Source organism: Athene noctua, chromosome 26 (genome assembly GCF_965140245.1).
Source record: "Athene noctua chromosome 26, bAthNoc1.hap1.1, whole genome shotgun sequence".
NCBI lineage: Eukaryota > Metazoa > Chordata > Aves > Strigiformes > Strigidae > Athene > Athene noctua.
Genome location: NC_134062.1, coordinates 105,199 through 238,392, shown reverse-complemented (window position 1 = coordinate 238,392; position 133,194 = coordinate 105,199). Strand labels below are relative to the sequence as shown.

The following is a 133,194-nucleotide window of genomic DNA, read 5'->3' as shown; positions in this document are numbered from 1 at the left end:
ACTTCCTAGAGAAGAACTGGGCAAGAACATCAATGCCGATGAGGCTGCTGCCATGGGAGCAGTCTACCAGGCAGCTGCTCTGAGCAAAGCCTTTAAGGTGAAGCCTTTCATCGTTCGGGACGCTGCTGTGTTTCCTATCCAGGTAACCCTTGGCTTTTCTTCTGATATGCAAGGTGTGGGTAAATGTTGTGGGAGAAATCTTCCAGGTGACCTGTGGATTCATCTCCGTAAGGAAGTTATGGAGATCCTTTGGCCCTGCTGTAGAAGTGCTGTATCCCAGAAGCCAGGCGTATAGAAACATCTGCTGAGAAATACCTGCCTGACCCCCAACTTGTGCACGAGGCAGAGCAGCCAAACGCTGCCGGTGTAAGACGCTATAGAGGAAGTTTGCAGTTGCTGAGTCCTGTTTTCTGTTTGTGCTGCAGGTGGAATTTACCCGTGAAGTTGAGGAGGACGATAAATCCAGGAGTTTAAAGCATAACAAGAGGATTTTGTTCCAGCGCATGGCGCCCTATCCGCAGCGCAAAGTGATCACTTTCAACCGCTACACGGACGACTTTGAGTTCTATGTCAACTATGGAGATCTGTCTTTCCTGAGCCAGGACGACCTGCGGTGAGTTGAGCCCAGCATTTGAGCAGACAGGTGGCAGTGCAGGTCGCCAGGCGGGGAGTCGTGTCGTGTGTCTGGGCACACCGCCTGCCTGCAGACCTGTTCTCCACGCCTGTGCTTTGGCCGGCTCCTTGCTCTGTGCAGTTGTCTGTCGCGGCAGAGGTGACCGTGAGAGGGGGTTAGCTGTTCTGCAGCTTTGTTATCTGAAGTTTTCTCTCTGCTTTTGTCCCTGTGTCATCAGGATTTTTGGTTCTCTCAATCTCACTACTGTGAGGCTGAAGGGGGTCGGGGACAGTTTCAAGAAGCACTCAGATTATGAATCCAAAGGCATCAAAGCTCACTTCAACATGGATGAGAGCGGAGTACTAAGTCTGGACCGGGTAAGCACCATCCTGTTGGGATGTTCGTCAGCAGTTTTCCGCAATTTTCTGCTTCTGTCCCTCTCTTCAGTATTGATTGTCTCTGCTTAAAACTAATTTTGTGCTCCTCTCTCCAAGGTGGAGTCTGTGTTTGAGACCTTGGTGGAAGACAAGCTGGAGGAGGAGTCAACACTGACAAGTAGATACTGAACTTTGATACTTATTCTAACTGTTGTGTTTTGTCTGCAGCAGCTGGAATAACTAAAGCATATCTCTACTTTGAGCAGAGCAAGCACCATTAGCTGTGGCCTCTGATTGTGTATACACCTCCAAAATACATAAAAGCCCTTTGCAAGTGGCTTCTGGCTGCTGCCAGCAGCTCTGAAATGTCACACACTCCCAAGGTGACAATGGCATGCATTGCAACCTGAAAAATAGGAGTCGTTTCCTCATTGTTTGGCCACAGGTTCTCTGCTAATTTCAGGAGGTCTGTCCTGAAGGGAAGTCCCACATCTGCAGCCCCGTGGTGTTCTCCCTTCTTGTTGTCTGTGTTGCGGTGCCCTGACTTGCGCTTTGCCTTGCTCAGGTTTTAGAGCACAGACTTCCCCATAGAGAGGAGTTGGAAATCTGGATGTTCGGAGGTGAAGGGGAGATGCAGGGATGACTAATGCAGCCACAGGTTAAATCTTGAAGGTTTTTAGTCAAAGTTACACATTTCAGGCCCCACTTGTCTGCACATGCAAAAACACGAAGTGAGGTCAGGGAAGGATGAGTTTCTGGAGTGTATGTGGCTAGCCTACGCTGCCAGGGGAGCTCCTTGGGGGGGAGTGATCATTGTGATTGTGAGAGAAAGAACCAAGAGCTGAAGATGAGTTTCTTCTTCTTTTGGATACATAATACTCTGGATTTTTTGTCTCCCATCGACAGAACTTGGAAACACCATCTCCAGCCTGTTTGGGGGTGGTGGCCATACGCCAGAGACTGGGGAGAACCTGACTGACTCGGTTCAGGTGAGCCTCGGGGTGATGGCTAGTGGGAGGGAGCCCCTGGGCTTCGCTGTGGCTGCTGAAGAGGCAGTGATTCACATGAGCAGAATTAAAGATGTCTGGCAGAGTGTCGGGGGTTTGAATACTTTCAGAAAGTGCTATATTCCCCTGGAGTTTCACGTGGTCTGTGTTTAAAGAAATGCATGATCTTTGGCTGTCGAGTCCAGCAGCAGTGGACTCACGTTACAGGGCTTGTTTCTGAGGAAGTCTCTCATTTCTAAATTGTCCTGGTGCTCTGTGGGTTGGCTTCTGCCTGTGTGTTGCCTGTGCAGGTGCCTGGCAGGCTCCTTGCTTTCTCCCAGGCCGTATAGCCGCAGCTGCCATTATGTGGGCAGTAGTGATTGGGTTTCCTTCTAGGGAGACGAAAGCTCCTTGTCACAGTCGTGTCTTGCACTAAAGTGACTCAGTTCATATTGTAGCTAATGGCTGCAGTCTCTGTGAGTGCTGTTTTTCATACATACATTTTTTGCAGAGAATTATCTGTTCTGTGAAACATTTGGAGTTTCTACAGTTAAAATATTGGTTTGGTTTCCCCTTTATTTGCTTGTGATGACCAGGAGGAAGAAGAGAGCCCAGCAGAAATGGGTAAAGAAGAGCAGGTGGAGAAACAGGACCAAAAGGGCAGTGCAGAAGATGCTGGTGAAGAGCAGGGAGAAGAGAAACAGCAGTCGCCAGGTCAGGCAGAAACTCCCCCTCCAAAAACAGAGTCGCAGAAGAAGGAAGAAGGCAAGAAATCAGAGTCTCAGGTGAGCATCAGATCGAAGGAATGTGACTGTGATGGGTATGTTTGAAACTAATAAAATTCCTACAGTGCTCTGTGGAATTCTTTTTCCCTTGTCAATGCCCTGCCTTGGAAAAAAAGTTTGCCAATCTGTTCCCTTGCTTGAAAATGTACTTTATCTGTTACAGGATCCCAAAGAAAATAGAGAAACTGCGAAAGAGGAAGTACAGTCCAAAAGTTCTGATGACAGCACAGTTGGCAAAACAGAGGAAGAAAAGAAGATCAAAGCACCCAAGAAGCAGAAGCTTGTCCATGAGATCATGATGGAAGTGGATATAAATGATGTGCCTGACCTGCTGGAGGATGAACTGAAGAGCTCAGTGAAAAAGTATGTTTGAAACAGCTCTGCTAGGTTAGGGTTCCAGATAAAGGAGGGGAATTGCTTTGGAATGGCGTAGCTCACGTAGCGCTGCTGTGTGTGATGTGATGCTCATCTAAAGGCACTTGGTACCTTTGATTTCTGTTCTCTTCACATGTTAGACTCCAAGACTTGACGGTCAGAGATCTAGAGAAACAGGAAAGAGAAAAATCGGCCAACAGCTTGGAGTCATTCATCTTTGAGACCCAGGTAAGTGGGATATAAAGAAACAAGAATTCCTAGAAAGCAAGTAGGAGTGTCGTACACAGCTTGGCTGATCTGAGCGCAGGGGAGTTGTTTGAGCGGGGGGAAGCTGATTTGAAGAGCCTGGTCTCATCTTTCAGTCACTTTCTCTGTTGCTGTTAGGCCTCCCAAGCCCATGCAGACTGTGGAGCTTTTCTCAACACAGAATGAGTGCTTTCACACATTAAAATTTGGCTTTCCAGTATCCCTTATACCTGTGTGTTTTGTAACAGTCACGCTCAGGCTGGAAAGAAGTTACAGCTTCTCTGAGAACTCTTGTACAGAAGAGGCAATTAACATTAAGTGTGTGTGGAATTGTGGCTGCAGCTTTGCCGTCATGCCAGGTGTACGTGTGTGTCTGTGCACCTGGTGTATTTACCTGCTGGTGCCAGGAGCAGCAGCTCATGTTTGGGGGGTTGAATGACAGTCTCCTGGCCAGCACAGGTAGTCCACAGCCCAGTCCAGTTGCAAGTGGGTGACCTGGTGGTTTTACGCTTCCCCGGTCAGTGGTATTTGACAGGAGTGCTTGCTTTGTTCTCCTCAGGACAAGCTTTACCAAGAGGAGTATCAGTTTGTCTCAACTGAGGAGCAGAGAGAAGAAATTTCCAGGAAGCTCAGCGAGGCTTCCAGCTGGATGGAGGAGGAGGGCTACACAGCTGCCACCAAGGTACTGCTGCCTGTAGTCAGGGTACCAGTCTGCTGTGACTGACACAGACATGGCCACGCAGGCTGATGGGGTGTTGATCCATCTCGATCCTTTATAACCTGGTTTGTGAAAGCTTCTTGCTTTGTCAGTGCGTTATGCACAGAACATAATACAGTTGTTCTTCCAGCTGTGGGTGCATCTTCAACAGCTTCAGCAGTACCCTGTTGAGTCGTATGGCTCTTTTAACTCTATCAAAATAGTGTATTTGATAGAGAAAACAACAAAAAGTGCAGTTTTAACTTCTGAGGCTTTACGAAGTTAGCGAGTGAACTAACTGCCGCCTTTCCCATCTTCCCCATTCACAGGAGCTGAAAGACAGGCTTTCTGAGCTGAAAAAGCTTTGCAGGAACCTCTTCTTCCGCGTTGAGGAAAGGAGAAAGTGGCCAGAACGCCTGGCTGCCCTGGAGAGTCTGCTCAACCACTCAACCATCTTTCTCAAGTAAGAGGAAGCTGTTGGGAAGGAGAGTTCCTGAGCTGGTAACGTACGAGAGGCTGACAGAACTGACCAAATTGCATGTGGTCTGAAAGTCACCAGTGCTTCTTGAGGAAAGACCCCAAAACCCTGCTTCCTAGCACTCAGTTCTGCAGAACACGTCAGCGTTAGATGCAGGCTGTGTTTAAACTGGGCAGAGGGGAAGTGCCCAATGCTTTATGCACTGTTTACAAGCAGATTTTTCCCTCTTGGTCCTGTGGCCTCAGCTCTTTGTATCTTCCTTGCTTGTCTGCTCTCACGATAGCTGCATTTGCTGGCTGTTTTCTGTGCTTAGCATCCAGAGGTTGACTTAGGACTCTGGTTCCTGCAGATGTAGGAGACATGGGTGCAAAATGTACTAACTGGTTGGTATGTGCAGTGACTACTTATTATTGTGATTACTGGGGATGTAAACTCTGAGTTGCCAACATACAGTCTGAAATAAACTTCTTATCTTTAAGGGGAGCCCGAATGATTCCAGAGTCTGACCAGATATTCACAGACGTGGAACTGAGTACTCTGGAAAAAGCTATCAATGAAACAACGGTAATAAAGGACCGAATGATCCCACGGGAGGGTGGGGGTGGCAGCTTGGGTTGTGTTTTCTGTGGTGTACTTTCACTCAAGGTCACAGAACAGAGTGTGCCTGTTTTGTTTCCATGCTACCAGCAAACCTTTTGTGTCTGTCGGTGTTTCTAATGCCCAGCTTGACCCCAGGCTGCTGGGGGATAGTGGCGCTTGTGCTGCATGTGCAGAGTTGTCTCCAGGAGTGGTGGGGTGTAGCCCTGTAATCTGGCTGTGCGCAGCTTGTAAAAGCAGCTGCTGGGTTTTGAGGGATTCGTTTCTTTGTTTTGTTCTATGTATGGATAACTCAGAAGGTGGTGGAAGTGTAGCAAGGAGCAGTGTTACCCTGTGTAAGTTAGGAGGCCCGGGAGCGTTGGCTTGGAGCTGCTGTTGATACAGTGGTTCCTGGAACCCAGAAGCATTCAAAAAACCCCTCTTCCTTCCCATCCCATCCCACAGATCTGGAAAAATGAGACACTGGCTGAACAGAACAAGCTCTCTCCTACTGAAAAACCTCTCCTGCTGTCCAAAGACATAGAGCTGAAGATAGCAGCCCTGGACAGGGAAGTGCAGTATCTTCTGAATAAGGCCAAGTTTGCAAAACCCAAACCCAAAAAGGAGAAGAATGCCACGAAAGCCGATTCAGGAAAGAATGCTACAGCAGCCTCTGAGACTGAGAATACTATCCCTCCCACGGAGGGGAAACAAGAAGGTGAGGAGCGGGCAGGGGCATGTCTATAACTCCTGGTATGTAACTGCCATGTGTAACACACTCGGATTGCTCTGCCTTCAGTGAAAGGGAGGTAAGTCAGTGAAGACAACAGGTAACTGTAGGATTAAATGAGCCTCCTCTTAGTTTTCAAAGACAGCTGGGAAAATCTGGGTATGGCAGTGTCCTTTTCTCCCCACCATTTGTTTGGGTTTTTTTCTGCAAGGAAACAGAAAGTGTTGATAAGCTTCCTAGGATGGTTAGTCAGTAGCTGTCTCTGGCTGCCTGCCTGCTTTCTAAGAAAGATAAGCCACTTGTTTTGTTCTGGCTGTCCAGAGCCAAGTACTCAGAGCTCTGCCCTGCATCAAGGAGTAGAATGAGCTGTTGATGAGAGAAGTTTGTGGCTTAGATGGACCCCAGAAAAAAAAAAATCTCTTGGGACACTTAAGACTTGCACTTCTCTGAACCTGTTAAGATCCTCAGGTTCCGGGTGCCCTGGTCCTTTTAAATGTAGCCTGCTGTTTGTCAGCAGAGTTCCCCTCTGGTTCCTCTGGCTCAAGATCCTGCTCTAAAGGTGACTGGACTGGGCAACAGTGCATCTCCAGGGCTTCCAGGGACATAACGCCTGGCAGACAGAGGCAGTGAGGAGTAAGGAGGAGTTCTGTGGTCTTCTCTGAGTGTTGTAGAGAGATCCACCATGAGACCAAGTGACTAAAATCCTGTTGAGCTCCCACAGCTGGCTTGTAAAGCTCACCACTGGTCACACAGTCTCCTTGCATCTAGTCTCCTGTGTGTTCTCCCTTAACTTTTGTTTCTTTCTGCTTTAAATATAGAGAAACCTGAGGATGTTGGTCCAGCCAAGGAACCTCCTACAGTTGAGAAGGTAGCCATAGACGATGAGCCTGGATCAGACTCTGGTGGGTAAATGTTTGACTAAAGGTCTAGAACTTGATAGCTCCGAGTGCAGGCTGCCTGTGTGCTTCCTTCCATCTCTGCGGCTGTGGGAGGTAGTAAAATGGTGGAACCCCCGACTGTGAATCGGCTGTTAATGCTGGAAAGAGGAAAAGTTTGGGTTCCTCACTGTTCCTACATTTCCATTCTTCAGTGTGAAGTTGTGAGGTGCCACTGCTGCCTGCCTGGGCAGCTGCTTCATGCCTCTCGCTGCAGCTTACGGCCAGTGCCGGGGCTGCCAGTCTGTCTTTGTTAAGGAGCGGGCGTGTTCTGCCCTCCGAGGGTGAGCACAGTGCCGTGGGGCAGGCGCAGGGCACTCAGCCTTCAGCTCTTGGGAGCTGAGTGTCCGTCCCCAAAGCATTCCCCTGACTTCTGTACTGCAGGCTGAGAGTTTGGCGGAGTACTTAATGGGTGTCAGGGACTTCCAGTGCTGCTTTGTGTGCTGCAGAAACTTACAGTCTGTAACTGAGTTTACTTCATTACACAGGGTCCAAAAAAGAGAAGAAGACAGAAGCTGGAGGAGAAAGCAGGAAAAATGATGAGTTATAACACCCCTGAAATCCCACTAGTGTCAACATCTATTTATTTCATGGTTACTTTCTTGTTTTTATAACGGACCTGGTTAGTCATGATGTAAACGGAACGCAACAAACAGTCTGACAACAAAATGGGATAGAGATGTAAATTTTTTTATTTCTTTCTGGGGATGTTGCCGCTACTAACTTAGTGAATTGGTTTTTGTTTTTCTTATGTGTTTAAAGGTGGCAGTGTGCCCACCGAGAGTTGTCTCTGTTTCAGTACGGAAGTCACCCAAGTGACTTTTCTGGAGAGAAAGCAGTAAAGAAACATCTTAAGCTTTAGGAAGTCGCTCAAAACAAATTCTGTGCCCCACCTCCCTTGGCAAAGATCGATGGGATTAATGCAGAAGTGTGTGTAGCTGAGAGGGTGTTGCCTTTGCATGGGAGGCCCTGGCTTAAAGAAATGGGGTGATTTCAGCTGACGGGAGGTGTGTCTGCGTTTGGACTCGGGGGAAGGCCTGACAACGGGGGGCAGAAGCTCCTTTCCTGGGGATACAAACGGGGCTGTTCTCCAGAGACTCTTCGTGTTGAAACTGTCTCTCTCCGTGCGCTGTAGCAGAGGCTGAAATCCGTGAACTGAGACTTGATAAAACGATCCTGTTTATAGTCGACTATAAACTGAGAAGTTCAGAAATTTTGGCTCCGAATGCTGAGGCGACCGCGAGAGGAACTGTTGGCGCATCCCCTCGGGCCCGGGCCGGTAGGGACCGCGGAGGCGGCAGAGGGTGGGGTGGCAACAACCGGCCCCTTGACCCTGACCCCCTTCCTCCGAGTGTACCCGGGTGGGCCGGGCCCGGCCTGCTGCGGCCCCGCCCGCGGGCCCCTGTGAACGCGCGTTTGTCCGGGTTCTCCATTCCGGCCTCGGTAACCGACAATAAAACCGGCGCCGCCGGACGCTGCCTCCGAGCGCGGCCCTTCGCGCCAAGGGGGGCGGCGGGCGCCCAATGGGAGCGGCGGGGCGGGGCGGCGGGCGCCCAATGGGAGCGGCGGGGCGGGGCGGCGGGCGCCCAATGGGAGCGGCGGGGCGGGGCGGCGGGCGCCCAATGGGAGCGGCGGGGCGGGGCCGGGAGCGGTGGGGAGCGGTGGCGGGCGCCGTCCCCCTCCGCCCGCCGGCACCGCGGGGCTCGTCCCGTCCCGTCCCGTCCCGTCCGGTGCCCGGAGGAGCGCGGCGGGATGGCGGCCGGCGGGTACGGGCGCTACCGGGCCGTGATCTTCGCGGCCATGTTCGTGGGTTACACGCTGTACTACTTCAACCGCAAAACCTTCTCGTTCGTCATGCCCGCTGTCATGGCCGAGGTGCCGCTGGGGAAGGACGATCTGGGTGAGTGCCGGGCCCTCCCCGGGCCCCTGCTGCCCGCCTGCCCGCCGCTGGCTGTCGCGGGCGGGCGGGGGCCGCGCCGCCGGGCTGAGGCGCGCCCCGGGCTCTGCCCGCCGCAGGTCTCGTCACCAGCAGCCAGTCCGCGGCCTACGCCATCAGCAAGTTCGTCAGCGGGGTCCTCTCCGACCGGCTCAGCGCCCGCTGGCTCTTCTCCGCCGGCCTCCTGATGGTGGGCCTGGTCAACGTGACCTTCTCCTGGAGCTCCACCGTCGCCGCCTTCGCCGGGCTCTGGTTCCTCAACGGCCTGGCCCAGGGGCTGGGCTGGCCACCCTGCGGGAAGATCCTGCGAAAGGTCAGTGTGTGCGGGGAAAGCGCTTCGGAGCCGTCCCGGCAGCAGCTCGTGCAGACTCCGAATCCAGAGGAACGCGTCTGCTCCTGCTTCCTTCAAGTCAAGGAGGTCGGAGCCACCGGCTCTGCTGTCTTCTGCTGCAGAGCAAGTTCCCTGCGGAAGGTTCCGTTTATTCTAGCAAACATGCCAAAAGTTGGTTCACGTGCTTCTATTTTAGCTCAGGTGGATAGGGAACATCTCCTGGTAGCAAACCTGCTCCACTCTGAGAGGCATAACTTGTCAGAATCCAGTATTTTTAGTGCAAAGGCAGAAGTCTGTTCCTCTCTGCTGCTGCAGCAGTTTGCTGCTGGGCCAGGGGTGATGAGTAGAAGCCCACCTGCACGCCCAGGGAGCTCAGGAATTGCGAATGGCAGACTGTTTGGTTAGAAAACCCGGTAACGTACAGAGGAGAGGGGTGAGCTGAGCCTTTAAGCTGCATGGGTTTGGGTTTTGTGACGGTCTAAGTGGAATAGATTGATTTCTGCCTTAAGACAGAAGGAAAGGAGGTCAGCTGTGTGCTAACCTCTCGTCAAAGATGTAAAATCCAGGAATGCCTGTGCCTGTGGGACGGGGTGGGGGTAAGATGAACAACTGCATTGTTCTTCTGTGAGGCATCTAGCTGGGGAGGAAAGGACTGTCCAGGACCGTTGCATGCACAGAAAGGAAGGGCCCAAATAACAATAGACATCGTGTTTTCTTAAGACATTTCTGAATGTGGCTCTCAGACATTTTCCTGCCAACAAAAGCCACTACTCAGGCACTCTGGGCGATCGTGCCTGACAATGCAACAGCGAGTCCTGAAGTTACCCTGTGACTCTCTGTGCATCCATTCGTGGTCCTGTGCCAGCAGAGCTCTGCAGCAGGATGCTGTTCTGAGCATGTGGGGTCGCCGAACCGTGCACTCTGAAACTTGCCTCTCTCAGCCCGTGTCTCAGTTTCATGGTCTGTAAACGGAAATAACTCCGAGCTGGCGCACGGTGGGAGCACCTGTCAGGCTCCTCTTGTGTAACGCTTGGAGTTCCCTGTGTGACTAAGAGAGCGAGGACTGGCTGCTCCTTTACCTGCTTCTGTAGAGCTGGGTCTGAGTTGCCCCATATCCACAGCACGGGCCTCGATTGAAGATTTTCAGGTGCAGTGTCATGCTCTTTCTTAGACCTCATGCCGTTTTTCTTGTTTTTGCACAGTGGTTTGAGCCCTCCCAGTTTGGGACTTGGTGGGCAATCCTGTCTACCAGCATGAACTTGGCAGGAGGCCTAGGCCCTATTGTCGCTGCTCTCGTGTCTCTGAACTACGACTGGCGCATGACTTTGTCCTTCTCTGGCTTTGTCTGTGTGGTTGTCTCTGTCGCCTGCCTCGTCCTGATTAAGAACGAGCCATCGGATGTTGGGCTACCCAACATCGATCAGGGACCCAAGAAAGGGAAGAAAGGTGAGTGTGAGACGAGCATAAGCAGCAGGGAGTGTTTCCTTAAGCCTGACCTTCCTCTCCTCCTCGCTGGCAGAGGACAGGTGGTTCTCCCCTCACCCTGCTGTGGGTTCTCTTGACCCCTGGCTCTCAGTGGACTCTGCTCAGTGTTTTCTGCCCTCACCTAGGACATCTGGTTAGCAAATGTTTGTTCAGATCACTAAGCGTGGTGCTCCTTTGAAAGCACAATGGGTAGAAGGGAATTGCAACACAGGTTTGCTGTAGGATTTTAAAGGCCAGTGGAAGCTCAGCCTATCTTCCACACTGTCCTGCAGTGTCTCTGCTGCTAGACCTGACCTATTTGTGTAAGAAAACAATGTTGTTTCCTCAGTGTGTTTTCTGGGGATGGTAGGTTTGTAGGCGTTCCTAGAAGACTGATGCTAAAATCAAGGCAGCACCTGAAAGTCAGCAACTTTCTTTGAGTCTGTGTAGTGACTTTCACAGGTACAGCTTCAGAACGTTAGCACGGAGTCTGGAAAAGCAGATCATTTTTCTAACTACCTTTGTGAAGGGTTTATTGGCAACTGAAATACAGAAAATCACTGGAAGTAGTGTTTTGATTGTTCTTTTGGAAGTGGAACAAATTGACAGAAAAGATTCTGAAATTGCAGCAAACCCAGAACAAGGGGGAGGTAAAGCTGTGAATATCTCCCTCCCCGTGCGTGAATCCTGCTTGCAGACCTGCCGGAAGCACAGCCGGGTCCATGTGGTTCAGTCGCTGTGCTCAAGCTGTAGTAACACTCCTCCTGATCTTCCTGACAGGTTCCTCCGGTGACAACAGTACTTTGAGAGAGCTGCTGCTCTCACCGTACCTCTGGGTGCTCTCCACAGGCTACCTGGTCGTTTTTGGAGTGAAAACATGCTGTACCGACTGGGGACAGCTCTTCCTGATCCAGGAGAGGGGACAATCCGTGCTTGTGGGTAAGATGCAAAGCGGCTTTATTAAGTTGTGTGGCTGCAATCTGGCAGGTATTGCCCAGAGCTAGACTGGGTGCAGGAAGAGGACACCTAAGGCACTTGTTTGCCAACCTCCTAAACGTCTGCTTAGATACGTAACAGTATTGAAACAACTCAGTGGTGAAGTTGCCACGTGCACTGAGACCCTCTGTGCCAGGGCCCTCCTGGGACATTCTTGTTCAAGGATGAGCTGGAGGGTCTTGCTCAGAGCTGCTCTGAGCTGGCAGCAGTTGAGCTCGGTCTAAAGCACACAGCAGCCTTGCGGTTGTGACCCAGCCTGATGACCTGTTCTTCCCTCCACCTGTGTTCTAGGTAGCTCCTACATGAGTGCCTTGGAGATCGGGGGTCTGGTGGGAAGCATTGCTGCTGGATACCTTTCTGACAGAGCCGTAGCCAGGGTAAGTAATCCGGACCCTCAGATGTGCTGGGCCGTTAACACAGTGTCCAGCTGAGCTGCTTCAGAATCTGCACAGTTTGTTTTGGCTTCCTGTGTGAGTGCTTAAAGACGATTTCCTCCCCCCACCCCCCCATGCAGAACTCTCACTCCTCTTGTTTATGCTGCTTTGGAGAGTCAGGATAAGCAGAACACAGAGGAAGGGAGCTGCTGCCTCGCGCTAGAAAACAACCCTTCTGTACCGTGCTTCTTTCCTCTGTCTTCCCAAGCTCTTCTTCTGGATGCAATTCTGTGCCTAAACTATCCTGCTTCGAGCGGGACTTTTGAAATCTGGCTGATCTGGATTAGCCCGTCTCTTTAACGCGGAGGTGGGAGAGGTGACCCCCCTCGGTAGCTTGACCGAGCTGCTCGGTCAGGGCGGTGTTTCCACTGCACGGTGCAGCTGAGAGAAATGGGCCTGTACACAGCTCTGCTGCGGCGTGGGAGGCCGCTGAGCACCCTGCGGGGCCTGGGGAAGCGCGCGTGCCGATGTCGGGGCTTACGACGTGCCTGTCAGGTTTAAGGTGTTGGATCTGTTTAATTAGTTGGCTTTACTCTGCTCTCCAGACTTGTGCTAAAAGAGATCTGGTTGTTGACAGTTGTCTTCTGGCTGGAGAAAACCCCCAACTAAAATCCAGTGGTGAGGTCTGAAGCCTAATTCAGGGTGGATATAGGGCACAGCTGGTAGCAAGAAGCGTCATTCATTGACTGAGAGCGGCTTGTTCAGCACAGCGTGACCGTGGGCTGACCTTAAGCCAAGCCAGGAGGTCTTGCTGGCGGGTGTGCTCCTGATGCACCCCCCGTTTGGGCTGCGGGGACGGCCAGTAGCTACTACGAGTGTAACACGGAAGGATCGTCCCGTCTCTGACCCTGGGTCTCCCTTCCCGCATTGCAGGTTGGCCTCTCGAGTTACGGGAACCCTCGGCACGCGCTGCTGCTGTCCATGATGGCTGGGATGTCCGTGTCCATGTTCCTCTTCCGTGTCACAGTCACCAGCGATTCCCCCAAGGTAATCCCTGCGCCGGCAGCTGACCCAAAGCGGGAGGGAGGGCACTTCAGCGCTCAGGCGTTTGGTGACAGAGCCTGCGACTCTTTTCTTTGCCTTTCCCGAGAACTGTGTTTGCAGCACAGAGAGCCAGGCTTAGTCAGGTTTGCACTGGTTCTGCTGCCCAAGCCAGCATGAGCAGCCCACGTTACCGGCGGTAGCACAGGCAGGACTTGCGTCTGCCATCATGATTGCTAAGTAAATGAAACTTCTCTTTTCCTTTTCTTTCTTCTTCAGGAAAATCACTTCTGGACTGTAGCCTTGCAACCTCTAGCTGATCTCACAGGCCTAACAGAACACGAGGTTTCTGCCTTGAATTTTTTCTCCCTCTGCCTGTTTCTGCTTTGGGTGATCTGCCTTTTTCCTATCCAGGGAGGTTGGGTAGCACTACACAGCTTAGAACCAGGGCATTGAGAAGAGGTTACTGCAAGTTTTGTAAAAACAGCCTTTTCTTATAATCATTTGATTATGCTAACTGACTTCAAGAAGTCTGCATCTAAAGCTTTTAAGTTCTTATATAGAAGGTTCTGAGGATGTTTGTTCATCAGGTAAAATGTAGCCAGTTTAAGGGGTCTTGTGAGTGAGGTCAGGAGAAATAATTCTGCTCTTGCTGCCTTCCTGCTTAATTTTTGGCATGTGTTTTCCTAACTCTTTGTTTCTGTTTCCCATCTGGAAAATAAGATGGCATTTGCTTCCTCCTGGGTGTCATGAAATGGTATTTATAGTTCAAGAATCATACTGTAATCTCAAGGTGGTCAGGTTATGTATCCTTTGTAGTCCTTTCCCAAGTGACTGATAAATTCTGGGCCAGGTAGTTTTCTTAGAGTGTATGCTAACACTGAAGTCCAAACTGTTGCATTTTTTCAGGTTTGTTTCTGTGTTTGTTTAGTAACACAGAGGTTATCGGATGGTGGCTTTGTGCAAATAAAGACGCTCTGATCAGTCGCTTGCACCTAAAATGAGAAGAGCTTTTGGCTCTTCTCCTGGTGTCTCCAGGACCATTTTTAAAAGCGACTCAATCCACAGTGCTCTCCTGTGATTTCACAGGCTCGTTGCCCATCTCTCTTCTATGTTGTGGTTCTTCCTTGCGAAATGGTTCATGCAGAACTGTAGGAGAGGAGAGCTGGCACTAGCCAGCGAGACGGCACGGAGGAGGTGCAGCTGGGCTGCACGTACATGGGGTCTGTCAAAGGCCTGAGCTCTGCTGTCTGCAGGCCAGCTGCAGGGAGCCGCTGTCAGCCTGAAAATGTCAAAACCCCCTCGTAGCGTACATAGGATCTGCGATCTGTCAGCAGCTGCTGACTGACGTGGTGAGACGCACAGATCCTGTTTCTGATCTTAACTTGTTTCGACAGCTGTGGATCCTGACTCTGGGAGCCGTCTTTGGGTTCTCCTCGTACGGGCCGATCGCCCTGTTTGGGGTTATAGCCAACGAAAGCGCCCCTGCCAACCTGTGCGGCACCTCCCACGCCATCGTGGCCCTCATGGCCAACAGTGAGTAACACCCGTTTCCCCAAAAAAACAAACAAAACCCGTGTGGTTTTCGGAGAAGCGCAGCCTAGCCCCTGGGCGCTGAGTTCCCGGTCACAGGAGGCCACGCGAGAAGCAGAGATAACAGAGCTGGAAGCCTCAGGGGTGCTTCCTGCTGTACCTGACAGGTTCTTGCCTTGTGCTTTAAGTTCAAACTGGGCCTGAGGAATTTTTATGTGTGCAGCAAACAAGTATTGGCAGATAAAATCGAGATGCTCAAGCCTTGCTAGTTTTTTGCTTGTTTTTCCTTACAGTTGGGGGTTTTCTGGCCGGACTGCCCTTCAGTACCATCGCCAAACACTACAGCTGGGCCACAGCCTTCTGGGTAGCCGAGATCACCTGCACCAGTAGCACGGTAGCTTTCTTCTTCCTGCGGAACATCCGCACCAAGATGGGCCGGGTTCCCAGGAAGGCTGACTGAAGACAAGCTGCTCGGTGAAGAGGACGCTCCCATGCCAACGTGAATGACGCTTGGTTTTCGTTTAACTGGCCTAGGAATGAGGTTTACCTATTGCTGCAACCTAGATAAAAATGTCTCGATTTCTCACCCACTGCCAGGTGCCTGAGGGCACAAGGTTCCTGCTACTGACCCCTTTTTCCCTCAAGATGTGATTAATTCAGCTCGTTTACATTTGCAATGATTTTACTGCACCTCCTTCTCACAGCACTGTTGGTGAAGCAAGCAGGCTTCGCAGCCCGAGCTTCTCCACTAAATGTACTCAGAAATTTCTGGCTTCAGGTGCTGTCACATTTAGTTTTGTCCTTACAGTTCATCTCAGCCGTTACCTGTCAGTCCAGCCTCGTTCAGGGGCACCAGGGCGAGCCCTTGCTGCCTTCCTCCATCCCAGCCAGCAGCTGCAAGTGCAGCTGCCCGGGTTTACTGGGGTGTGAGCCCCCATGCGCACTCGGCCCCAGAACAGCGGCGCAGCGGTGAGTGATGATGATTACGGTTCGGCCTCACGGCTGATTAGCAAGCAGTGTGGCTTTAGTTTAACCTGGGGTTAGCTGTCAGGAGCGAGAGAAGTGCTTTGCTCTGGGCAGGTGGAACGCCGGCGCGGTGCTGGGGCAGGGCTCTCCGCAGCGCTTAGTAATAGGCACGTTTCCAAGAAATTCTTCAGTTTCAGGGGAGAGCGTTCAGAGAGGCTCCTGCTGTTGGAGCGCTGCTGCCTGCTGCTGTCTCTGTGTTTGGCGTTAATGATTTGCAGGGGAGGCAGCGCAGAGCCAGTGCTCTGCAAACCGGCCAGGAAAACCCACCTGGCAGCAGCAGGTATTGCGACAGCACTTGCTGCAGCCCCACGACTTGTTCAGCTGGGTTTCATGAAAACCCACGTTTCTAGCATTGGCTTGTATTTTTTCAGCGTGAGTTGTGTAGTCCAGGATGTTTTCAGCCAAGAGCTGGGTCTCTCATGGCTGTGGGCAGGGGCTTGGGCTACCTTCGAGTCAGCCTGGCAGAGCCACCACCGACAGCCAGCAGCCTAGAGTGGTCAGGCCCAGTGCTCTTCGCAATAAGTAAACTCAGGTTTTTAACGGGGATTTTGTTGAATGTTCCTGTTTTTCCCCAAAAGGATTTACTGCTTTAGGGGTCCGGGAAGCAGCGAGTTCTCAACTCGTGGAGAACCTGCACACAGGTACTTTGCTGAACAGCTCGGTTGCAGGAGTAGGTAGCCAGCCTTAATTAAAACAATAGAAGTGAATTACATTTTGTACTTAATTACGTGATCTTCTCCTGTCTGTGAAATAAAATGGAGCAGTGTTACAAGGGCTCTCGTTGTCTGGTGCAAGCAGAACTGCCCAAACCCGCTTCTCCTCGAGGCGCTGCTGGCGCAGATTGACCCTGCCAGCAGAAAACAAGCAGCCCTTCACCTCTGCCACACACCTTTATTACTTCTACTCATAGACCCTCTGCCAAACCCTAAGTTAGAGATATACAGGAAAAATACATATGTACAATTACGAGACAAAAACCAATCAACCAGGGTAAGACCATGGACCTGCACCTCGTCTGTCTGTCTTCACTCAAGGGCAGCAGAACTGCAACAGCAGAATAAGCCTCTGTGGCCAAATGCAAACAGTAGTAATCAGTCTGTTTAAGGTAAATGTCATAACAAAGGGGATAAAAAGGTGTCTGGGGAGATAATGAAGCATGTTTTGGAGTTACACAGTCTCTACTGCAGAGGAGAGTGCTCCAGGAAAGGCCAGCGGGGAAGAGGGGGGCCCTGCTCTTCAGAGGAAGGAGCCCACGCGCTGGCGAGGCCGCCTCTACGATCCAGGTCCGAAGGGTCCAGCTTTCTCTGCCACCTCCAGAGCAAGTTTCAAGTTCTGATCAAACAACTCACATCTAAACAGTTGGAAAAGCAGAAAGGGATGACTTAACCTATGGAACAGGCTAGTGAAGACAGGATCTCTGCAGCCTCCAAGGAGAGATTCTGGAAGTCACGAGGCAGCAGCCTGGCTGCTGTCAAGCTTTGGCTTGGCTGTAATTAAGGTGAAATCTTCTCATATGGGCTTGAGTGTTATGCTAGGACAGCGGGGATTGTACCAAGAGCACCTCCCACTTCCCCAGCAGAGCAGCGCTGGGAAAAGTACGAGTTGGTGCCCCATCCCTGCAGCAGCGTGCTGCATCTTCCCCCCTCCCTCAGCCTCTGGGTTTGCTTTGCTACTAATGAGCCGTCAGCATTTGTTACTGCACAGGCGGAGCGACGTGTGGTCGCAGTTGATTAAAGGGGCTTTTCCTTACCTGATTGGCATCTCCAGGGAGTAGAAAGGATTCTTCAGAGCAAAGTCCGAGTAAATCTCGTAGATCTTGCGGAGGAGGGAGTCTATCCCTGCCTGCCTCGGGTCAGCCAGAACCACGAATTTGATCCCTGGAGCCGCAACGACAGGGAAGTGAGGGAGGCAGCGGCAGGGTGGGCCCGGGCGCCCGGGGCCGGGCCGTACCTGTCAGGGTCTGGAAGCAGTGCAGCTTGAAGGTGTCGGTCTCCAGCATCTCGATCCCGGAGCTCCCGACCTCGGGGGACAGCTGCGACCCGATGGCAAACAGCCTGCGGAGAGAAGCCCTCAGCGCCCGCCGCCCTCGCCGGGTCCCGTCCCGCCGGGTCCCGTCCCACCCCAACTCACGAGTGGAACATGGAGGCCAGCATCAGCTTCTCGTTGGAGGAGAGGCGGTGGCGGCCGAAGCGGATGGACACCGGGTAGTTGGCGGGGTTGCCCAGGAACTCCAGCACATCCTTCCCGTCTGCCGTGAAGCGCCCGTTGACCTCGGCGCCGTTGATGGCCAGCACGGCGTGACCCACTGCGGGGACAGCGCGGGGTCAGCGCCCGCGGCCCCGCGCCCCCGGCCCGGCCCGGCCCTCCCCGCCCGCCGCCGCCGCACCGCGGATGCCGTCGCGCTGCCCGAAGGCGACGACGACGCGCTCGTCGTGCGGGCGCAGGACGAGGTCGAGCGGGAAGCTGAACGTCTTCTCGGTGTCGGCGCGGGGCGCGTAGTGGTCCAGCTGGTAGATGAGGCCGCCCGCCTTGTTCACCACGTAAACGCTGAAGATCGCCATGGCGCCGCCCGCCGTGACCCGGAAGCGCCGCCCGCCGTGACCCGGAAGCGGCCCGGGGCCACGGGGCTTCCGCACGCCTCGCGGCCGGCGCTTCCTTTCTCGGCCGACATCTTGGGGGAGCAGCAGCTGCCGCCGCACCATGGTGAGCGTGGGGCCGGCGGCGGGGCCGAGGCGCTCACCGGGGGGCGGGGGTGGCCCCGAGCGGCGGGGGGGAGCCCTCCCCGCGTCCCGCCGCTGACCGCCCCGTCCTTCTCCTCCGCAGCCGCCCAAAGACGACAAGAAGAAGAAGGACGCGGGCAAGTCCGCCAAAAAGGACAAAGACCCGGTCAACAAGTCTGGTGGCAAAGCCAAGAAGAAGGTAGGAGTGGCGGAGCCCGCGCCGCGCCTGCTGAGGCGGCCTCGCCGGCGGCGCCGCCCGCCGTGAGAACCCGGGGCGGGGGGAGGCAGCCGGGTCAGGCGGCGGGCAGAGCGAAGGGGCGCAGGAGCGCCGTGGCTCTGAGGAGACCGTGGGGCTCCCCAGGCCTTGCGCGCGTGCGGCGAGACGGGGCCTCAACAGCGGGGGCCCGGGTGCTGCTGCCCTGCGATGGGGCGGGGAGGGGGTGAGCTATCATAGTGCTGAGGAGCTGCTGCTTCATCTGGCAGCAAGTTGCATGTGACGGCGTAAAATCTGGGTAACAAAACGGTTTAGTTCTTTTGTGGAGGTACTGTCGGTATTATGTACAACACGTGCACTTATAGAGATAGTTTTGTACACGTCAGTAGCGCTTTACTCTGGGATGTGATATGGAAACGTTTGATGGTGCGGTTCTTGGGGCATCCTAAAGCTCAGTGTTTTGTTACTGCTTAGAAGATGGCTTAGGGGTTTTCTTTTTTTCACATCGAGTAGAAGTGGTCCAAAGGGAAAGTGAGAGACAAGTTGAACAACCTTGTCCTGTTTGACAAAGCAACTTACGACAAACTGTGCAAGGAAGTGCCCAACTACAAGCTCATCACACCTGCAGTTGTCTCGGAGAGACTGAAGATTCGAGGCTCCCTGGCTAGAGCTGCCCTCCAGGAGCTGCTCAGCAAAGGTAAGCACTCAAAACGGCAGAAAAACAGAAGGGTGCTTGAATTCTATCTTTTCTTCTCCTTGTTCAACTAGAGGATTTCGTGCTGCATCTGAAGTACACAAATTGGTGGGTTTTTTGACAAGCTGCTGCCTTAGGTTGCATTTCAGAAGTGCTCTAAAGTCAGGAGCAGTGGCTCCACTGCAGCCAGGATGGGTTGTGATGTCAGCGCTGCCACACCTGAACCAAAGCCTTGTATAAGGGTGTGTAGTACTGGGGTGCCTGTCACGCAGTGACAGGTCTGCGCTTACGAAGGAAGCACAGCGTGCCTGGCATCCTGCAGTACAGGCCCGCTCAAATAATTTCCTTTTTATAGGTTTGATCAAACTGGTGTCCAAGCACCGAGCACAGGTAATCTACACCAGAAACACAAAAGGCGGAGACGCGCCCGCCGCAGGGGAGGACGCATAGGGAGGTGAGGCGCTGGGCTCCGACGGGGAGTGGGTCTGCGTGCCGCGGGGCAGACTGCTGCCGCGTTGCTGCGGACAGGCTGTTTCTCCAGACATCTGGAGAATGTCGCTTCCCGGTGGCGTTACTGGAAACATCAGTTCTCCAGAATTAAAGAGCAGTTTGCGAATTTGTCCCTGTTGCCCATAGAAAGAGGGAAGCCATGCATGCTCTCCCATCTGTGGGCCAATGTGCTGCCACAGGGTGTGGTGACAGAGGGTTCTTGCTGGAACAGCTTTCAGACTGCTTTGGGCCTGCCTTGACCCAGTCGTCTGATGTGGGACTTCTTGCTTTGCAGGTTCTCCAGGGATGCTCATCAACAATGTGTCATATGTAGATGCACACAATAAAATTACTGAAATAACTTCTCTTGCTTTTTCAAGAATGTGTACGTTTCATTATTGCCAGTGAATTTTGGTACAGGTCACAGCTGTCTTCCTCCACCAGCTGATTTTGCATTTATATGGCATTACCAATGTAGCAGGAACATGCTTTTATATTGTGAAAAGGGAAGGAGCTTTTGCATCACCTACAGCACCGGTGATGTTATACCAGATTCGGTTCTAGTAGGAGGAGGATTGAGGCCCATTTCTTGCATCACAGGTAGGAAAGGTGCCATGGGGTATTTTCATTATTTATTTAAACTGCCTCTACGCAGGTTTCTGCATATAAGGCCACAGCATCTGTCAGGTTGGTGTCTAGTGGGAGGACACAGATAAGCAGCTCTCAATAAGGCTGTAAATATTTTATTGAAGCTGAAAGTAAGAGCTGCCCACAGCAAAGGTCTTTAAGGCCTCCTTTCTTCTACTGACCTTTGGGTGAGGCACAACAGGTGAAAGTAATGTAAATTAGAATGAAAACACAGGGTGCATGGCATCAGTTGCCCCTGGAGCAAAAACTCCATCTGAAAGGAGTTTCCGCTCATCTACTAACAGATAAATGTTTTTTAAAAAAGTGTCTTTAACAGGATATCATGCAACACTGGCAGCATGTGCTATATAAGCTGGGCTCTCTGATTCTGAAGGTATGGTTTGGGCAGGAGACCTTTCCTGCTGGCAGGATCTGCCTTTGTGTAGCTTCAGACTTCAGAAATGGGTGCCAAAATACACACTGCGTGTCCCTGACAAAGCCGCCAAGGAGCTTTCAGAGCTTGCTCACTGCAGTGTTAGGGCACGGTCATGCTGCCTTCCAGGGGCTGAGCACATCCAGGCCTATATAATAAACAAGAGCGCAGAATCTGGCACCAGCTGCAGCAACAAAGCTGTGGCTACCAGTGGTCCGTCTGCCTCTCCTCAACAGCCAGAGCTTGGTTCCTTTGGGGCTCCTCTCCTGATCACCTTTTTTTCTTCTTTTCCCCCGATTCAGTTCTAAACTGATGCCTGAAAGAGAGCATAGAATTCAGAATGCAACAGCCTTTAGAAAGAGGTAACAAATGCTGCCTCATCTAACCAGGAAGACAGCGCTGTGCAGTGGTTTAGATCAGGTATCTTTTCCATTATCTCTGTGAGAGTCTCTCCAGCTAGCTGACACACATTTCTATCACGTGAAAAGGTACCAGCAGGACAGCACACAGCTCTGAAAGGTGAGCCAGGCTTAACCAGGCAGACACCTTGGCGTGTGCAGCCCCTGCAGCTGTGACCGAGCTCGCCCCCGCCAGCCACGTGTGCGCTGCTGCGGAATGAGCGCCGCGCAGCACCACCCTCCTGTGTGGCCGGACACTGCAGGCCCTGCGCTCGGCCTGGGTCCCTGCTGCCTGGAGCTCACCGGGACTGCCACCTCCTGCCGTGATTCCAGACCCGCCCAAAGGAAGGCAGCCAGTTGTCGCCGGTCTGAGAGGTATGGTCAAAGTTGGCACCCACACGCTCTGCTGGGAGCTTCTTCAGCTTCTGCTTCTCCTCTAAAAAAAAAAATACTTTGTTCAGCAGAAGTTTTTCAGTCAAATTGCTTTTGATTCTTTAGTGTGGTAAGGTGAACATAGGCTTAAGTGAAATGTATACAAGGTGCTCACTTTGTTTGAGAAATTCCTCATAGGAAGGTCCAATTTGTGGTTTACTTCCCTCCTCTTCCTCTTCCTCCATTAGCCATGGAGGTTTTGCTCCTAGAAGTCACAGGGTAAATGTATTCAGCCACTGAAGTTACCCTAAACTTGAGATTGAAAAGCACCTCCTCTTCCCCTGCCCCTGCAGCTCACCCTACCAAGTGCGTGGTGAAGGAAAAGTAAACTTTGGGCTTTGTAAGAAAAAGCAGCTGGCTCGCCTCGGTTAAGGCAATGGCAGATCACACCCCAAACCATGCACTCCACACAGCAGCAGCACCAACTGTTCGTAGTAACGGGAGTGTTTTCTCCTCTAGTCAAATACTAGCACAAGAGTGAGCACCTTCTGGTTATGCTGTAACTGCTTCGAATTGCTTCTGGTTATCCCTGTTACATTGCAAGCCAAGAGCTTTCAGTAGGGCAGCAACCAAGAGTCGTGCAGTGGGTGTGATTACCTGTGTGAACATTTCCTTTTCCTTCTGTTTCCTGTGAACATAAGCATAAAACAGTAATGAAGTGATGCTTTTAAGAGCATCTCTGAACAGGCTGGTGGGGTGTGTGTTCCCAACTCCAGTTCTGTTACAAAAAGAGAGAGGGAGGCCCTTCTCGACTCAGGGCATGTTAAAGAACGTTTGCTCAATGCAACTCTTAAGTTAACCCTGGATGCCTGAAACTTGCAGCTGCTTTCTTAATGGAAAAGCCGCCTTTTTCAGCAACAGAGACTGCAGCCCTTGTTTTGCTTTGTAACACGTGCTCTGTGCAACTCGCGGTTAATTTAAGTCACGCTCACAAGCAAGTCGCCCCTACCTGGTGGCCAATGAAGGTCAAAGCCTGGCCTGATTCCATCCAGTTTAAGACAGGCCCTGCCTGCATGCCGCTGGGGCCGGGCTGCTCTGCATCATGAGGGGAGTCCCTGGAAGAGAGAGGCCAAGGGGCAGTCCGAGAGGTGAGCCACAGTCAAAGCTGGGCCGGCGGCACCTGGAGCAGCGGTTGCGTTTGTGTTTGGAGAGCTTTGCAGGATGAGGGACGAGGAGGAGCGTTCTCGGGGCATGGTAACAGGATGCTTGTGTGTTATGGCTGCGCCGGCACCTCGTGGTGGTTCGCGCTCGCCTACCGACATGTGGACAGCACGGCCTTTCCGCGGCTGCGGTGCCCGCTGCAGTCTAGGTCAGCGCTGGCGGAGGATCCGAGTGACTGCGCTCCCACTGAGGACGGCGCCGACTGGCACGGCGCGAGCGAGGCCGGGTTTTGCTCGGGGTCGGGGTTAGCGGCACTAGGAGGAAACGGTTCTCACCTCTGGCGTCCCGCGGGCAGGCTCTGGCCAGACGGTCCTGGGCCCGGCTCTGGCTCTGTTTGAAGCTGGGTGCGATTCAGGAAAAAGGAACGCTGTTTCTGGCGCTGCGCAGAGCCCCCCCCCCCCCCTCCCAGCGGTGGGGCCGGTGGCCCCGTCCCCGGTCCCCGCAGCCAGGGCAGGATACGGCTCACTGACCTGGAGCGCGGCCCGCACCGTCTCCCGCTGCCTGCGCTCAGCTTCGCGGATTCCGGCCGCCATCTGCCGGAGGAAAGGGCGGGTGAGGCGGGCGCGGCGCGGGGCCGGTTCTGGTCGCGGGGCCGGTGTGGCGGTACCTGCCGGATGCGCTCTTCCTCCCGCCGCCGGTGCGCGTCCAGCGCCCGCTCCAGCGCCCGCGCGAAGCGCTCGTACTCCTCGGCCGGCACCAGGAACCGCTCCCGCAGCGCCGCCTCCGCCCGCTGCTCCCGCCAGAACCTCGCCGTCTCCCGCCGGTGCTGCGGCCTGCGGGGATCCGGTCAGCGCCGCCGCCCCGCGCTGCCGCCCCGCCGCGCCGCCGCCCGCCTTACCCGGCCAGGTGCTGCAGGAGCGCGGCCCGCGGCAGCGCCATCCCGCCGCGCCGCCCGTCCCGTCGCACGCCGCGACCGCAGCACAGGCACCAGACGCGCCGGTCGTGCTCCGCCGGGTCGTAGGGCCGCACGGCCGCGCCGCTTCCCCCCTCCTCCTCGGCCGCCGCCGCCGCCGCCCGCGCCGCCGCCACCTCCTCCTGCAGCCGGTCCAGCGCCTCCCGCAGCCGCCGCCGGTGCGCCGCGCTGTACCGGTGCCGGCGGCCCGAGAAGGCGGTGCGGCGGCACAGCCCACAGTACTGCGCCGACATGGCGGCCGCGCAGGCGCGGGAAGCGCGGGCAGGGCCGCCTCGGGACGCCGGGGGGGCGGTGGCGGCCGGGGCCGGGGCGTTCCTCCTGCGGGCAGAGCCGCGCCCTTTCCTCGCAGCGAGCCGCCATTTCACGCCGCGCCCCCGCCGCCTGGTGCAAGACGGGGACGCGCGCCTGGTAAACGCTGTTTCCCCCGGCCTGCCCCAAACTTTTTTTGGTTTCTGCCTTTCATCGTTACAAACAGGCTCGGGAGGCGCGTCGTACATCCCAGAAGCGCTCTGGCCTCCCACCTAACTGCTTTTTGACACAGTCTTGCCTGGCAGCGTTGGTCTGGCGCCCTTGTTGTCCTGCCCAACCGCAGCTCTACCAAAATCTTAAGTGGTTGGGTTTGGTTTTTAACATTTAGTAAGAGCAGAGGGTGCTCATGCTCCAGTCTCGCAGGGCTGGAGGAGGGCATCTGCACTGCAGCGTGAAGGTTACCTCAGTGCTGCCGTCCAGCGCAGCCGGGCCTTCAGAGATCGTTCACCTTAAATCAGCTCTTGCCCAGACAGACAGACCCCCTGTGCTGTCCTGTGCGGGACTGACAGCCGTCCATCTGCCTCCAACCTCTGCAGAGGCTCGGGTGACATTGGCACCCAGCCGAGCAGGCCGGTTCGGGCACTAGGCAGAGGAGCCGTCCCAGCGGGAGCCTTTGGGCTTGACCAAATCCCACTCAACACGTCTGTTCTATGTCCTGGTGAGCGCAGGGGGACAGGAGCCGATCTGGGTGCCCAACCTGGCCTGTGGTGTGGGGTTGGGGGCTGACCCCTGGTTCTCTCCCTGTGGGTCAGGCCTAGGATACAGCCCAGCACTGAGCTCCACCACTCGCATCGTGACTCTGTGCTGCTTGTCCCCCGTCACAGGGCACCCTGGCTCCTGCACATGGGGCTGATCACGGACGCTACTGAACTGATGATGCTTCCGCTCGGGCATCGAAAAACCTACTCTTCTTGAACACCAGACCCCTGCTACCCGCCTGAATTCTGGCCCGGGGACATGATTTTCCTGCCTCTTGCTGCAGAAGCAAGTCAACACACAAGAGTAAGTTGTGATGGGGTTTCTTCTTTTGTCACATCGTTGTGTCTCCGAGATCACTTTCTCCCTCCCCACACTCTGCAGCACTCGCTGATTTCTGCCAAGTGAGCATTGCAGAAATTCCAAGCAGGCTGCCCAGCAGTTATGTGCATCCTTGCCTGCTGGTTTTACATCTTGCCAGGCATGTGCAGCAGCTTGGAATAACATCTGTATGGTTAGGGGCTCCCCTCACTCAGCCAGCTAACGCGTTCTCTGCTGAGCCTCTGACCTGTGGGCCAAGACCCTGTGTTAGGGAACAGATCAACATTCTGCTGCAGCTTAATCCTCTGCACCACAAGAACACTGCAAGACACAATGGCTTGTGTGGAGGACCGTGTTAAAGTTGTAGCAGGTGCCATATGTCAAAATGCCTCTGCAACTTGAGATGTCTGCAGGCGGAGCAAAGACTTGCCATACTGAAGGAAATTAAATTGGTCATCTTTCTCCTTCTCCCCTTCTAAACTTGAGCCCTTATGTCGCGATGCTCGTCATTTCCACATGCAGCTCTTGGGAAGAGACCTATGCAGCACCTGAGGAAACATGCCTGGTTTGAAGACACATGGTACGTGTTTCAGCAGCAGGGAGCCAGAGGGAATCACAGGCCGAACAGAGATCCCATGAGATCGGCAAAAGAGAGAGAAAAGAATCTGCAGTGGTTACTTGGACCATAATGGCTGCTCAGGCACTGGTGCTGCAGCCCTTATCCATATGAAGGCAGTAGGTATCGTATCGCCAAGCAAGGCAGAACTGAGATGAAGAGTGTTTTAACGTGTCCTGGGTGCTGTGTCTCGCCAGGTTAGGTTCATTAAAGAAGGGCTCTTGGCCGGTCTAGGACACAAGCTCTGCTTGCGGGAGTACCTCTGCAGGGATCTCTACATGTCTGGGGTCATCTGTCCCTGGTGTCCTGCAGTGCTGGTGACCGCAGACTGGCCTGCCCTGTGTCCCCCTGCTACAGGAATCCTGTAAAGTCTGGCTTGCTCTGCGTTTTGCAGGGCTCCTGCCCTCTGAAACGTACTTGGTTTGCTCATGCTTTGGCGCACCATGTCAAGAGCCTCTTTCGGCAGGGCCTCTACTTCCTCCTGAAACTTTCTGCGTCCTTCTGGAGTCAGTTCCCACAGGCAAGACTTGTGCTTTCCCTCGCTGCACACCAAGCCAGTGGTTTCCTCAAAGCAGCTGCTGATGCACAGGTTGTGTCGGATCCTGGTTTTCCAGCCCTTTGAGGCCACTTGAAAAAATGGGAAGTGCTGCCTGCAGAGAGAGAAGATTTGTCCTGAGCTGAAGCACTTGGAGGCTGTGGTAGATAACAGAATGCAGCGTATCCAGGTGAGGGAAGGAGGAGAGGGTCCTCCTTGGAGGAGGATGGCCAGCACAGTTGAGTGCTGCATTTTTCTGAGGGGAGTAACACAGAACTAAAACGTCAGCTCTCGAGACTCGGGAGTTTGAGTGTTGACAAGGAGGGGAAGCCATTTTCTCAGCAGTGTATTGAGCCGAAGGCAGAGCTAAGACCTGAATGCAAGTCCTGGCTGCCACATCCCTGCTCCCCAGTGGAAGGTCAGAGACTCCTGTAGCCCCTGTTGTCCCTCTTCCCCATTCTGCACTGGGAGCTGGGAGAAGAGTGGGTACCGTGTGAACTGGTAGATCTGCTGCGTGGTCAGGCTGCCGCTCACGCTGTTGCACAGGGCGAGGGTGATGAGGATACAGTAGTTAAGCGGGGGACGGAGCCAGCCTCCCTTGATTCTGATGCTCATCTGCCTGGGGTGCTTGAGCTTCCCCCTCTGAGGTCCAAGGACTACAGATTTCCAAGGCTTCGGTATCGCCTTGAGTTCATGAGTTTCCAGCATCTCCTGAGGAACTGGGATGTCCACACGTGAAGCATCTTCATTCTTTGTAAGCTGGGGAGAGGAAGGAGAAAAGGAACATGGATGTATTGGCCCTGGCTGGAACAAGGGACAGGGATGAGCTGCGTTGTTTGGGGGAAGGGTGCGTCTGGCACAGTGTGTATAGAAAGATTATGTACTTGGAATTTCAGCCTCCGTGCCCACAGTTTGTACTCTCAGCCTGTTCATCAGACAGGCGCTGTGCACTGACTGACCCCTCCCAACATGGGAGGCAGCTGCTCGCGGAGCTGCTGAGCCAGTTCGTGCGTTCCTGTGGGACAGCTGAGCACATATGATGCCTGGGGCTGCCTGAGCAGTTCCCCTTTTTGGACCTTTCCAGCATTGCTGGAGGGAGACAGCACATCCTCCTTGCAGCAGTGCGGGTCCGGGTAGTCCCAGGACGTGTTCAAGGACGAGGTTTCTGTGGCACCAGCCACCAAGGCCACACGGCTGTTGAATCCGGCCGGGGCTGCGCCAGGGCTCCCGGGGACGGGGCAGGCCAGGCTGGGGTCTACCCACATGCAGACGGGACAGAGCGCCGGGTCCTAGGGAGAAGGAGAAACATCACCCTGCCAGTCCTTCCTGAGGACCGTTCCGAGACCCTGCTGCCCAGAAGCAGCCTGGGGCAACTCTAATGCAATGCAGATCCCACGGCAAAGGTCCCCAGTTCCTTTCTCATCCATCTAAATAGTGTTTTATTTCCTGTTTTGTGTACAGCACGCATGCTGCGGGTTTTTGCACCACTGCAGCCAGCCCGATCAATGGTGCTCAGCTCTGAAAATTTGCTTTCTCTTTCCCCTGTAAAGCCAGAAGAGTGAAAATTACTCCCTTTGGTCTCCTTTCCAAAGTTTATCTACTTAAAAGGCTGCATTTGGAGAGAAGTGTGTCTGCAGGCACAGCCATGTAATTATATCCTTGTCCTTGAGAGACAGGTGTCAGCTTTTCCTAAATAAGCTGAGAAAAATTCCAGTCTGGACCCAGGTGTTCTGGCTCGCGGAAGACAAGCCCCTTCCCCGGGGTGTTCCCTGAAACACCACTCGCCTCTGCAGGTGGTACTGGTCCCAAACTGACCCCTGGCACCTGGCAGCGCCCGTGCGCAGGGGGTCAGCATGCCACTGCCGCGTACAATGGCGCAGGGTCTCGTCAGCGCCTGGCGGACACGCAGGGACAGAGACACCCTGGTCAGCTTACGTCTTTGGGGTTTCCATGGGCTGCGTGCTTACTTGTACGTAATTGCAGACACTTCTAATTTGATCTGATCACTTTTAAACGTAAAAGAAAATGGGCTTTAGGTTAACTTCTAGACTGGAGCTTACTATTTACCAGATTTTACAATTTCCACCTGAGTTTAGGAGTCAGGGATCTTTTTAAGAGGAAGCCAAGTCAGTTAATCCCCCAGAGGCCCTTACCTGGCAGACAGTCTTCAGTAATCAGGGTGAGTTTGAGCTCCTCTGCCATATTCCAATCCTTGAGGCCATTTTTTAAGTGCAGGCTTTCCCAAAATGGCTTGTTTTGAAAGCTCAAGTACATTTTCTTTGTATGGCAGAGTGATGTCCAGGTGCTGACCGCAGTAGTATCTGTGAGGGTGGCACAAAGAATCCCATGAGTTTGAAGTGCTCTGTGCGCTGAGAGACTTGATTTCATATTTTCTTTAAAAAAAATAGCATGGAGGTGGGTGAAAGGCCGGTCTCTGTTTCACACTTCTAAATAACTATTAAAGGCCCTTCCAGTGAGTAAATGGTCCATACTGGTGGAGTAAACCATCTGATTGAGAATAAGAGAGGTGGTGCCACGTAGGCTCCATTTTCTGCCTACTTACTTTGCTAGAGCCTTGAGAAATGAGCCATTACTCTGTTCATTAGGCTAACATTTTTTTTTTTTCTGTTTCTGATAAAATCACAGCGTTACCTACACTCTGCAGTGGGCTTCCCTGGTCCGAGAAGCTGAATGTCTCTGACAGGAGGATGGGTCTATGAGGGGTGTGGAGAGCGCTGGGGATGCATTTGCAGGTACCAGGGTGTTCCCTCACCCTGCCTGCCTGGAAGTAGCGGGTTTTGATGCTGGAAACTGCTCAAGATCAGCCTGGGCAAAACACTGGGGGGGGGCTACAGGGGGGGGGAAGGAGCTAGGAGAAGCAGGTGCCGGGCATGCTTCCACAGCGTGTGTCTCAGAAACTTTTTGTGAAGCTTGAAGACACAATCTAAATTCTGCCCCTTCCTGAACTGGTTTTGTTTCTTCTACCGCATCTTTCGCACATGGCCCCCACCTCGTCTGTCCTGGGGATTACAAAGGAAGCGATGTGGTTTGTGCTGTTAAAGGGTGGATGTGATACACCCTCATCCTGCTCACCCGCTCACCATCGCTCCTCTGCTCAGGGGGGCAGGGGAAGTAGGTGGCACGGGTGCAAACGGAGTAGCTACAAATCAAAATCCAAGCCTTGGCTCAGCACCAGCAGGCAATTACATTCCAGACTCTCTACATATGTTGACCATTTTGTAGGAGGACGTGGGTTATTCTCATCGCGGAGGAGTACGTGAGGGACTGGCTGCCAGTCTGTAGCAGGGAGAGGGACAGAAAGAGGTTGGTTTTGGGAATTGCTGGAAAAGATTGCACCATAACGTTAATGTCATGATGTTGGGAGAGCCTTGGCTTAAAAGTGAATTCCATGACCTGGCAGCAAAGGTTTGGCTTTGAGTTGTTTGGGTTTTTTCTGCATGATGGGAGAAAAGGGTAAGGTGCTTCTCCCCCCTGCAGGCTTGCTCTTGTTAGGTGTCCCACAGATATCAGGCCAGTATGGTTTGCTTTTGCGAGATACAAAAGACTACAGTTGCGTGGCTCTTTCCACCCTCGTGTGGCAAAGCTCGGTCATGAGCGCAGATGACCGACACGCTCCCCGTCAGATTCCTCGGGTGTGAGCAGGGCTGCTCAGCTGGCTGCTTTCCTCAACAAAAGTCTGAGCGTGCCCCAGTCAAAACCCTTTTCCCTTCCTGAAACCAGAGCCTGGTATTTGACTCGGGATGTGTTGCAAAGAATCCAGCTCCTCTCGTTTAATCATTTACCACGTAGCGCTGTCGCTCCACAGCGTCGCTTTCCCCTTTCTCTCTGGAGCGAAGCTCTCCTGCATCGTTGTACGCATCAGCTGAGGCGCAGTAACTCATTAAGCCTGTGATTATCCACGTACACCCTCAGCTGACTCCTCACCTACCCACATAACTTTTAGTACTTCAACAGTAAACTCACACAAGAGTGCTAGAGTGCATGCAGTTATGTTAATAAGCTTAGAAAAATTTGAGTATTTGGGGGGGGTAAACATCCTGCGATAGCTCGACTGTGCCTGTGGATGAAGTGTCTTGCCTGGCTTGCTCTTCTGCCAGGCATGGCTTTTGAAGAGCAAGCGGGGCAGTGTGTGAGGCACCAATGTGACTAAAAGACAGAAGAATACTTGGGGATGGGCTTGTCCACGGGAAGGACACCATTGCTGGTGCTGTTTCCCAGGAGCTGCCCTGGGAAGGGCTGCCGGGCAGAGGATAAGGGGAGTGATGGCTCGGCCTCAGGAGGCCGTAGAAGTGGCGATGGAATTCACCTGTAGCTGGTTCAGAGCCGGTGCCCCCGGCAGCAGGTGGGGGCTGTCCTCCTGTAAAGGAGATGAGAAACAGCTGCAGACCTTCCAGGGCTGCCAGAAGCAGCTGGCTGCAGCTGATTAGAGATTCCTTTTTCCTATCTTCCCCCAGGTTTCTGTGCTCTCAGAGGAGGCTGTACTGGTCTGTGGCACTGGTAAGTAACTCATGGGAAGGGGAGGGGTAGGACAAAGCATAATGCGATACAGCGCTCCACCTAGTGCAGCTCTGAACAGTTGTACTGAGGCCTTCCCCAAACAAAGATGTGAAAAGGGCTTGCGAGTGCTTCCTGCCTCTGCTGCAGGGATTGAAAGCATTCCCCTATGTGCTAATGTTTACTTCTTACTGGTAGAGATTTGAGGTGCTGCTATAACGCAAACAAGTAAAGCAGGGAAATGAGCCCTGGGCTCTGCCTGGTCCATGCAATGAAGCTGGCAAAACTGGAAGCAGAAGTGTTGGTTCCCAGCTTGAAGTCCAAGAGTGTTTTTAATATATACGTTTGCAACTATGGACCTTTCCCTTAAGTCTAGGAAAAGGCAACAAGGCCTTAATCTTGCCTTTGGCCATTCAGCTGCTGAAGCCCAGTCCCATCACTCTGTATATGGAGTATCCTGGGTGGAAGTGTTGTAAGCCCCGGGCTCTCTCTTGCTGCCCCTGCTTCCCTAGGGGAGAGGGGTCCTCACCAGGCTGATAGAGACAATTTGTGGCAAGTCAGATCTAAGACTGCTGATTCCTTATGCCCTACAGTTTAACCAGAAGCTCACGCTGGTATCCTAAAGGCATCTAATTTTTTGGGCTCGCTCTAGCTTTGGCAGGTGAAGCAGAAGTTGGCAGCAGACCTGTGACACGTGCAGAAGGCTGAAGTAGCCAGCATCTCCGCCTCCGTCATGAACAGAGCTGAAGATGTAGGGAGGAGACGAGCTAGAGGTGTCTTGGCTCAGGACATCTGGATCCTTCACAGCCAGCTCCCTTCAGGTGAGTGTTACCTGCATGGAAACCAACCGATGGGGTAATTTTACTGAAAACCAGCCTCGCCTGCTCCTGCACGTCCCGTAACCACAGCAAGGACAGCAAAGCTTCGTCAGGACACATGTTGGGGTCAGGGAGCGAGCACAGTTCTCTTCCCTCGCTGATTCCAATCTCCTGGTATTTTACATGAAGGCTCGTTTGCAAATCCAGAGAAAAGACATTTCAGATCTGAGACGTGACTCGGAAGGTGCTCAGTGTCTCAGAGTGTCTGACCTTTGCACATGCATTTTCTGCATGTGTGTGGTGTGTAGGTAGATGTCTGTGGCCAGGCTTGTGGCTTCATGTGAACGTGCTGTGTGAGGTGTCTCGGCAAGACAGAGGAACTAGATTTGCTCCCATTTCTGAAAGATGGTGGATCCAAGCTCGCTCTCTCCCCCAGAGATAGGAGAACTCTGTAACTTGCTTCTGACTCAGAGTTGTTATTCCAGTCTGGCTCGCATGGTTCTTGTATTCCGCAGCCCCTGAAAGCTTTGAATTTGTGCAGAGTGATGTCTGCTTGTCCGTGGCCATACGAGGGCACCGTCTCTTGTCTCGACTTGGCCCAGCTGATGGTGTTTGTATGGAAGGAAGCTCAGTGCACTTGGTGGGGACTCTGGGCTTGTGGATGCTGGTCATGCCAATCAACTGTGGTTTTTATATGATTTTTTAAAAATTTATTGTTTTTTCCTGTGGTAGAGCATCTTCCCAGTACGGGGTGTACGGCAGGTGCCTGGCCTGTCCTCACACAGTGCTGCGCCCGCCACGCTGGCATTGCTTCATCTCCCCGCGCTGCAGCAAGTGGCTGACGCTGCCACTAGAATATAGAAAGAGCCCCCAGGATTGCGTGGGCTGGGGTTAAAAACAGTCCTTTCTGTTAAAGGGAGGCACCTGGGAAAGTCTGGGTGGGCAGGGGGAGAGGGAACACGAGGCAGAGAGGAGGCTGTGGCTGGTGAGGTGAGCCGCTCTGTTGGCACCGGAGCGGGGGCTGCGTCGGGGCGCCCGGCCCATCCTGCGGGCGCCTGCTGTGACTCTGACTGCATCGTAGGTAGATGCTGCTGCCATCATAACTGGTTGTAGCCTCCCCGGGATGTGACAAAGCAACAGACATACTTGTTGAGCATCCTGGCCTTTTTTATTAGCTGTATTCTGTTCTCTCTGAACAGATACGCAATTTTTCTGGTGGGGGAATGGTGGCTTCTTACCCCCCACGTCCTCAAATTCTGTGAAGTTGCAGTAAAAGCACTGAACTCCGGTCTCTGCCCCTCCTTCCTGATTTTTAAAACCACTTCAAAGGTGAGCTGGCGGACGATTGAAGTGACTGGTTCTGCCAGGCTCGCCGCCGCTCACCTTTCGTGCTGCTCCCCCGCAGAACAAAGCGTGGCGCTTCCCTTTGATTTCCCCCTTTGAAAGCCATAGGGGACAGAGTCTGAAATGCTCCACAACTTTTTTGGTGACTCTGCTCTGGTACCTTCCTGAAACACTGGGTGGATCAGGACAGGGCTTCAGGGAGGAGACCTCGCTCGCAACTGAATCGGCTGTCTGCACAGGCTGGCTGATGGGATGCTTCGTTCCTCCTGGGTGTCGCAGCCGGCATCCCCCGTTTCCGTAGGGAAGGTGAGGTCACACGTGCAACCAGGGGAGGGAGGAGCCCCCAGAGCTGTATCGGTGGTTTTGACCGACATGCCTGGGGGTCTTGGGGCCCAGCCTGGCTGCCCCTTGCCAGCAGCACGTGCCACCTCCCTCCCTCAGGCGGCAGCTGAGTCGGGGTCTGCCCCCTTCCCCTTTGGTGTGCTCTCTGCCAAAGGAGATGGCACACGTCGGAGTGGGGCACGTGCTGCCAGTCTCCTCCCAGGTGGGAAGGGGAAAATCAGCCAGCGCGTGTGCTGCAGCTGGCGCCTGAGGCACAGTCTGCTCGCTGTCTCCGCGAGGGATGCTTCTCCTCGCAAGTGTGGGGCCAGAGGGGGAGAGCGGGGCTTGTCTTTGTGATGAGAGTTTCCAGAGCTCCTCCTGTGCCGTCAGGGCCGGAGGTGTTTGCAGAGCTCTAACACACAGGGTTGTCATCTGCACGCCGGCCACCTCTGCCTAGAGTGAGGGGGGTGAAGACCACCTCGTACCGATTCGACCGCCCCACTTGGTGCCATGCCCCAGAGTTCTGTTATTGCAACACAGACAGAGCTTGTCCCTGCTCAGCTCCACTCCTGAGATGACAAGGTCGTGGCTTGCGGCAGCGCAGCCGCATGGCTGGCGCTCACAGTGTTTAGTGAGAAGCGATGCAGGTCGTGGCTGCAATGCTCAGAAACAGTGGGATGCTGACACGGTGCAGGAGGCAGCAGTAATAAAGCAGTAGGAATTGGTTGTGTTGAAGGAAGCACCAGATGACAGACTTGGGCTAAGGTTAATAAATCTGGTCTCTGTTATTCTGGTGAGACTCTTCATGTTTTATAGCCGGTGTCGCTTTTATATGTGTTGCAGAGATGCAGAATTGAGAGGAAACCTCCTCTTGCTTGCTGGTTCAGGGCCAGGCTGGATGCCTGCACACGGCTTCTTGTGAACAGCGCTGAAAATCTAAATACATTAGTGTGAGTGTGTGTGTTCACCTCTCAGCCCCCGGGTGCGAGAACTGATGCCGGAATGACACTCAGCTGCTTACAGGAGGACACCCCACGTACCAGGGTGTGAGCCTTCACGTAAGACCACTCTGATTCATCCGCGCTCGCCCTGCCAGTGGAGAGTCGCTGCAATCAGGAGGACCACGTCACTGAAAGTTTAGTCTAAAATAACCCCCTTTTCTTTTTACTGCCCCTTGAAACAGGGTCGTTGTATCTTTAAGGCACCCCCTTCTCATTCCCCTGATACCTCAAGGCCTCGGAGTGATTCTGGAGGAGAGGATCAGTGCAGGAGTTTAAGGCATCTTTCCCTGCCCTGCTGCACTGCTCACTTACTGCTGCGAAGGCTGTGCTTTGCCATTTCCATGGAAACCATTAGTTGCTAAGCAACTGGAGCATCATCTGCACTGAGCCCTCGCATCTAATTATCCCATCACAGTGGCTGAGAGGTGCTGGGGGGGGGATTAACTCCTCTACCGTGGCAGATCCATTGACAACACTTTAGTCACATTTAAAGGGACATCGTCTCCCTTCTGCCGCACTTATCGACGCTCTCTCGCTTGGGCAGCTACTTGGTTTTCTTGCATCGTTGGACTATGAGGAGGGGTTTGGGTCTCTGCAAGCAGCAGAGACGCCGTCTGTGCTTGTGGCGTGCTTGCTCCCCATGCACGGAGATGTGCTGCAAGCCCTTTCCCTCCAAGTTACGTGGATGCGCTTTGCTGTGTGCTTGGACCATGCAGTCTTTGCCTTGTGGACCCTGTCTGGGCCATACCTTAGCCCTTCCTATATCTCCTTTGTGTTGCAATCGCCTGGATGCTTCCCTCGTGTTATTGTCTCTGTCCCCAGAGCCTGATGTCACGTCTGCTCTGTGAGGTATTGCTAATTCCTCAGAACGCAGCAGTGGAAGAGGTGGGCAGCTTGCTGCCTGAGGTCTGTCTGCAGAATAGCTCGATGTTCAGCTCGGTATTACCTTACTGTTTGCTGCCAGGAGGGCAGAGATTAAGTCTTCGAGGAGCACTGAAAGCCTGAGGTGTAAAGTAACAACTAAGGAAAATCTCATTTCCCACACCTCTGTGAGTGGACAAAGCCACCAGCTGACTGGTGAATTTGAACATTCAGATAAAATAGTCGGTCTGAGAGCTGATTCGGATTTGGGGTTTGCGAATCCCAGGTTGAGGCTGCGCAGGACTCGGTCTCCCCGCTGTGACAGACCGTGTCTGAGTGACGTTCTTAGAGCTGTGAGGAGGGTGGGAGCGGTTTGAGATACCTTAGGACAAACATCTGGGCTTCCTGAAAACCTGACTGCACCAAAGTTCATGCTTGAGTCAATCATAGCAGCTTCTTGCTTGTTCCCATCTGGCTGGATAGGGAGGAATTTCTCAGTTTTCACCTTCTCCTGGGAAATGGATGCTTTGTGATTTAGGAAGGTGATGGCTTTTCTAGCAGCTGGTTCAGTGGGGATGGGGAGGTTTGTTAGAAAGTTTTCCCATTTTTTTTTACTGCATAGGTCTGTGCTCATAGCTGAGTGTTACTGCAGAGCTTCCTTGCAGTGTTTGCTGTGCTGTCTGTAAAGACAGAGCTTCTTCAGCAGGAGGCTGGCCCATGCTTACCTTTGAAAACAAGAGAATCCCTAATACCTCCCCAAATTGCCTTTGTTTCTGTGTCCACCATGAACCGTAATGTCTTTTGCCGCAGCCAAAGCCTGCAGGCACTGTCCTGGCCTGGCAATATGTTGTGCTAACCTGTTGGCAGTGCTTGCACCGTCGCCATTGGCATGAGACCAGGGCATGGGGCTCACCAAGGAATGAGCGACTGGGGGCTAGGGAAGATGGGGGAAGGTGGAGCAGGTGTCCCCCCTTGCTCTCAGGGTCGACAAATGATCATGATGATTATTAGAGCTCTTGTAATGATCTCAGGGAGGGGCAGGTGGAGGAGAGAGACATATTTTGTCATGAAAACAGGAAATGTATTTAAAGTCCACGTGTTAATTAAGAGCTGGAGAGGAGAAATAGATGGATTTCTGCCGGAAGTCTCGCTGGCATTGGCAGTTGGGCGCTTTGCATAATGCTAACAGACAAGAAAGAAAGGCTTTGCAGAAGAAGCATGGAAGATGGAAGTATTGTGCCGAGGTCCCATGGCTTGGAGCATGTGGTGTAAAGGAAAAGCTTTGTTTTCCCCAGCCAAGGCTGGGAAACCGAAAAGAGGAATTGGAGGAACAGTATCCATGACCTTTTGTGTTTGGTTCTGTGGTGTATGTTGGGTTGAGACTCACGGGGAGACGGTCCAGGCCTGATGAGCCATGTGTGCTTCTCTCTGGTCTGCCTGGGCACCTCCCTGTTCCCTGCTGGGGATTTTCAGTCTCTGGGGTGCCAGACCAGGGCACTTACCCTCTTGAGAGAGCTGGACGTGAGATTGTTCCGTTGGCGATGGGTGTCCCAGCTGAGCACCAGTCTAGTGCGGCTCAGGAGGCAGCGAGTGAGAGTATCTCTTGGCTCCGTGCAGATCAGGGCAGCTGAAACCCGCTCATCTTCCCCTCTGGAAATGCGTGAGATTGCTAATCAGGTGTGGGTCCCTGCTGGTTTCAGATGCTCTAATGAGGAATTTAACACTTGCTTTTTTCTCGTGATCGGGAGCCAACGAGGTTACAGCTCTGCTGCTCTGATGGGCTGGAGAACATCAGGGCAGGTGTAACGGGAGGATCTCCCATGTTTGGTTCTCAGGCTCCTTTGCTGTGCAGGATAGATCTGCGGAAACGTGCTGGGAGACTATATCTGCCATGTTTGTCGTGGGGCATTATTGCATTTAACACGGGGATCCTCCGCTCCCTCAGCTGTGCCTGTACCCTGTTACCGTGGGTCTGGAGAAGGGAAAGGGAGCCCTGGCTTCTACACGTGCCTCATGGGAAGCTGAAGCACCCTGTGAGAACCGGGATGGAAATGCGTGGGGGGGTGGAGTGTAGCGGAGTCTGACGTACCCACTTACAAACGGGTACTGCAAAGTCTGAACATGCCTGTGAGAAAAGAGGGTGGTGGTCTGTGTGCGCGTGGTGCTGTTTGGGGGAGCAGAGGATGACTCTGCTTCTTTGCAAAACTGAGAAGAAGGTTGTCTGCGTGCAGAAATTAAGGGATCTGTTCAAAATGTAGTTTGCCATGTGTTGGGGGCTTGCAAGGATCAGGGGAAGCAAATGTGCAAGCCTCTGACTCACACACGAGGTCCTAGAGTCAGGAAGGAGTAATCTAAAAGCTGCTTGAGTCATGTGCTGAATGTTAATGAGGCAGGCCATGCTCACAAAAACGCTGCAGCCCGGCTCCTGCCACCCAGCTTTGCTACCAGGGTGGCTCCTTCCCTGAAAAGAGCAAAAGGGCTTGTGCTGGCAGAGCATGCCCGAGGAGCTGCGCTTCTGTGGCTCGCGACTCCGTGCGTGAGGCAGCTGGGGAGCATGCCCAGCAGAACCGTTCGCGTGCCCCATCACCCACTCTGCAGGCAAGGTGAGGCGCTCCCTCTGCACCGGCAGCTTGCTTGGAGGAGCAGAACCCCTCTGTTTGAGCCGAGTGTGGCATCAGGCAAAACTAGAGCAAGATTCAAGGAAGAGCATCACAGCTCTTGTCCACGGAGCACGAAGAATTTGGTTTGTAGGATTGTCCCTGTCCGTCCTGGTGGGCAAACCCTGCCGCTGCACAGTGGGTGGGACAAAGAAGGAATTAAAATGAGGGAGGGAATTTAAGAAGACTGAAAGTCACTGCCTAAGTTGAAATTTGGCCAGGATGCTGAATTGAGCAGCCTGACTTCCAGAAAATGTCGAGTGATTTGTAACGGCTTGTTTGAACGATGGTGCTTGAGGTATTGCGGTTCCTCCCGCATGGTTTGGGAGGTTTCCCGGCTACCGGACGCCCAGCAGCATTTGCCGTTTGCTCCCTGACCTGGAAGTGGAAATGGGGAATGTCCACTAGATCATACTGCATCCTTGCTCTTCTGCTTCACTCACTCTTTTGCTTCTCTTTTCATTTCCTTTTGGCATCTCAGAGCTTAAAGCATTTCCAAGAAGAACTGAAGTTAGGAGAGCAGCAGCTGAGGAAGCTTGCCAAATGCTCTACATTGGTTGACAGCTCTTCTCAAAACCAGATGGTTACTAATTAAAGGGAGTCAAGTGAGGAGGCTACATTGGCCTTTCTATTTTCTTTTTTTTTTTTTCTTCCTCTGAAGATAAGATTTCATGACCTCGGAGGAAGATAGTCTTCCTCTCTCTGCAGGGATGTCCGCTTCCAGTGCTTGTAGTCCGTGGTGATCCTCGTGCTATCTGCTGGCCTTTCTGAAGAAGCAGGCTCGCTGTTCGCTCTAAGCCCGAGGTAGCTGCCATGGCAAGTAGGACAGAAATGCAGTTGTAAAAAGAAGCGTGAGAGGGATTTGAGATACTGGGAAGTGCCCTTTTCACAGATCTTCTGCAGGACCTTTCCTTGAAACCTTATATTGTCAGCAGAAAGGAGCCTGATGGTGCCATGCCACCCTTTCACTGCCTCCTGCCATCCTTGGGGAGCTTCTCCTTCTTCCTGGGCCTGCTGCACCCTTCATGCAGAGGAGTACTTGAAACACAGCCGCTCTTGGGCCGTCCGTGAGCATGTGGGCTGCTCCACGTGGCTTTTCTCCGTGGTACTGGGAGTGGATGGCTGGGAGATGAAGGGCAAGCACAGCATGTTTCTCTCTTTATTTTCAAGAACATTTGGTTTCTAGAGCCAATTTTAACAGATGCACTGTCAATGCTTAACGGTTCAACCTCATGTGGAAGAACCGTGTATGAGGGAAATGTATTGGCAGTAACAAACACTTCCCACTCAAATTCATGTCCAAGGAAAGTGTAGCAGCTTTGTCACAATTAACTTCCAGAGCTGTGGTCCTCCACCGGCTCCCCTTGCTGAAATCTTTCCCCTTCCTCCTGTTGGCAACCCTGCTGCATGGCTGGATTTTGGGGGGCTTGAACCGGGAGGGCTGGTCATTCCTTCCACGCAGGATTGTTTCAGTCCTGCACCCCTGATAATTTTGCTGTTCGATCAAGCTTGAGAGTTTCAGAGATTAGCTTATCCCCGCTTTAGGCAGCCCCGCGTGGTGCTGTTCAGTCCATTTTCTTTCTGCCTTCTGGAGACTCAAGTGATCCTTTTGCGCCAGACTTTCAGAGGCTCTTAGATAGGACCCGCTCTACATATTGCAAAGAGTCAAAACAGGGATCTTAAACCTTGCTCTCCTTTGGAATGGAGGAAGCTGTACTGAGTGCCTGGATCAAAGGGCGTCTGTGCGCTTTGTGCCAAATGCGGTCCAGCCCCCATGGAGATGTCTTTTCTGGTTCTGGGTGGATACTGTGCCATTCTGGAAACCTGAGCTCCCGTTCAGAACAGCCACCTGGTTGCACCTTGTATTTTGGGGCAGGTGCAGCGTTCTGACAGGGTGTTTTGGTGCTGGGGATGCCCTGGGGGTGACAGGGCTGTCCCTCTACCCCTCCTCGGGTCAGGTGGGTTTGTGCAGGGGCTGCCGGCACCACCCGCGGCCCCTGACGCTGGGGCCCTGGGGTGCAGAGGTGGGCAGAGGAGGTGCCTCAAGCCTTGGGGTGCTCCTCGGGGGAGCTGGAGAGTGCTGAGTGAGCGGGGGCCTGTCCTTTTGTGTCCCTGACAGCACAGTGCAAACCCGCATCTGCGTGAGGCTGCCAAAGCGTTGTCTCCCTCTTATGAAATATTCATGGTGTCTCCAAAAGGGCTCCAGCAGCACATCTCAGGGTCCCTCCCATGCCCCCCCGCGCACACAGGCAGCCTGCGCTGCTGAGGGCTCTGCTGGGAGGTCAAGCTGGATCCAGGCAGCTGATCTCTGTCTTTGAGGAAATAAAACAGAGCAGAAAAGAAGTAGTAGAACCCCAGGAGGTGCTTTTGAGACTTAACCCCTTCCAGCCTGGGAAGCAGCAGCAGAGAGAGTGTACAGCGAGCAGCCTAAGCCGTGCAGGGGACCTGAGTCTAGAGAGCAGACGAAATGCTCTAGTCCTTTCTCAGGCCAGGAAGGTCGTTCCCAGGCCTGGGGACCCTGCGGGAACCGGCTCTGCTGCTGTTGGATGTGCTGGTTTAAATCCCTCTGATGCAAGCTGCTGTGCTGCTCCTGGCTTTATTGAAAGCTGCCTTGATTTCAGTGTATTTGCTCTGCAAAGTGCAGGTCCTTGCTAGAATGTCACGGAGGAGTACTCTGTTTCCCCTGTGGGTGGAGGAGCATAAATCTTGGGTCTCGTGAGTTACTTCTCTTTGATTTTTTATGTTCAGGGCATTTTTGAGCCTCCTCCTCATTTATGGTTAAGATGTCAGGCGAAGTAGTAATATATGGCATCAATTATAGGGAGATGGCTTGCTCCGCTCAGGGGAAAGTTTCTGGGCTGGGAGTGGTGGGGGTCGTACTCCCTCGAGGGGCCGCATGAGCCCTGTTGTGCGACGGGGTTCTGGCCTCACTGGAGCAGGGCGAGCCTCTGCGCAGGGAGCGCTCTGGGCCGGCGTTAAGGTGAGGAGGGGATTTGGTACTTGGGCACGTGGCGCAGGTGGCTTGAGCGGCCTGGCTGGGCTGGCAGATGCAACTGGTTCATCGGTCCCTCCCTCTTCATCCCTCGATAATCCGATTTACATTCCCTTTTCTTCCTCTGGATCCTGCTGTTACCATGGGAACTCTGATCACAGTTGCATTTCATTGGCTTCTGGAAAAACTCCTTTTTCCCTTTCCCCCTGTCTCTTTCCCCTTTTCCAGCTTGGACATGGAGCTGTGGCTGTCAGAGGATGGGGAAGCTTGCAAGGCTTCTGGTAACAGGGATGAAAGCAGCAGTTAGAGGGAGGAATTGGGGAAATACGGCAAGACCGTTAGGGACTGGATGCAGTAATTCTGCTTATGTGGTCTTTAGCTCAGTCTTTTCTGCATCCCACAGCTCTGAAAGGGAGTCCTGGACACCTGCTGTCCCTGACTCTGCCCGCTCGCCCCGAGGGGCTCCCCTGCTTCGTGTCCGCTGTTCTCTGGGGGCCTGGGCAGCTGCACCAGGGTGTGACGTACTGTGCTCTGCCTTGTAGCTGAGGGGCTTTCCTGCCTGCTCCTGCAAAGGCCGTGCTGGCATTGCGACTGCTCTGTGGTTGGGAGACAGGGAGGAGAGGCTGCTCCAGGCTCCTGCACCTTCTTGTTGCCTTTTGCTTTGTCCAAGACAATTGTGCTTTGGCCTCGTAGATTAAGAGCGTGCACAGAAAGTGACAAAGAATCCTGATACTACATCTTCATGAATTGTCATTTGCTGGCTTCTTTGTTTCTTAAGTAACTGCGCCTTGGTGTTTTCAAGTGCGGCCTGTTTGCTTAGACTGGGAGAGAGGTCACATTTGGGGAGGAAGGCCCAGTGGGAGAGGGGAGAGGTTCTCCAAGCCCCTTCTGAGGAGGGTTCTCCCTCTGTTGTGAAGTCCCACGGGTAGTGGGGGTACAGCTGGGCTGCTTCAGCCTCACCACTCTGGCCTCCGCTCTTCCTCGCCCTGTCTGGCAGCCTCCCCCATCTCTGCCCCCGTTCCTGCCTCTGTTCATGTCCTGGCCAAGCACCTCGTCGTCCGGCAGACCTCGTTACCTGTGGCCAGGCCCACCCTTGGTTTCGGTGTTCTGCCTCTGCCAGCCCCTGCTGCCAGACAAGCCGCTCTGCCGCACCCCTTGCGTTGCTTCCACCTGGCAGAGGATTCCGATGCTCAGTCCCGTGTCCGCGCCACGCACAGGGCAGCTGGAAAGCGTGTTACACGGGTATTCGAGAAGGGCTGTCAGCGCAGAAAGCGTGACTTAACGCTTTGGGGGTGGAGGGGTCGTGCAGCTCGTCATCCCCAGGCAGGGACGAGGATGTGTCCCGTGCCGCGGAAATACATCTTCTCACTCCTGTGCCTGGATGTTTAAGATCCGTTTGGGGTTCTTCGCTGGAGCCACAGTTTCTCCTCTTCCTCTTAATCAAAACACCCCCTCAGCCTCACCTGAGAAGGGGGAATCGGGTCAGCGCAACGAGGCGGCGGTTTCCGAGTGTTTCCCGTGAATCAACACGAGGGGAGCGGACCCCGGGACCCGCGGGGCGCCCGGGGCCGAGCTCCCCCCGCCGCCGCGGCTCTGCCCGCGGCTCCCGGGAGCGATCGGCGGCTGCGGGGCCGCCAGGAGGCGGCGCCGGCCCCGCGCGCTGCCTGCGGGCGCCCCGCCCCGCCCCGCCCCGCCGCGCTCCCCGCGGGCAGCGGGATGGAGCCGGCGGCGCCCCCGGGCCGGCCCCGTGGCGCCGAGCGAGGCAGCGTATCCCGGGCCGCGGGGCGGGGGGGCCCGAGCCCGGCCTGTGCGTGCCGAGCGGCCCCCTGCACCGAGGGGGGACCTTCCTCCTCGCCTCCGCGCGTTCCTCCGTGACCCCCTGCCCGCGGCGGGCGATAGCCGCGATGCTCCGTAATGAAGAGAGCAGGGGGAGGCAGGCAGCCTCCCGCACCGCGCCGGCCACACTGGGGTCTGATGGCGCCTCCCTGTCCGTAGGGGTGGGTGTGGAGGGGACATTGCCGGAGAGCGTTGAAGGGAGGTGGAGAAATCTGGAGCAGGAGAGGAGACCCGACAGAAATGCAAGTGATAAGTAGCTGGGCAGGGGTAGCGTCGCCCTGGCATAGAGACCTTGTCCTTACCCCAGGTTCCGTGGAGTCCTTGTGCTGGTCATCACCTCTGGCAGGAAAGTACCATCACACCTGCGTAAACACACGTTTTGGGAGACACGGTTGAGCAAGGCCTGGGTGAAGAGCGGGGAAACAGAAGTGGGAGCAGAGCCCGTGGCTTTACACGGCTGGTTGCCTTCCACGCAGCACGCAGCACAGGGGAGGGGTCTGACCAGGTAGCTGAGGGCAGCTGCCTCTGCCCTGCCTGCTGGGGTTTGTGCCCTTCACCGCAAAACAGGTCTGCCCCGAGGTGCTGTGAGAGAGACGTTTCCCCCAGCTACGGATTTGTGTGGTTGAGGCCTTGCACACACCAAGATGCACATGACTGTCTCGGGAACGGAGATGGCGTGTGTGGGAACGGGGGTGGCAAGCGCTAGTCCCTAGTCCAGGCTACCAGCAGCACCAGTCCCTGCCGTGCTGGCAGATGGCACGAGGCTGCTGGCAGCAGCTCGCTCACTTTTCATGCAATCACCCTATTTACAGAGTGGTGATTTCGAGTGACCCCAGATACTAATAGAGACATTGAATAAAACTGAATTGGTGTCAGGCTTGTGACCTCCCTGAAAACTCTGCTGATCTCTGCTCTGCCGCTGGCTGACACAGGGCTTGTGTCTTCAGCAACTGAGCTTCCAGGAGTCCTCCGGAGGTTAGGGCACCGAGTCAGTAAATCACAGGGTGGGATTACTCCACTTCTCGTTCTGCCTTACTCTAAGACTGTAGTAGCAGGAAGAGCAAAAGCTGTTCCTGCACCTTCCGTGCCTGTCCCGTTACCTACACGAGGCGCCGGTGCTCTGCCTGCATCGCAGCCCCGGGGCTGGCACCCGTGTGCTTCCGCACGCCCCTGTGTGCCTGTGGAAAGCGCCTCTGCCCGGCAGGGTCGCTGCCGCCCCTCGCCGCGCTGGACCTGCCGAGGCCGCTCGGGCTCCGCTGCGGGCGGCGGGGCGCAGGGCTGAGGGACGCCACCACGGCGGCCAGACCGCGCCGAGCGCTGCCGGCCTGCGTGCGCGGACCCGCAATCCCGCGGGGCCTGCCGCGGGCAGGGCCGCCGCTGCCCGGACCCCCGGCGCCCTCCTGCCTGCGCCCTGCCACGCTCTGCCCGAGCAAGGGCACCGGGCCGGGCCCGCCCGTCCTCCCGGCGAGGGATCTGCGGGCTTTGTGTCGCCGAGGCGCCGCGATTCCAGCGCCAGCCCTGCCTGCTCAGTTTTTCCAAACCCGCACCCGGGAGGAAGGCGCCGTATCAGGATAAGAGTCCCCCCCCCCCGCCCCGTGCCTGCCACCTTCCCGCTGCCCGGCCAGCCCCAGCCGCGGGCGGCGGTGGGAGGTGCCGGTTTATGCCCAGGGCCGCATTTATCACGCTGGTGGCCGCGCTAAACGGTTTAACCCTTGTCGCCCCGCGGGCGGTGCTGGCAGCAGGCTGGGTGGTCTGTCCTGCTGGCAGCTGCCCGTCCCCGCGGGCTGCCTGACGGGCACCAGCTCGCCGGGCTCTACCAGGCGGGGGGCAGGAGCTCCTCTTTGCTCCGGCGCCAGCGCACCTCAGCCTTTTCTGGGTGTGCTGGTCGTCTGGACAGCAGCGATGTACCGAGGCCAGAGACAGCAAAGCAAACGTCTGCGCGGGGACCCGTGCGTGGAGCAGCCCAAGCGCAGCTAGAGCACGGAGCAGAGGCCGCCTGGGGCCAGGCTGCTGTGGTAGGAGTCAAGCTCACTGCCCGCGCCAGCATCCCAGCAGGACTTGGTGCGCGGCACAGTGGACCTGGGATGACTTTCCCTGGGCTGTGGCGAGCGTCTGAGGTGGTGGGAGGACGAGGCTGGTGCTCAGAGCGTGCAGGAGTGGTAAGAAGGGAGGAAGGCTTGAAGGGCTGTGTCATGCCTGCACCCATATAGGCATTAGGAGCGCATCTGACATTGCAGGAATAGCAGAGCATCCCAGATCCCGAGCCTTGGTGTCTCTGTGATCCCGGAACTGTGTCAGGAGTTTGTCTTTGCTAGACGATGGTGTGTCAGCCGTGCTGTGGCTGCAGCAGCGTATTTCCTTTTGGGAAGAGGACGGCTCAGCTTTATTAAATTCTGCTCCACTACCCCGGTGCAGGCTGTGTTTTGCCTTTAGGACTGCAGCACAGGAAAATCCCAGTGTATGGAGAGGGGCCAGGGCCCAGCTCTGATGAGGGGTTGCTGAGCAGGAGGCTCTGGCTGCCTGGCTGCGTCGCTTCGCGCATGGTCTTTGCACTTCCCAGTTTTTTATGGCTGCGGTGGGTATACGGCCTTGGCCTGCTGGAGGTGTGATGGTTAGTAAGTTAGTGCAAAGGAAAGGGGCTGGGATCTCATTTGAAAGGAGCGGAGAAGCCAAGCCTGGCCCTGTCCAGGTCCCTCTGCCTAAGGGCACCGGCTGCCCAGGCAGCCGCAGCAGTGGCAGAGGCAGCATGGGCTCCTTGCCGCGGCCGGCAGCTGCCCTGCTCAGGCTGCAGCGAGCACAAGGTGAGGGAGCCTGTTCCTCCCTGCCTGGCTGGAGGGCTGGGCACAGAGATGGGGCCTCTCCTGGGTTGGCTTTTTTTCCCCTTTCCTGAGTGATGTCTTTGTGGTACTGTCCAAACAGAAGCGGGATTGAGACCTTGTGAGGCAGCCCAAGGGAGATGGAGGCACAGCAGGGACTCGCGAGGCTGCGGGCTGGCATCTGTGCCAGTGTCTGAGGGGAGAAGAGGGTGCTGCGGCCAGCAGTCTGCTGAGGGGTGGGCAGGACCGAGGGTAGCCTGGGGAGAGCCAAAAAGATGATTTTAGGCTGGAGTTGATCTCTGCAGCAGTAATACTGACTCCTCCATCTCTCAGCTGGACCTGTGTCTTCCTGGAGGAACATGGGATGAGTCTGCGTGCCAGGCCTGTGGATTTCAATGCAGGGGCTGCCACCAGCTCCCTGCTCTGTACCCGTGTGGATCCGCACAGCGGAGGGCAGCCCCCGAAACAGGCGTTTTGCAGTCCCGGACTTGTTTCCTTCATCCCAGCTCATCTGTGCTCTTCCACCTCTGGGGCCTCTGCTGGGGGTTGGTCCGGGACTGGAGCAAGCCACCAGGGAAACAGTTTGTAGCGAGACATCTTCAGCTAACTGTGAGTCACATCATTAATTCCAGTATAGTTAATTGGACCTAATTAATCTTATTCATAAGCGTAACGAGGGCCTTGCCCACAGGGGTCTTGTGAAGGTCTGAGCTTGGGGCTGGCGTTCTGGAGGAGTCCCAGCACCTTGGAGGTGGCTCAGGAGCCAGCTGCTGTGTACGGCAGGAGTCCTCGTTGGTAAGGGCAGGATGGGACAAGGCCAATCCTTTGGACCCTGTAGCCCGGCATCCTCCGAATCCCACAGAGGCAGAACGTGTCAGGAGCTTCTGGGTGGTTGCTCTCCGTTCTTCTCGGGGAAGGCTGGAGTCACAGTCACAGGCGGCTCCCTCTTGGTCCTTGGCTAGTTTGGAAGGAGGACTTTTGATTTCCTGGGTGTATGTTTTGAGGCTCAAAAGCAGGAAGGCCTGGTGCAAGGGAGGGGCAGGTAATGGCCAGTCTGGGCATCTCGGCCAGGGGCTCGCTAACGTGCTGAGGTACCAGACGGCACCTGGGAGGAGCTGCTGCTGTGGTGGTGCTGGTGGCGGGGGAGGCTCTGAGGAACTCCAAGGACTCTGCTTTCCCATCTCCTCCCTCCCTGCCTCTCCTGGCGTGGGCGTAATGATAGAGGAGGGAAGGGGAGACTGGGAGTCGCAGTAGAGGGTAGGGAGGGCAGCTAGCCCGGCAGATGTTAATTAAAGACAGAGGCTCAGTGCTGAGCCGGCAGCGGCTGGTCCTCCCGCTGACCTTTCCCGGTCTTGCTCTGCCACTTTCATGGGCTCAGGCTGGGAGAGATGCAAGGGGCTGTGATGTAGAAAGCCCGGGAGGCTGCCAAGAAAGAGCGGGAGGGAGAGGCCTGGAGGACAGGTGGCTTGGCACGTCCCCTCTGCACCAGAGGTGGCCCAAGGGAAGGAGCTGCCCGTCTGCCCCTGGCTCCCAGACAGCCCTGGCTGGGCACTGTCTTTAACCCGCTGCGCCTGCGTGTGCCGTCTGCAGGGACACGAGCCCAGGGTTGCCCCCAGGAAGGATGAAAGTGTGAAAATACATTGCAGCTCGCTGATGAGGCGTTTGGGAGCTCACCAGAGAGGCAGGGAGACGTTTGGCCTCCCCTGCAAAGGGGTCCCCAGTGACCACCCACCCGTGCAGCCTGCAGTCCCTTGAGGGGCAAACCCAGCGCCTCTGCACGCTGCCCCTTCTGTCTGCCCCAGCCTTGCCTGCTTTCCCCAGGCCCTTCTGCGGGTGGGTGAAGCCACCCTTTGCCAGGGGGGCGAAGAGCTGCCTCCAGAGACATACGTCCCGTCCTCTCGCGCGGGGTTTGGGAGCAGCCAGCGCGCTCCCGCCTTCCCTCCGCCCTGTGCTTGTCCAAGTTCTGTGCTGGGGGACAGGGGGCAGCTCGGCTGCCTGCCCTGCCTGCGCTCCTGCCGTGGCATCCCGGGTTTGGGGGGCTCTGGGCTGTCCCTCCATTCCTGCCACCCTCTGCCCCTTATCCAGCCTCTGTTCTCCGGAGGTGGTGGGTTCCTCCCCCAGCGGCGGGAGGGCAGGTGGCCGAGGGTCTGGTTGCGCGCAGGCCCAGCGGGGGGGCAAGGGGTGTCTTCGTTTAGGGTCAGGGCTGGGACGGATCGCTTGTCCCCAGCTGCCCTTCGGCTCTGCCACCCTCGGCGCGGCTGCCGCGCGGTCGGTGCTGCAGCCCACCCTGTGCAGTTAGCGCAGGCAGGAGGCGACACGGGCTGCGTGTCCTGATGTGTGTGCGTGTGCTTGTGCGGGGCAGGGGGCGCGGGCAGGCAGCGAGCCGCGTCCTCCCTCGGCTGTGTCGTAGGCTGGTGCTGGGCAGCGTGGGCGCGGACGGGGGATCGGGGGTGGCCGCTGCTTCCACCGGCGCCCGCTCCCGGCTGTCCCCAGCCCTCCCACCCGGCCCTGGGCCCCCCGCCCCGGGGAAGCCGTCGGCGGAGACGGTTGCTGGGGGGAAGCGGGTGGTTAAAGCATGGGAAGCTTGTTGGCGAAGGCAGGCACGGGGGTCTCTGGAGCCGGGTCAGGCCCACCTGTGGGGGGACGAATCCGGGCCGCGAGCCGCCGCCGTGGGGCGGTGGGGGCTGCCGGGGCCCCCGCGGGCAGCGACAGGGCGTCCCCCGGGGGGGCCCGGCCCGCCGCGGGGCGCCCCCGCCGCGGTGCTGCTGGTCCCCGCCAGGCCGCTGGGCGGCCGCGACCAGGAAGCGGTTAAGGAGCGCGCGGGGCTTTTATTTTGACAGGGCAGCGCCGGGCGCCGCGCTCGGAGGAAAGTGAATGATCCCGTTTCTCCAAATGATTATTCCGGCTCCGGCGGAGGAGGAGGAGGCAGCGCCCGGCCCGCAGCGCCTCGCCCCTCGCCACGGCGCCCCCGCCCGCGCCCGGGCCGCCGCGCCCGCCGGCTCCGCAGCCCGCCGCAGCGCGGGGAAGCCGCCGCCCGCGGCCCGGGGCCCGCCGCGGCCGGACGCCCACCGCCGCCGGCGGGCGCGGGCTGGAGCCGCCGGCGCCGGCGGAAGGAGCGGCGCGGCGGGGCGGGGGGCTCCGCCGGCAGCGCCGCCGCCGCCGCCGGCCCCGCGCTCCGCGGCGGGCGGCCGAGCCATGAGCGCGGCCCCCGCCCCGGTGGCCCCGCCGGCCGGCCCTCAGCAGCCTGCGGAGCCGCGCCGCGCCGCCCCGGCGGGCTCGCCCGGCCTGCCCTGAGCCGCGCCGCCGACGCCGCCGAGGTGAGTGCCCCGCCGCCCCGGCGGCCCCCCCGCCGCGCCCCCCCCCCGGGCAGCGGGCAGCCGCCGCCGCGCCACAGCCCCCGGGCGGCGGCGAGAACTTAGCGGGCGGGGGGACGGCGCTGGCCCCGGCTCGGCCCGCCCGGGCGCCCCGCGGGGCCGGTCGGGGACGCGCCGGCCGGGCTCCCGCTTGCTCCGGGCACCTCTCGGGCGTCGCGCCGGGTCCGCCCGGCCCTGCCCGCTCCACTCCGCTCCTGTCCCGAGGACCGCGCCGCCCGGGCCCCTTCGGCTCCTCGGGCAGCGCCGCCGGGACCGAAGAGCCTCGAGTGGGGGCTCGGCTCCGGGCGCAGGGAACTTAGTGGCCATGTGCCCGGCTCTGCCCGGGCTGCTCGGCGTTGTGTGAGGCGGTACCGGTGCTGTTAAGGGACCGGGACGGGGATTCCTGTATCCGGACTCGCCGCGTTTCACGTGGGGTTTAAATCGGAGCTCCTTCGGAACCCGTCCGGAGCGTAGGGGCAGATCTCTTCCCTCTCCTTGCCGTGCCCTACGCCGGGGGCTGCTCTTCCCTCTGGAGGTAAACCCGGCGTGCGGCCGGGTGGCAGGAAAAACAGGGGAAGCGCTGCACGTACGCGCTTTCCTCGTGCGCGGAGGAACCGATGTAACAAAACCTGCCCTGCGTGGTGCTGGGGACGTGTCTTTAGCAGGTGGTGAACTTGTCCTAGCCCCGCTCTGCTAGCAACCACTTGCTGGAGTGGAAATGTGAGAAGGATGCATATCTGAGCACATAAGTAACGCTACGTGACAGGGCAGGCTGTCGCGGTGCTGTGCGCGGCGGCGGCAGCGCGGTTTGACAGGGTGTCGGGCTGCCGCATCCTGCGGCCGCGTCCCGGCAAAGAGCTACCCACGGCGGGTGCTGGCGGGCGGCCGCGCGCGGGGCTTGGTGGCGCGCGCTTGACCCGCGCAACCCGCGCTGCGAGCGGGGCTGCTGCCCGCGGCCCCCCCCAGCGCGGCTTCGTGCCAGGCACGCAGCACCGACGTGCAGCTCCCTCCGCCCGCCGGTCCCCAGGCCTCCGCGAAGGGATGGATGTGCGCCTTGTTTTGCTACTTTGGTGGCAGGAGGGATGAGGAAAGTGAGTCACGGAGGAAGTGATTTGCCCAAGGTCGCACGGCCGGTCTGTGTCAGTGCTGAAGCAAGACCTCCTTGGACTCCGGTGTCTGCGATAACACCAACTGCCGCCACACGTGGGTATAGAACACCCACCCAAGGCTGGTACTGGTGGAAAAATCACCAGGTCGGCATCACTGCCCGATTGTTCTCCTTGGTAGAAACATGAGCATGCTGGCATGCTGTCTCTACAGCCATTGTCTGTTCTCCTTGGGGACTTTTTCCAGAGCATTCACACTCTAAATGCTCTAGAACTTTTTTGCCTTTTTTGTCAACGTGTGTTTTGGTGTTTTAGCTGTGTAGATGGAGTGGTCAGTGCCTCCCCACCACCCTGGTCTGGGTCTTCATTACCTTGGAAATCCCTTTTGCGATGTTTGGTATTTTCTGCGGTGCAGTGTTGTAGGTGTTGCTATGTCTCCCTGCCCCCAAAAGTCTCTTTCCTCTTTCCAGACCCCCCCAGTGGAAAAAAAACCAAAGGCGGCAGCTAAAGGAAAGCTTACTCAGAAACTTGAAACCGCGGTTGTTCAGTTAAAGAAAGTGAAATAGTTATGGTTTCTACTTTAAAGCCCTCCGCCTTCTGTGTCTGGCCGTGTTGCTGTTGGAAGGTGCCTCTCTGTCCGCTGTGCGATCGAGGGGACAGGCGGCTGCGTGAAGCGGCTTGGCCGTCGCTGGCCTGGAAGTACGGAGCTTGCCGGGCTACACTGCTCCAGGGTGGGCACTGAGGATGCACTGGGGTTGCTGTGGGCCTTGCCCAGGCTCCCTTTGACTTTTCTATCGAGTCATCAACCCAGCTGCACCACGTCTGTTCCAAGGGGAAAAAAACTTTGCTTTTCCTTCTCCACGCTGCTCTTCTCTCCTGCTGAAACGCTGCGAGCGCTCTCCCTCCCAGCATGCTTGCTGTGCAGAGGGGTGCAGAAGGGAGCGGTAGCAAGAGAGGAGGCTCTTGGTTCCCTCTGTGGGGAGCATCTGCCGTGTCCCAGCTGGTGGCTGTTTCTGGCTCTTGCAGAGGCGTTGCTCACCTCGGTCATCTGCTGCCGGTCACAGAGTCCTGAGTAAAAGATGGGTGCTGGGATTGTTTCCCATGCCCGTCTCTTGTTGGTACAGTGTCTGGCTCAGCGTGGCCATCAGGACAGCCTTTGCTTCTTTGTGCTGTCGCAGGTGATTGCATCAGGCTTGGCTGCTGCTACGAGTGAAAGCTCTGAGCCGCTGGAGCACTTGAGGACGTCTCTGTGTCCTCCCGTGATCCAGATGTGCTCTTGCTGGCGCTAGTGGTGTGTTCCAGCTGCTGCGATGGGTTTTAGGCTGCTCGGGTCTAGCTGCTTTCTGGGGATGGCACAGGCTGGCTTCCAGCTCTTAATTCCTTAGGTCTCCATTCAGTTTTAAATACCCTGACCGACGGATCTCCCAAGTAGGCCTCGTCGGGGGAGCAAGTCCCCTGCGGAAATGCATGAGTCTGCCGTTCCTGCCCGGGAATGCATCCAGGTCTGCTGCCCCGGTGACCCCGCTCCTGAGCGGGGGCTGCCGCCTCCCCCAGCAGTGCCGGCCGTCCCCCGTAGCCTCAGCCCAGCAGAAGCCTGGAGCTTGCCCCGCCAGTGTAATTTTCCTTGTGCTGCTGCTCTTTTGGCAAAGACCCAGTGTCGATGCCGGTGCCCTGGATGAGAGGGAGCATAGGAGAGTTGTGTTACGTTTGTGACTACTTTTGGCATTTTTAACAGGAAACGTGGTACGTAGATGCATGGGTATATGATACAACAAAGGGTAGAGATACCTTAGCGATGTGATGCACGGATGCAGCAATATTTTGTCAGTGTTACTTAAGCTGCATCAGCAAAGTGCTCGGAGGACTGCCAGCATGACTCTTCTGGCAAATGAAAATCTAATGCAGGTCAGGACTCGGTGTCGCTCAGCTCTCCTTTCCTCCCAGGAAGAGCTTGACTTGGCAAACACGTCATCTGGTGATCTCGTGCGTGGTTCCGTGTATCCAGGGGCTGCGGGAGCGCTGGATACTGACTTTGTGTAGTTGATCTCCATGAGATTAAAACTACCCTGCCAGGTTTCTTGTAGTGCTGAAGCTGTGGAAAAATACACCCGTCTTGGAGCAAGGGGCCTAGGAAGCGCCACAGCTGCTCTGCTTCTCAGTTGTGCGTTTCCAGCAGCTCTGTGCGGTGCAAGGGGTGAGGATGGCTGGAACAGTAATCCTCAGTTCTTCCTGACTTCTGTTTTGACGTTGCGTGCTGCTTTTCTGGTGGGTCGGTCTTTGCTCCTCTGGTTTGGCTTCCCTTCTGCGAGCAGCACCCTGGGCAGCCCCAGGCGGAAGGCACCCAGGAACTGTTACCAGAGGTTGGCAGGGATGGTTTCTGTTGCTGTATTTTGCCCTTCCTCAGCCTCTCCCTGGGAGGCAGCACCAGCCAAACCACGTGGCATGGATGAGAGGCACCCTTCCTCCTTTTGTGGTGCCTGTTCCAGGTCATCTGCTTGGCACCAGGCCCTTCCTGGGAATGGGGAGCGGGTTTTGTTTTCTTCCTACCTGATTTTCTGTGAAACTCAGAGGTGGAGAGCCGGTGATGGATTTTCTTCTAATTGGGACCACTTCACGGTGGCATTTGCAGTTGCCACAGGGCTGTACTCAGCAGGAGCCGGTGTAGCAGAAGCCATTAGTGTCACTGGCATAGCTTTTGATTTAAGGGAGAGCCACACTATGGAGGGGCAGCTCACCAGGAGCCCTGCATGCTCGCCGCATCCTTGGCGAGCGGCGCGGTGCTTGCCGGTGCTCTGGGCAGCCTGGTCCCAGGAGAGGGAGAACAGGACACCTCGGGGTGGCTATCCAGACCTGCACTGAGCCGTGGGAACTTCTGTGCTGCTGTTGGGCATCCCAGCCGGTTTCGAGTGCCACTTGCTTGGACCCGGACCTCCCACCGTGTGCTCCTGCTGCCCCTCTTCCAGAGTGTGGGATGGGCTGTTGGAGACACGCAGCTCCTGAACAGGCAGGGCGGCCTCAGTGCCGGCTGCGACCCTCTGCTGGAGAAAGTGGCGTGAGGACGATGGGCTGCAGCACCCTGAAGACATGAGTGGGAACCTGTTCTGCTCTCGCTGGGCACAGCCAGCAGGATGACGCCTGCTTACTGCTCACTTGGCTTGTCCCAGAGAGCTGGGCCGGTTCCTTGGCAGCTGCTGGTGCCTGGGCACAAGTGGCTCCACTCTACCCCAGTTCCTTGCTGGATTGCGGGATGGGTGCATTGGGTGGTGGTTTCCAGCCCCTCTGCGCTGCTGGCAATGGGAGGGCAGGGCCTTCGTTGCCTGGTGTCCTTGACCCGCTGGGTCTTTCTGGGTGGCTGCAGTCAGGGGAATGTGCTACCTGTGCCTGGGCATCTTTGGGAGACTGTGCTCCACCGCTGGGGCAGATCGTGTGCCAGCTTCAGCTGGAGCTGCGAGAGAAAATGGTGCTTTGTTCATTGGGCTTTGCTTCCACCAAGAGCAGCAGCTAGGTTTGGGGTTTGGTTTTCTTCCACTGCGACTCAGGATGCCTTGAATCCCAACTAGGAATGATGGGAAGCCTCTGCTGATGCTGGGGTAATCGCCTCAAGATGGCTCTAAGATTGGGCTGCGTGCTGTGCCCAGAGGTGGGGCGTCACCCTGTTTGGTGAGGAGCTCTGCTGGAGCCAAGGCCTGGGCCAGAAGCCAGGTTTGTGATCTGTGCCAGAGAGGGCGAGACTTGGAAAGTGAAGCAGAGCTCCTCCTGTGTGAGAGATGGCCTGAAATACCGAGCAAAACCACAGAGTGCTCCTTGTTCCTGCCTGTGCCTACTGGTCTTCCCTCTCCCTGAAGTATGCAGGAGGCCACAGGACAGACCTGCTAGGGAGCGGGAGGGCTGCGCTCCTTGGACAGCTCTGCTCCATCCTGCCTCTTCGGGCTGCTTTTTTTTTTTTTTTTTTTCTCCTTTTAACCCTGCCTTTCCCACTGTTGTATCTTCCCCATCCCTGTCCCTGCTGCTGCTGGTTTGAGGGCCACCTCCTTGCAGGCAGAGCAATGATGCGTGCAGTTCCGCTGCTCCGTCTGTCACGGCTTGGCTGAGCAGCTTTTCTTCTCCTTGTTCGGCCGCTTACTGCAGCAGCCGAGGAGAGGAACAGGCCAGGATATGGTTTGTGTGGAAGATGCTCTGCGGTACCGCCTGTTTACAGACTGCGTACTTCTCAAAATGTAAGCACAGGAAATGCCAGGCTCTGCTGGGGTCCGCGTGAGCAGCGCGACTCCTGCGCGCCGGGTGTCTCCCAGCCGCTGGCGGCAGCGATCCTCTGCGCAGTCACAGGCCAGAGGAGGTTTCTGCTCTGCAGAGGCAAGGGCTTGGTTTTTTTCACCTCTGAAATAAAGACTGGGAGGAAAAGTGAAAGGAAATGACTTAACCAAAGACAGGAAGGGAATATGGGGCAGAGCTAGGGACAGAAGCCAGGATTCCCAATTCCTTCCTGCTCGTTGCTCTGCTCCTACTCAGCAGCCTCTTTGGGTCTCAGACCCCTAGTTGATTCCAGGCGTGAGGGGGCTGTTCCAGCCCTCTGAGAAGCTGGAGGTGGGGAGCTTCTCTTGTGAAGTATCCTCAACGTTCGGTGCACCTCTGAGCTTTCCAGTCCCCAAGCATCTCATCGCCAGGACTTCCCCAGCTGAGAAAAGTGTGAGTTAGAAAGCTATGTCTGGCGTGGTTACAGCAGCAGTTGCAAACTGTGCCCGTGGCTAGCGGATCGAGCGTCTGGTTCTCTGAGGAGCACCGTGGTCCTTGTCTGATGCACACTCTGCGGAGAAGCGCCACTCTCCCAAAACGCTGTACCCTTGTCTGGAGGGTCATACCTGGGTTTCTCTTGAGGGTTAAAGCTAAGGGAAGCTGTTCCTCTCTGTGTGCAGTGTGTCTCCTCCTGAAGTCAGCTTCGTGGGTGGTCTTCTGTGACTTGCCACTCGGGGCTTGGTAACTGCCTGAGGGGTGTGCATCAGTTGCCTGGGTCTGCAGGCGGGGACTCTGAAGCGTTGCAGTCTTCCTAATAGAAAATATGTTCTCAGTATCCTCTATGGAAGAAAGATCCTGCTAAATAGCTGTATACCACTGAGCAGCTGCGCTCCCCTTTGGAGGGGAAGGGGTTTTAGCAGCGGGTGTGCTGACCGTGGCTTCGTTCTGTCGGTATGCGGTGCGGGGCTCCTGGCTTCATGGGACAGGCAGGGTCGAGGCTGAGGTCGGGAGAGGATGCAGGCTTATTGGAAGGTGGTTGCAAGGGTCCCAAGCAGCCGCGCAGCAGGTCTCCACACTCGGGGCAGCGAGGAGCCGGATGGGGAGCTCCGAAGGGCAGGCGTAGGGAGCAAGGCTGCGTCTCTGTGCGGCTCTTCCTGACAGCAAGCTGGCCAAGGCTGTGGAAACCCCCGCAGCACTGGAGCTCTCACCACTTCCTCAGCAGGATTCATTCCAGCACCGGTCTTGCAGTGGAGGGTCGGGCCAGACAGGGCCTGAACAGAGCGGGTCCAGCCACAGGCGAGCCTCGAGCGCGGCAGTTAGGCTGGGCTGAAAGCAGCCTGTGTCCTGCCTCTGTGCAGCCTTGTTTGAACTTTTCTCTGGCAAGGAGCAAAAGGAACGGGGGAGACCTAGGGCTGGTCCAAGCAAGTTTCCTCTGCTCTCCCCACCCCCAGATGCAACGGGGGGAACGGCAGCAGCTCCAGACTGCCGTCCTGGAGCGGAGCAGTTTGAGGGGGGCCTTGGTCGCAACAGCTTTTGAGCAAACTTTTTTTGCCTCTGGTGTTGCCTGCCTCTTGGGCTGCGAGGCAGGGAGGGGGAAGTGAAACTGTGGTTCAGAACAAGCCCTCTGGATGGCAAGAAAATCGCTGAGTAGCTGGTTTCCAGGTTGCCGAGGTCCTAGCCAGGGCCCGGCGCAGCTGCCAGAAGCAACAGGCTTGGAATTTCCTCTGCCTGGTGCCAGCTCCTCTTGGCCTGGCCGCAGCACCTCTGCTGGGGCCGGGGCTCCTCTCGAGCCCCACGGATGGGGCGCTCCCAGAGCAGGGGTTACGCCAGAGCCGGAGCTGGCCCCCTCGGTCTCCCAGCCTGGTTTCTGTTTTCTTTTCCAGGGTCCAAGCTGTTTTGAATTATGCAGCTTGCGCCTCCCGCGGGGCTCCTTGAGCAGCCGCCTAACGAGCTGAGCTCCTGACAAACTTTGCTCTGGCTCTGGCTACGCTTGGAAAATTTTACAGCCTTTTCAGAAAAAGGAAATGCCAGGAAAGGCCTGTCTCTTCTTACTTTTATGAGGGGGTCCCAGTTGAGAGGGGGCAAGATGGGTTTGGAAAAGAGGACAGGAAGGATTTTGTATACTGTGGTGTATACGCTTTCTAGTGATGGGGGTGAGCGGGCTTGGTGCCCCCCGCTGGAGCGGGGCTCAGCGGGGGCAAGACCTGCCGGCCTCTCAGAGAGAGCACGGTGGGCACAGGGAAGCAGCTGCTCCTCTTCTACAGGGGGGTGGTGGTCTGCGTCTTCCCTCCCAGCTGCCAGCGTAGCTACTGGCTGTTTAATCTTCACTACTTATGCTTCTTCTGAATGGCAGCAGTTTTTATTTCTACTGCGGTCGCAGGCGGAGGCTCCCGCACGTGGGTGCGCTGCGTGTCAGTCGGCGAGGCTCGTGGGAGGCAGTGCTGCCGACTCTGGGCTGGTGGTCTTCCTGTCACGGGGGACGGCAGGGTGCCGGTGGGCGCGGGGGTGTAGGAGCGCAGGTGCCGCTGGTACAGCGTTCGACTTGGAAGGGATGGTCTTCTGTAACTCGCCCCTTTGGTTGAGCAGCCGTGTTACGTTGTGTCCCGGTTTCTCCTACTGTAAGCTGTGATTTGCCTGCCTTTCCTCAGTAAGGCGATGCCGGGAAGAGAGCTGGAGCCCTCGGTTTTGGGTAAACTCCCCCTCAGTGAGGTGCTGGAGGTCTGGTTTCCTTCAACAGAGCCCAGCAGCAGCAGCACCGATCTGCCGACAAGTGCTTCTGTCTGGAGAGGCACCCGGGGTGCAGGCCGGTCCTTGTCACCCTCCCTGCATGTCCTCAGTGTCCCAGAGCCCTTTCCGAAGGTGCAAAGGCATCTGCAGGGGCCAGGACGGAGCTGGTGGTTGGAGCCTGTAAAACTGCAGCGGCTGGGGGAGTTGTGGGGCTTCTCCAGTGGGAGGGCTCGAGGTTTCTGTGCCATCTGTAGGCATCAGCTGCTGCCAGTCATGGTGGATGAGCATCAGCCGTGGGCAGCGATGTCTCTGGGTGGAAGGAGCCTTGCGCTGGCCCTACTTTGAGGGCTTTGCTTTTCTGCCTGTCAGGAGCGTGGCTCTGGACAGCTATTTGATTTGGCAGCCTGTGCAGGCCTGGCAGCCCTGGGAGTGGGATGCAGGCACCAGAACCATGCCCTCCTCTCCCTTTTTTTGTCACTTCACCCATCGCCAGCTTTCTGCTGTGTTGGGCAGGAGGAAGCACCTACCCGGGGCTGCGTCCCCTCCTCCACCTGGAGAATGAGTGATACGTCACCTTTCCTGTCTTGGGGCCAGTGGGCAGGAGCTGAGATTGCCTTTGACAGTGGAGGCCAAGCGCCTTCGCCCTGCTGCTGGGAAGCATGAGCGTGGCCCTTCTGTTGGCTTCTTGCAGAGACAAGCTTCTCTGTCCCAGCTCCTGTGCAGAGCTCTAAATGTGGGGGGAGCTGCTGTGGAAAGTATTAAAAAAATAAATACCTTTTTGTTATTGCTGTTTATTTCTGCAATGCCATCTGTGTATATCTGGTTTAGAATGGCTGAAGTAGATGCACTCTTTCATTAGTTTCCTAATGTTCACTGGGAAATCCTGTTTCACGTGAACTGGACACTGCAAAAGAAAAGTCCCAAGCCCTGTTTGCCACCTGTGCCGTGGGAATGGTACAAACCCAAAGGAAGGACAGAGAAGTGCGGGGGCACGGCTGTACTTCAGTCAGTAGCACCTTTCCTTGCACAGTGTTTCCATGGGTCAGCGGTTCGGTAATGATCTGCCTAGGCTGCCCAACTCCGTTGGACAACTTGGTGTGAGTTTTGGTCCTCACTGTTTTAAAGCTCTCTTTTAGAGCCCCCCCCCCCCCCTAAAAATCACATTATTTAGTGTTTGAATCCATGCTTTGGAGCCTGTTTCAAAACACAAAAATGAGCAAACAAGAAGCCCTCCCAAAACCCACACCTGGTTTTGCTCATTGAGAGTCAGTGTCATGAGCTGAAGTTGTAAACATTTCGTTGGTTAAGAAGGGAGTTTCTATGCCTTCAGCAGAACTTCAGCAAAGACGTATCCTGCCACTTCACAAGTCTTTTGATAGAAAGGAAATCATAGCTGTGATATTGCAGGTGTGTGTGTTATTTTAGTGAGAAGAGTGATTTACCCATCTGAGCATTTGTGCAGAAGGGACCTCAACTATGAGTAGCTGCTCCCTGCCCTGCGTAGTGGTTTTGAAATAGTTGGAGACTTGGCTACTGGGGGCAAATGTTTATCCTTGAGTTTATTATGCTTTGTAATTGAAAGTAATTCCACAAAGTCCTCATGTAATTAAAATGTATTACTTATATTCATGGGATTTAGTCTTTTTCCCCTTAGTTTAAGGGCTCTGGGTGTTTTTACTGATGGTGGTATGTATGGACCCCTGTGCAAGAAATCTAAGGCTATTGCCAAAAGAGGCTGCCTTTCATAAATACTTTCCTTAGAACCTTCCAGCAGTAGCCTGCAGGCCCTCAGAGGGCCACAGCAGGCAGGTTTAGCACCAGCAAAGCAAACTAGCCGCCCTAGGATTTCCTAGTTCTTGGGCTGATGCTGGCAGTGCCATGCTCCGAGCCCTTGGGGTGGAAAGTGACAATGTTGGCATCTCTTAGGGCTGCTGATCCCTGTCTGGGTGGTGCTGAGCTTTGTATTCATCTCCCTGCAACCAGATGGAGAGGTTAATTGCTTTGTCCAACCTCAGGTTGAAACCAGATTGCTGAAGAGGGTAGCTGTAGCTGACGGTCAGTTAGCTGGAAGGGGAGAGAGGAGAGGTGAGCGTGTCCTGTCCAAGAGTAGTGCCGTGTTTCGGCATTGCCCTTCCTCCAGGACCTGGCCTGAGCATGCCGGGTGGCTGCTGGTCGCTGTTAGATCCATGACTGTTCTGGCTGTGGGTGGTGCTCGCTGTCAGCAGTGCATGTGGAAGAGCTATCGGGGGTATGCAAAGAGTTGATCTCTCTTGGGAACTGATAGAAGAATCCCAATATCAAACATGCCGCTTCTCTTGCTCCCCCCTTGCCTGCCCACTGGGCACAGACATTGCCGTGCCCAGGGTGGCTCCCTTGTCCTGCTTAGCAGACTCACACCGGGATTGCGGGTGAGTGGCTGGGCTGGGGTTGAGACCCAGCAGCAGTCCTGCCAGATGGGACATGCTGGGGCTCAGGGAGGGGATGAGGCGGAGCAGGGACCCAGCTCAAGAAGGGCACATGCCACCCAGGCTCCCTTCTGCATGCAGGGTCTGCGTCCACGGGGTCCTCCGTGCTCTGCAGAGCCACGGCGAACAGCTGACCCCAGGCTTGGGAAGGAGGAGAGGTATGGGGGAGTTGGGATTGTAGCATCAAACAGCGGGGAATCTGCACATCGCCTTTGGCCAGTAGGCTTGCCTAATGCCTCATCTGATTTGCATATCAATTAATTTTTATTTTAAGAGGACTCAAGTGGACCCAAGTGCCAGACTGCATCTCAGTATGCTGTAGGAGGAGCCCAGGAACTGCTTGATTTGATCTGAACAACAGGCCTGAGGGTGGTGTCGCTTAATGAGCCAAAGACCCCTCTGGCTGAAGTCAGTTCCTTTCCATCCAGAACGGGCAAGCGTTGATTTTTCTGGTGGTTTTAAGGTCCTTTGGGACAGTCTAGGGAGTGAGTGAGCGCGAGAGGGTCGTGTAGGCCCTGGTGACGGTCAGGATGCTGTCCGACGGGAGGACAGCTGGCCTAGGAACCTGCTGCTGCCCTCAGGTGTCCCAGTGCCACGGCACCAGTTCTCTGAGGCACTGCTCCCTGCTGCCATACGTCCCGCCAGCCCAGCGCTGCCCAGCTCACCGTGTCCCAGGTGCAGGACAAAATCTGCCGGAGAAGGGTGGTTGCGAGGCAGCTGCTGGACGCAGAGCTCCCCTGGTCGGCTTCACCACTGTGGGGTTTGGAGGAAGCCAACCTCCCCTGCCCGGCGGCAGGAAACGAGAACCACGCGGGCTGCCTCCGTGCCCCGCCAGCACCGCGCTCGCTCCCAAAGCCGTGGCTGGGCTCGGCCTCACTGGCTGCTTGCACGGTGCCGGTGGCCCTGTTCTGTGTCCTTGGTTTGCAATGCGAGGGGGGACACGCAGACACCTCTTGGGGGGGTGTGTGTGTGCGTGTCTCCCCTTTTGGCTCCAGTGCTCCATGCCCAAAGGGGGAGGCTGCAGCCAGAGCTATCGGGCTCTCTTCCTCTTTCTGCTGGGAATCTGCTGTGTGTCCGTCCTCAGGCACTGGCTGTTGGTGCCCGGCGCTCATGTATGCTGGAAATGAAGGCAGCTCGTGGGCTGTAGCATGCTGTCTTTGCCCAGGCTGCTGTAGTCAGACTGTGCCCTGGCACTTCGGCTGGGCTGGGATGTGCAGCCACCACTGCTTCCCGGGGAAGAAGGGTCTGGCAGTTTTCATGGCAGGGCTTTCCCCTCCTGCTTTGGAGGTCTCTCGACAGTCATCCAGACAGTCTTTCTCTGACCCCCGGCCGGGGTTCCGGGACTCCCGCTTCCATTGCTGAAGTAGCGGTTATCAGAGGGAAAGGCAGCGTAAGCTTTCTGGGCAGACTGTCGTGTTTGTCCTGTTCAATTACAATGCAGCAACAGTGGCACCAGCCGCCGCCTTCCTCCCCTCGCTGGGCTGGAGCGCTGCAGGCTCTCGGCAAATGCTGTCTGCGGACATCTGCTGCCTCCTCCCCCACCGCCTCCTGGCAAGCGGCAGCAGCTTCCCAGCGAACAGCCTGCTCTTTGCATCACCCCCCGCACGCCCGACCAGAGCTCCCTTCTGCTCTTACAGGCTCCTTCGCAGGACCTTGAAATGGTGGTTTCCCCGGCGCTGGCTCAGCTCCAAGCAGCCTTCCGTCTCACAAGACCGTAGCTGAAAAAAATCAGGGTGCCTGATGGAGGGGAAGGGCTTATTAAAGGTGATGCTTGCCCAGTTCTGGCTCATGATTCAAACCGGCAGCCCTCTCCTTGGCAAGTCTCCAGCAGCGCCTGGGCCCTGAGGCAGGCGTGGAGTCTGGGACAGGGAGCTGGGAACCGTTTGACTGGCGCAGATGTGGCAGGGTCAGCCGTGAGCCGCAGCCCTGGTGCCAGAGCCGGGGGCTCTGGTCCGGCATCTGGCTCGGCTCTGTCCTGCGCAGCTGCAGGGGGCAAAGGTGGCTGTGTCGAGGGCTCCTCTGGCCCCCGCGGCACGGAGGGAGATTCATTTCCTTTTGCTGTGGCCAAGCGCTGGGGTGATGCGCTCCTTGGGTGCAGAGGGCAGTAGGGCTGTGGCATTCTGGCTCCTGAGCGTAACCTGCAGGCCTGGTGGTCCCGCTGTCCTGGCAGCAGGAAGCACCCTGCAAAGTGTCATTTCTGTGGCTTCAGTAGGTTCTCATCTGTGGGTATGTGCTTGGCACCAGAAGGTGCGGCGGTAGCTTGAGAGGAGATCTGTACCCCAAGCCCAGGCAGCCCCCCAGCACAACAGTCACCGAGGTGCCCTGGCTGCACCACGTGTGCTTCTGGCCTGGGGACTTCTCTGGAGGCGAGGGCGGAGGAGCTGGGGAGGGATGGAGCAGAGGAATTTAATGAAGAGGGCACAAGGGGCGTAGCAAACTCCTTTCTCCTGAAACTGGTGAAGCAGTAGATGGGAGCATGAAGGCAATGCTGGGCTGTGATCTCAGGGAAAGCCCAGGAGGAGGGCTGAGGTATGTGGATTAGTCAGAAGAGATGGTAGAGGATGAAAGAGGATTCAGCAGCTCTGACTGTAAAGGCAGGTTTGGAAGGAGGAGCTGGAGGGATTGCAGGTGGGACATGAAAACGGGAGCTTGGAAAGATGGAATAAACGAAGCCGGTGGGGAAATTTGCCGTTTTGTACCTGGATCAGAAGAAAGATGCGAGCACGATTCAAAGGGATTTAGACAAGAAGGCACAAGTCTGTGTTTGGAGGGAGAGGGCTCATCGCCTTCGCTGTGTCCGTCTTTGGGGTGGGGGGGTGGGGGGGTGCAGAGGCACAGCCGGATCCCCCCTGCCAGCTTGGAGGAAGCGCAGTGCTCCGGAGCAGCACTGCTCGGAGTGTTACAGAGGAGCACCGCTCAACATGCAGTTAGCTGACAGCAGGTTCTGGCCTCCCTGTTGGGTTGGTGGGGCTGCTGTCCGCGCCCGCGCCAGGACGTCAAAGAAATGGTAGTGGGAGAGCTGGATGTCTGCCGCGGCAGGAGCCAGTGAAATCGGCTGAGTGCCTGTGAAGGATATGGCATGGAGATGGGTGCTGAGGGGCCGGGCTGGGGCAGGGCCTCTGGCTGACAGCAAGAGGGCTGAGGCTCTGCGGTGTCGCTGGCGAAGGGCCCTGGCGTGCCCCTTGGCATGCCTTCGGGTGCCTGCCAGTGGCAACCGGGGCCGGCGCTGCCGCGCAGAGGGGAAGAACCTAAAGCAGATCCAGCAGCCAGAGCCGAGTTGAGCGCTCGGGTCTCCTGTTTGCCTGGGCATTAACCACAGGCCCCTCCTCCTCGTCAGTGCGGTGCTGAGCACGAAGGAGATGAAGCGAGGGAAAGATGGGGCATGCGTCTGAGAGGAAGATGAGAGATGCCGCTGAGAAACAGAACTGAGCTCCCTTCCTCTTTGTGTGCTGGCGGATACTCGGTGGGGTGGGGGCAGCGGGGCTGGGCTGCAGGCCAGAAACGCTCGCACAGGTCCCCGGGAGGGGAAGCTGAAATGCTGCAGGAAGCCATGCTCTCGCCTGCACAGGTGATCTAGAGCTGCTGCATCACAGAGGGTAGGCAGCAAAGCTATGCCTCCCCCAGCCATCCAGACCCCATCCCAGAGCCTGGGAGGAGGTGGCCCAGGAGATAAGGGAGCCCTGGCAGGCAGCCTCTAAAGCCCCCTGGGGAACGGGAGCATCGTCAGCAGCTGCAGGCAAGACTGGTAGGTCCTGGTGTCTGAGGAGAAGCAGAAGGTGCCGTGTGGAAGCCGGTTGCTGCCTCCCCCTGGAGATCAGCAGGGGAGAGGGGGAAGGCAGTGGGGCATGACGTTACCCTGGGAAGAAAGCACTGAGGAGTGGAGATAGTGGGAGTGCCAGGGCCCCAGGGGCCGCTGGGGAGGGCACCCTTCCCTTGAGCAGAGGAGGGGTGCCCTAAGGCCGACGGGACCCTGTCCGCAGGAGCATTACCTCCCGCCAGCGCCCCGTTCAGTGACCCTGGTTGTGAGCTGGTGCCCGCAGGCTCCTTAGAGGGCAGTGGTGTGGCAGAAGCAGGTGTGTGGGCTGCAGGTGCTGGGCTCGAGGAGCGTGGTACCTGGTGCTTCTCCCTTCTGCAGCAGTGCTGGGCGCCTCCCCCTGCACCGCCTTTGCCCTGTGCCAGGGCTGGTGCAGGCCATTGCCCCAGGCGCTCAGCCCTCGCTCTGCTGGGCACGGGTCTTCCCCTGCTAGGAGTCTAAATCCTGGACCTCCTCCACCGGCAGGATTTGGTCTCAGGCCGCTTGGCTTGCAGGGGGGCGGCTGAGTCCGTGCCCCGGGTGATGCCAAGGCCTCAGCAGGGCCCTGGGGAGGCAAGTTGCCTCCCCAGCCCAGCCTTGTGTGGGGTGGCTGTCCCCGGGGCCCAGCCGCTCTCCTCGCTACCTTCCTCTTCCTGCATTGGCAGGATGGAGCCGGGAGAGAGGGAGGGGAGTAATCTCCCCACGAAGGGTTAACGGTGCGCTCCAGCCCGCTGCTCTCGGCAGCTTGGGCCCTGCTGCAGGAGGGTGTTTAGCAGCTTGCTCCAGTTGGCGTCTTTCCCAGAATGCTTTGGAAAAGCACCGACCTCTGACCCCCAGTACAAACTGAGCCCAGCACGTGGGAGGGAGAAATTACTCCCAGACCTTCAGGCTCCAGGGTTTACAAGCTGCCTGCAATAAAGCAGCCATTTTTTCCGACAGTTACTAAATCTCCCCTTTTAGCTCCGCTGCAAACCTCTACCCATCGCTCCTCTCTCCTGCCCCCAGCCCCGCGTCTTGCTCCTTCTGCTCAAATCAGAAGCATCGCCGAAGGTGCGGCCAGCCTGTTCCACTGGGCTGGTGGCTGGCACAAGCTCCAGCCCCCGGCCCGTGAGCGCTGCCCCTTGCTTGCCCTGCAGCGGTGGGTCTGTCCGCCTTGGCAGCTGTCCTTGTGTCTGTCTGCCTGCGCTGCCTGTGTGAAGCGCTGCTGGCAGCAGCAGGCTCCCCTGGTGCCTCTCTGCAGCCACTCCTGAGGGGGTCCTGCACCAGCTGCCCCCGCAGGGGGCACATCGACACCCCCTTCGGAGCCCTGGCGAGGCTGCGGGGCGCTGCTGGAGGTGGTGCTGTGTCCGGGGCGGCTGGCAGACCCCACTGCAGGATTGTCTTAGTGTCCGTGTGGGGGACCGGCAGCCAAAGGGCAAAGGTTTTCTTCTTGGCTTTGCTGGTGGCTGGGGCAGCTTTGGGCAAGGCCTTGGTTTTTCTGAGCCTGTTCTGTGATCTTGAAATGGGAGTAAGAGCCACAGGGTTTGCACTTACCTGTCGCCAGCTCCTTAGGTAACTTATTCTGCTGGCGCTCCCCACAGTGAGCAAGGGATTAATCTCCAGGGAGGCCGGCCAGTTTCTATGGGAGATCACTGCGTGGGAGGCTCACGAGGCTTCACCAGCCAGTGTTTGTGATGCCTGCTGCAGCTGCAAAGTGCCAAGCGCTGCTTATTCACATACGATTTCATGACCATCCAGTTGTGTGGAAGCGCCGAGTTGGCGTGGGGCGGTGAGCTCTGCGTGTCTGGTGCCATGCTGAGCATGCCAGCGCGTCGTGTTGCTGCAGAGGGCGTGGGGAGCGCGTGTTCATGTTTGTACAGCACTTTGGGAACAGAACGCGCTCGTTACGAGTGGCTACCATGCCATGGGCACTGTGGGATCCGGATAAATAAAACGGGAGCTGGTATTTCAAAACAACCTCTTCCCTGCTCCTCCCACCTCCTGTGCACATTCCTCCGGCAGGGAGTAGGCGAAGGCGGGGAGGTGCCCGCAGCACGCAGCCCTAGCTCGGGCCGCAGCAGCAGGCAGCCTCTTCCCGGCAGACGCAGACACCTCAACGGAGCAGGTCGCCCTGGCCTGGCCGCGCTGCCCAGCGGGTAGATGGCACCTGCCAGGGGACCCAGAGTGCTGTCTCTGGCCCTAGAGAGGGCTGGAGGGAACCAGCTCTGGGGGCAGCCCCGGAGCCTCAGGCTTTCACTGCAAGCGCTTTGCCGGGAGCGGGGCCGCGGTGGAGTCTCATGCTGTGTGTGGCACCGGCGGCACGGTGGCGGCCGACCTGTGCTGCGCCTTGCTCTGCGCCAGGCTCCTGGGTGCGGTGTGACAGGGAAGCCATTTTCCTAAGCACGTCTCAGGCCAGCTAGGATCTGCTTGACACGCAACAAAAAAGCACATTCATCTGAATCCCCTTCTCTCCCCTCTCGGAGAGCTTGGTTTTGTTTTTAAATCTATATGGCAGGCGACCAAACTGGCTGAGTCAGTCAGCTGGCTGGCCACCAGAAGTAAAAATGCGGTTTTGTCCCCTCCCTCGTTCCCCCCTCTTCCCCCCACGTTTTTTTTTTCTCCTTCACTTAGCGACAGTTTCATGTATTGACAACAAACCTTTTTCTGCCTCCTTCTCTCTCAGGGCTGGGACAAGTGGAAGCTGGTTTTTATTTTCAGAATCAGTCTAGTGGGAGAAGGTGCAGGATGGCAGCCTGGTTTTGCCTTCATGCTTCTGCCTGCAGTGATGCTGCCTGGGAGGAGGGGAAGCTGCCTGCTGCACCCAGGCCTCCCCAAGCTGGTGGCAGCGTCTGCTTTCATACAGGCGATGAGTTGGAGGGGCAGGGGAGAGGTGAAGTGTCTTGCCCATGGCCACACAGGCCAGGCTGAGGAGCGAGTAACCCAGGAGCAGTGCCGGCCGTGGGCTGGCTTTCGGGGGGCAGGACGAGGTGAAAGGTGAAGCGTTGTTCATGGGTGTTTATGAGTGCTCCCGGCTGCTGTGGTGCAGGTGTGGCTGGTTGACACACACCTGGAGTCGGCTCTTCCACGGGGAAGATGGGAGACAAGGACCCTCCTGCGTGAAGGGCCTGACCAGGCACTGTGTTGTTGAGGGGGGAGTGGGGGTGTGCGGCCCCTCGCTGCAGGTTGTGTGGGCAGCTGGCTGGGTGTCAGGCACCTCGTGCTGCCGGGCTGTGGGGATGGGGGCAGAGGCATCTCCTGTGGACGCTGTCGCAGCAGGGTGGTACAGGAGTTGCCCGCTTGTGCTGCACGGGAGGTCGTTGCTGGTGAGCGCGGACACTGCTGCCTGCTGTGGGGGGATTGCGCGGCCCCGTCCTGGCCTGCTGCACTGAGCACTGGGTCTTGGGTGTGGGTGTGAAAGGGTCGGGAGGCCTTGCCACGATCAGTGTTCTTGGGCCTCTGCTTTAGTTCGTGAATTCCCAGGAAGCAGCGCGATGCTGGGGAGCTCAGCTTTTCTCTGGGCTTTCAGGGAGGCCACCAGGCACTGTTTCACCTCGTGCTCCTGCCGCACATCTCCCCACACTCAGACGTAGCTGGGCTTGGGCAGGAGCAGGGTGCCTGCACAAGTGGTGGGTTTGTGCCCTGTGGCCTGCCGTTTGGCCATCAGCATCTTTGCTCCCTGGGCACCCGACTTCAGTGGCCCATCTGTGAGCACCCTTGTGACCTGCTCCCAGGGTGGAGGGGAGGTGGCGCAGGGGGTGAGGCAGGTGCGGCCAGCTCGGTGCGTTGCTTGCGGCGAGCCCATGTCCCCTCCCCCCCCCAGTGCCGACAGGTCCTTGGGTCTGGCCGTGTGTCCCAGCTCCCGGGGGGCGCTGGGCGCAGGAGCGTGTGGCACCTCACAGGAGCAAAACTCACTGAGCAAACAAAGGAGACTCCTCCAGGGAGAGGAGTTTTCAGATGCAAATTGGCCGGTTGGTTTCAGAGACAGATTTTCTTAATTTGTATGTTGATTTTTGCTATTTCAAATGCATAAATCACAGCAAATGCTCCAGCCCGGCTCTGGCTTCTGTGTACTTCAGCAAGAGGGCTGCATGAGAGCAAGCAGCCGGTTGGCTGCTGCACGCCATGCGGGTATCTGAGGATACCCGCGCTGGTCTGAACTAGTTTGCTGCTTCCTCCGTCATCTATCACCGCTCAATTGCGAGACATGCTTCCAAGGCAGCAAAAGCAGGGAAGGGGGGAAATTGATTGACTGTTTTTTATTTTAGCAGGAAAGGATGTGATGGGCTAAGAAATGTGGAAGGCAAAATAAGTCCTCCAGAATATTTTGCTCCATTGAAATGAAGGGAACTTAAAGGTGCACAAGGAGGCTTCAGAACACAGTGGGGAAAGTGCCTGCAAGCTCCTGGTAAGGCTGAGCCTCTTTGCCATGTGTCACGTGGGGGATGCAGACGTGAGGGGAACGATGGCTGGCTTCGTCCCTGGAAGGGGTCTCTCTGCACATGTAGTTGTGCCCGCACCTCTTCTCTGATGGTCAGTGGCCCTGCCTGTACTCTGCAGCTGGAGGCAGCTGTGAAAATGCTGTGGTGCGTGTGCATCTGCAGTTCACACAGAAGCTGTGGTAGGAGGGCAGAAGTGGTGAGGCAAAGTGAAAAGTGCTGGTGGGATCTGGTGTGTGTTGGCAGAGATTTCTGGGGCTGGAAATGAGTAGAGGGCAGTGTATGCTGCACGTTTGCTGGGCACTGAGGGAAGGAGCTGTAATGTCAGGAGGTAGCTGCTGGGGATGCATCTCCTGCGTTCAGTCCTCAGCCTGTCCTCACGTCTCTTCCCTTCACTATCTCTTTAAGAGCTTGTGCCCGCAGGGGCAAGGAGGTGTGGGAAGAGGAGAGCTCTGTAGCAATACCCGAGTGTCTCTCTGATGGAGTAACTGTGCCTGATGTAACCACGCTTTTTCCTTAAACTTATTTGCGGTCATTCACTCGGCAAACGTCTGGGACAGACGATGAGCTGGAAAGGTTTGGAAGGCAACACAGTAACTCGGAGGGACCTGCTGACTGCTGGCACCCGTGGCCGGGTGCTGAAGCAGAGACTGTTATTTTCCACCAAACGTGGAGCCCACTGGGGCCCTGAGCTGGTACAGGAGCTGTCTGCGTGCAGTGCTTTTGGAAGCTGTCTGCGTTGGTGGCTACTGACGGCACCCTGGTACTTACCTGTTTGCTTTTGCTTTTGTTGGTTTTACTGGAGAGAAGGAAACAAGACTTGTCGGTTCCATTTCATCCTGGTCAGAGTCGTTTTCTGGTTCTCAGGCCCTTGCCTGGTTGGATTGCAACCCTGTGGGGATCTTGAAATCCCAGTGCTCTTTCCGAGAGAAAGGATTGGGGGGGAATAATCCTAAAAGGGATTTGCTGTTTACATACTTCCCACCTCGTGGTCTGAAACCTCTGACACTGTCTGGCCTTCAGCCCCCCTGGCTGTGCCGTGCTCCTCAGGATGCCGGTGCTGCCCTACCACTGTTTGTGGTGTTCCTCCACCCAAGAACATGGCTTTTAATGCTGGGGGAGTGGAAGAGGCCGGCATCCCTGAGGGACTGCTTAACTTCCACACCTGCTTACATTCTGCTCCCTGGTCAGGTGACCGGAGTTTGGCACGGTCTGTTTCTAACCTCATCACCAGGACAGACGCTTGTAACAAGGTCTGACCCATAGGCAAACTTCTAAACAAACACAAACTCCTGCATCAAATCAATACCTGGATCAATGGGATTTTCCCCTCTGTCAGAAATAGAGTCTGTGTTGACTCAGTCTGCTGAGGCTGTTTCCCATCACATCTCCCAGCCAAACCCTGAAATGAAGAGCTGGAATTTCAAGCTCTTTCCATTTACATTGTCACCTGAGTTTAAGGTGTACCTGTGTTTTAGGCTTCTAGGAAAGTCCTGCTTATAGTTCTTCAAGCTAGTTGGCTATCTGGAGGGGTGAAGGAGACTGAGCAAAACTGGTGGTACATACGTGCGGCCCTTGACCTTCCTGGGTCAGGTTCCCTTTCGAGTGCACTCCAGGAAAAGCCAAGTGACCGTCGGTAGTGCAGCGCTCTGCTGTGGCAGGCTCGGTCCCTTCCACAGCCTGCGTGTGCATGTGCAGTCTCAGGACATCCCCCACCACGTTCTCATCGGTGGGCTCTGCATGCGTGTATTGGGCGGGGAGGCTCAGCTCTGTGTGCACCGCCTCGTGCGGGTGTTCCCCACCGCGTCGACGTGGGGTTAGTGACTGGCAGAAACTGCAGCCAGGTGCTTCTGTGTTTGAGGCTCTATCTATAGTTTTACTCGGTCTGGAAGGGAAAAGCACTCTTGTGGAAGTAGAGATGAAAACGTAGCTGCTGTCTGATCCTCGGGCTGGATGCGGACTGTCCCCTCCCTGTGCTGTGCATGCAGATCGCCCCGTGACACGCTGTCAGCAGGGCCAGCAGCCAGGGCTGCGCTTCTTTGTGATGGTCCCCAGTGAGCAGCGGGTGTTTGGGTATGAGCTGTGCTCAGCAGGGCGCAGGGGGACAGCGCCGTGCCCTGAGGATGCTCAGCAGGACGGTCTGCTCCTGGGCAGTCTGTCCAGATTTGGGAGCTGACAGCTTGTTTCCCACTTTGCCTTGTGAGCGTGAAGGTGATTGTTGTCTCCTGGATTTGCCCGCGTGGAGCAGGGTCAGAAGGGTGAAGTGACCGATGTCTTTGGTATTTGTGAAGAGTTAGGAGACACTCGGAGCCCGCTCTGCTCTGAGAGAAAGCTGTCGTGTCCGCAGGAGGAGCCTTGCCCTGGCGCTTTCTGCAGAGCGCTTGAGGAAAACCTGCAAGCCCCAGCTGGATGCGAGCAGGGCGGTGTGTCTCCAGCCTCACGCAGATCAGGCTTTACTTGCTTTCACAGTGAGGTTCTGGTGCCCGGAGGTGGGGTTGCTAAATTTGCTGAGCCAAGCGTCGAAGAAGAGAACCGGCGTCCTCCCTGCAGTGCTGTGCTGCGGGGCAGGCTCACTGTCTGGGTTGCAGCGCCGGGGCCCGGGGACAGCCCGGTTCACGCTGTGGCGGTGCCTGGCTGCGTCCCGCAGCACCGCCGTCCCGCCGGGGACGAGGCCGCGGCAGGACCCTGCCGTCGCGGCCCTGGCAGAGAAGCTGCCACCTTCTCTCACGCCCACGCGGCGCTGCAGACGCGCACACGCGTACAGAGGCAGGTTCGTACCAGCGTGAACATGCTCGTGTGGATTCACGTGGGCCTGCGGTTAGGCGGGCACACCCACGCTGACATGGATGCAAATGGAGCCGTGCTGGTGCGGGCCTGCTTGCCGTCACAGAGGCAGACGTGTTCATATTTGCACGGCTCCAGGCTGGTGCCGGCACAGGCGCACACATACATGCTCCTGTGCTCGCAGACGCGAGCGACAGAGCTCAGCCACAGCGCCGGTCTATTTTTGGGAGCACTCCTAAGAATTGTGAGCGTGTTTCAGATGTTAGAGTCTTAGATGGGGGAAAGCTAGAACAGATGGCTGGAGGGTTCAGAGCAGCAGCCCTGCTGAGAACAGATATTTATAGGCAGATTTAACCCTTGTGTGGTCTCTGGAGCCACATTTAAAGGAACAGCATCTGAAGAGAACATTGTAGAGCTGAGCAGTGACCTCTGAGGGTGTGCTTCCCTATCTGGTTTCTGTGAGCCGGTTATCAGTGTAGTCTGGAAATCCTGCCTATGCTCTACCTCTTTCTCAAGCACAGGGACACAGCTTTCCCTAGACCATAGAGCCTGGTTTCTGTAAGCCTCAGTGAAACTGGGCTGGTCGTGCTTACTGCTTGCTGTCCGAGCTGGGGCAGTGAGTACTGCGGCTGCCCTGTGCTTGCGTGACCAGCAGAATGAGGACAAAGATTGTTTTGTCCTTCTTGTCCTGATTTCTTTTTTCTTTTCCTTTTTTTTTTCCCTCTCTTTTTGCCAGAAGTTACCCGGATTCTTCCTTTTCCTTGTTGGAAGGAGGGACTGTGTTTTCTTTCAGGCATGCTGTCTTGTACGGAGACGCTGATTAAACCCTGCCCTGTCAGATCCGACTGATGTTTTTACCTGCCCTCTTCTTGGGCCCTCTGGTTTGAGTATTTAGGGAAGAACAAAATCCATCTGCAGGCTGTGCTGGTTTGTTGAACAGAGCAGGCTGCAAAGTGGGGAGCACTGCATGTTTACGCTGACAGATCTATTTGTAGCCATTTCTTTGAGAGCAGCCAGCTTCCTATTTGGGACCTGAAGGAGTTGTCTTGTATTTAACGTGTATGGTGTGTCTTGAAGTGAGGCTTGGCGGAGCTGAGTAACAGCAGCAGGAGAGAGCGATCTGGGGGCAAGGAAGAAAGCAATGCCCTCAGGTGGGAAATGTAAAGACATGACACAGTAGTTACCTGGGAGTTGCAGGGGGGAAGGCTCCGGCTCTGGAAACCTGAACTGGGGTACAGACCTGGGGAGCTGCATGAGTCAGCTCAGGCTGCTTGTCAGCCCAGCTCTGGGAAAACTAGGGAGCAGTGGCGCTCCTGAGCTAGTGCGGGACCCTGGGAGACTGGATGAAAAAGGAACAGCGGAGGGGACTGCTGGCAGAGTTGGTGCTGCCAGGTCAGAGGATTGTGCTGGCCTGTATTTGTGCTCCTGAAAATGGGGAGAGAGTCTAGTTGTGAGATGTTGGAAGAAGCTGGAGCGTTGAGTGGAAGAGGACGTACCACCTCCCATACAGAGAGGTGGCGGGTTCTGTAGGGTTCCAGCTGCAGCAGTTCTGCGTGGCAACACGCGCAAGCCTGCACCTGGGCTGCACCTTCCCCCAGGCAGGACTTGGACTCACCCAGATGTTGGGAGCTGCGCCGTGCAGCATGGCCTGCAGGCCTGCACCCATCAGGGGGGTCCCCAGGGAGGCAGGGCCCAGCGGTGGAGTTTTCCACTTCTCTTTGCACTGCGATGCTCCCATGGACGAGCTGGAGCTGCTGTGGATGCTGGATAAGTCGGGCTGTTCCTGGCCCAGGATTTCACTCAGATGCTCAGCATGCACTTCAGTGAGCTGAGTTTGTTGTTGTGTTGCCTGGTCCCGTTCTTAAGGGGGCATGAGGCTGTGCTGGGAAATCTGGGAGCGTGACAGAGTGCCGGCCTTGCCTTGGCGTGGGGCTTCCCAGGGCTGCTGCTGTGCCGGGGATCAGGTCTGTGTCCTGTGGTGTCAGTTTGGAACATCCTGAGCTCTGTTCGTGCTGACTTGCTGGGGCCGGGAGATGCAAATCTGTAGGAGAGTGGGAGTGTATTGGAGCTGCTTGCTGCCTCGCTTATTCATCCCCGTTTCAGACGGTGGAAGCTCAGAAAGCAGTCCCTGCCATTCCCCCCCACAGGCAGCTGTTCCCACTGCTCAGGTGTGTGTCCTGCCGGGGAATTCTCAGGCCTCCCAGAAGCTTTTGGTCCCAGGTCAGCGCTTTGCACCCACCGTCGAAATGTGACTTCAGGGTGAGAAAAACCTGGTTCCTCTTGCTCCAGTGCTCCTGCAGCACATCCTGGGAGCACAGCTGATCCTGCTGGAGACCCAGGTGCGGTGCTGGCAGCGCTGGCAGCGCTCGGCAGCCGGCTTGCAGTCTGGTCTGCTGCGTGCTGGTGTCGGCTGGTAGCTTTGTGCCTGTGGCTGTCTGACTGCATTTTGTACCCAAATTGGTAGGAGTGAGGTTGCTCGGCAGGGCCACCGGGCATGCTGGCATGGCCTTCCTGCAGCTGGGCTGGCCCTGTTTCTCTTCCAGGGCCCATGGGAAGGGCCAGCTGCCACCACTCTCTTGTTACCTGAGTGGAGGAGGAGAGTGTGTGGCAGTAGCGACCCACCCAGTGGGTAACTGCCAGTCCCAGGGATCTGCCCACACTTGCCTGGCCTCCCACAATGGCCCCATTGTTCCTGAGAGGGCAAGGAGGAGGCTGCCTCCAGCTCCCTGGGCATCGTTAACCCTCTGCCTGCCAGCAGCAGCCTGCAGGGCACGTGTGGGGCAGGAGGTGCCCTGGGCAGGTGGAGGAGGAGCTCCCACCACCTGCCAGTTCAAGGAGGGGAGCTGCAGGGCAGCACCAGACTCTGCCAGCTGCCTCCAAACCTGCTTGCTGCTGTTTTGAGGACAGCTAGCACATGCCTGTGGCAAAGATATGCGCGGAGAGGCCTGGCCCCACTGAGCCTCGATTTCCTCTGACAAGGCGCAGGGAGGCTCTCTGCCTTCTTGCAGGCTGCTTGCTGCCGTGACCTTGCTTTGGGAGCAGCCCTCATCCAGCCCTGGCGCGGCTGCGTTGCTCTGGCCCTGACGCACGTGCCGGAGCAGGACGTGTGTTTAGGAATGGGACGTTTGGGGTGCCAGGGTGCTAATTCCAGTGGCTGAGGTATTGGTGTGGAAGCTGTTTAAAGCGATTCCAGCCTGATCAAAGTGCCTTCTTCCTTCCTGTCCTGTAACGTGATCGCGGGCTGTTGAGCTGCTCGTGGTCTGCTGCGGCTTCTGGTTCCTGTTGTTGTAGAGGCACAGCCTCGGAGGGCACGGGCCCAGCCGGCCGGTGTGCTTGCACTGCCGGGGCATGGGCTCGGAGCCAGGGTGCGACGTCCATGTGCCTGAGGGGACAACAAGTTCCCTGTCGCCGGCCAGAGGAGCTGCACACCCTCGTCCCTCTCTGCCGGCTGGCTCGGCACTACCCATCTTTTGGTAGTGGCCATCCTTCCCCGCAGCTTTCTGTCAGGCTTGCTTCCCAGTTGGCTGACTCCAGGGATGACAGGGCTGCCTTCAGCACCCCTGCTCTGTCACAGATTTCCTCTCCAGAATCTGTGGGATGAGGGAGAGGAAGAGGCATTTGGCTGGCATGCCAAGACTGCATACAGGAAACTTTCTGGCTGTCGGTCTTCAGAGATGTCAACCCCGGTGTGTCTTGTGCTAGCTCAGAGGCTGACAAATCAGCTCAGTAATCCTGATGGATGAGAACTCTGAAACCCAATAGATACTGCACTAGCATCACCAGTTAGTTCTACTGCAAACCCCGCAGCTAATTTGCTTGTATCATAACCTAAACAGCTACCCTGCTTCTGAAAGATCTGTTATCTCCACTTCTCCCACTAGGTAGCCTCTGCACTCTTCTCCTCTCCTTTGTACCCCGGTCTTTGTTGATGCAATAACTTTTTGATACGTTCCGGCTTTTAAATAACAGCGTTATTTAAAAACAGTTGAGCGTGGAGGGCCGAGGGCTGACCTAGGAGTGCTTGACGGCCCCAGTTACTGTATTAGGAGCAAATGAAACTGCTGCAGAGCTTGATCTGGCTGAGCCCAGGCACCTGGGGTCTGGCTACAGAGACCACTGCCCACCCCGAGCCTCCTGCGAGCCTCCTGAGGTGTCAGGGCTGGAGGATTGTCAGAAGCCCTTTGCCACTCTGCGCATCGCAAGCTAATGAGACCTCTCTGTCCTGGGTGGAGGAGAGGGGCTGGCAGGGGCAGCCCTGGCAAGGTTGCTGTTTGCTTTCTCCTTGCTGTCTGCGGGTGTGTGGGTGTACGGCTGCTGTTGAACAGGGGTCTTGCTCCCCACCCCAGAGGGCTGTGGTTAGTGAGATGGGGCGATTTCTGGCTCTTTCTGCCTGTTTCTCATGGGGTCGTTGGAGGCCTGGGACAGAGTTAGATCACTGTGTCTCTGGAGGAGCTCGTTGAGCTGTGGGAGGGTTTGTGTAAGGGCAAAGTAGCCTCTGGGACTTGGGGTGTAAGGTCTGTGGGGAAGGCCATGCCTTTTGCACCCCCTGAGTGGGAGAAGCTGGGGAAATTTCAGCCCGAGGTGCGGAGGAGGCTTCTGGGAGGTGAAGCGGCTGCCCTTTTGGGGTGCGCAGTGGGGAAACCCCTCTCCGGATTGGTGAAAGGGCAGACTCTGACGGTAAAGCTGGGTGGGGAGCACAGGCTCCCCTCTCCTCGAGGTCTCTCCCTCCCTCTCCAGACCAGCGCTGGAGTCCCAGTACAGCCTGTCGGCAGCTGCCACCGCTCAGTGGCAGGATCCCGCTGCCTGTGCCGGGGAAGGTGAAGGGTTTCCCAGGGTGGAATTTCCTGAGAGGCAGATGCACAGCCGCTTCCCCTCTGACCTTAAACCCCGATGTGCCTTAGTCATGATGACATGCAAATACGAGGCAACAGGGTGGGGGCTGGAGGGAGCTGCTGGGAAAAGGAAGTTACTTCAGTTTAAATATAGAGCCCAGGCTCCACTGTGTGCTGAGCCTCGTATTTATAATCCTGGAGGAGTGCTGGGCGACTCTCTGTGTCTCCTCTGCAGTCCGGGCTGGCAGAGGGCAGTGTAGGAGCAAGGTGCCAGGGCAGCCAGCTTTGCTTTCCCCATCTTCCCTGCATTTCTGTCAGCTCCCCCTCCCCAGGTGAGCTGGGGTACATATGTGTGCTCACGTGCGCCGATGCAGCGCTGCAGTCTCTGTGGTTTGCTGGCCCATGGGTGCTCCAGCCTCTGCTTTTTGTGCAGGTGTGTCCTTTTTATGTTGCATATAGTGTCAGGACTGGGCACAGGAAGGGAGCACAACTCTTCCCCAACTCACGTTTGTTTCGAGAGCCAGGCCGAGAACCCTGGGACACTGAGTGATCTGAAAAATGCCTACAGTGAGGTCAAAGTAAGGCTGTCAGACCAAGCCTTCCTGCGTGTGGCTTAAAATGTTTTATTTCCTCTGCTGTGAGCCTCCTCAAAGGCAGACCTTCTCATCATGGTGCTGGTCGTACCATGCGGTGCAGCTGGGGTACACAGCATTGAGAGATGGCAGGGGTGTCCCTGCCGCGAGGGCTTCCTCTCAGGACTATGACTGCAAAGATTGTGCCCTCCTTCAGGCTGGAAAGTGGCCTGAGCTTGCATCATCGGGCTCAAAGGGAGAGCTGTTGTTTTGGGGAGATTCTCTGCAAGGCAGTATAGGATGTCTGGCCCTCGCTTATGGCTTGCAAGAGGCGTCTCTGTGCTGCCTTTATCTGAGGAAGTGGGGTAAGCATCTGCCACCACATCCACTGCAAGGCTCTGCGCTCCAGTACGCCCCTCCACACCCTGCGGAGTGCCCGGCGGGAGCCCCCAGTGCTTGGGTGCTGGTGGGAGGTGTAGCGAGTTTGCTGGTGCTCAGCCCTGGCGGTGCCCTGGCTGACGCTGACACCCAGTGCCTTCCATCTCCTCCCGCGGCCCAGGGGTGGGGCGCTGGGCATAACACCCTAGAAAATCTCCCGGTGCTTCTGGACACCCAGCACGGAGCTGGACCGGCCGTGGGCAACAGACCCTGTGGCACTCAGGATCCCTTACGTCCCTGGTGTGGAGACAGGGGCAGGGAGGGGACCAAGCATGACGTCGCTGTTGATGACAGCTTGTCTGTCACAGAGCTCTGCAGAGGGACTTTCTGCTGAAAAGAGGAGGGCAAACTGTTGTGTTAAAGCTCCAGGTGAAGCTCTGGCATTGCCAGGTTCCAATCCTGCACGCTGCTGGCATCTCATGGGCTCCTTTAGTTATTGCCAAGGGATCCCAAAGCAGTACTGAGCTCTAGACACAGCTGAAAGAGCATCCTTGTCAGCTTAGCTGCATCGGGTGTTTACCCAGCGTGCCTGACTCTAGGCAGGACTTGGCTGCCTTGTGATTCTTGTGGGAAAGAATCAGCTATGAGCCCTGCTGCTGAGGAGCGCTGCTTTGGCAGAGGGCAGCGTGAGGTGCAGCTCACCCAGTTGGCTCTTCAGCGTTACTCACCCGGTCCTGGTAACTCCAGTGTGCAAATGCAGCGGGAATTCCCTGAGGAGGTGTTCTAATCCCGTGTAGCAACTGCACGGGGAGGCCTGTGCCATGGCCTTGTGTGTGTTATCTGCCAGAGGGTTTTCACAGGGAAACCGCCTCTTCACGTGTGGGGGAGTTGTCTGTGTGCCCCCCAGCACAGCCATGCTGCTGTGGTCCATGATGATCTCTTGCTCTGAGCTGCACGTGATGGGGTGGCCGGCAGAGAGTGGTTGAGGGGCTCGGGCACAAGGTGCTGTGGTGTTGTGTACTCCAGTGTTGTCACCTGCCTGAACCGCACCCCTGGCAAGTCCACCGAAGGCTGCATGGGGGTGTCTAGCTGTCACAGTGGCCCGTGACTCTGACCAGGTTTCACATACTGTGGGAAGAGATCCTGCCTCAGAGGAAATTCAAGCTCCCTGAGCAGCTGCAGTACCTTTGGATGAGATTTCTGGCTTTGCTCCCCGACCTACGGGATGCTGTCATGCCACCGCAGCCTGTCGAGCTGCATCGTGCAGGGGGCTGCGCTTCCCCACACGTGGGGCACCTGCAGCTTCCGGCAGGGCTCTTGCTGACCAGCAGGTCGCACGAGCCAGCGTATGAAATAATTCCTCATTATCATCCCAATAGAGCCGCCTGTGACTGTCAAGTACCATCTGGCACGTGCAGCGTTTCTGTAGGAAACGTGCTGGCTCGACTCGGAAGCTGGAAGGATCCACAGATTTGGTGAGAGACCTGGAGACGCCCTGAGCTCAGGACAAGCCAGGCTCCGTCTGGGGGTGCAGTTGGTGGCAGAAGAGTGGGAGAAGCTGTTGAGCTGTGGACAAGGAGGTGCTAAGAAATGTTCTTCTAATATCAGTGGGTTGAAGCTGGTGGAAGAAAGGTAGTCGGGAGCAGGGCAGAAAGCAAATGGCATTCCCAATTCACCTCGCTCTTTTCGAGCCTCGGATTACAGCTGTGTTACGTGGGGATGTCTGTCCCTAGGTGGAAGGGAATGTCAGTCTGAGGTTTTGTCCTACTAAAGAGCTCTGAGGCTTGTGGCTGAGCAGCCCCACTGAAGCGCATCATTCCCGAGGCAGCTGCAATGGCAGGAGACGGGCAGGGGCTGCCAAAACGACTCTGAGAGCTGCTGGGGTCCAGCAGAGCGTTGGGTTCTCTCTGCAGGTCTTTTAGAACCCTTCCACAGAGCTTGTGAGGGTTACCACCTCTTCTGCCAATTAAAAGGGCGTGAGAAGGATCCAAGAAATGAATAGAAGAGAAAACAGTCTTTGCCGGGCTATTGCTCTGATGGTGTAGGAGCAAGATAATTTCATGACACATTCCAAACAGACAACTCTTGTCATCTTGTCCACAGAACGTTGCCCTGTGGAACTCCCCACCTCCTGGTGTCTCCGAGTCCGGACGGCCACAGCACGGCTCTGATGAGAACGTGTTGAAGCAGTAGCTGCCTGGGTTAGGGCTCTTCTTGCTGGTGGTAAACACACTTAGGCGAGTGCTCCCATACAGGGATTAGGGAGACGCTCCTGCAGTCGCTGGTTGCTAAATAGTGTGTTGGCTTGGAGCTGTAGGGCTCGGGTGGGTTCCAGGGCTCGTCTGGCTGTTGGAGCCCATCACTGACTCTTGGCTGCAGCTGGCTGGGTGACAGCAATGCTGTTACACTACTGGTTTTGACGGTTTTGTTTCTCACTGGAACAGACTCAAACCCCATTGAATGGTCTTGCGAAAAGGATTGTTTTGGAACAACCATTTTTGCATGGAAAAGGTCAAGTTTCTGATTCTGGTCTTTTTCTCAAATCAGAAATGATTCAGGAGTCTCGGACTTCAGAAATCTTGCTTCTGGAAAGTTTATCATAGTCTTTGCCTCTTTGAGATACTCTGACTTTAATGAAATAGTGTTTCTTTGGAGGTATTCCAGCTCCTTCTGCTGTTTAGCCTGGGAGGACTGGTAGTCTGGAGTGGTGTTAGGCAGAGTGCCCCTAATCTCATCCTGACTCGGGGTGAGGGGTGTTTCAGGAGGGGGTGGCAGGTCTTTGGGGCCTCTCCTTTTACTGTTCTCTGCCTAATGCCTTTCTTCAAGAAGCCCTAGAGCTTGCTTAGGACCTTTCCTTTTCAAAGCCACGGGGTTCTGCTTGACTTTGTGGTGGTGTCCATGGGACGTTTTGGATGGGGCTTGTCGCAGGATTGCTGCTTGCTGTGAGGGGGTGGGTGGTTGTCAGCAGTGACGACATGCTTAGAGGGTATTTGCAGTGACAGCCTGGTCTTGTTCCTTCTCTTACTGGCTGGCGGAGAGGGGCTGGGTGACTTTCTGCACGTTGCATCATGCTGTCACGACCCGTGTTGTGCTTTGGGTGTTTGCGGGCCACAGGGCATGTCAGCACAGCTCAGGAGCCCTGGGTTCTGCTCTTCACTCTGTATGTGCACGTCAGGGGTTGTCTGGGTTTCGCAAGAGCTCTCCCCGGCGTCTGATAGGAGAGAGGCACGACGGAGCTCCTTCTTTCTTGAATCGTCGTGACTCTGGTTTCCCAGCTCCTCCCCCACCCCTTCTCCTGACAGGGATAGTGCGGCAGCAGTGCCAACCAGCACCAAGATGTGGAAGCTGTGGGGCAGGCAGGCTGGGTCTGGGAGGCTTTCCTGCCCCATCCGCAGGCAGGCGCAGGCTCTGCATTCTTGTGGCACTGTTGGGAATCTGTGTTATCGTCCGTCGGAGCGAGCGGGAGCATGATTCACCAGAAAGTCCTTCGGGAATGCAGTTGGGTTTCAGGTTTCTTGAACTATCAGCGAGCAGTTCCGGGATTGGGAATATGTCAGCCCAGTCTCTGCTCGCCCGAAGCTTCCTCCTCGCCCTCTGCTGCTGTTCAGACCTTACTGGAGGAGGCTTACTGAAAGCAGTTTTTGTTGTTTTGTTTCGAGGTTTCTGGTCTGCTAAGGTCCCAGTCTTTGATTTAAAGCTGTGGCTTTTCAAATTCACCAGGCACAAATACTCTCCGCATTGAGCTGTAGCGCTTCGTTCAACAGAGATACTTATTGTGCCTTGTAAGCCTCGCTCCCTGCATGAAGGTAGGCTGAGTTGTCCCCTCATTTAATGACAGGGGAGTCGAGGCACCCAGAAACAGTACATCTTGCTCAGGGTCACTTGTGGAATCGGTGGCAGCTGGGGGGTGGAACCAGGACTCCCGGCTCCTTGCTTTAACCACTGGGAATTAAGTTTGCTATTGTCTTTAAAACTACTGGGCTGGAGTGGGTGTGTTGCTAAATTGCAGAGGGAGCCAGATTTCTATGCAATCTCCTTTTTGTCATGTTCTTTTCAAGATGTTTTGGATCGTTTGTCTGCCCGGGTCAGTGTATCTACTTTCTAATTAATTCTCTTCTGTGGCCCAGATGTGTGGCATGCCTGCTGGAATCTAGTTTGAATCGAGGGGCGTGTGCAGGGAGCTTACGGCAACCGAGATGCCTATCGGCATGCTGCGACCAGACAGATGGGAGGCCGGGGTGGATCCCCGCTATGCATCTGCAATAGGATCCAACTGTTGCTACTCCCGAAAGCAGAGTGGAATCCGCAGGCAGCTGCTTCTGGCGCTTCTCCCATTAGGAATTGAGGGGACTGCAGTCGGTCTCAGTGCAGGCTGGAGGAGGAGGGCTTCCCAAGGTTGAGCCAGGGCTCCCTGTCAGCCCTGAGTGGCTTTCTGTCCCGCGACTGGCTGAGGAGAGGCACTGGATGTCCTCCTGGGAGCCCCAGCCTACTCCCAGAGTGAAGGAAGATGCCCCCAGACGCGGTGTCCTGGAGGGACCTTGCGGCCGGCAAGGCTCATCCTTGCTGCAGACAGCATCCGCAGGTTTCGTTGTGGTGGCTGCCGGGTCCTTCGGGACGGACACGTGTGTTCCCTGCTGTCTGACCTGAGAGGGGTGGGGGTACATCTGGAGCGCTAGCCTCTGGACGCTGCAGGCCTGCTCTTAGCAGGGCCCCCGTGCTCTTCCTCCCTCCCGGGGTGTTCCCGCAGCCGTGCTGTGCTGTGCAGGCTTGTGCTGCAACGCTGCTGCTGAGCGTTCATGTTTTCAGCGAAGCACTCGGGGGTCTGTTTTGAATGCGATACCGTGTCTGCGCAGATGTGCCGCAGGCAGACCTGCATCTCCTGGCCCATCGTCGGTACGGGTGGCGGTGGCGGCACCTCCTCGGCTGCTCTGGCCCACCCTGCTGTCCATGGGCTCGTGACCCTCCAGACTGCGGCGTGTTGCAGAGACCGCCGAGTGCGGTGCGGCAGGCGGGGGCTCTGGGCCACCAGCAGCGGGAGCTGCTGCAGGGCTCACTTTCTGGAATGCTGTCTGGCAGCAGCCTCTTCCAGCGGGGCTGAAGGCTCCCTGCGGCTGGCCAGCCAGCGGCTGCAGGCAGCGAGTGTTCTTAACGCTGTAGCTTGTGCCATATGGATCTTCTCCTCCTCCCCGCTTGCCCTCTCCATGTCTCCTTACCCACTCTGCTCCCCTCCCCCTGCGGGCGGTTTGACAGAGCAATTGGGCAGGCACTGGGACGGCAGCGCTGACATAAATCTCTCCTGGTGTGGAATGAGGGGTATAAATATCCAGAGAGTGATGTGATCTTTCCAGCTGCTATTAATAGGTCCCTGGAGAGCAAGAGCGAGTGAGACTGGCTGACACTTAAAGGGCTAGCAACTCCCTTATGTGCTGTGAAAATTAATCAGCGCTGTGGCTCACCATCTTCCTTCAGGCTAGAGCAGAGCCCTCGCCGAGGTGTGTGGGGAGGAGGTGGAGGAGGAGGGAGCAACTAACGATTTGCTAGTTAGGAAGCAGCGATAGGCCAAGCTGTGCACCACCGATCCCACTACCTCAGAACGCCTGGGCGGGCTGCGCGGTAGCACTGTTCGTGCGGGCTGCTCCCAGCCAGGCGCCGCGCCATGCTCACCAGCCGCCGTCTCGGCCTGGCCTGGCAGTGAGGCAGGTGCTGAGGAACCCCTTCCGCGGGCAGGGAGCTCGCTGCCAGTGGATTGCAAGCTGCAGCCTGCGCCTTGCGCGACCGCCGTCTTTTGGGGATCGCGGACCTGCCAACTGCGCCTTGCTCTTTGCTTGTGTGCTGTTGTGGGTGTTTTGCCCCAGCAGAGCAAGCGCTCGGCTTTTGCCGGCGGCATGTCTTCAGGCCTACCTTCAGCGAGCCAGGAGCAGCATGCGTAGCGCTGCCGAGCTCTTGCAGCACTATTTAGAGATGCGGGGTTTGGTCTGGAGCCAACGCTTCCTGTCCCTGGGTGGCAGAAGAAATCTGTGCGCAGCATCTGGCCTGCATGGTCCAGATGGGAGGAGCAGACCACGGGCCCAGTAACCCCCATGTGCTGGGAATTTTCTCTGCCTGTGTGCAGGAAAGGTTCTTGAGTGCGCTGTGGGGGTGTCATGCAAACCAACATAGCAGATGTAAGCAAATAGAGAGTAATGCCTCTGCTTCCCCAAACACGTGGCTTACTCTCCTTCGCCCCCGCTCCCCAAGAGGTGGAGAAGACGGTGACTGGCAATGGGGGTCTTTGCTTCTTTGGGGTCACTGGCTGTGGTAGAGAGGAGTCCATAGCAGAGAAATGTGGGCCTCTGAGGCAGGAAGAATTACATGCTCTAGATGAGGAGAGCCAGGAGTAGTTCCCACGGGGACGTGCCTCTCTGCACTGGTGCTGTCTCCGAGGGCTTAGCAGTGAATGTGGTTCAGGCCGGGAAGAGTCGGTAAGCGCCATGTGTGAAGGTCAGGGACGCCCTCTCCCTGCTCAGGTAGCCCCTGAGGTGCCACGCTGCCTGTGCTGTGTTGAAGGCTACTTGCTGCGAGTAGGAGGTAGTTGTAGGTCAGAGGGACACGCCTTGCAGTTACCGGGGCTGTTGAACTGAGGGTTGGTAGCAGCCTTCCAGTAGGCGCCATGTGCTCAGGCACTGTGGGGCCGTGTCCCAGTCTTCTCTAATGCCCGTGCAGGGCTCCAGGGTGAAGAATCCCAGCACGAGCCCCCCCCTCAGGGGGGCTTCTGCAGCGTTGCTCAGCTGCATGCACGTCCTCTGGCCCAGAAGTCTGCGCGCTCTGCCCAAACCGCCTCTTCCCTGAACTGCTGTGTCTCAGCCCGCGGGGCTGTTGAGAGCACGGGGCCGGGTCTGGAGCGGGAGAGCCTTGCCCTGCTATCCCAGCGGCCCGTGGCACGTTGCATCATCCCGCTGGGCTGGAAGCTGCCACTGAAGTGGCCGCTCCCTCGTTCAGGGCCTTGGAGCAGGAGCCAGAACAGTCCCTCGGGCCCCTGAGAGAGACAGGGGTGCTGCTTTGCTGACGAGCACCTGCGCTTCCCAGCTCTGCCCTTGCCTTGTGACCCACTGCTGCCTCCTCATCTTGCCTCGATCTTCACAGTCCTCCCGTGCCCCATCCCAGTGCTCCCTTGCATCAAGACCATTTTCTGTCTGCTCAGTTGGCTCCTGTGTGTTCTACAGAGGAGGGGAAACTTATTTAGTTGCAGAAAGGGTCCCTGAAACCAGTAGGGCACCAGATTTCTGTTGAGGGTCACAGAGTTGTCTGAGCTCAGGGAACACCCACAAAACAGCTCTGAGGATCCTTCTGCTGACCGAAGGGCCCGGCTGGCATGGAGCACCCTATTCTCGTCATGGCCTCGGAAATGAGAGCTCTCGTGTCCATGCCTGTGCCTTGTAGTGCTGGCAAGCCTGCTGTGCCTGAGCGGGAGCTTGCTGCTTGTCTGCACGCAGCTAACTGCGGAGCAGGATCCTTCGCGCGGAGGGGCCAGGGCTAATTTCCAGCAGGAGCTGCTTGGGCTGTGTCTGCCGCAGGCTCTCTCTGGCCCTGCAACTGTGCGGCAGCCCCCGCACCCCAGCCCTGGGCAGTGCCCCTGGCAGCTGTGCCCATGCCGGGGGCACCGTGCCCACTCGCTGCCCTCTTCTCTTGCAGGTTTCTGACTGAAGGGCCTGGGAGCACCCTCCACTGGCGCTGTGGGAAGCTTTAGCCAATCCAATGCACCCTGACAACAAACTGCCCAGCCATGGCAAGGCAGGCAGCAGCGGTGCCCCAGCCCAGCACCACAACGTGAGCCAAGCACCCACCTGCAACCTGGGCTCTAAGGGTGTGGGGGCAGGCAGCCATGGCAGCAAGGCCACTCAGATCTCCCCTGGCAATTCTGGACTGAAAAACAGCCAGACCACTGTCCCAAACTTCAGCTCCTTGAAGGGCAAGGTGAAACGGGAACGAAGCATCTCGGTGGACTCTGGAGAACAGCGAGAAGCCAGCACCCCTTCGCAGGACACAGATTCAAAAGGTAACACTCTCCTAAACCTTGCCTCAGCACGTCCTCCTTGCAGTTGCTCCAAGCGTCCTGGCAGGACCTGGGATGGGAGCAGCTGTGAGCATCTTGGGTTTCTGTGCTGCGGCTTCTGTCCGGGCTTGTCCTGGCTGCCTGCGCGTCTTTGCATCGCTGCTTGTCGCATCCACGGTTTTGGGAACAGAGTGGCCGAGCACTGTCTTTACATTTTGTTCCCTAAACTGTTTGTTACACTGAGAATCTGGGACTCTGGTGTTCCTGGGCTGCCAAGGCCAGCTAAGCAAGAGCATGGTTCACTCAAACTGCACCGAACGCCCCTGCTTTGCAGTGTGCAGGCTTTCAGCTCGGGACTGAGTTGAGTTGTTTTCTGTCTCCTTGCTGTTGGCAAAGAGCTGCCTTTGTGGTGTTCTTGCAGCTGCCCAATGACTTGGTCGTGGTTAGCGAGGAGGTGCTGCGAGGGTCGCTGTCTGAACAGTTCTGCGGTTTCATCAGCGATGGATGACTCTTGTGTTACAGCACGTGGCTTCTGGAAAAGGGCTGAGTCAGTGCTTCCAAACCCCCTGGCTTTGCTGTCCTTACCAGCCTGCCCTGTAGCCTCTTGTGTTCCACCCAGCTCTGCGCTCAACGGCTGCACAGGACTCTGGGGCATCTTGCAGAGGGTCGTCCGAGGAGAAGTCCCAGTGGCACCCTTGGTTCCAAGCTTCACGCCAAAAGCAGAGTTGCTGTTCTGGCTTGTGCCCCCAAGCATTTGCCTTCATAGCCAGAGCTGTGTTGCCTGATGGGCTTAGGCCAGAGCCGTGCCTTGGAAGAAGGGGTAGAACGTATCTGAGCAGACCTCCTTCCCCAGAAAAGCTTTCTCCCCATGGTGTTGGGAGGGGTTACTCTATGCCACAAATCACAAGTATTTGTAGCTTTATCCCAGTACTGTCTCGAAGCACAGACTTCCACAGGGAAAGTATTAAAATGGCTTGATCAGGAATGCCCGAATCTCTGATGTTGCTGCTGCAGTACACTGTTAGATCATGTGAATATGGCCTGGAAACCCCTAGATGATATAAAAAAAGGGAGGCTGGATGCTGTCAGAGTCAAATTAAAGCACAGGACTGGAAGTTTACCCATCCTGTGTCTGATTCCTTTCCCTGAGTCCCTGGGTGCCTTTAGGCAAGTGGCCTCCTTTCTGAGCTGCATCAGCCCCATCTGAGAAAGGGAGAGATTGTGTGAGTTTACAGAGGGCGTAAAGACCCCTGTCCAATTGATGTCTGCAACGGGACAGTCTGTCTCTTGTTCCTGCAAAGGATGTGAACGTGCCCTCCCATTCCATTTTCAGGTTTTAGTTGCTAAATCACAGACCCCTTAAATTCAGGGTTAATGCCCAAAGCTCTCTGGCTTGGAACAGCAGTTGGACATGTCCTGTGTTTGCAGACTCCTTTCGGACAGTAAGAACTACCTCTCGTTCTGAAGCGCTAGCTCTCTCTCGCAGGGGAGTCTCTCCGAGTCTGTCTGCAAAGACAAGGAGCCCAGACCGAGCAGATGCCTCGCAGTCTTTACCTGGGCTGGGCAGATGTCAGTGTAAAGCTTCTTGCCCAGCGCGTCCCAGCTGGGTTGGCAGCACCAGCATGCAGCTGGGCAGGGCCTTGGCCTTGCCAGCCTCTGCCAGGTCTCCTCAGCTCTTCTGAGGCCTCTGTCCCTTTGCAGGTGAGGTGGCTCCCCGCAGCAAGCGACGGTGCGTGCTGGAAAGGAAGCAGCCCTACAGCGGGGACGAATGGTGCTCTGGGCCGGACAGCGAGGAGGACGACAAGCCCATCAGCAGTGCACACAGTGAGTGTCTACCTCCTTAGCAGCTCGGGAGCTCCAATAGAGCCGGGTCCTTCCCACAGCTCAGCAGGGCAGATGGCACTGGCAGCTCTAGCTTTGCCTGCCTGCGCTGCCTCAGCTGGCCCTGGGGAGGGGTGGCCCGTTTCAGTGGGCGGTCGTTGTGCTGGGACAACTCTTGCAGCCACGCAGTGAGGTGTGAGACTTATTTTGTGGCGATGCTGCCAAGATACTGGAGAAGAAGGTGTTGAGGTTGAACATCCCTGCTCTATGTTGCTCTGGCCAGACTAGCAGCTGAGTTGCCACCTTGTGAACGTGCCTGGCTTAACTCTGGTTAAGCATCCCTGCCCTGGTGATAGTGGCAGCAATGTACCATGCAACATGTATTGCCCTTGTTGCAGCACTAAGTCTGTGCCAGGCCATCCACCCAGGTCTGCAGCTGTGCTTTAAAAGCAGACAAGTCTGAAGAGGCTCTCGGTGTCCTGATGGTGGTTCAGGCAGGGCTGAGCTGGCCAAAGTGTACACCTTTTGGGACAAGAAATGGTAGGTCTCTCCTGTTTTCCAAAAACATCAAATCTCTTTGATTTGTTGTATTTACAATTCAGTTTATATTCAAATTGCAACAGGGAGACTATCTGAGAGAACCGGGCAAGGTCCTGTGGGGCCCAAGGGTCGCAGCTGATGGAAAACATGGGAGTGGATAAAACCAAGTGAGGGTGGCCTTTGTGCCGGCCCGTGCGCTGCACCCGCCACCATCATCAGCTTGTTCCCTGTGCTCCCGCAGATTGTAATGTAGCAGATCCTGCAATGTCCACGGCCTCACAGCTTGGCTCAGGGTCCAACCCGCTGCCGAACCTCAACGAGACCAGTTCTGCCAGCGTGCCTCATGGTGCTGCCCCCAGCTTGCGGTCAGACGCTGCAGGAGGCGGAGGCGGTGGAACAGGGAAGCCGCCGTCGCAGTTCGTTTACGTCTTTACAACGCACCTTGCCAACACGTAAGCAGCAAACCCATCCATTCCCCTGGTACAGAGCTGGCCTGTCCCTCCTGCCTTTCAGCACAAGAGTGCCAGGCACACCTGTGTCTCTTCGCTTGCACAGAGTGGGTCCCCTCCGAGGGTCAGGAATTTTCTGGCAGCTGCTGCTGGTGGGCAAACTTTGTCTTAAACACACACTTCCCCCCAGCACTGTCCAGCGCTGCCTTCTGCAACATGTGCCGCAGGGCGTGTCTGGTCAGTGTCCAGGGAAGAGTCACCCAAAGCAGCGTGGACTGCAGGCTGACATGGAAATGCTGAAGGGGCTGGGTGTCACGGGGAGTGCCGTGCAGCACTTGATCCTCTCCACTCCATCCCTCCCTTCGCCCTGCACGGTCTCAGCCACGCAGCCGTAGCAGCTCTTTAGTTTTGAAGTGCTGCTCTACCCCAAGTTCAGGGCGGTAGCTCCAAGAGCATCTCGGTGCCAGCCACCTCAGGGCAGAAGCACAAGGGAGAGCCGAGCACCCAGCATGGGACGTGGGAAGAGGGAAATCCCAGGGCAAGTGATCATCGGTTGGTGAACCTTGCTGGGGCCTGTGCACAACCAGGGGGGAGGACTCTAGAATATCCCCCCCTTCTTGGTGACCTCCAGAGATTTCCCTCTTCCTGCAGGACTGAGGAATGGCGGTGGCACCTGGGGCCTACTGTGGGTGGGATGGGGCACGGTGCCTGTTCTCGAGCGGTTTGTGCTCTCTCCCCAGAGCTGCAGAAGCTGTCCTGCAGGGCCGAGCTGACTCCATTCTGGCCTACCATCAGCAGAACGTCCCACGGGCAAAGCTAGACCAGGTAGACCCGGCTGTGAACCAAACGCTGCTGTTGGCATACGCTGCCGACTGCTGCCCCTTCCCCGGTGGGCTCCTGGCTCAGCTGTGGAGGAGGGTTTGTCCGAAGGCCCTTCCGGTGGGGTGGGAAGCTGCTCTGCTCTGGAACCTCTTCAGAGCGTGTCTTGGCTGCTGTCTGCTGTTAAACGTTTGGGATGGGGCAGGGCGCGGCCCTGCAGCCCTGTGGGCAGAGAACCTGACCGTGGGTTTCCAGAGCATGCCGGCATCTTCCCCATGAGGAGCAAAGGCAAAGTGCCACGGGGTGTGTTTCTGGGACAGAGGGGTGTGGGGAGGGAGGCCTACCTAGGGTTTCTCTTGCTCAGGTTTATTTCCCTTTTCTCTGCCAGGCACCAGCTCCTAAAGTACTGGGGGTTGCTGAGCCGCTTCCGATTAACCCTCCTGCTGCCAACACTCCGCAGTCCCAGCCACCGGCACCTCAAGCAAGTCAGCCGCAGCCTCCCCCGCCTCAGCCTCCGCCCCCGCCTCAGACCATCAGCCAAGCGCCTTTGCCTGCCCCCAGCAGCCTGCCCCAGGAAGGGACAAGCGAAGATGTCCGTAGAGATCTGACTCCCAACTCTTTGGGGAACAACAGCAGCAGCAACCAGCCTGGAGGTAACCACCCAAATACGCCCACTGCCTCTGCCAACACCATGCAGCCCGGGCAAGTGGACTCCTCCGCCGTGTCCGGCTCCAGCCTGCTCGGGGAGGGCCCGGGCCCGGCAATGCCGGGGAACGGGCAGGCAAGCCTGGGCCCCAGGAACCCCCTGAACTCGGAAGGGCTCTCAAAGGAGCAGCTGGAGCACCGCGAGCGCTCTCTGCAGACCCTGCGGGACATTGAGCGCCTGCTGCTGCGCGGCGGGGAGGCCGAGCCCTTCATGAAGTCTGGCCAAAACGTGGGCGAGGGCGGGACTGCCCCTCAGCCACAGGCTGCCCCTGCTCAGCCCCCCGCGCCCCCCATCAGCATGAAGAAGTACGAAGAGCCTCTGCAGTCCATGATCTCCCAGACCCAGAGCCTTGGTGGGCCCAGCCTGGAGCATGAGGTGCCCCACCACCCCGGCGCCGACATGGGGCAGCAGATGAACATGATGATGCAGCGGCTGAACCAGGACAGCCTGACACCGGAGCAAGTGGCCTGGAGGAAGCTGCAGGAAGAGTACTACGAGGAGAAGCGGCGTAAAGAGGAGCAGATCAGCATCCATGGCCGGCCCATGCAGGAGATCATGATCCCACAATCGATGGGGAGCATGATGATGCGTGGGCCCCCGCCGCCCTACCACAGCAAGCCTGGCGAGCAGTGGCCACCAGGGATGGGCAGCCAGCTGCGGGGACCCATTGACGTGCAGGACCCAATGCAGCTGCGGGGGGGGCCGCCCTTCCCAGGGCCACGGTTCCCTGGGAATCAAATGCAGAGAGTTTCTGGCTTCGGAGGGATGCAGAACATGCCCCTGGATGCTCTTGGGCCCATGAACGCCATGCAGAGGCCGGTCAGGCCCAGCATGGGATGGAGCGATGATATGCCTCCTATGGGAGGCCCCGGTAACTTTCCACAAGGCACCCTGCCCTACCCGTCAGGGCAAGGAGACCCTGAAAGGTTCATGAATCCTCGTGCCAGGGAGGAGATCCTGCGGCATCAGCTGATGGAGAAACGCCCCGTGGCAATGCAGAGGCCCATGGGGATATCTGGCAACTCCATGAGCCAGGGCATGGAAATGGAGAGGATGATACAGGCTCACAGGCAGATGGATCCATCCATGTTCACTGGGCAGATCACGGGGGACAGCCTGAGCAGTGCACCTATGGGAATGGATTTTGCAGGCACTCGGGGGATGCTGAGCCCCCCCATGAGTCAGTCGGGCCTTCGGGACATGGATGCACCCATGGGCCCTGGCAACCTCAACATGAACATGAATGTCAACATGAACATGAACATGAACCTCAATGTCCAGATGACCCCGCAGCAGCAGATGATGATGTCGCAGAAGATGAGGGGCCCCGAGATGATGGCCCATCAGGGCATGAGCCCTGAGGAGCTGGCCAGGGTGAGGGCTCAGAATGGCAATGGCACTGCAATGCTGGGGGGACCCCAGAAGATGATGATCCCCTCCCAGTTCCCCAGCCAAGGACAGCAAGGCTTCTCAAGCGGGCAAGGGCCTTATCCCAACATGCCCCAGGAGATGGGCAGTGGCTCGGACATGTTCAGCCCCGAGCAGGGCACCATGCCCGTTGGCAGCATCAGTGGCACCACCAGGCTCAGCCACATCCCACTGCCTCCGGCCTCCAACCCCGCTGCCGCGCAGGGGGGGAACCTGGCCAACATGCACCCGGCTCCTTCCCGGGGGCTGGGCCGCAGGCCCTCTGACCTCACCATCAACATCAGCCAGATGAACTCCCCCAGCATGGGCCACCTCAAGTCTCCCACCCTCAGCCAGGTGCACTCGCCACTGGTCACCTCCCCCTCCGCCAACCTCAAGTCCCCGCAGACGCCCTCACAGATGGTCAGCATGCCGCCTTCTAACCAGTCCGGACCCCTCAAGTCCCCACAGGTGATGAGCTCCTCACTGAATGTCCGGTCTCCGACCGGCTCACCGAGCCGCCTGAAGTCCCCTTCTATGGCTGTTCCTTCCCCTGGTTGGGTGCCATCTCCCAAAGCCACCCTGCCCAGCCCAGGAGTCAACCAGAGCAAGCAGACTCTCAGCATGAACTCGTCTACTTCCATGGCAGGACTGGATCAGGGTATGCCGGCTATCTCGCGTGTGAGCAGTCCCTTTTTGTGAGCGCATGGACGGTGCTTCTCTTGGGCCCGCGTGCTCCTGCAGGAGCAGGGAGATGCTCGTGCCTGCGTGTGCCCTTACGCGTCACGGAGCCAGGGCTTTTTCGGGTAGACGGGAGGGCAAACAGAGCAGCCTTTACTTCAGCCCCGGCTCACGTGCTGGGATACAGGTGGTAAAAGATGTGTCTGTGCTGGGTGGTCACGGCCAGTTTGAAGGGGAAGTCCATCACCATTCTGGGGCAGGGTCTCTGCGTGAGCCCCCTCCGAGTCCAGAGGACGCTGGGCTGCGCCAACCCCGTGTTTCGCAGCCTCCTCTGGTCACTGTGTTGGAAGGAGGGGACAGGGTTGCTGTCTGGTGGGAGCAAGCCTCGGTGTGCAGGCGCTACTAAGCTGGTGTCTCTCTTGCTTGCAGGTTCTCTCCCTTCCGGGCCTCGGAGCAGCTCCTCCGCACCAGCCAGTAACACCTCTAGCACCATGAATCCCAACATGCCTTTTACTTCCTCTCCAGATCCATCCCCCTCCCAGAACCCCCTCTCGCTGATGATGTCTCAGATGTCCAAGTATGCCATGCCCAGCTCCACACCGCTTTACCACAATGCCATCAAGACCATCGCCACCTCTGACGACGAGCTGCTGCCGGACAGGCCAATGCTCCCACCTGGAGGCATGTCAGGTCTGTGCTTCTCGGGCCGGGCTCGCCAGGGCGCAGACTGTCTCAGGGTGCCAGCAGACCTGGGTCACCAGGTGGAGGCTGCCTTAGAAATTGTCTTCTCCCACCAGCTGCCACATCAAACAGCTTAAATTTGCCCTCATTTGTAATAGTCTGCTCACTTCTGCACTCTGTGCCTAGGCTGTCCATCAGTTCTTGGCTCGGGGGTTCTGTCTGGAAGGACGTGAGCCATCTGGCACTTGAGGCACCCCTTGGCCCCAAGCTTTGGAAGTTTTCAGAACTACCCTTACCCTGCACAGATGCGTGGGCCCTGGATTGTCACAGCTCCTGGAGCCGTCTCGGACCTGGGAGCTGCAGGCAGAGGTCTGCTGCTTGGAGCCCTCCTGTCATGCAGCAGGCCAGGGACACTGCAGGGTTTGGGCATCTGGTGTTTGGAGTGAAGGGCAGGTGCCTGCATGGGCAAGGCTGTGTCGTGGCACGGTTCCGATTTCAGTGGGTGACAGCCCGACACGCTCCACTAGCTGCTGGCGTGGGTGAAGGCAGCCAGGCAAATGAGTGTTTGCCGTCACTTGGTGACCAGCCCGGAGGGGAATTCCAGCATGCTGTGCCACTTGATTTAGTGGTTTAAAGCTGTCTGATAAATATTTTTGGCAGTTTTGAAAATGAACAATTAACTTTTTGACTCTTTCACTGCTGAGTAGTCACTTAGGTTGCCCGCAGGCGTGCAAATGCATTGGCTCCCTCCTCACCCAAACCCCTCTGCAGGCATAGATCACTCTGCTGTACTGGTGAGCGTAGTCCTCCCTCTTGGACAGCACGGGTGTGTGGCTGCCACCTCTGTCTTTTTCTCTCCTTGCCGCCCGTGGAGTTTGCTGGGTGGCTGTCCTCGCGGGCAAGCAGTGCTGAAGGTCATGACATAGGGCTGTGCCCAGGCGCAGAGCCCACCGGGACTCTCAGATGGGTGAGCTGTAAGGAACTGCACATCCAGTGCTGGCCTGGAGGAAGCTGGAGTAGCTCTCTGCAGCTCACTGGCTCGGGGAGCTGGAGTCCGGGGCACTTTCTCCTGAGGTCAGTGCTTTGCCAGCCCGTCTTGTGGCGGCGTGCTGAGCATCGCACTCCGGGCTTGGGGCTTTCTGAGCAGGAGTGTGTGCAGTTCCAGGGTGTGGATTTTGCAGCCCCAAGAGATCTGTGGGCAGAGCAAACCCTTCTCTCTTCTTCCTCTCCTCAGGCGTGACGGGGAATCAGCCGAATCAACTGCACTTGAACTCCGTGGGGCCCGGATCCTCTCAGAGCCCCATGGGAATGAACCTGCCTGGTCAGCAACCCCTCTCCCACGAACCACCCCCCACCTCCATGATGTCCTCCCCTAACCCTCTGGGCTCCAACATTCCTATGCACCCCAGTGCGCCAGGGGCGGGCGTGCCCCCCCAGAACCCCATGATGCTGCCCCCGGGGCCCCAGGATTCGTTGAACCAGCAGTGCGGCCCTGTGCCCAACAGCTCGCAGATGATTCCTTCCAACCAGCTCGTGTTCCCCCGCATGCAGCAGCCGCACGGCGCCATGCCATCCCCCGCTGGAGGCATGCCCCTGACGCCCAGCAGCGGCCCGGCCATGCAGCAGCATTACCCACCGGGGATGCCCTTGCCACCCGAGGACCTTCCCTCCCAGCAGCCCAGCCAGATGCCCCCTCAGCAGCACATGATGGGCAAGAACATCCCTCCTCGGATCGGCGAGCCCTACCCGCCCGTGCTCCCTGGCGTGGCTTCGGTGTTGAACGACCCTGAGCTCAGCGAGGTCATCCGCCCCACGCCCACCGGCATCCCCGAGTTTGACCTGTCCAGGATCATCCCGTCGGAGAAGCCGAGCAGCACCTTGCAGTATTTCCCCAAGAGTGACAACCAGGCCCCCAAATCGCAGCCTTCCAACCTCCACCTCATGAACCTGCAGAACATGATGGCTGAGCAGGCGCCGGTGCGGGCAGGTATGAATGCCCCCAGCCTCCCCGGGCAGCAGGGCGTGCAGAGGGGCCTCGGCGTGCCCATGTGCCACCCCGGACAGGTGCCCATGCTGGGCAGGACAGGCCTTCCGCCCCAGCAGGGCATGATGGGCAACAGCATGCACCAGGGCATGATGTCTCCACAGCAGAGCCTGATGGCCCAGCAGAATTTCATGCTGATGCAGGCCAAGCAGAGGAGCATGTCAGTGTCAGGGGAGATGTATGCCCAGACCGGACACATGATGTCACCTCAGGGCTCTCTCATGGGGCCCCCGCCTCAGCAGAACCTTATGGTCACGCACCAGATGAGGCAGAGGAGTGTCTCCCTAGACAGCCAGATGAGTTACATCCCTGGGCCGGGGAACATGGCGAACCTGCCTTTCTAACCCTGGCTGGTGCTTGGGGGCCGGGGGCCGGGGCTGCCTGTACAAACGTTTTTAAACCTTTCTTCGGGGGAGGGTTGGGGGCCAACGCCAGTGGAGGACACCACGTGGGATGATTTTCATATCGGATTCACCTCTACACAGAAAACCAGATGTGCAGTAAACTTGATGTGAATTGGGTTTGTTTTTCCTTTCTTTTTTGGGGAAGGGGAGGGTGGAGGGGCTGGGAGTGGGGCTGGTACTTTGAACCGTGAGTGGTGACCAGGAATGTCCAGACCCTGGGGCCGTTTGTAAAGGTTTCGTTTATGGTTTTCCTCTGTCAAGTGTTTTTCTTGCCCTTTTTTTTTCTCCCCCCTCTCTCTTTTTTTCCTTTTCCTTTTTTTTTTCTTTTTTTTTTTTTTCCTTTCCCCCTTTTTTTAAGCAACCAAAATGTGCAAGAGGGTTTTTGGAAAACTAGCTGTAAATAGGTCACTGGGAAAGGCAAAACTTGTGCTGGTTTTTAATTGTTCTGTATTTCTGTGTTTTAATAGAAGCCTCAAAACATGTTTTAAAAAAAAAAAAAACAACCCAGAAACAAAAAACATGCTAAAGGCAACAGTGTACAAGGATTGAAAACTCTCCTTGGGTGTGGCAGGAGGATCCCCCAGGGTGCACAGGGCATTGAGAGATCCCATTGTAGAGTGACTCTGTCAAATCTGTGTTGTTCACGTGTCCGAACAGTGTGCGTGTGCAGGGTGTGTAGTTTCACACAGACCTTAGGCCCCATGGAGGCTGTGCCGAGTCCACGAACATAACCGAGGACCGTCGGGGAGGTCAGAGCCGCAGCCCCGGTGAAACGCTGCCGGACCAGCGTCACCTGGCAGGGCAGAGGCCGTGGCTGCGCGAGACATGGCTGTGGCCGTTCCGTGGCTGAAAAGGGGAGGACGCCAGCCCTTCAGCCACAGAGGTGGCGAGCATCTGGGCGTCACAGATGACGATGTGCTGGACCCGAAGGTCTCGACTGGATGTGGCGCCTCTGGTCCCTTCCCTTCCCACTGTGTCCCCTGTGGGCAGGGTGGTGCGGGGTGCAGGGACAGATGGGCCCCCAGGTGAGCAAGGCGATGCGTTCCTGTGCTTCCAGGAGAGGCCGGCTGGGAACCCTGCTCCCTTGCAGCCTTCCTACAGCAGTCCTTTACCCATCCCTTGCCCTCTGCCAGCACGCCACACTTCCTCTACCTCTGCCGTTGAAGGCTCTCCCGGGTCTTCCTCATGCCTGCCGCTCCTCCTCCTCTGGAGTTCCATAGGCACTCCTTGGCTCCATCTCACCCCGAGCCACCGGCAGCAGCCCTGCCCTGCTGCACAGGAGAGGACCTGCCCCTGCGGGCAATGCTCCATCTCGGTACAAGCATTGCTTTGTCTGGCGCCCACAGTGTGGCTGTCCTGCGCCCTGGACAGAGGCGGCCGAGGTGTTGCAGCCCCTCGTTCCTCGGCTGGTGGAAGGGCACCTCGAACAACTCCGGCTTTCCTGGATGCGCTCCGCCCTCCCCATCCTCCCCTGCATAAGGTCTTCCTGCACACGGCACCGATGGTCTTTCCTGCATCCGTTCACGGGGGGGGACTGTGGGGTGACACGTGTGCACTTATGTGCACACAGCCATATCTCCAGACCTCTGTGGGCACCGTGCTCCAGCGCGGTGTTGCCCTGTGGGTGTCCATTGGTGAACTCGGGCACCAGTTGGAGGATTATCTCTGCAGAGCCAGACTTAGCATTCTACCTCTCTTGTAACAGAGCTCACCTTTCCCTACTTGCTACTGCAGGGGGGAGAGGGCTTTCGGAAAGGGAGATGGTCAAGTAGCGAGCGGACAGCAGTGCTTTTTATCGCAGTGCAAGCTGTTCGGAAAGGCCAGTGGGTGCTGAAGCTCCAGCCCAGTGGCTGTCTCGATCCAGCCTCTGAGAAGATGGAGCCACAGAGTCCGCTGGAGAGTACCTTGACACGTTGGGGCGTTTTGTAGCGAGCAGTGCTGGGTGGGACGCGTGGGTCTGGATTTGAGGAAGGATTTTGCTCTGGTCTCCTGCTTTGTGTGGTTTTGTTATGTATGATGTGAGTGAGCAACATTTTCGGAGATGGCAAAATGGGAGCAATCCCTGGAAGTGCTCATCCCTGCCTTGGCAGCTGGAGCAGAGGAATCACCTTCAGCCCAGGCTAACCAAGTGTGCTTTGGACCTGACGCGTTAGCTGGTTGGATTCTCCATCCTTTCAGCATGTGCGTTTCACGTGGGAGGATGTGCCTCGGACAGACGTAGCTCTTTCAAAGCTTGACTTGCGTAAAAGGCTGTGGCTTCTCTTGGCTGCACTCGGGGTGTTGGCTGCTGGTAGTTTCTCGCGAACATCCAGATACCAATGCCAGCCCCAAACCTTGCTCATCACCCACCAGCTAGTCTCGGTTAATTTGAAGCCATAATATTTTCTATACGGAAATTTTTTTGTTTGTCTGTAGAAAGCTGTTGTTTTAGCCCGGTGGAGATCTCCACGTGTCCGTACTTTCCCTGTCGTCCCTTTCGCCCAGCCCAACTGAGAAGTTGCCTGGGCTTGCAGTGCTCGCTCTGTGGCAGTACGTTGTCCACATCTCAGCCGGAGCCTGTGGCAGCCCCTGGGCAGTGCCGGGGAGGTCGGGGATGGGGCGGTGTGATGCCCTTTCCCTGGCAGCAGGAGGAAGACCTGTCCTTTGGTGACAAGGGAGTAAGAAGCAAAGCCTTTTGACTCAGCAGCCCTGGATACAAAAGGGAAATCCTGATACTAGGTCAGAGCTGGGGACTCTGGAGCAGCGGTTGGTGCTCCTCTGCAAAATCCCACGCCCTGGAGCCAGCCCTGCCCCTCCTGCTGTGGTGACGGAACAACGGGGAGAAGAAGTGCTGCCGATCACCCCTCTGCCCCGGGTGCTGCTCCCAACCGCGCCTGTGAACAGCAATATGGCAGGAGCTTCCCCAGAAGCTCAGTAACAGCCAGTCCTTGTTAGACCTGGGCAGGGTTTGCCATCAGCCGGTTGCCCGCTGCCGTGAGCTGTGTCTTAGTCTCGTGTCTCGTAGTTTATTGCTCGGCTTCTCAGCTTGAGTTCTGTGTACTGACTCCACCTAATCACAGTAAAAGGTTTACCCATGTTTTAGCCATGACTTCGCCATGTTTTTCCAGCTCCAAAAAAGCGAATGCTGGGAAACCGCATCTTTCAGTCTGTCAGATAATCACATGCCCGGAATTAGCTTTCACATTGAGTAATGGTGACTGACCTGTTCCCTGTCATCCCATGGAGAAACTTCCCCAGTCATTTTGTACCATTATATAAATATATATATAAATATAAATATATAAATACAATATGTGAAGACATCTTATTGGTTTTTATTTGAAACAATTTTTAGGCTTGTTTTTGGGTATTTGTGCTGCCTGTAATGTATTGACCTGTTTTATAGGTGCCTTTTTATTAAAAAGACAAATTTCAAAACCTGACCCTGTGCCTCTGTGGACTGTGTGATTTTCTGTGGGGCTGGGCTGAGCACAGCCGGCAGCACCTGCCGCAGGTTGGGGCTGATCCACGGGGCCCCACTGCAGGTACCTTATGTTGGGGGGTGGAGGGGGCTCTGTTGGAGAGGAGTGGAATGGAGCAGAGCAGAGCTCTCCTGCGGTGCAGGAGCTGTCTGTGCCTGAGTGTGATGGTTTGACTCTGGCTAAATGCCAGGTATCCACCAAGTCGCTCTATCACTTCCCCCCCTGCTTTTCCCCTTGTTTTCTCAACAGGGTAAAGAGGGGAAAAAAGATGAACCAACCCTTGTGGGTAAAACAAAAGCAGTTTTAATATAAGCAAAATGAAGCAAAGGCCTGTGTGCAGAAGCAAAAGCAAACAGATTTATTCTCTACTTCCCATGCACAGGTGATGTCGGGCCTTCTCAGGAAGCAAGGCTCCAATACCGGAGTGGTTGCCTCGGAGGACCAAGGGTGACCCCACCCCCTTCCTCCTTTCTCCCAGCTTTATACTGAGCAGACGTCATATGGTCCGGAATATCCCTTGGGTCGGTTTGGGTCAGCTGTCCTGGCTGTGTCCCCTCCCAAGATCTTGCCCACCCTGTCCCACTGGGGGAAATATCAGAAAGAGCTTTGGTGCTGTGTAAGCACTGCTCAGCAGCAGCCACAACACCAGGGTGCTGCCAACACCCTGCCTGCTCCCAGCATAAACCACAGCACCATGAGGGCTGCTATAGGGGAAAACCAATTCCAGTTCAGCCAGACCCGGTACACTGAGGTATTTTGAAACTTGGCTGCAGTTGGAGTTCTCTGCCTGTGGAATTCGGGCAGCCCTCTCCCGCAGCAGGGTCAGCCATTTAGTGCCTGCCACACTCTGGACGATTCAGCCTCCTCTCAGCCACCTGCCTGCTGGCTCCCCGGCATCGAGGGAGACCCACCCACACAGCTCAGAGTGGTTTGTTACCGTATCCTGGATTTTGCTGCCTAAGTCCAGGCTGTGCGGGCTGTTCTCTCCCATCCTCTGCCATGCCAGCCCATCCTCTAGCCCCTGTGCCTTGAAATGGATCCTCTTTTCTAGCTGCTGCAAACAGGTAATGGTCATAAGGCAAACAGCCTAATTTTCCTGCCTGCTGCTGGTCCCTGCCTCGGCAGCTGTTCCTGAGCACGTCTGCTCCCAGCCACTTGTGCCTGGCAGGGAGCTGCAGGCCCCTGAGCAGGGGTAGGAGAGGGAGAGGGACCCACCACCTGAGCTGCGGGTGCAGCTTCCAGGGCTGCAGGTCTTGTCTCCTGCGACTTCGAAGAGGTTGCTGCGTGTCTCCGGCTGAAGAGACGCTCCCACCCTTCCTGAGGTGGCCACGAGATCCTTGGAGGCGCTGGGACACCTGCGCTCGGTGCAGACCCTGCAGCGAGGCTGTGCCCTGCCTGCAGCAAGCAGCTTACAGGCAGCAGAAGCTGGACTGGAACCAGGCAATGGCCTTGGCAGGACATAGGACGGGACAGTCCTCCCAGGTAGGTGGAGGGACATGGACAGGGCTGGTGGGGGTCCAGGCAGGACTACCCTGGGTGTCTTGTAGTCCTTAAGCAGGACTGCAGAGTGGAGAGGTGACCTAGAGCAGTACCTGGCTGCCCAAGCTGTCTGCTGGTGCCTGGAGCCCCACAGTTTACACTTGTTACGGGCATGTGACCTGGTAAAGCTCCTGTGTGCTGTAGCTGCTGCCAGCTCACAGGGAGCCAGAGCAAACGCAGAGCACACTGTGATGGCAGTGGGGCGAGAGGCTGGTTCCGGGGGCTTGGAGAGAACAAGGGGTAGTACTGCCAGGGTGGTGCACGTGGTGTGCTGCCCAGGACCTACCCTCGTGGGCCTTGCTGTCATCAGTCCAGAGCCACCTGTGCGCAAAATAAGGAAGACACTGCAGGCAGCAATAGGGACACTGAAGTGCTTGTTTGGTTCAGGGAGATTGGGGCGAGGAAGTAGGTCCGGGTAAAGAAAGTGAAACCGTGCATGAGTCACAGGGGGCAGGGGGTGCTGGAGCTGCTCGTAGGGGTGCAAGGGCGTGGGGAGAGCCCATTCTCTGCAGCACTCCCAGGCACAGGTTCATTCATGCGTTCCCTGCTTTGCACTCATCAGTGCACGCTCCGCTGCCCGCTGCAGTCCCGTGATCACTGCACGCCTGTAGCAGGATGCTCTGCTGAAACACCCCAGTTCTGTCTCCTGGGAGACTCGGTTGCCCCACAGGAAAAGCAGAGTAGTGTGTGGTCATGGGGGTCTTGTGTACCCCTCTTTGGGGCTGCCTTAAGCAGGGACCAGGGCTCTCTGGGGGTTGTCTGCTCCAGCCTTGTTAGTGGAGCACAGCCTGGGGCCGGGGTCGCAGTGCATGCGCTGTGGACGGTGGTGACGTGGCCTGCCCGCACGCCACATCCCCACTCTCCACAGGAGCTGCATCGGAGCTCCCCTCGGCTCAATCTCCCTTCCCGGCAGCCCCGGGAGGGCAGAGTCCATCTGCCTCATTCAGTAGCAGTGGGCCAGGGGCCGGGCAGAGCTCCCCGGGGAGCCTGAAGGTCTGTCCATGGGCTGCAGTGCCCAGGGCAGCTGCGGTGGTGCGGGCACTTGGCAGGGAAGCCTGCTCTGGGCTGAGCCGTGTGACAGCCATGCAAACCTCAGGGAGATGGGGAGGATTTCACTGAGTGGAAAGCCCAGCTTCCTCTGCGGTGAAGGAGAGTTTCTCTTGCTTTCTTCTCGTCACCGTTCATCAGGCTGGCTGCGGGAGCAGTGACGTCTGCCCTTTGGGGATGGCTCTGCCAGCTCGGAGCCAAACCTTCCCCGGGCTGGCTGAGCTGAACACAGGTGTGCGGGCTGCTTTCCACCTGGGTTGGCAACTGCTGTAAAACCGCGGTGGGAGGTGCTGCAGGCAGTGGAAGGGGCTCTGTAAGGCAAGGAGCCAACGTAGGTCTGGGCTGACCCTGAATGCAACAGAGCCTTCTGCAGCACTGCTGAAGGTGCTGGGATGCTCTTATGAGCCCCATGGTCTCTGTGTGCGATGGCAACGCTTGTCAGAAAGGTGCTGCTAACCCGCTTAGTGCTCTCTGATGCATTTCCCCTGCAAAAGTGACATGATTGCAGACAACTGCTTAGGAGCACTATACGTGAGAAGGCGAAATATTATTTAACTGTTTATTACAGCTCACGTCAAAACTTTCTAAAAGTTTACCAACACACCAGTACTAAAAACAATAGTAACAATAGATGCATAATCTGTTCACTCTTGTTTTGCGTGCAGATTTTCTTCTTATCTTGTGAACACTGTAAGAATTTTACACCTGTTTGTTCATTTCTTCAGTAACACTTTTTTGTAGGAACACAGTTCCCATCAGAACTGGAGCTGGGGAGGTGTTTACAATGAATCTGCAATGGGTTTGCTCATAGGTACAATGGTGGAGACAGCGAGGGCTGGCTTCAGAGAGCTGCTTTTCCTCTGCTGCGCGTATGTGCTTGGACGACTACAGTCGCCATTACCTGCAGGTTGCAGCTTTGAAGATGCAGCGCTGCAGGAAATGGTGGACTGCTCTTTGTATAAAAGCCTTATGCTTGGGGAGTTTTCCCCTCAAGTCACAATTTCAGAACAAGCTATTGAGATCTCTGCCTGAGCTGGACTGATGTAACGTGACCCCTTCTGTAACAACTGGTCCTTTTAGCAGGGCCCTTGGGTACAGTGAAGTTCGTCTGCAACCAAGCTCTTTGTTAGCAGGTTGAACTTCAGCAGTGGGTTTAGCACAAAATTCCTGCTGGAGCAGGAGAACTGATGTTGTTCCGACTTGGCTTAAAAAGAGAGGTGAACGGTAGAGTGGATTTTAAAGCGTGCTCATGATTAGGGTCGTGCTCGCGTGACAGTTGGTACATACGGCTCTCGTACAGTTCAGACCACAGCACTGCTTCGCTACCAAGAGAAGTGTAAGGGAGCAACGCTGTGTCCGTGCTGCGATATTATACCGTGACAAGACTTACTAGGAAGCAACAGGATGCCCAAGTCTGCTAGGGCTGCCCCACACACCCGCTTGCAGGGCAATATTTAATGACAGTGAAAGCTGCCGCTCTTACTTTAGACCAAATTTTTATCAAGCAGCCCTGATCCGAGCAGGTGCTGGATACTCGTGGTTCAGGGCAAGATCAGCGCCCAGGTTTGTTCTGTGTCAGCCTGGATGCACTGAACCTCTGAAAGCCCCATAGATGTAGGTGGAGCAGAAATACCAGAAAGCACAGTACAAAGCAAACCACTATGTTCCCTCTCAGCCTGCTAAAAACAAACAGAAATTATGCAGATGAGCTCTCTTCCTTACTCTGGGGCAGTAGATCCCCTTGCTCTCAGAACCCACAAATTGCCATACAGCTAGCTGCAAAAAAAAAAGAAGTCACACCTTGAGCCTCCCAGAGCTATGTGGTTCATCTCCCCAGTGCTCAGTCACAAGACAGAATCCGTCCCTGCGGACAGCCTTCTTCCTTAAAGGAAAACTTCTGCGTAGTCAGGCGTTCGGTTCAGCTGTCGCTCACTGGCGCTCTTAACAAACAGCAGTAAACAGAGTGGGAAAAGGGATGTGGCTGGTGTCAGGAAAGGAATCTGTGACAGTCAAATCTTTTGGTCTGTGGCAGGACCTCTTTGCATGAGCCATGTTGGGAAGACTGACATGCTGTAGCTGGCCAGGTGATGTCATGCAGCAGGAGGAGCAATATTGCAGCCAGAGACCATCCAGCACCATGTGCCTGTGCTACTGGAGTGAGCCCTGCATCCCCCACTGGTCCCACTTGCATCTCTAGTTCCAGTTGTTACAGCCAGTGAGTCCCACTGCTTCCCTTGGGCACATCTCTACCAACCTGAGCCGGTGAAATGGAGACCTGCTTAGCTTTAGTCCTCAGTCCTTGCTCACTGACACGACTCCTCGTTTACTTGGCTGCACTTTTTTCCTTGTCCCTGGCACCCCAGTCTAGTGCCTGGCTCTGTGCACAGGACACCTGCGGTCAGATTTTTGAGGGAGAGATGGAAATGTCAGGTTCAACCTGCTGAGGTTCATTCAGTGACCATTGGACAGCTCATGTTCAACCACAGCTGCCAGATGGATTCCTACAGGTATGAGGACCAGGAGGAGACAGGGAAGGTATCTGGTGGGATTTGGGTGTTCAGTGGCTATTGGACCTCAGTTCTCTGAGGAGCGAAGAAAATGGTGGGGACGCTTGTGAAATTTGGGACTGAGGCCACAGCATGTGTGCCACTGGGAAGGCAAGCCCCCAGGCCAGCTCTGCCCTGCAGGCAGCCCTTCCCAGCTAGAAAGTGGAGATAGAGGTGGTGTTGTCAGACTCGATCCCACTGCCCTTCCTCGCCACCTCCAGGATCTCCTGCAGGGTCTCCTGGCTTATGCAGCCGAGCTCTTGCAAGATCCGGAAGAAGTCGTTACGGAACTTGACTCCAATGAAGGCGTAGAGGATGGGGTTGAGGCAGCAGTGCGTGAAGCCGATGGCCTCTGTCACCATGATGGCTGTGTCCAGCTGGTCTTCCAGGAGGCAGTTCTTGGTGAAGGCTTCTAGCTTGGTAAGTGTGTTCAGGAAGATGACTATGTGGTACGGGCTCCAACAGAGCAGGAAGACGCCTGTGACCAGGATGGCCACACGGACAGCCTTCTGCCTCTGCAGGCGCTGGGAGTGACACAGAGCCCGGACGATGGCCGTGTAGCAGTAACACATGACCAGCAGGGGCACGAAGAAGCCCACAGTGTGGTAGAGGAAGCGGGTCGCCAGCCAGGCATTGTTGCCATCAATCCCAACCTCTGGAAAATAGCAAATGCTGCGGTTGCTGTCGTCTGTCCAGACTTCCATGAAGATGAGATCAGGTAAGGTCAGAAGAAGTGAGCAGAGCCAGACCACCATGCAGGTGAGGTGGATGGAGCGAGCTCTACGTTTGCGGTAGGTGTGGATGGCATAGACGATGGCCAGGTAGCGGTCCACTGCAATGCAGCCCAGCAGCATGCTACTGCAGTAGAAATTGATCTTGTGGACAGCACTGAGGATCTTGCAGAGGAACTTCCCAAATACCCACCCAGCCAAGCTCTCCACCACGCTGAAGGGGAAGGTGAGCAATAGTGCCAGATTGGCCAGGGTGAGGTGGAAAAGGAAGCTTTCCGTGGTAGTACGAGACCGCTTGAACCTCTCTAAAATGACCAGGACCAGGGCGTTGCCCACAGTCCCCAACACAAACATCAGCAGGTAGATGAGGGGCATGAAGACCTTTCTGAAGGGGTCTCTCTGGTTGCCGACCACAGATGAGGCTGGGTTGAAGCAAAAGTAGCCCTCCAAAGAGGGGGTGGTGTTCTCGGCTTCATAGTAACCGCTCAGCTCTACCTGGCTCTGGGGAACAGAGAGAGTCTGGTTACCTGAAGGGAGTTTCTGAGCACAGGAACCCCGTCCCTCAGCTGCACCTGGCAGACCTGGAGCAGAGCACCCCCACGTCCTGCAGCCTGCCTGCATCAGAAGGAGGTGCTGCCTGTCTGCGGCGTGATGACCTGGGAGGCCCCTGCGGTGTCAAAAGGTGCAGCGGTGGCCTGCAGAGCTGCTTGTCCCGATCTCCCATAGCAAGGGCTGCTCAGTCTGTAATCGTTAACTAGCGTGATTGGGGACGTTCCGGTGTCTAGACAGATGACCGGTTTCATCTTCTGGTTCTTGCCAAGTTACCTGCTGGTGGCTTTGGCTTTCTCACACAGCACGGAACCAGCTTTCCTGATTTTTCCACCCATTTCCGACACTGACTGTCCCTGTCCTGCCTGCTGTCAGGTACAAAGGTGGTAGGATTCACCACACAGCACATCTGTACCCCAGGTTATGTGCATGGATCCTGTCCCCTTCTGCCTCTCCTCCTCAGAGACCTTGGAGCTGCCTAGGGCAGAGCCAGGTGAGGTGGGGACAACAGCAGCATGCTTGGGATCGCTCTCCATGTGCTCAGAGAAAGGTGCAGGGTGGGTGTTCAAAGACGACCGGAGGAATGCTCCTGAGGCACCATGGTGCCAGGGCTACAGGGGTGGGTGCTGGAAAGAGAAATCTGTTTGGTGTGTAAACATTGTGGTTCTGAATTAAGTGCAGTCAGAGCAGGAAAGGGAATCTGAAAACACCATTCAGACCCTGGGCTGATACCCAGTAAGGAAAGTGTGACAGAGCCACCGCAGATGTGCAGCTGTAACTCCTTGACAGATGAGCAGCCTGTATTCAAGCTGAGATTGCGGGCAAGTCCTGAGTGCCAGGAAGCTGGAGTCATGCTTGGGATAAGCCCCCAGATGGAGGGCATGCTCTGGCTGGCCTCAGGCCCCTTGCAGAAGCTGGGCGTTCACAAAAGCCAAGTGCTCGGACACAGATGAGCACAAAAGGAGAATGACACAAGAGGCTTGCAGTAAGCTGAGAAATTAGTGACAACAGGGAAGAGCTCGGCAGCAGTTACCCTGAGCTCCTCCACCCACACCCTCTCTGGAGACCAGCGCCGAGACTTCAGCATCAACCACAGCGGAAGTCTCTGCTCGCTGCTTTCATACCTTTCACTGCTAGCTGTAGCCGTTTGCACCTGCTGCTCCTTCCCTCAGCCAAAGTTCCCATCTAAAAATACTAGCCCTGCTTTGAACAGCTTTAGAGCTGATCTGGGGGGTTTTTGCTCCCTCCACGTGCTGCTATGCCAAATAACCGTGACCAGCCTTGAGTCCTGTGCTGTGCCCAGCTAGAGAAGGGTGATGTATGTCTCTTCTCTCTCAGGCAGCCTTCCCTGGGTGCCGTACTGGGTGCCTCCACACACGACTGTCTGGGGTAAGCACTCGTCTCGAACTGCTGTGATGCTGAAACCATCCACATGACTCCAAGGGGAGCCTGGGCAGGTCGATGGGGAAGAAGTCTACGGAACATTACTGAACGCGCCGTGCAGGCAGCTGGCTCAGGCAGTCCTCGAGTAGCAGACAGTAGGAGGGTGAGCGAGCCCTTGGGGAAAGTGCCAAATAAATTTGCCCAACTTTGCCCTCTTCCCCGGGCCTCTACCTCTGACTACTGCCAGAAAGAGCATTGAGCCAGACAGACTTTGGACTGGCCTAGGCTACTCTTGGTCTTGCCACGGTCCCGTTCCCCATTGGCTCTGCACCCAGCAGTGTGGCCGCTGTGCTGTGATGCCACAGTGCTTCATCCCAAACGGACAAGAGCCAGCCCTCTCGGGAGCCAGGAGTCCTCCTCCCTGCCCAAAACCTCAAACACACATGACTGTCTTCCCCTAATGTAACGGGGGGGCTGCAAGCCTTTGGTGAGAAGCATTTGTATTCCCAAAGAACAATTATTTTTTCCACTTTAGGGGAAGATTCTGGAGACTGGAGATTGCTGCTAAAAACAAAAGGCTTTAGACACCCCTCTCAGGTTATTTTCTCCCTGGCTTGAAAATATTTCCTGCCTAGTCTGTACCCAGACCCTGCATCAGGAGTTGCCAACACGCTCAGAAACCTGGCCAGGGCCAGATCCTTGAATCTTCCCCTAAAAACCAAAACCAAACCAAGAAATGTTTACAGTCTAGGACAGCAACCAAAGCAGGCTGCTTAGGATGCATGGCTGACCATGCTGCAAACCCTGAAGAGAACGTGTGTTGGAAAGGGAAATTTCACTGGGGAGAGGCTGGAGGGTTACAGCTTTAAAGGGAAAAGGGAACTGATGGGAAATGGCAAAGTTTGGTGGCTGCAGTGTTGAAGTGCAGCCCAGAGCCCCGCCAGCACCATCAGCGAGGGTGGATGGGCAGCCTGCAGGGTGTTCAATGGCTTTGGCGGCTGAACGGTTTCCAGCATCACCTTGCATTTGGAGCCGGAGGGGCGGAGGCTGAGTGCCACTATCAGACACCATCTGATTGCTGATAAGATGGCAGGTAGGGCTCTTACTGTAAGCCACTCACCGCGGGCAGGGGAAGCGTGCGCTGAGCTGTGTCTGAGGCATCCTCTCATGTGCATCTCCGAGCAGAGGGGTGAGTGTGGGTGGGAGCGGACAGAGATGAGTTGGAGACAAATAAAAGAGGATGAAAAGTCAAAGTCTGGGCTGAGACAGGAAGGGCAAGGACCAGAGCTGCAGGAGATGCACTGAACGTGACAAGACAAGGCATTTTGGGACTGCTGTGATTCACATTTCTTGGGCTGGAAGGGGGCAGCTGCCTGATCTGGGATGGGAGAAGTCAACGGCGTGCATGCAGGAGGGCCTTTGCACAGGTCTCCTGCAATATGATGGCAGCCAGATTTGGAGGTGGGTGATAAAGTGGTGTCTTTTCCTGTCACTGAGCAGCTAAGGGCATGCCTGGGAAGCCGGTTCCTGTGTGGTCTTTCTTTGGGTATCCCTTTTCCCCTCTAACCCACATCTCAGAGCTATTCCGGTCTCTGTGTGTCAGCTGCTTTTCTCAGTTCCCCACAACTGCCAGTGATCAAAACATTTGGCTGCAGAAGAGAAGCAGCTTGTACACTATTAGGGATTTTCCACGTGAGTCATTCCCTTCTAGCTCATGCCAGGGCCAGGAGAAGCACGTTTCATTCCCAAAGCCCTAAAATTGAAATTGCCCACATCGGTGCAAGTTACTGACAGAGCTTCTGCTCATCCCCTCTCCAGGTGCTGAACTAGGGAAACCCACAAGTAAGAGCAAAGCCTGTGGAAATGCCACGTTACTGTAGCGCAGGTGTCTTTATGGCTTTTGAGTCACGTCGGTCCCGCTACAATGAAAACTGGGCTGCGGCACCTCAAGGGACCTGTTGGAGATTTTGGTGGTCTTTCTGCAACTGTTTTTGTTTCTCTAGTCTGCAGCTGAGGAAGGCTAAGTTGTCAAAGCTTTCTTGCTATGGAGAAACAGGGTTGTTATTTTAGGCACGTTACTTTTCTACACAGTTACGGAGACGAGTGGTCCCATACGGTATGAAAGTTTAGGTGAGGCCCTCACTGCACTCACTGTGTGATACTGACATAAATGCCCTTTCAGTGCAAATGTTCTCATAGTTTTTCCTTCCGCGCTTGCTCAGTCGGTCAAGCAATCCTTTCTAGTGAGTGCACAGGGTGAGGTTTGTGTCACCACTTTGACAGGACACCGTTGAGGCTTTTTTGCAAATCTCTGTGAGTAGGTTGCTGCTGCAAGTGCAGAGTATAAATAAAAAACAACCACCAAAGCAAATGTGGTGTTGCTCGTGTGAGATCTGTGGCTTGTTGCAGGCAGGGAGCCAAACCTGGGAAGCTCCCAGGAGACAGGGGTGGAAAACGTGTATCACAAACTCACAGCTGTGGGCAATTGGAGACAGGGTATAAAACTGTTCTTGCTGTGGCACCTAACTGTTGGCTCTCCATCCCAAAGCCAGCTTTCCCCTCTTCACATGTGGTCTCCTTTATAACTTACAATCATTCACAGCAGAGGTAAAATCACCAAGCTAAGGTTCTGGAAAGAATTGCATACAAGAACAAATTCCAGTGCTGCTTAATCCCCCGCGTTAAAAAACGCAGTTTTGCCCCAAGCAGCCACTTACTTACAGCGTGTGACACGCTGCAGGCAGGCGGGTGGCGTGCTTCCACTTCGCTGGATTCCTGGTGGTGGGACAGATTTCCAATGGAGAGCTCAGCTGGAGGAATGAACCAGCGTGGAGATTAAAAAGGTTTGAGTTTGGTTTTAACCCCTCAGCAAGCATTAGCGTCAGGGGGAGAAATGTCTTCCCCCAAAAAAGTTCTAAAGGAACGACCGCCGTTCACAAAGGATTTTCATACTGGATGAATTGGAAAAAACAAGGAGGGTAGGGCTTGCCCCGCCATCTCCTCTCTCTTTCTTGGAGTATAGGACAAAAGGACAGAAAAACTTTTAAAAATCAAATCCAGCATTTCTCTCTTTAGAGAAACTAAACAAAAACTGAGGTCTGCTGCAGAGAGCCACCGTATTAAAAAATAAACTCTGAACTCCAACATTTGAAAACCAGGCTAATGATAACGCTGCTGTGGACTTCCCCTTGCATAGAATGACATACTCTAAAAGCTGCAGCTGCTGTCTTTCGCTTGCAAATGCAGGGGAGAGAGCTACGGGGCAGAATAGACGGTGTCATCGCCCCTTATTAGAAGAAGTACTTGCAATGTCTCTTCTCTTCTTTAAAATTCCCTTCTTGCAAATATACTGCGTACTCCCCTGTCAGCAGAGTCTACGGCAGCCCGTTCATGGAGAAGGCAAGCAGGGGTAGAAGCGGGTATGGTCATACCAAGGGTTGTCACACGCGGAGAGAGCGTCGGGTTTGCTTGGATATTCCTATTATGTGAAGATACCACGCAGGATTTGCAGGGCTCTGTACACTGCGTGCAGTCATTTACACCACCGATGGCTGGTGCCCGACAGAACGAGTGTTTTATGCCCACATTGTGTCAATGGCTGTGCAGAGAGCAGGGCAGGGGGAACAGGGCCTGGGACAGGCTGGCAGCACAGGACAGGGCTGTACCAGCCCAGCTCTCCAGTGAGCCACCTGGCCCTTTGGCAGCAACTGTGGTCTGGGTCCCCACACCGGGACAGTGCTCGCTAGAACGCCTGCGCACGAGGTCCCAGGAGCTAGACCCTGGGAATACCAGGCGCCCTTGGATCACAATGGCTGCCGTCACGCTACACCAGCTCTCTGCAAGCACCGCGCTGTCACTCGCAGTCCCCCTGTCCGTCAAGTCCGGACTTAAGGGATGCGAGGGCTAATTGTGCCAGCGTAAGAAGTCGCTCGAGCTCTCCCTCTGCCAACAGGATTATGAGAAGACGGACAGAGAGAAAGCAGGTCTTACAGCCCACCCCAGCTCTACCTGCTCTCCCCGTTACCAAGCAAAGCCAGGCCCGACTCACCAAGTCATAGGTCTCTGATGAGTAGCTGACAGGCCCCATGGTTTCAGGGGCAGGATCTGTCTCTCCTCCAGCAGTTTCAGCAAAAGTTCTTCTTTTCTGGGGTGGAGTTAATCATTTAAGTGAGTAGGGAGGGACCCAGCGTGTAACAATAGAGTATTTGCAAGGCAAATGAGCTCCAGTCATAGAGTGACCTAATTGATGGAAAGATTAGCATCTAGCTTTATCATCTTTTTTTTTCAGTGCTGTACATTGATTTTTAAAGCACAGTTTGAAGAATCCATGTTCCCTTAGTCTGTACTAGAGAAGATCCCGAACGTCTACAGGTCTTCCCTGGAAACCTCCAGGGCTCTTGCTCACAGCTGTCCTCATCCCAGGTGGTCCAAAAGGCTTTGGAAAGCTCTGTATTGAGGGACACCCTTACCAGAAATCACCCCAGATCCAGGCGCCTCTCTGGGGCTGTGGCAGGCACAATGGGTGTGCTCTGTATGGCCATCACCCTCCACCTCAGGGTCTCCTGGTTGCTTTAACCTGAGTGACCTGCAGACATCTGCTCGTCTTCCACTGCTCTGCCCTTTGCTTGGCTCAGGGGCCATGTGGCAGCTTGTACAGGAAAGCCCGGCCTTGGCGGCTGCTCCGCAGGTCTAGGGAAGGGCATTAGTGAGCAGCGACAGATCTGCTGTGTGACACATGACAAAGCCCCTTGATTAGACACCTTCCTGCAGTGCTTGTCTTGCCCATAACAAAGATGGAAAACCAAGATTTCCTCTGCTCGGGGAAATGGGTGTTCTGTCCAGTCATGTTGCAGCAGCAGAATTCAGTGTGAAAACCCCAGTCTGGGTCAGCAGGATAGGATGGCATTGCAGGTGGCAGTTTGGCAGGAAACTTTTCCTCTGTGAGCAGCAAGGCTTGCCTGGGCACAGCCACACCAAAGCCCCTATCCCAGCAAGGAGTGTGGTGGGACTCAGACCAGTGAAGAAGGAGGCGGTGTTATTCTGGTGAGCGCTGTTTAGTACCATCTGCTCCTCACGCTTCTTAGCAGGGGCCTGGTGATCCTGACTTGACAGGGACCTGTTGCCCTGAGGAGGTTGCTGTCCTCCCCTGCCCCGAGAACCTCCGTGGGCACCTGCATGTGTGCACCCAACACACCAGCCCCTGGGCACCTCTTCTCCCTAAAGCAAGAGGATGGAAAGCAGCAGAACTGGAGGGAGGGCACGAGGAGGGCTGTCCCAAAGCCCTACGCTGCCGGGGCTGTGGGGTGAGGTGAGAAGTGGGGTACTGCTGTGTCTGGGGAGACAGAGACATTAGGAAGGATGTTTTCACCTGGCTAGAACTGGAGGGTGGAGCACTCAGCATCGGGGACTTCCTTTAAGGGCTACCAGCTAGGGTGCTGCTCCCCATGGCAAGATATGTTTGGGGTCGTTTCTGTCTGTGAGACAGCTTGAGATCTCCAACAAGTGCTGCCTGCCCCCAGGCCCAACCACCCCATGAGCAAAGCAGAAGTACCGTGGAAAGTGAGGGACTGCGAGTCAGTATGTGACAGAACCTCTTGGGTCAGAGGGACAGTCTGCAGGATGTGGCTATGGGGAACTATAGGCTGGAAACACCTCCCAGGCTGTAAACTTGGCCCTTGGATGTGGCGTGGGAATGAGGGCATCAGGGAGCCCACTCTGAAGCAACAGACACAAATTATTTCACTTGCAAACACGTACTACACCAAGGAAATGCCTGCCACCGTACAGACGTGATCTACAGGACCCATGTGTTGCTGTAACATGAACTGTGAGAAAGATGACAGTGAGAAAAGAGCCCGGGAGAAAATAATGGGGGAGAAAAGAAATTTAAATGAAAAATACTGTCACTTCACAGGCAGGTGAGGAACTGACTATGGAAGAAGATCACTGCAAAATTCAACAATAAATATTTGAGGATTGTTTTGGTGTCCGTACATAGGAATTCCTGGCACAAATTGCACATGGCACAAAAAAAACCAAACAAATTTGGGTTTCTGCCACAGGTATATGTTCTCACCAGAGAACTGTTCTTGTTTTGCCAGGAACATAAAACTTTGTTAACTTGTTTAAGGTATTCCGATAATAAGAAATCATTCAGCTTTACGTAAGGATAATAAAATGCACTACTTTCTTATGAAGTTACTCTGTTCCGTGTAACTATGTGACTAACAGGCGCATCTACTGCCCAGTTTGACACTACGCTGACTTTCTGAGCTCTGCTGGAGAAAAGCCAGACGGCTTTAGGTCCTCAATGTTCCCACCTCTCATCTTTTCTGATTGTTGCCATAACTAAAGCTTTGCAAAGCATGCGCTGCCTAGAGATGTTAGTCACGTTTACTAATCTGTTAACCTCTATTGTCATTTGTTCTTTTAAGGCTAAGCATGCTACTTCCTGTACCTCTCACTGCACTGATGCTTAGCCCTGCGAGGAGTTGAGATGAGACGCTGGTCCCTGCACTGTGGGCCGGAGCAGCAGCAGCAGCAGGTGCCAGAGAAGGAAGGTCATGCCCAGCGTGTGCCTCTGACTGTGGGAATGGGCGAGTCGAGGCTTCTGCAGCTGCAACTTGCTGCACCCTTCGGCCAACAAGAGGCACAACAAGCTGGCACAACAAGAAACCCATGACATGCAGCTTTTCTGCTCCCCTGGCATTTGAAGGCACAGCACCGCTCTTTTCAGGTTCTTTTGTCTCCTGCCATGCTTGGAACAGAAGGTTTGCAAAGAAAGAGGGATGTATTGTGTGGGAGAGAGGCTGACAAGGGAGCTCTGTGCCAGGGACAACCTCTCTGCCCCATGGGACAGCAGTTCAGGACAGGGCAGCAGCCCCACAGCAGAGCAGCAGGTAGTGTGGGAGCGAATGAAAGAAAGAAATTAAGGACGAGGCTGTCCTGATCTTATTGCCCACAAGAATCAGGCAGGGATATGTGGAATTACTACACTGGAAGGATTGCCAGGCCTGATGAAGATGACTGTGCTGCAGCCTGCACAGGAGGGAACCATGTGGCATCTTCCTCCCACTGCGACCCGCAGACCTCTTGGGGTGCTAAGGGTGGGCACGTGCACCTCGTGAGCTGCAGCGCTGGCCCTGGGCATGCGTTGTGCGGTTGAGGGTAGGGATAAACAACAATCTACAAAAACGTCTGTAGATGTGAGGAACCAGGAAAAAATGCAATGCTGTGAGGGGAAACAAATGGGTTTTCCTGCCTTTCTATGCCTGTTTTTGAAAAATACGTGAACAAAAAATTGTTTGCAAAACAGGTTTGGAATTGCCTTTTTTTTTAGGCTACCCCTTGACAGACGTTTGTGTTGTGCCTCCGTTTGTCAAAATCCTGGTCTAAGTTAACAGCTCTCTAAAAAAGGAAATAGCCATTTCCAAGCTGCCATGATCAGCAGCTATGGCTTCTGCATGCTGTGGGTCAGAGTCTGTTGTTCTCATGTGTTTTAACAACTGCCTAACGCAGTCACGTCAACTTTCCAGGTTTTTCTAAGGAAGGGGAAATGTTTCCGGTATCTTTGTTACGAGGTCTAAGGTGCGTGGTGCTGCCGAACGGCGAAGTCATCAGTGCTCTCCACCTGTGTCACTACGTGTCCCCCTCTATTTCCAGAGGTAGGTAAATAGGCAGAAACGCTTCTGCAGCTGCAGCAGCGGCGCTGCCCGAGAGCTAACGGGGGACGGGGCCGTGGCTGCCTCCCCTCACAAGGGTTTCTTTTGGCGCCACCCCGAACGGCAGCGGCCCTCACCCCCTGCCAGCCCGCCCAGGGCCGAGGGGTTTCCATCTGTCGCCCGCGGCGGTACGCCAGCCCGGTGTCGGCCCGGTGTCGGCCCGCTGCCCGCCCGGTGTCCGCCCGCTGCTTGCCCGCTGCCGGGGCGGCCCCTCCCTCCCCCGCTGCCGTCAGGCCCCGCGCACCGCGCACGAGGCGGAAGCAGCGGCCACGGGGGCGCAGGTCGGGATCACGTGGCCAAGGGAGCGCTCGGCCGGGCGTGGCGCGCGCCGGGCGTGCGTGCTTGCGTGCGTACGTACGTACGTGCGTGCGTGCGTGCGGGGCGGGGCCGGCCTGTCCTGCCGGGAGGGGGAGGGCGCACGGGAGGAAGGAGGAAGCCGCCATCTTGGAGCGTCGAGTCGCCATAACAAGGCACCAAGGGGGAGCGAGAGGATTTTATACCTGGGCGAGGGGGGAGCGCGGCTGGTGGCGGTGAGGACGGGCCGAGGCGCCGGGGCGGGCGCGGGTCCGCGGGAGCGGGGCTGGAGGGGGCGGGGGGCTGCTGCCGCCCGGCTGAACCTCGCGGCCTGCGGCGGGCCGCGGGAGCGGCGGGGCCTGGTGGTGCCGAGGGGCCGCGAGCAGGGCGGGGGAGGCCAGGCAAGGCTGGGCCGCGCCGGGAGCGGCTGGGCCGCGGGTCCGGCGCGCGGGGCGGGGCCGCGGCGGCCCTCGCTGCCGGCCGGAGTGGCGGGGCGGCGGGTGGGGGCCGCTCCATTGTTCGCGGGCGGGAGGTGCCGGTGTGGCGCAGCTGCCTTTCGCGGGCGGTGCCGGCCCCGCCGCAGGACCCGGGGGCCGCGCCGCTCTCTACCGCGGCGGGGGCGACGCCGCAGTGCGGCCCGGGCTCGCCGGAAACAATGGGCCCGGCGGGGGCGCCTGCGGCTGGGCGAGCTGCGCCGCCGCTTTGTGCCGGGGCCGGCGCGGCCCGGCCCGGCCCGGCTCTGCTGAGGCGCGGGGGGAGGTTGGTGGATTCGGCTGCCGGTGGAGGACGGGAACGGCCGAGCGGCGGCTGCCCGGAACGCCTGCCCGCCTGCCTACGTGGTCTGCGCCCGGAGAGGAGAGTTGTGGTGGCGGGGGCCTTATTTCCGTCGGACCACCGGCTTGCGAAATGGTGGCGCTTCTCGTCTCGGAACGGGGAGTTTCGTTCGGTTTGCTGAGGCGGTGCGTTTTCCCTAATCTTTGTCCTTTTAAAGGGTGGTTACGAGCGAGGGGGATTAAGGGACTGAGAGCTTCCATCTCCTACAATAGCGGACAACTTCTCGGCCTTAGTATCCGGGTCTTTCAGGCAGCAGTGGTTACTTTTGTGACTCGTCCGATTTTTAGTTAATGAGCAGGAGAAGTCTCTCTTCAAAGATGCTGTGAAACAGTGCTTGCAGTAGGACGATAACTAGCAGAAAAATCCTCGTTCTGCAAACTGTAAATTTTTGCTGTGAAGCTAGAATTGACGTGCTTGGAAACAGCTTGGAAGCCTGGGAAGAGGCTGAATTCCCTTTCCATCTTCTTGAAATGCTCTTAAATGTGCCTTTTAGTCACTGGGGAAACGCGCGGTTTTTTGTTTTTTTTTTTTTTTTTTTGCGACGCCGAAGTTAGGAAGCAGTAGTCAGCTGTTTTTTCCTGTGTGTTTTTCCCAAGATACAGATGCGTTGTGATGAGAAGTGGTACAGGCAAGCCTGCTTTCTGTTGCTTCCGAAAGGTTTCAGACTAGGAATGTCTTGGCTTTCAAATAGGATTATGAAGAGTTTTTCAGCTCTGGTCCATGCTTACTTTATATAAGGAGAAGAGTTTCTCTATGGTTTTGCCAACCTTTCTGTTAAAAACGGAATCGATATTAGGTCATGCGTACTAAATGTTATCTTTTGAGTGCCATAGTTGTTACTGACAGCTAGAAGGTAACGTCATCTGGAACACAGAAGCAGGAAGCTAGATATCTAGTGTAAATGTCTTATTACTCCTTCAGTTTAGGCTCAGTCACTTGGATTTAACAAAACAGGAAGCTACTGTCAGTTCATCTGGATGATACTGATAGTTTCACTATTCTAAATGGTGCTATATCAGTACCCAGTTTAAAAGTTTGAGCAAGCTGCTTGAACTATTTGGATTAGAGGAGGAGAAGCTGTTTTGTTGGGGGGTGGTGTGGTGGCTTGGTTTAATTAAAAAAGATAACGTAATTTCTGTTTCCCTTTCCAAGTGAAAAGGGTGATCAGAGTAACTTCAGGGTTTTGTCAGTTCTAACTGGAATGTCCACTTGATGCTGTGACCTTGCTTCCTCTCACATACTTGTGCATAACATTGTTGCTTAGGGTTTTAGGGCTGCTTTGCTGTGTCCCAGAAGCTGGGGAATTTCAAGAACTGGCAAAGCAATTGATACAATTCATGCTTACTTTACAAGGTGGGGCAGGCAGTATTTTTCCAAATGGTTACTCGCTGAAAAGCTGCTAAAAGTACGGCTGTTTAGAAAACTATCTTTGGTGACTGAAGGTGGTGCGTGCAACTTTATAGAAATCGGAGAAAAGTTTGATGCATATCTGGATAAGTATCACTGAGAAACAGAAAAGCAAACCCTGCCTGGGACGATGTGGTTCTTTAAATGCAAATATAAACCGATGTGATTTACGTAGACGAAAGTGCGCATACTAATTGTTATTGTCTGCTTCTCTTTCAGATTGAAGCAAGTGAATTCTGATATAACTCAACTTTGTTAGAGGGCTTTTTTTAAAAAAAAAAGTTGATCCACAGTGCATCAGAGCAAGTTACTACTTTACTTTTGAGTGACTTACAGGTGCTTGCCTGCATTGCAATAAAGGACTCATATATTGAGCAAGACTTATTTATCTCTTCGTTTTGGAGAGTCTAATAAACTGTTATTACAGTTTCTGTACTGACTTTCAAAGTTTTGAAGTCTAAAAAGACATCTTTAAAAACAAAACCATGAGCACGGCCAGAACAGAGAACCCTGTTATAATGGGTCTATCCAGTCAGAATGGGCAGTTGAGAGGCCCTGTAAAACCCAGTGGGGGCCCAGGAGGTGGAGGCACACAAACTCAGCAACAGATGAACCAGCTGAAAAATGCCAACACAATCAATAACGGCACTCAACAGCAAGCACAGAGTATGACCACCGCTATTAAGTAAGTGTTTCTGTTGGCTGCTGCAGACAGAATGTTTATAAGTAGTAAGTTTATAAGATGTAATGTTTATAAGTCATGTATGGGAAAGTGTTTGTGGGTTCCCATTTTAAAAAGTTTTCTTCTGTTTTTTATGATAGTGGCTGTTTAGAAGTATGCTGTGATGCATGTTAGGAAAAGAAAGCTGTATTTCTGTGTGTGAGCTTCTTTCTGACGGTGATGTTTGCAGTGTGTTTGCTGTGAAAATGGAATTTGACACTTTGCTTTTCAGAATGTGTGGCCGCTTGTCAGGTAGCCCACTGAGCAGCGGCATCCTGTTTTTGTTGCTTATTGAGAGCAGTAGGAGAGGGAAGTTGGGGAGTGGGAAGGAACTGAACTGAAATTTAAGACACAGGAGGAAACGCTGCCTAGTCTCAGTCCAGTTGTATATACTTTTCAGTTGTTTATTGCAGTTCTTTCTCATGGTGAGAAGTTCTTTGAAATCGGTTATCTTTTTGTCACTGATCTTAAAGAATAGTGCTTGCTCACCTTGGTGTAATGCTCTGGCTTTAATTCATCTAAGCCTGAGCTGAGATAATATGGTACTGCTGTGATACCCTCCTGTGATCAAACTGGTTTTGGAAGTGTGCTAATAAAATGTGAGTGTCTTGGTTGAAGATTCTGAAAGATGTAAAAGGTTTGGATGGTACGGTAATGTGTTCTTTTTCTTTTTCTCCCCATGGGCCTCGTCCCCCCGAACAACGTTTGCTTTTACCTTAGTTCTCAATTATTTTCAAAGGAAATGTTGACTGTCAGCAGAAGAGTGCGTAATGGGATTCTCAGGTTTTTAAAGTTTGCCTAACTTGTTTGTCCCCCGACACCCCCCCCCCCTTTTTTTTTTTTTTTTTTAATGGGTTAGTCTAACAAAACTGGAAAGTTAAACTCACTTAAATTCATTCATGGCTTCCAGGAATTGTGGAAGAGAAGGACTTAAGCTCCTCTATATAGTGACTTTCAAGAGAGGGTGGGTGTCTCAATCTCATTTAGAGCAAAAGACACACAACACTTGATCAACAAGTGGAGGGTTTGCTTACTTAATTTTCTCCCCCCAAGCGTTTTATATCTTCTCACATTACTCATGATTTAAGAATGGATGTCCCCTGGGCAAGAGAATTTTTTTTTTAAGTGATGAAATATTCTCGTGTGGATTTATTATAGCCAGTTTCTGTCATATGACTAAATTGGTGTTCAGTTTTAAATCTGTGTTCTACTGGATTGATTCAGTGCCCTAAAAATGGGATGTGAATCACGACTGGATAAAGATTTCACAAATTCTCTGTGCGCTTGGCAGACTGCTGATTTTCTGTTTACAGTTTTCTGCCTGTTGCATCCTGCTTAGCTCAGAGAAGACTTGAGCTCATATGTGTAGGCGCTTTTAGCCTTCAGGAGGTGAAAATATTACATGTTCATCAGTGTATCTAATTATTAAACCAGATTTTTTTAAAATTTATTTTTACTTTATTTTGCTATAGACCTGGTGATGACTGGAAGAAGACTTTAAAACTCCCTCCAAAGGATTTGAGAATCAAAACTTCGGTAAGGATGGTTGAACTGTAGAAATAGATATTAACTAAAAGATGTGGGAGAAGCTGCAGTGGGAAAATATTTGTCAAGCACAGATTGAAAAGCAGTTCAGCTCCTGCTGTTTGAAGTGAATTAATTTATTCAGTGGCTGCCTGGGAGAGATGCTTCTCTTAGAAAGCTCCAAACTGGAGTTTACTGTGGATTTCTTACTTGGTTAGTGTTCCAGCATGGGACTGATTGTTAGTGTCTCTTGCCAGGCAGATGGGGAGATGTCAGGGTATACTCGTGGTACTGTATTTGGTTATGAGAAAGCTCATGTTTCCTTCCCCACTGGATGGTGACACGCAGGTTAGCGGGAACCCCTCTGTAGTAGGGGAAGGCGCTTGGTGGCCTTCCTGCGTGGGCCATCTCTCCTCGAGTCAGAACAATGTACTGCTTTGGGTTGTGTGACCTAACCTTATGGATGTGCTTTTTTTGATTATTCAGGATGTGACCTCCACAAAAGGAAACGAGTTTGAAGATTACTGTTTGAAACGGGAGTTGCTGATGGGAATTTTTGAAATGGGCTGGGAAAAACCATCTCCTATTCAGGTTGTTAACAAACTGACTACTTAAAAGAAGCGTTACGTTTTCATAAATTTATTGAAGTTCTTATTCATGCTTAAATATTGGATACTCCTGTTGTGATTTGGGAAAATGGGGTTGTGAACAGTAGAACTTGGTGGTGGCCCTTTGGGGAAGGTAAGAATTTCTAACACCCAACTAAATCACCAAGCCCTGCAGTGGGTGACTTGGAGATGGAACTGACTGATGCTTTAGAGAAGTTAACTTGGATTTTCTTTTTCACTCTGGAGGCGTTGGTGTGTTAATCCTCTGTGTGGTAATACCTTTTGCATAAGTAGTCCCAGTGAGAACAGGGCCGCTCTTGTTAGGTTAACTCAGTTTTCTAGAAAACTAAGCTGTGTACCTTCAGTTGTTACAAAGATCACTTTGGCTTTATCACACAAAGCATCTGGAAGGAGTGTAATGGCAATTATGGGAGAGAGATGAATATGTTAGCAAGTTTACTTTTCTCTCCCCCCATTTTGCTCTTACTTTCAAGGCTCGTTCTGTTAAGAACTGTTAATGTGTAAACTTCAGGGGAGCATGGGGGCTGAACGCTCTTCTAATTGCTCTTTGGAGGATTATCCTTGACACAGCTCTGCCACTTTATCTCCTTAAGGCAGGAGAAAGCAATGGCTTTTAGGTAGTTTGTCTGCTTTAAAATAGATTTGAAACATGCCACCTTTCCAGAAGGCTGAGGGTTCCTTAGATGTTGCTGTCAAAGACAGTAAAGTGAAAAATGCTTGGGGCCTGTGTTTGAATGTCTGAAGTTTCAAAAGGAAAGCCTGCTACTTTTATGAGAAGTTATCACAGGAGCATGCAGGTTTAAATTATGTGGGCTGAGGTCGTTCTGATGTGAAGATAGGGGTGGGTATCTTTTTCCATAGGAGGAGTTTGCTAGTGACTGGCATTGTCTCTTCTCTTTTGTTCCCTAATTTTGTGCTTTTTTTCCTCATATGTTGCTATGGGTTTACTATTCCTGTAGTACCTGATCCGTGGTTTTCTTATGACCAGACAAGAGAAGGACTTTTAAGTGGGATATGGGGAGTGGAGCTGTTGCTTTGTTGGGGAACTCTTTACTGATAGGAGGTTTCACTCCTTCCTGCTGTGAGTCTGCAGGATATTCTGTTCACGAAACAATCGTATTTCACAGGATACTGTTAGCGAGGAGAGTTAAACTTGGCCAGCCTCTATAGTGAGCATGGCCTATGGTTGCTCATGTGCTGTCTGTCATTGCCTTTCAGGAGGAGAGCATCCCCATTGCTTTATCTGGTAGGGATATCTTGGCTAGAGCGAAAAATGGAACAGGCAAGAGTGGAGCCTACCTCATTCCTTTACTTGAACGACTAGACTTAAAGAAGGACAATATACAAGGTCAGTTGAGATGCATCTCACTTAGCTGCAGCTGGGTAATGGTATTGGTCGCTACGTAGCAGACTCGAATCTAAAACTGAGGAGTGAAATTGAGCAGCGTGGGTTATCTGCTTGTACTGTCAAAGAAAGTTAATGGGGATTGGTGGAGGGGAGGCAAGATTGTAAAATCCTGCGGTTGCTTTCAAAAGCTTGAAATGGAAGACGTCTTCTGGCCTTTACCGTCTTGCCCTGTAAAGTGGATTTGGAGTAACAAGCAAGCGTGCTGTCTGGGGGACTCGTGCGGAGGGAATGGCAAGGGACGGAGAACACTTGCACGGAATTTGCCTTGACTATAAGTAGTTTCTAGGTCTTCTTCAGGGTATCCAGAGTGGAACTCCCAAACCGTAGAAATGTAGCTTTCCTAAAGGGCCTGTCTCCTCTACGGTGTGTTCCTGGTAACTGAGGCTGACCCTTTTCTCTTCCAGCAATGGTGATTGTTCCCACCCGTGAACTAGCCCTGCAGGTCAGTCAAATCTGTATCCAAGTGAGCAAACACATGGGAGGTGCCAAAGTGATGGCAACGACTGGAGGAACCAATTTGCGAGACGACATAATGAGGCTTGATGATACAGGTCGGAGCACTTCTGCTACACTACAGTTGCTGTTTGTTGGTGGCTTTTACAGTGTGGCAGTGGAAGTTCTGCTCAGTGTTACTGTTTGCCTGTTACAGAACAGGCTACGATATGTCTCGTTCACTGTTTGTATGCTGTTATTCTCTCAAACTGTTTGTGTGAAACATGACCCTGAATGCCAGAAACGTTCTTCTAGTTGCCTTAACCAACTTTTTTGTTCTTTTAACCTTACAGTGCATGTGGTGATAGCTACCCCTGGGAGAATTCTCGATCTCATCAAGAAAGGAGTAGCAAAAGTTGAGCATGTCCAGATGATAGTATTGGATGAGGCAAGTTGCTCATGTTAAACATTCTGGGACTTTAATGCCAAGCTAAAGCTGCGATGTGTCTCAGCGAGTCTCCTTGTTAGGCACAGCAACAAATCAAACTGTGCTTAGCGACACTATATAAGGTTATAGCTCATCCATTTCTCAGTATTTTTGAGAAGGTATTTTGGCAGTAGAATTTTTCGGCAAGCAAATCTTTTAAGAAAACAACCCAGGAAAATTTGTCTTTCCTGTCATCTTTGCTATTCCTGAGGAATAGATTAACAGTGTCTTCTGAAATGAAGGAATGCATTTTACTGGGTTTCAGTTTATAATGAGCGAGCTGTGCTCACCACATGATTGTGTATAGAACTGATTTATGAACATCCACTACTGTATGTGCTTCTGAGCTGAAAAAATAGTTGTGTGAAAGCTCTTGGATGACTCTTGATAGGAACCCTGGTAAGTGGTTTCAATTTATATTCCATTCATTTTTCCTGAATGTGATCCTGGTAAATCAAAGTGCTGAAAACCAGGAGAGTGTAAACTTCCTTTTAGTGATGAATCCTGTCTCCAGCAGCTAAATCACACATCATTTGGAGCATGATGTTTGCTCCAGAGGGGTCAGTCCCATCGTAAGGGTGGGGAGAATAGTGATCCTGATCTCTTGTTTGGGGTGTTGGTTTTTTTTTTTTCTCAATGTCGTACTATGGGAAGACTGAAATCTTGCCACATTCATTTAACTTACTCTTTATTACTTCTGTTGTTACAGGCAGATAAGTTGCTGTCTCAAGATTTTGTTCAAATAATGGAAGACATTATTCTCACGCTACCTAAAAATAGACAGATTTTGCTCTACTCAGCCACTTTCCCTTTGAGCGTACAAAAGTTCATGGTGAGTGCAGATGGATTTGTATACGTGTGGTGGTAGCGACGCTGCATGTCAAGTGTGTGAAGGAGTGGTGTGTTGCTGTTATTACTCGTTTTTTTAATGCAGCCTAAATCTAGGACAGAAGTTTGAAAATAATTTTTGACCCGCACTGGCATTAATGGGAAAGCCAAGTACGCACAGTTCTTGCCTCTAAGGTACCGTTTTCCACTTTGTACATAGTGATGTGCCATTCATCTATGCTGATCTGTTTCCAGAGTCTGCTCTTGTTGGCCTGCACGGTCGCACCGGATTTATAAGTAACCCCTTGTGAAATTTTACCCACCCTGTCTGTTTTGTGTGTGGTGTGAAGAGCGAGTGGCTAGGTAGCACATCCTTTTCATGGAGGGAGTTAAAGGGCCAGATGGGGGGAAGTACTTACGTTGTTTTGCATGTAGATGTGCCTATTTCATAGTTCTCTTTATTTTTCAGAATTCCCATTTGCAGAAACCCTACGAGATTAATCTGATGGAGGAGCTGACCTTGAAGGGAGTTACCCAGTACTACGCCTATGTAACTGAACGTCAGAAAGTACACTGCCTCAATACGCTGTTCTCTAGGGTAAGCGGTGGGACTGGGTCAGGAGCTTCAGAGGCTTTTTTCCTTTCATGACCAAGAATAAGACTGAGGGCGGCAAAGACAGCTTAGTGACACTTTCTCCTTGTCCAAATATGCTATTTAGCTAAAGCTAGAAGTGTGTGCTGCTTGTCCTGCACCTCTGTGTTCTAGAACTTTGTTAATTTTTTACCCTTTTGTACAAAAATACATACTGTGTAAATTACCAGCAGCATACCTGCTTTGCTTTCTTTCTGGAAGGGATTTAAACATAGGTCATTTGCTAGTAAAAAGCTGCATTTACTGAGCACGCTACTTATATGTTCAGCTCCAGATTAACCAGTCGATCATTTTCTGCAACTCCTCTCAACGGGTTGAATTGCTAGCCAAAAAGATCTCCCAGCTGGGCTATTCCTGCTTCTATATCCATGCTAAAATGAGGCAGGTGAGTATGAAGTCTACAGCGGTTTATTCCATACTGCCCCAGGCGTTACTGCATAGCTGAATTGTCTTTCGCTTGCTTTAAATTTGCATGTTCTTTGAAAACAGAAATGTATTGCTCTTCTGTCAGTTTGTTTTTTGGTCTATCCCCCATCCTGGCCTTCCCCCAAGACCCTGAACGTCTTCCCAGACTACTTGGTGGCTGGTCAGTTGGTATTTAAGAGTACTTCAGGCCAGGTTAATTAGTCCAGAGTAAGCATGGACTGCAGCCAGAAGGCACAGTTCTTAGTGCTGCTGCCTTGCTCTTGCCATCATGGGGAGCCACAATAGGCCATGCGCCATGCAGGGTAACTGGCATGGATGTAAACAAGCCCAGTTCATTAAAAAATACCAACAAAAAAACAATTGGGTGCCCTGCATGGCTTTGCAAACAGTAAATCTTGACAGCAGGAGAATCTGAGAAATCAGGGAGGTGTCTTTGATCAAACCTCTTGGCAAAAGCTGCGACCAGCGCATGGGGACTGAGCACCTGTGTCCTGAGTGTAGGTGATGAGAAATGCCAGCACAGCTCTGATAGTGCAGAGGTTTATGTTAATTGTATGTTGGCCTAGATGTCCTTGAGCTTCATACTCCTAATTTCCTTGGTTTCAACAGGCGTACTAGAAGATGTCAGAAGGTTGAAGTGATGTGTGTAAAACTGAAGTACTGTGAAATGTTTTTTTAATTTTATATGGAAGTTAGAATAAATTCAAACAAAAACCCTAGAGGAGACCTAGCTTGCAGTTCATGGAACTGATGGGTAACGTCAAGGTTTGCTGGGCCATATGCAAACCAGCAATGAATTAAGCAGAAATGGAAGTGATGTCGGTATTGAGAACAGAGAGGTGCGTGCATGGGTTCCATGGAGTCTGATTTTTCCTGTGTTTTTGATCAGTCAGTAGATGATCTTTCTGGCAAAACGCAGGTATGTTTGTGTGGCAGCCTTCAATTTGTTTTTTCCCACTGTTAATTTTTATGTGGCCCAAAGTGACTTGTGAAAGCACAGTCTTTGCAGACAGTTGACTTGTCCCACCCCTAATTCTGAATCAGCAGTGAAAAATACTCCATGGTGGAAAATGAAGTTACTGCTGACTTCAGTTTTTAAAGGAGTGAATAAAACATGTGTTGAATTTGGCAGGGGGCTGGGGGAAGGTGATAGTCAAAATATCAGTTTAACTTCCTTGATGGGTATTTAATGGAATTGTAACTTAAGATACTCCTGTTCCGAGATGGCTTTGATGCAACTGTAGGAGGCTTGAAAACAGTCAGTTAAGTGTTGTTGTCTAAAAGTGGTACCGAGGGTCCCTCTGAGTTCTTGAGAATATACAGGTAAGAAGTACTCAAAAGTGTGTACTAGTGGCTTTGACCCGGGCTGTTCTCCAGTGATGAGGGGGAGGAATTCATGTGCTTGAAGTTCGGTGTTTGTAACTTGAATAATACTGAAAGCCAAAGGTCTTTTTTTTTTTTTTTGTTTTCTTTTGCTTTGTTTATGTTTTTCCAGGAGCACCGCAATCGTGTGTTCCACGATTTCCGAAATGGCTTATGCCGCAATCTTGTTTGCACTGGTAAGAGTTGCGAAGCATTTTCCTGTTTCTAAAGGTTGTGGTAGAAAGCAGGTTAGCCATTATCCCGGGTATAACAGATGACTCGATTTGTGATAAAACAAACTCACACGTTTTGGCAAGATGCCTTTGTCAAGCCTGCACGTAGCAGGGTGCAGCACTGCTTTAGACACATAGATTTTTATGACAAACCGCGCAGGTGCAACTTGCTAACAAATCATTTTACTGTGATGGTGTTTTCTGCGCTAGTTGTGTTTTCTTGGATGTGAGCCCTCTGAGTTGTTGGGCCGTAAGCTTCTCAAAATGTCATTACAACTGTGGCTGGGATCACCCGAGTAAATTTTGCCAATTCTGTAATTGTTTATAGCTCAGCTTTTCCAAATACTGTTATAGTTTTGATTGGCCTGCCTGTGATTGAGTTCTCCATTGTACAGCCTGTTCAGGCAGTACCGTGGCAGCATTTGCTGATCGCTACGTGTGTCTGGATTGTCTGAACAAAAGTCACTAGAAGTGGAGTAAGAATAGCTGAGCTGGGGGAAGTAGTAGTTCAGATCTCAAGTCTATCATGACACTGGCGATGCATAGTCGTGTGTGAGGAGATGCTTGTATAAGACCATCTGCTCAGAAATAGCCTAATGTGGAAAAAACTAGCTTTGTGCTAATTACTTTTTAAGCATAGATGTGCAGATCAGGTATTTTGGTCATTGTTCTCCTATTACTCGTGTTTATAAGGGATAAAGAGCAAGAAGTTGCTTTAACAGCTATATGTAAACAGGCTTTGATACAAGGGAAGCTTATATTTGGAAACTAGCGCAAGCCAACATTAATCATGGTTAATCTTTCCACCCTGAATACTATCAGCATTTGATCCCATTGAAAATAACTTTCTTCTGCATTGTCTTTCAGATCTGTTTACCCGAGGTATTGATATCCAAGCTGTGAACGTGGTGATAAACTTTGATTTCCCAAAGCTGGCAGAAACTTATCTCCATCGTATTGGCAGATCAGGTGAGAGGAAAAACTTCTTAGGTATAATTTTCCTGATGACTGTGATGTTTCTTAGACTTGAATTGCCTTCTGTTTTTTATTTGTGTATCTGAGAATTATTTTGGGTAGCTTTGATTTTTCTGACAAATTTATTTTGAGGTATCATCTCAGATGGTTATCCTCACAAATATCTGAATAAAGGTCTGTTCTCTTGAAACTGGCCTTGAAGCAGCTGAACAAAGATGAAAAAAAGTGCATCTTTTGCTTTGATCTCAGGAGACTTACTGATGCTCCTGTTTGTAGTTTGGGAAAATTCGATACTGAAAGCTTAGCTTCTGTGGTGTCCTCTGTGTTCCACAGTATGTTTCTAATGCTTGCACATCAGGAAAATAGACTTAAGAAAGGCGGTAAACAAAGGAACTTTGTAGTTCAGGCCTGGTCAAGAACTCTGTTATGTGAGAAGGGCTGGATGTACATAATGCAGCAGTGGAAGACTTTTCGTCGGTAATTAATGAGGAGGTTTGGTCAGAGCATTCTGATCCTCCTGGGTTTCTTACTCCTGTAGTGACACACAACCCTGTACCGAAAACCACTGTGGAAGCTGCAAAAACCTGTGGCGAGGTCCGGATTTGCTTTTATCATCAGAAAGCAATGTTAATAACTCCACAGTCTGCAGATTTTTTTCAACCAGCCTTCTATTAGTTCAGTTGTTCTTTTGATTTATTTTTTTTTTTTGTCAAGGTCGCTTTGGTCACCTTGGCCTGGCCATCAACTTGATCACCTATGATGATCGGTTCAACCTGAAAAGTATTGAGGAGCAGTTGGGAACTGAAATTAAACCCATACCAAGCAACATTGACAAGAGCCTGTATGTGGCAGAATACCACAGTGAACCTGTAGAAGATGAGAAACAGTAAACATGTGCGTATGCAAATGCCTTCCTGAGTAGAGAAGTTGTGTTGAGGAAAACAGCTGATGTGTGAGTGTTACCGCAGGGGAAGAGGGAAATGCATGGGCTGAGGGGACTCTGAATGTGAAAATGAGGATTTGAAATACTGTCAGTGCAAGGAATTCTGTGCATGGTGGATGTGCTGAAGCTGGGAGGGGAGTAATGTGGTTTTAGGTGAAATGCTGGCCATGTGCAAAGGAGACCAAAAATAGGGGGAAATGGGGAGCAGGGAACTGTGTCTGGGGAGGCCAGGATGGCTACTAGCAGCCTAAGGAATTCTTTCCCTACTGCTTAGTTGCAGTGTGAAATTGGTGAGGGGCAGAGAGGCAGGTGGTCCTCAGAAAGGTGAGGAGAGAACTAGAGAGCGTGGAGAGCAGAGTTTCCACCAGAAGAGCCAAAGCACTGCGCCAGTTAGGAGGAACAGGTTCAGGCTGAAGGTGCTGCTGCATCTTCTGCATCCTTTGGTTCAGAGAACTCTTGCAAGTAAACAAAGCAGGTAGCAAAGCTGTAATTCCTCTTTGCTGCCACTCGAGGTCGTCTGCGTAGTTTTAAAGGAAAATCGGGTTTCACTGCAAGAGACTTTCTGATCATTCTCTGAGGAAAAACTGCTGAGTCAAGTCTTCCTGTTAAGGAGAAAACTCGCCCTGGATTTCAGTCCAACAAAACAGCTACGGAATGATGTTGGATCTGGTTATAGTTAAGGTGCTGTATTGTGCAAGATCAGGCACCATACGGTTTGGGGTGGGAGTCATTCTTTTGTGTACTCCTATCAGAGATCATGCATTAATAGGAGAATCCCAGCAAAGCTGATTAATTTCTTCTCGGGTGTCATGCAACAAGGAGCCATAGAAGCAGACTGCTAGATAGTGTTCAAATGAACTTGTGTTCCTCCTTTGAAGTTGTTCAGGGGTAGCCCTGGCCAGTCACGCTAAGCTGACTTGCAGCCTCTGCTTGGCTGGCTGAGCTTTCTCCATGTTTGATTAAATAGAACACCAAACCCCAGGTGATGAACTTGGAAATAGCTTTTGGGTGGCTTTAAGGTGAATGCCGTGACATTGCCCGAGGACTATTTGCTGCTTCCAGCAGGAGAGAAACCAGTAGGTAGTTGTGCTCCGTAGGTAGAGTAGGGCAGGAGCAGCACCTCCTCCTGCGAAGACGTGGCTGAGGTTGAGCTGTCCCAGATGCCCTTTGCTTTTCCAGAGCTGCTACATAGTCAGTGTGATTCATGACTTGCGTTCCAGTTCTGCATAGGATGGATCTAACCGTGGGTGTTGTGGTTGTTGTTTTGTTTTTGGTTTTTTTAGGCTTTGATTACACACACCAGAAGGTGAAGCCCTTTGATCCAGATCTGTGACACATTGTTTCTTTGGGGATACCCTTCTCTTTGTGGGTTTTTCTTCGTCTTTTCATTTCGGAACTATGAAGACTAAAGAGCTCGGCCTTTTTTTCGTTTTAAATTTGGCAGTCAGGAAGAAAGAAGATAAAAGGAGGAATGTCTTTTTGTTTTTCACTTGTTTGCACTGTGTGCTGATTGAACATTAGTTGCACTAACTGCTGGTTTAAAAATTTTTTTTCTTGGGGTGGGAGGGGCAGCAAGGGAAGAAGAGAAACCCTGAAAAGAGAAGAATCTTGATGAACACGAGCTTGTCTGCTATTTCAAATTCTTCAACCATCGACTGAGTGCATTTCAACTTCTCCCTGGTTACTCATCTGTTTTTAAGCTAAAGAGCTTGTTACTTATTCGTGCAAAGTGCCTTATGCTATGAGACCATTCAGAATATCACCTTTCCGACAGCCCAAGGAATTGACAGCCGTTTTTGGTTTCAGGTCAAAGTTCCCCTCTCTTCCCCCTCTCCTCCTCCCCAAGTACTCAAGCCCAGGGCTGGGAGGTGAAACGTATTCGTAATACTACTTTTTTCTTCAACTTTTTTTTGGTTTGAATTGGAGGAGTTGATATGCATCTGCAGTTCACCCACACTGTAAATACCTGTATTTAAAATGAAACCACCTTAAAGTCTGGGCTGATTAGGTGCAGCATCCTAGCTCCAGAGGGAAAGAGTAGCCTGTCATTCTTTGCAGGAGCCATAAAAAAAGCCCGATGCTCTAGCAGAACACTAAAGACTGGTTTCCATAAGAGTCTCCATTAGTAGTTACAGCACTTGATATGTAGACGTGTTTCAGAGCCATGGCCCTCTTTCCTCTGGTGCAGTGTGTCCCATAGAAAATCAGATGTGTATATTGTACAAACTTTGTAAATATGATTTTTTTTTTTCTGTTTGGGTTCATATATAACTTTTTCTTTTGTGATGAAGGTTTCTGGGGTTAAAGGGATTAGACTGATTATGGGAGCAGCTAACGATGAGAGGGGCTCAGTTTTCTGCAACACTAAGGGATGAGAAGCGCTCTGACCTCCACGGAGAGCAGGCCTGCAGAAGTGTCCTGTGGTGGGGTGGGTTTGCTCTGGCGCTAGCAACGCTGTCCTCTGCCACTTGTATGGAAGAGATTGCTCGTGGGGCTGCGGGGCCTCCAGTCTGTAGCTCAGCCTGGTGGGAGATGCTCTTCGACTTCCCCTTTAGAAACTCCAGGAACTTGCCCAGCTCTGAAGCGGGCTGTGACCTGTGTTCCACCATGGTGTGAGGGGAATCCCGTGGGAGTCAGCGCTGCTGAGCAGGGCGTGCGTAAGGCGTGGATTTGGGTTCCTGAGAAACCGTAGCAAAGCAATTGGCGTGCCTAACGTGACAGTTCTGTGGCTTTGTGGGATTGATTTCCTTCCTGCAGCGTTGCGTGTTTTCTGCCCAGAGTGGCCTCTCTGCAGCCTTGTGAGCAGCTAAGGGCAGACCCCTGCTGATGTCAGAAGCTGCAGAAAGCTGCCTGCCATCTCCTCTGTTTTGGCATGAATTGCTGTCTGTCGTTTTGCATTGTATATTGCTGAAAAGCGCTTCCGGGTCAAGTAGTGTTGCTTTAAATTGTGCCCCTCCCAACATGCTTGATGTTTGGCCTGATCTACAGGCAAAAGGAGTGAGACAAATCAAAAACCGTACTCTTTTTAAATTCCCTTTTAGCCTGTTCACCACCACTGTCAGGAGGCACCTGGATGAACGTGGTCCCTTTTGCTCAGTTGTTTTTTGTGTATACAGATGCTGCACTCGCACCACGCTTGCTTACCTTTGAGGCAGGAATTGTCTTAATTTTTCCCCGTGTTGACCCTTATTCTTTTCTGAAATCCGAGTCCAATTGTCTAGAACTCCAAGGCGGACTTACCCATCCGTTTCCTTGAGGATCAGAAATAGAAGCCAGGTGCCTCCTGACAATAACTTTGAGATGGAAAGGGGTTTGTGTTTGGGATTTTTTTTTCCTTTTGTCAGCAGTGACTCCATAATTGTAGCAAATGCTGCACTAGAGTACAAACTCAAGAGCTTGGTCACAGACACTCTGTGAGCCACACAGCTTATGTCTGACTGGCAGGTACTAAATGTAAACAATTTTGGGGTGCTTTTTGGGGGTGGGGGGCGGGAGTTGGGGGGTGGTAACTTTGACCAAAAGTAAAATCTTGCTCTTGTACTGCAGCCAGCTTACGATTTTCCAGAGACAGAAGAGGGATCATTTTAGTGCAACAAAGACATGAAAACTGTAAATACAAGTTTTGTATCTTACCAGGGCATGCACATGTAACAAGAACAGGATAGCAATGTCGAGTCAGACGTGTGTGCTCTGCTTGGATTTGTGGTAGGTTAGCCTGGTGCCATGCGTTGATGGTCCCTCTTGAAGCACAGAACTTTTGAAAGTATTACTTTAAACTTGGCCTCTAATTGAGGATTGGCACTTACCTAAACGATCGGGGGCACCATTTTTAGGAGGCTTCTTGGCAAGAAGGAAGCAGCCTAATCTTGGTGCTGGTAGGCTATCTCTAGATAACAAATGCAATCTTGCAAATGGAAAGATGCTCCAAAGGACTAGGATAATCCTAGGTTTTTTGGTTTGGGGGTTGGTTTGGGGTTGTTTTTTTATTGTTTTTTTTATTTTATTTTAATTTTGGGGTGGGGTTTTTTGTTGTTTTTTTTCCCTGCTCAAGAGTAAGGAGCGTGTATAAATCTGGGCTTCCTCAGATTCCTTGCGAGCTCCTGTTTTTGCTGGTCACATACCAGCCTTTACATTTGTGCATTAGTCGGAGCCTTCAGTGATGAGCCATAGGTCAAGTAGTGCCTCTGACAAAGATGACGTGAATGAGAATCTGATGTGTTCTGTGTGTTTCCCCTCGGAAGTCTAAAGGTGTCACCCCGTGAATCGGATGAAATGGAGCTTCACGGCTGGGTGAAGTGGCTGTGAGGGCGGTGACACAAGTCTCCAGCCAGCTTACTTGAGAGAAGCTGTAGGCTGGTCTCCGGGTGGGTGCAGTCAGGATGCGCTGCCGTCGCTGGAGGGCTTTTCCCAACGGGAGGGGGGTGGGTCGGTCTCAAATACACGTTTCAATTTCCAGAATGAGATGGGAGCATCTTTCCTTTGCCTTTGACTTTTTTTGTGGGTAAGAACAGGGAAGCTCAACATGAATTCATGTTGTGTACATGTTGGTATCAAATCATCTCATTCTGATCTTTTGTTCTTTATTTTTATGTGGGATGGGGGAGGGTGTCTGCTTTGAGAATTTAAAAATGCTTCACACAGTTGTTTTTGTGGGTTTTTTCAAATGACTGATAGGACACAAACCTGAGCAGATGGCTATCCTGCCTCAGTTTCTGTTCTAGAAGTTGCGGAGATGCTGTGCCGCGTCTCCCGAGCTGCTGTTGTGGTGGTTCTTGTCCTGCTGCTGGACTCTGTAACGCCGCTGGGGCCGAGCAGCTGCTGCTCTCTGAGGACAAAGTGATTTTTGTTCCCAGGAACTCCAGTGGTACGGCCGCCACTGTAAAGGTTGGGCAGCAAGGGAGTTTTCTTACTGCTTTGAACCTCTGGTCAACCTATTGTGAATCACAGTTTCTGTTCATAACAAACGGGGTCTCTGGACCAAAGACTGCCCATCCGCTCTTCAAAATGAGGCTTTGGCAGATTATCCTGCAGGTTTTGCTCAGTTGACTGTTGTGTTGCTAAAACGTCCCCACGTGGAAGCATTGTTAAATTCTGAGTAGACAAGTTAGGGAAGGGTCAGGAGGGGTGGGGGGGAGGGATGGGTTTATTAAGATACAGCCTTGCTGTATTTTAACCAATAATTATTGGGAAGGGGTGTCAGGAGAAGAAAATAGTCATTGTTCCCTTTATTGAAAGAAACTGGAACTTTTATTTCAAGAAAAGAAATTATTTCCAATTAAGGTGGAATATCATAATCCACTGGTCCCTAGTCGAGAGGTTGGTGTTCTTACTGTTAACCAGCAAACAACATGGACTAGTCCTTGAAAACATTCAGGGGAGGGAGGGGAAAATTGGCTTTCTGTTCAATTGGTAATTGGCAAACTCCAGTGGAGCCCAGATTTTGTTGAGAATGTGTTTTCTCTGGCTGTATGTGCGTTGCAGCACTGACTTGTGAAGAGCTTCACGAGTTCCAAGTGCAAAAAAGATGAATGGTAAAATCCTGATTTTGTTGATTAAACTCAATAAAAGCTCCCTGGAACTCCAGTTCAGTCTTATTTTCTCTGTGAACTGCGCCGAGCAAAACATGTCCTGACCTCTTCATTGAGGACCCGGCATGTGTCAGATGCCCGCAGCAAGCTTCGGAGAGAAGCCACGAGGAGTCGTCAGTCTTGATGAGTGGAGAAGAGCGACGCACAGCTGTGAGAGGCATTCCCCTTCTGTAGGGCCGGTTTGGCACTGTGCGGGCAGGGAGAGTTCCCGTACGGCCGGAGCAGCGCTGCATGCGTCTGCTGGGGCTCTATCTCCTCATCTTCCATCGAGAGCCGCCCCTGAGCTCTGGCTGCGGTTGCTCCGGGGAGCCTGTTGCCGTGGGACCCTCTCTGGGCGTGGTGGTTCACGGCCAGGACAGCGGGGTGAGTTTCTTTTCTACAGGTAAGCAAAGGGCGTGGGATGTGATGGGCTCCTCTGACCTGAGCGGCTGGTGGTCTCGGGTGAAGTGTCTGTGAGAGGTGCACCGCTGCTTCTCTCTTACGTCTGAGGGAAAGCTGGCAAGGAGGGCAGGAAGGGCCGCTTGCTGCCACGCTTCAGGATGTACATTAATAGTGTATTCCCAGTCTGGCCAGTTCTGTTCTTGCAACCCAAGTAGCTGAGCGTCAGTGACAGTGGATCGAGGCAAAAACTATTTGGGTGTCCTTGTGAAAGAGGCCTTACGAAACGTTCCTGGTGCGCACAGCTTGAGTACAGCATGAAAAGTCCGTGGCAAGTGTCAACGGCAAGACTGCAGCTTTTCATCAGCACTTTTAAGTCCTAGGGTGGGGAGAAAGGGTTATTCTATTGAAAGCTCTCCTTGAACCTTAAGCTGGCAGTGCTGCGAAGGCACTGGAATAGTTTGTAAGTTATGACAGAACAGGGCAAGACGTTCCTGTAACGAACTTGCTGGCTGCTGTCTGAAAACCTGACAGGTAATTGACAGAAACAGCAGTACTTGCTTATGCAGAGTTTGTGTTTCAGCAGATCCTGGAGTGCTTCAATCTGTTGGCTTCTTTAGCTGGAGCCAGCCTGATGCACAGTAGTTGCACTCAGGCAGCCTGCAGGGTTATGTAGGTGTATGTCTGACTCCAGACATTTTTCTCTACTGGTTAGTGAAGAAAAAAGGATGAAGACTGGAAAGAGTAATCGTGAGAGACTAACTTTTGCCAGCTTTTAAAAAATCGTGTGGGGTACTTGTTTCAGGTGACTATGCTGTCACGTGCTCTCAGTTGAAAGACCCCAAAACATAGAGGTGAGGCCCTGAAATCTGGCCAGATGAAAGTAATGATAAGTACTTCTAGTGTGGTTTAGAAGGGTAAACTGATAGCTCTGCCACATTAGGAGCTCACGTGTCACTGTTCCTAGTATGGGGGCCATGAAAAAAAGCCAGTGCTACTGGAGGGTGGGGATGTACCAGCATCACCGGGAAGGCTGCAGCTGGCCCTGGCTGTGGCATGGTGTGGAGGACAGCATAGCAGATAGGGCCAGAAATGGAGACAGAAAACAGGGCTTGATGGTGTGTAGCAAGGACTGGTGCTGCTAGCCTGGGAACCTCCGTCCTTCCTGCTGCAGTCCGCTCCTGGGATGGGCCTGGGGCTGTGCAGGACCCCCGTGTGTCAGCCCTGCCTGGCGCTGCTGCCAGACAGCAAGGGGCAGTTCCTGCAGCAGGACTGCTTGTGGGCTGGTGGGAGCGGGGCCGATGCTTCCCCAGGACCAGGGGAAGATTGCATGAAGATTGCATGCTGTGTTGTGTTCCCGAGCCCTGTTCGTAGCATTCCCTCATCTTGCTTTGCTTGTGTGTGCAGTTTTGCTTCACCTCTTACACCATCTTTATTTTGATCTACAGGTTTTTCAGCTTTCGCTCTTCCAAATCTCTCCCCTTTCCTGCTGTGGGGTAGTGTGGGCTTAGCTGCAGGCTGGAGCAATCTCCCCTCCAGGCACCCGATGGAGGCAGAGCCTGCAGCCAATGCTGCTTCAGGCTCCTTGGACATTACAGCACAGGGTTTTGACACATGCCTCCCCTCCCTTCCCTTC

At 54.6% G+C, this 133,194-nt stretch overlaps 8 protein-coding genes across 18 annotated transcripts in view; 5 read left to right on the top strand and 3 right to left on the bottom strand.

Annotated features, from left to right (window-relative positions):
* The window catches only part of HYOU1 (hypoxia up-regulated 1), a 14,415-nt gene extending 6,756 nt beyond the window's left edge, over positions 1–7,659 (top strand). Inside the window, exons 11-24 of the mRNA XM_074927574.1 lie at positions 10–142; positions 426–613; positions 852–990; positions 1,108–1,168; positions 1,897–1,979; positions 2,573–2,761; positions 2,925–3,124; positions 3,277–3,364; positions 3,942–4,064; positions 4,409–4,542; positions 5,037–5,121; positions 5,599–5,851; positions 6,682–6,765; positions 7,287–7,659. Of these exons, the coding sequence (XP_074783675.1) occupies positions 10–142; positions 426–613; positions 852–990; positions 1,108–1,168; positions 1,897–1,979; positions 2,573–2,761; positions 2,925–3,124; positions 3,277–3,364; positions 3,942–4,064; positions 4,409–4,542; positions 5,037–5,121; positions 5,599–5,851; positions 6,682–6,765; positions 7,287–7,348 (1,822 nt within the window). The 3' untranslated portion in view covers positions 7,349–7,659. The remainder of the gene's footprint in view (positions 1–9; positions 143–425; positions 614–851; positions 991–1,107; positions 1,169–1,896; positions 1,980–2,572; positions 2,762–2,924; positions 3,125–3,276; positions 3,365–3,941; positions 4,065–4,408; positions 4,543–5,036; positions 5,122–5,598; positions 5,852–6,681; positions 6,766–7,286) is intronic.
* Positions 7,660–8,449: 790 nt separating this feature from the next.
* Positions 8,450–16,269, top strand: SLC37A4 (solute carrier family 37 member 4). Of its 2 annotated transcripts, XM_074927344.1 has the most exons (9): positions 8,450–8,698; positions 8,815–9,047; positions 10,268–10,511; positions 11,310–11,468; positions 11,817–11,902; positions 12,833–12,946; positions 13,220–13,285; positions 14,338–14,476; positions 14,767–16,269. In XM_074927344.1, the coding sequence occupies exons 1-9, from the start codon at positions 8,551–8,553 to the stop codon at positions 14,931–14,933; spliced, it is 1,356 nt and encodes a 451-aa protein (XP_074783445.1). In that variant the 5' UTR covers positions 8,450–8,550; the 3' UTR covers positions 14,934–16,269. The 2 variants fall into 2 exon arrangements, with proteins under 2 accessions (XP_074783445.1, XP_074783446.1); XM_074927345.1 differs by lacking the exon at positions 13,220–13,285.
* A 101-nt stretch (positions 16,270–16,370) lies between these two features.
* TRAPPC4 (trafficking protein particle complex subunit 4) lies at positions 16,371–18,085 on the bottom strand. Of its 5 annotated transcripts, none has more exons than XM_074927346.1 (5): positions 17,886–18,085; positions 17,630–17,804; positions 17,450–17,553; positions 17,250–17,376; positions 16,371–16,850 (listed from the first exon to the last, which is right to left on the bottom strand). In XM_074927346.1, exons 1-5 carry the CDS (start codon positions 18,058–18,060, stop codon positions 16,772–16,774), a joined length of 660 nt encoding a protein of 219 aa, XP_074783447.1. In that variant the 5' UTR covers positions 18,061–18,085; the 3' UTR covers positions 16,371–16,771. The 5 variants fall into 5 exon arrangements, with proteins under 5 accessions (XP_074783447.1, XP_074783448.1, XP_074783450.1 ...); XM_074927347.1 differs by having other exon boundaries at positions 17,250–17,264; positions 17,452–17,553; XM_074927349.1 differs by having other exon boundaries at positions 17,450–17,498; positions 17,737–17,804.
* On the top strand, positions 18,086–19,998 carry RPS25 (ribosomal protein S25). Its single transcript, XM_074927351.1, has 5 exons — positions 18,086–18,202; positions 18,323–18,418; positions 18,947–19,130; positions 19,483–19,581; positions 19,912–19,998. Exons 1-4 carry the CDS (start codon positions 18,200–18,202, stop codon positions 19,575–19,577), a joined length of 378 nt encoding a protein of 125 aa, XP_074783452.1. The 5' UTR covers positions 18,086–18,199; the 3' UTR covers positions 19,578–19,581; positions 19,912–19,998.
* A 345-nt stretch (positions 19,999–20,343) lies between these two features.
* CENATAC (centrosomal AT-AC splicing factor) lies at positions 20,344–23,813 on the bottom strand. The gene is made up of 9 exons (XM_074927409.1): positions 23,506–23,813; positions 23,275–23,440; positions 23,138–23,200; positions 22,943–23,007; positions 22,456–22,561; positions 22,104–22,134; positions 21,622–21,711; positions 21,378–21,510; positions 20,344–20,992 (listed from the first exon to the last, which is right to left on the bottom strand). The coding sequence occupies exons 1-9, from the start codon at positions 23,811–23,813 to the stop codon at positions 20,947–20,949; spliced, it is 1,008 nt and encodes a 335-aa protein (XP_074783510.1). The 3' UTR covers positions 20,344–20,946.
* A 24,587-nt stretch (positions 23,814–48,400) lies between these two features.
* BCL9L (BCL9 like) lies at positions 48,401–96,882 on the top strand. Of its 3 annotated transcripts, none has more exons than XM_074927234.1 (9): positions 48,401–48,535; positions 83,548–83,911; positions 85,610–85,732; positions 86,511–86,721; positions 87,459–87,543; positions 87,926–90,311; positions 90,857–91,021; positions 92,247–93,576; positions 94,118–96,882. In XM_074927234.1, the coding sequence occupies exons 2-8, from the start codon at positions 83,611–83,613 to the stop codon at positions 93,398–93,400; spliced, it is 4,425 nt and encodes a 1,474-aa protein (XP_074783335.1). In that variant the 5' UTR covers positions 48,401–48,535; positions 83,548–83,610; the 3' UTR covers positions 93,401–93,576; positions 94,118–96,882. The 3 variants fall into 3 exon arrangements, with proteins under 3 accessions (XP_074783335.1, XP_074783334.1, XP_074783336.1); XM_074927233.1 differs by having other exon boundaries at positions 90,761–91,021; XM_074927235.1 differs by lacking the exon at positions 48,401–48,535 and having other exon boundaries at positions 83,546–83,911; positions 90,761–91,021.
* Positions 96,883–102,208: 5,326 nt separating this feature from the next.
* CXCR5 (C-X-C motif chemokine receptor 5) lies at positions 102,209–108,978 on the bottom strand. Its single transcript, XM_074927598.1, has 2 exons — positions 108,765–108,978; positions 102,209–103,285 (listed from the first exon to the last, which is right to left on the bottom strand). Exons 1-2 carry the CDS (start codon positions 108,801–108,803, stop codon positions 102,209–102,211), a joined length of 1,116 nt encoding a protein of 371 aa, XP_074783699.1. The 5' UTR covers positions 108,804–108,978.
* A 3,876-nt stretch (positions 108,979–112,854) lies between these two features.
* On the top strand, positions 112,855–131,175 carry DDX6 (DEAD-box helicase 6). 4 transcript variants are annotated; one of them, XM_074927230.1, is made up of 14 exons: positions 112,855–112,964; positions 115,192–115,657; positions 117,166–117,229; positions 117,704–117,808; positions 119,065–119,194; positions 119,659–119,805; positions 120,040–120,138; positions 120,887–121,005; positions 121,471–121,599; positions 121,922–122,038; positions 123,575–123,638; positions 124,542–124,643; positions 125,364–125,543; positions 126,876–131,175. In XM_074927230.1, exons 2-13 carry the CDS (start codon positions 115,458–115,460, stop codon positions 125,537–125,539), a joined length of 1,452 nt encoding a protein of 483 aa, XP_074783331.1. In that variant the 5' UTR covers positions 112,855–112,964; positions 115,192–115,457; the 3' UTR covers positions 125,540–125,543; positions 126,876–131,175. The 4 variants fall into 4 exon arrangements, with proteins under 4 accessions (XP_074783331.1, XP_074783333.1, XP_074783330.1 ...); XM_074927232.1 differs by having other exon boundaries at positions 112,855–112,967; positions 120,040–120,134; positions 120,883–121,005; XM_074927229.1 differs by having other exon boundaries at positions 112,855–112,967.
* Positions 131,176–133,194: the final 2,019 nt, after the last annotated feature.

What these genes read in the sequence shown, in the direction of transcription:
- SLC37A4 (XM_074927344.1), top strand. Translation starts at nt 8,551, where the DNA reads ATGGCGGCCGGCGGGTACGGGCGCTACCGGGCCGTGATCTTCGCGGCC. An exon ending in GGGACAATCCGTGCTTGTGG is followed by an intron (nt 11,469 to 11,816) that starts GTAAGATGCAAA and finishes CCTGTGTTCTAG; the next exon opens with GTAGCTCCTACATGAGTGCC. An exon ending in CTGACAGAGCCGTAGCCAGG is followed by an intron (nt 11,903 to 12,832) that starts GTAAGTAATCCG and finishes CCCGCATTGCAG; the next exon opens with GTTGGCCTCTCGAGTTACGG.
- TRAPPC4 (XM_074927346.1), bottom strand. Translation starts at nt 18,060, where the DNA reads ATGGCGATCTTCAGCGTTTACGTGGTGAACAAGGCGGGCGGCCTCATC. An exon ending in GCAGCGCGACGGCATCCGCG is followed by an intron (nt 17,805 to 17,885) that starts GTGCGGCGGCGG and finishes CTGTCCCCGCAG; the next exon opens with TGGGTCACGCCGTGCTGGCC. An exon ending in CTGGCCTCCATGTTCCACTC is followed by an intron (nt 17,554 to 17,629) that starts GTGAGTTGGGGT and finishes TTCTCTCCGCAG; the next exon opens with GCTGTTTGCCATCGGGTCGC.
- RPS25 (XM_074927351.1), top strand. An exon ending in GTGGCAAAGCCAAGAAGAAG is followed by an intron (nt 18,419 to 18,946) that starts GTAGGAGTGGCG and finishes CACATCGAGTAG; the next exon opens with AAGTGGTCCAAAGGGAAAGT. An exon ending in CCAGGAGCTGCTCAGCAAAG is followed by an intron (nt 19,131 to 19,482) that starts GTAAGCACTCAA and finishes TCCTTTTTATAG; the next exon opens with GTTTGATCAAACTGGTGTCC.
- CENATAC (XM_074927409.1), bottom strand. Translation starts at nt 23,813, where the DNA reads ATGTCGGCGCAGTACTGTGGGCTGTGCCGCCGCACCGCCTTCTCGGGC. An exon ending in AGGAAGAGCGCATCCGGCAG is followed by an intron (nt 23,201 to 23,274) that starts GTACCGCCACAC and finishes TTCCTCCGGCAG; the next exon opens with ATGGCGGCCGGAATCCGCGA. An exon ending in TGACCTTCATTGGCCACCAG is followed by an intron (nt 22,135 to 22,455) that starts GTAGGGGCGACT and finishes TTATGTTCACAG; the next exon opens with GAAACAGAAGGAAAAGGAAA.
- BCL9L (XM_074927233.1), top strand. Translation starts at nt 83,611, where the DNA reads ATGCACCCTGACAACAAACTGCCCAGCCATGGCAAGGCAGGCAGCAGC. An exon ending in GCCCATCAGCAGTGCACACA is followed by an intron (nt 85,733 to 86,510) that starts GTGAGTGTCTAC and finishes GTGCTCCCGCAG; the next exon opens with ATTGTAATGTAGCAGATCCT. An exon ending in CCCACCTGGAGGCATGTCAG is followed by an intron (nt 91,022 to 92,246) that starts GTCTGTGCTTCT and finishes TCCTCTCCTCAG; the next exon opens with GCGTGACGGGGAATCAGCCG.
- CXCR5 (XM_074927598.1), bottom strand. Translation starts at nt 108,803, where the DNA reads ATGGGGCCTGTCAGCTACTCATCAGAGACCTATGACTTG. An exon ending in CATCAGAGACCTATGACTTG is followed by an intron (nt 103,286 to 108,764) that starts GTGAGTCGGGCC and finishes TCTGTTCCCCAG; the next exon opens with AGCCAGGTAGAGCTGAGCGG.
- DDX6 (XM_074927230.1), top strand. Translation starts at nt 115,458, where the DNA reads ATGAGCACGGCCAGAACAGAGAACCCTGTTATAATGGGTCTATCCAGT. An exon ending in AAAGAAGGACAATATACAAG is followed by an intron (nt 119,195 to 119,658) that starts GTCAGTTGAGAT and finishes TTTCTCTTCCAG; the next exon opens with CAATGGTGATTGTTCCCACC. An exon ending in TCCATGCTAAAATGAGGCAG is followed by an intron (nt 122,039 to 123,574) that starts GTGAGTATGAAG and finishes ATGTTTTTCCAG; the next exon opens with GAGCACCGCAATCGTGTGTT.